The sequence below is a fragment of the Gymnoscopelus braueri genome (genome assembly GCF_963280865.1).
Source record: "Gymnoscopelus braueri genome assembly, chromosome: 19".
Classification (NCBI taxonomy): domain Eukaryota; kingdom Metazoa; phylum Chordata; class Actinopteri; order Myctophiformes; family Myctophidae; genus Gymnoscopelus; species Gymnoscopelus braueri.
This window is the reverse complement of record NC_137621.1, coordinates 8,843,551-8,987,729: the sequence shown is the minus strand read 5'-3', so window position 1 is coordinate 8,987,729 and position 144,179 is coordinate 8,843,551. Positions and strand designations below refer to the sequence as shown.

General features: G+C 43.5%; 5 protein-coding genes across 10 annotated transcripts in view; 1 reads left to right on the top strand and 4 right to left on the bottom strand.

The window, feature by feature from the left end:
- Nucleotides 1–305: 305 nt before the first annotated feature.
- On the bottom strand, nt 306–20,016 carry dact1 (dishevelled-binding antagonist of beta-catenin 1). Its single transcript, XM_080414752.1, has 4 exons — nt 19,154–20,016; nt 9,490–9,619; nt 7,745–7,843; nt 306–5,398 (listed from the first exon to the last, which is right to left on the bottom strand). Exons 1-4 carry the CDS (start codon nt 19,538–19,540, stop codon nt 3,156–3,158), a joined length of 2,859 nt encoding a protein of 952 aa, XP_080270878.1. The 5' UTR covers nt 19,541–20,016; the 3' UTR covers nt 306–3,155.
- A 13,021-nt stretch (nt 20,017–33,037) lies between these two features.
- On the bottom strand, nt 33,038–95,224 carry kiaa0586 (KIAA0586 ortholog). 2 transcript variants are annotated; one of them, XM_080414744.1, is made up of 33 exons: nt 95,053–95,224; nt 92,021–92,267; nt 91,183–91,232; nt 89,738–89,789; nt 88,878–89,517; nt 86,840–86,990; nt 86,008–86,078; nt 85,034–85,175; nt 84,743–84,875; nt 82,606–82,779; nt 79,395–79,524; nt 63,056–63,221; nt 62,253–62,372; nt 61,276–61,457; nt 60,235–60,304; nt 59,927–60,010; nt 59,129–59,242; nt 58,222–58,420; nt 55,612–55,815; nt 53,940–54,166; nt 52,355–52,435; nt 51,581–51,765; nt 50,609–50,733; nt 50,328–50,494; nt 49,866–50,034; nt 48,309–48,447; nt 47,625–47,866; nt 46,802–46,875; nt 46,288–46,410; nt 42,952–43,105; nt 37,183–37,367; nt 36,928–36,991; nt 33,038–33,544 (listed from the first exon to the last, which is right to left on the bottom strand). In XM_080414744.1, exons 2-33 carry the CDS (start codon nt 92,256–92,258, stop codon nt 33,444–33,446), a joined length of 4,956 nt encoding a protein of 1,651 aa, XP_080270870.1. In that variant the 5' UTR covers nt 92,259–92,267; nt 95,053–95,224; the 3' UTR covers nt 33,038–33,443. The 2 variants fall into 2 exon arrangements, with proteins under 2 accessions (XP_080270870.1, XP_080270871.1); XM_080414745.1 differs by having other exon boundaries at nt 37,183–37,340.
- Nucleotides 74,900–76,960, bottom strand: irf2bpl (interferon regulatory factor 2 binding protein-like; the record flags this gene model as incomplete). Its single annotated transcript, XM_080414758.1, has 1 exon — nt 74,900–76,960. The coding sequence occupies one exon, from the start codon at nt 76,958–76,960 to the stop codon at nt 74,900–74,902; it is 2,061 nt and encodes a 686-aa protein (XP_080270884.1).
- Nucleotides 95,225–95,731: 507 nt separating the features above from the next.
- Nucleotides 95,732–100,640, top strand: timm9 (translocase of inner mitochondrial membrane 9 homolog). 2 transcript variants are annotated; one of them, XM_080414775.1, is made up of 4 exons: nt 95,732–95,769; nt 97,655–97,706; nt 98,227–98,322; nt 98,848–100,640. In XM_080414775.1, exons 2-4 carry the CDS (start codon nt 97,665–97,667, stop codon nt 98,980–98,982), a joined length of 273 nt encoding a protein of 90 aa, XP_080270901.1. In that variant the 5' UTR covers nt 95,732–95,769; nt 97,655–97,664; the 3' UTR covers nt 98,983–100,640. The 2 variants fall into 2 exon arrangements, with proteins under 2 accessions (XP_080270901.1, XP_080270902.1); XM_080414776.1 differs by having other exon boundaries at nt 95,738–95,769; nt 97,658–97,706.
- A 10,279-nt stretch (nt 100,641–110,919) lies between these two features.
- Nucleotides 110,920–144,179, bottom strand: part of arid4a (AT-rich interactive domain 4A) — a 40,680-nt gene continuing 7,420 nt past the window's right edge. The window contains exons 5-28 of one of the 4 annotated variants that reach the window (XM_080414746.1): nt 143,675–143,765; nt 141,657–141,736; nt 141,426–141,523; nt 140,575–140,707; nt 139,352–139,431; nt 137,213–137,289; nt 136,664–136,836; nt 134,604–134,676; nt 134,058–134,152; nt 132,829–132,926; nt 131,765–132,002; nt 130,894–131,117; nt 128,593–128,748; nt 127,585–127,669; nt 125,516–125,705; nt 124,100–124,162; nt 122,803–123,810; nt 121,448–121,842; nt 119,670–120,045; nt 118,714–118,818; nt 117,551–117,706; nt 114,712–114,735; nt 114,020–114,166; nt 110,920–111,597 (exon numbers count right to left, since the gene is read on the bottom strand). In XM_080414746.1, coding sequence (XP_080270872.1) covers nt 111,494–111,597; nt 114,020–114,166; nt 114,712–114,735; nt 117,551–117,706; nt 118,714–118,818; nt 119,670–120,045; nt 121,448–121,842; nt 122,803–123,810; nt 124,100–124,162; nt 125,516–125,705; nt 127,585–127,669; nt 128,593–128,748; nt 130,894–131,117; nt 131,765–132,002; nt 132,829–132,926; nt 134,058–134,152; nt 134,604–134,676; nt 136,664–136,836; nt 137,213–137,289; nt 139,352–139,431; nt 140,575–140,707; nt 141,426–141,523; nt 141,657–141,736; nt 143,675–143,765 — 4,269 coding nt within the window. In that variant the 3' untranslated portion in view covers nt 110,920–111,493. The remainder of the gene's footprint in view (nt 111,598–114,019; nt 114,167–114,711; nt 114,736–117,550; nt 117,707–118,713; nt 118,819–119,669; nt 120,046–121,447; nt 121,843–122,802; nt 123,811–124,099; nt 124,163–125,515; nt 125,706–127,584; nt 127,670–128,592; nt 128,749–130,893; nt 131,118–131,764; nt 132,003–132,828; nt 132,927–134,057; nt 134,153–134,603; nt 134,677–136,663; nt 136,837–137,212; nt 137,290–139,351; nt 139,432–140,574; nt 140,708–141,425; nt 141,524–141,656; nt 141,737–143,674; nt 143,766–144,179) is intronic. The other 3 variants (XM_080414747.1, XM_080414748.1, XM_080414749.1) reach the window with 3 other exon arrangements.

The window sequence follows — 144,179 nt, the reverse complement described above, 5'->3', positions numbered from 1 at the left end:
AAATTATATTGCACTTAGCAATGTTGCAACTACTCTACTACTTCGTCAACACTATCGATCTATCGGTCTGTGGGCTAGAAACACGAAAGAAACAAGTGTTTTCATTTAGATTTGTCTTCTTTGCGACAGTGTCCATCTCAACAGTGTCTCCCTCTCAGTTGTCCTGCTGTCTATTATCATTGATTTTATTTAAAAAAAAAATCTAGTTCAAACACATCGACACAGCTTTGAGCAGAATAGAAAGAGGAACAGGATCTTTTTGTTTAAAGCCAAAATTTAATGAATGAAGCAATAAAAAGGTGAAGTATAACGTATCGACATACATAGACAGTATATACACGCAGTCATAATTCTGTACATGTGGTTTAGAGCTCTCTGGCTGGCTGTCTCCAGGGCTACGGTCAATTCACCTTCAACTCAACGTTGTTTAAATCAGTGCTTCTCAGACGTTCTCATGGCAAAGACCCCCAAACTGATATGATGTATTTGTCCCCAAACCCCCATCTGAAATGTAGTGCCAGGGACCCAAAGAAGAAAAGATTTGTGCTTACAAAAGTAAAACTTTCAACAAAAAAAATTGAAAAAAAGCGTAAGTGTAAAATATGGCTAAATTTGTTAAAAAGATTGTGATGCTACATTAACTAATTTTGCACATTTTTAAACCACAGTATTTAATGGGGACATCAAATGTGAAACAGCTAGCAGATTTAACCACATGAACCCTAGCGACCCTATTCTGGGTCAACCTTCGGTGAAAATAGCAGATCGGCTATTTCCGGCTAAGAGATCGCGGGGAGTGGACCTAGTACAGAGCCCTGGGGGACCCCTGGTCAACTATGTATAAAGGGTTTAAGTGGTTTAAACTTAAAATAAGCCAATAATCATCAATCATGTGTTATCAGGGGTTTACCAGGTTCAAGTGAATTAATTTGAACTGACCATTTAAATGACAGTAGAATTAAAGTGAATTGACCCCAACCCTGCTCCAGGTGATGTGTGAATGAAACTGTGGCAACAGGTTCCACAAAATAAAAATATAAAACATAAAAATCATACCTGTGAATTGGGCCTTAATTCTGGTGAGAGAGGGTGCACTGGTTTAAGGGCTTCTGGACGCTCACTGTCTGGATGGAGTTTACACATAATCTACACATACGCTCATGTTTAGAGGCGGCTTTGTTTTGCCACCACTTTATACAGTATACTTGATTACTGCAATAAACTCCACCTTTGCCGTTCTCCGCCCATCGTGACCAGGAAGATATAATAGCGGCTCTCCTTAAACAAGCGCACCCTGCCTTTCAGTAATGCTCCTCCTAACTCATCAAAACATACCGTGTAGGACTTCAAATAAGTACCAGCCAAATATATTAGTTTTTAAATAGCTTTCATCAAAACAACTTCCATTATAACCATTTAACAACAAAAAAACAAGTAAGGGAGAAAAACTGATTTGGCGATGGCGTTGGGGCAATACTGTGGGGTGTAGTCAACGCTTTGGGGGTGTGGTTACAGCCAATGGACACACAGTTACACAATAATAAATATACAAAATAAGGCTAGAAACAAAACAACAGGCCTCTGTGAGTCATTTGTGTCAAAGTGCAGGGAGAGACACCACACATCTCTAGATCAGTTCAGTCCAGTCCAGTTTAACCTCCTTCCCAGCGTTATCTTAATCTCATGAGGAGAAAAGCCTGGGAAAGAACTACAGCCGAAAGTGTCTCGGGGGTGGGACTTCCGTTGAACGTACCTCCCCAGGAAGCTGTCATATTATTATTTTTGACCAATCACAACATGATTTTCATGCCCTGGGAATGTAAACAGTTATGCACAGGATCGACCGGTACTTCCTGTACTTCCACTCTTAGACACTTTGAGCAGCAGTTCTTGTCCAGCCTAAAGTTCAGTTCAGCACATTTTAGATTAGTCTAACACAGGGGTTCCCAAACCTAATCCTCTGTCAAACCAGCAGAACTAGAGATCCTAGTAGGATAGAAAACCAGCAGTACTAGAGGTCCTGGTAGGATAGAAAACCAGCAGTACTAGAGGTCCTGGTAGGATAGAAAAACTAACAGCACTATAGGTCCTGGTAGGATAGAAAACCAACAGCACTAGAGGTCCTGGTAGGATAGAAAACCAACAGTACTAGAGTAGGATAGAAAACCAACAGTAGTCCTACTAGAGGTCCTGGTAGGATAGAAAACCTACAGTACTAGAGGTCCTGGTAGGATAGAAAACCAACAGTACTAGAGGTCCTGGTAGGATAGAAAGCCAGCAGTACTAGAGGTCCTGGTAGGATAGAAAACCTACAGTACTAGAGGTCCTGGTAGGATAGAAAACCAACAGTACTAGAGGTCCTGGTAGGATAGAAAACCAACAGTACTAGAGGTCCTGGTAGGATAGAAAGCCAACAGTACTGGAGGTCCATGAGAACCAGGGATGGGACCCATTGATCTAGGATCGTGGAACACGAATAATACTGATAATCATTTAAATTTAAACCAAAAAGCTTCAGTCAGTTCAGCCAATAGGCACTTTTTGGCCATAAAGATGAACCAATTTGATTGGCTATGCCTGAGTTCCACATCACACACTGGATCCCCACCCTCCACGAAAAAAACTAAAAAGAACAGAGAAAAAAACCGAAAGAAAAAACATAATAATGATAATACCGTAATAAAATCTAGCTGAGCATTTGCTTTGGGCTGTCTGTATAGTAGTGCAGGATGGGGCTTTTAACTTTAACTCGGATTAATCCATTTCAGAGAACCAAGGCAAGTTGTTCTTCTGTGGGTACATGTCTTAAGATGGCTAATAAATTAAATGACATGTCATTTATATAATGGTACCCTAGGGTTAGATTTGCTGGGGGGGATGGGGGGATGCATGACTGTGCTTTTTGATCCCTCCCTCCCCCGGTCATTAATGTCTGCCTCTGGTCAGACTGAATTGAATACATGCATTTCTTTTTGGGAAATGTAGACTGTCTGACATGTTTGATATTTATGTTAGATAATATCACAATTCAACAATTTAATTAAAAACATACGATAAGAAAATGTCCCCCCCCCCACTGTTGTGGAACCCTTATGGTATCAGTAATGTACCATAAATATAGTTGGCCAACACTAGCACAGAACAGCGGAGATGCTTCACACAGTGGTCATGAGTTTCAAAGAGCCTGATTTAAACCTCAGAATTCTCTTCTTGAGATTATGAGAGGCTTTGATCTTCACAAAGGCCTTGGCTTGAGCCGGGGTCAAGTCCTGCCCTCGTGTCCCGGATCCTGCTCCTCCCAACTGGGCCCAGCTCCTGGTCCCTCCTCCACCCTGGGCTCCACCCGCTCCGCTCTCCTGCGAGTCGCTCACGGAGGTGCTGTCCCCCTCGAACTCGCCCTCGCTCTCACTGGACTCGCTGTCTCCAAAGCGGTTGGTGGTGTAGTTGGACCTCTCGTCTCCACTGGTGTCCACGATGGTGGAGTGGAAGAGCGACGCGCACTCGGCCGAGTATTCGGAGTCACTGGCCGCGGCGTAGGCATAGGGACTGGCGTACTGCCGCTCCGCGGTCGGCAGGCACGCCGCGGTGCCGTTCTGGCTGAGCAGCTCCTTCCTCTGCCTCCGCAGGGCGCGTCGGAACGCCTCGTCGTATGGAACCTCGGCCATGGCGCGCAGATGCCGGTAGTCGTTACGTTTGTACTTGGGCTTGGCCACGACGACCACCGGGTCGCGCCCGTGGTGGTGGTGATGGCTTCCGTGGTGACCGTGGTGCGCTCGGTGGTGGTTGCTTTGCCTGGATACGCCACACTTTGTACTAGCGTTACTGATCAGGGTGGAGGTGGCGATAGGTTTGTCCAGGAATACCTGGTCCTCCGGGATAGACGGCGGGATGCGTTTCAATCTGGAGGAGGACACCCCAGGCGCACCACCAGCAACAGTACCTCTCTTGGAGACTTTCTGGTGGGGGGCGATTATTTCATCATACTGTGGCGTCCTCCTGGAGCTGCCTCTGGGTTTGGTCGTCCTGTCTGACTTGAGCACGCTGTTTTCAGAGCTGCGGCTGGCTTTGGTTGGTTGGGTCTTCTTAACGTTCATCTTAAGGTTCTTACCGCCGCCTTTCCTCAGCTTGGCGGCGTGTCGCTGGGCGGGAAGGTGCTGAACGCTGACCATGTGACCTCCTCCTCCGCCCTCATCCTGGCTCTGGGAGGAGGAGCCTAGGCTGACGAGCTCAGGCAGCGACCTATCACCTTTCCCGTCCGGGGTGAGAGGGTGGGGCTTGGGGCTTTTTTGGGGCGTGGCCGATTGGGGTTTGACAGTCCGAGGAGATTTAACAGGAGGGTCTGGGTCTGTGGTTGATGTTAAAGGGTAACATGAATGTTTCAGTTCTTTGGGAGAAGAGTTTGCCGTGGGGCTTCCCAGGTCTTTGTAATGGCTGGGTAGAGTCCCCGTGGACGATGCTGTGGCTTTGTTACCAGAAGACAAACCTTTCTTTTCCAATAAGCTGTTATTGTTCATATGAACATCACAATTGTTCATAGTGTAGCCATTTAGTCCACTACTGCTGACAGAGCAGCCATCTTGTTGTGTTCCACTGTTGACAGAGCAGCCATTTTGTGCCAAGTTACCATTGTTGGCAGAGTAGCCATTTTGTGTCTGTCCTTGTGAATAGTAAGCCTGCTCTTCTCTTTTACTCTCCACAGACCCACCCTCGAAGCCCGCTGTCCCCGCTAGCACTACGCCAGCCTGCCAGCTAGTTCTGGGTTCAGATCCCCTCAAAGTACCCTGTCCCAGACCTGGACCCTGCCTCCCACACAGACTGGCCTGCCTGTGGATGCTCTTAGCAGGGTCGGTATTAATGCTGGTTCTGGGTTTGTTGGGCCGAACAGGCTGGGACCTCCTCTGCAATAGACTGAAGATATAACCCTCCAGACGCTTACTGGAGGGAGTCTGGGAGGGGAAGCATGAAGAGGAAGGAGTCGACCAGGAGGTGCTTTGATGAACCTGAGGTGCCGACACAGAAGGAGCATTGCGAGGAGGAGAATCAGATTTGTGTCCATCTAGAGAAGCTTCTTCAACATGTGGAAGTCCTTGGTGTCCTGCACTGAGAGTCTGGAAGAACATGGGACTCTGAACAGCCACAGCGTGGAGGGGACTGGGGTAACGGTACACGTCACTGCCGTGCCTCGCCACCAGGTCACACTGGTACTTGGTCTGTGCGGACCGGGAGTCTGCAGAGGAGGAGCTGAAGGTGGTGGAGGGAGGGAGGTCCAAGGAGGAGGAGCAGGTTGAGGGGTAGGGCGCAGAGAGCGAGCGTCGGACTGTCCCTGAAGAGGTCTGGTCTTCATATGGAATCCCCAAAACCAGAAGACCTTCACAGTCTGCATAGCCGACCAGCTCATCTGGAGAGAGGAAAGACAAGCAGTATGTTAGAACCAGAACAGGGATGCTGACTGAGATGCTCCAGTGGATGACTGGATAGTGTGTTTGACCTTTTAACTCATTCACTGATAATTAAATAAACTAGATGTCAGGGCCGCTTTGCGGCCCTCACATCTAGGCCCGATCCGAGGTTGGTCCAGACAGAGTCCAAGACTCATCAGATGTCAGGGCCACGTCAAACTCTCCAAACATTTCCTCCTTCTAAATAGTCAAATTCCTCCTCATGCTTTAGCGGTGTGTGTAACAGATTCACATCCTCATCGTTCCTAAACATTTCGACTGTTATCCCTTCTAAATAGTCAATTTCCTCTGTAAGAGATATTTCTGAACCATGACGGCGACCTGGCCTAATTATAGCTCTGCACACACGTCATGTGAAGTCCGGCCTCTCGGGCCTCTCCTCTCGGCCCCTCTCCTCCCCCCCTCTCCCCGCTTTGCTTTGCGGCCCTAACCTCTAGTCCCATTCTCCCAACCTCGGTCATGTGATAAAGAGGTCAGACTTCCTGTATCTGGTTGCTATGGCAACCTGCCAGGTCAGGCTGAGGGTCTGATAGGCAAATCAGAGAATCAATCAAACCGAGAGTCCGATCACTGATCGAGGTGGGGTAAGATGCCTAAAACATAGCCATAGCTCTGATCAACAGTCTGTGGCAAGTTTCGGGGCAAATGGAGTGATCCTGTGCTTGCTTACCCCGCACGAACTTTCAGAGCTTTTGTCAATTATATAGTAGTAAGGTAAGATAGTAAGATAATCAGCCACTGCCAGCGATTTTCCGATTTTCTTACCATTTCAACTAGTCACAGCATATATTTATGATCGATCCCCCGATCGTAGCTAAACACGGAGGGTTTCACCGTGCTTCTGCGGAAAAAAGAAAATGTCATCGCTACCCCCGTTCGCTTGTTATAGGCCGTTGAATATAGCACGTCTCTTCAAAAATGCAGAGTAAAACCAGGGAGGCGAGATACAGCCGTTTTTCTAAATCGATTAACAAGGAAGTGAATGGAGGAGGAAATTGTGCGATCACGTGATCTACTGGATCCGTGTGTCTGAGGATGAAATGGTCACTCATGTGTCAGCGAACAGCGGCATCTAGTAGAAAAACACTGAAAACACCCCACTCAATGGCGGTGTGGGCTTTGGAAAAAAACACGTCAACCACATCAATGGCAGAGAATGAGTTAATTGAAACGTCACTGGTTCAATTCCAGCAAGAGACCAGTGCTGCATGCTGGTCCCCACCGTCTAACAACGCGCTTCTTGATCATTCAATTTACCGGAAAAGTGACTGATAGAATGACCACTGAGAAGATAATGGACAGTTCCAGCCCTATTTGAGACAGTGCTGTGTCTTCCCAGTGCAAGTCCAGAGGTGCTTCAGGGGTGTTAATAGACCTTTTGTTTGGCGAAACAAAAGGCAGTGGTTTAAAACTTCCTCCTCTTCACCACAGAGACAATAAAATCTCATCAAACTGCTTTCAAAACAAACCGTAAATCATCTTGTGTGTGTGTGTGTGTGTGTGTGTGTGTGTGTGTGTGTGTGTGTGTGTGTGTGTGTGTGTGTGTGTGTGTGTGTGTGTGTGTGTGTGTGTGTGCGTGCGCGTGTGTGTGTGTGAGAGAGAGAGATGCACCACATGTTAAGAGGAGAAGAATGCAGGCTAAAGGTCACAGAACAGTGGGCCTACAGCTTAGGGGTCAAGGTTGAGAGGTCAGGGGTGAATGTTTGTGTAAATTCTAATGGAGCAGTTAATCAAACTAATCGGTTTAATTGATTACAAAAAAATATTGATAATTCAATAGAATAATCCGTTAGTAATCGATCCCTATCTTGGGCATACAACAGCAGAAGACTGTACTGTCAGCTCCCAGATATGGGGGGGGGGGGGGGGGGGGGGCGGGGGCGGCAGCTGTCAGCAGGGAGTGTTGGGCGGCTCTACGTCCTCCCGGTGGGGGCTCCTCACTGGTAGGCGTGTCAGTAGGATACAATAGCAGTGACAACACACACATGTGTGTGGGGAGGAATCAATGGCTTTTTTGTGTGTCTGAGGTAATCAATAGAATAATCGCTAAGAAAATAATGGATGCCTCTGGCAACTGAACGGGCTCAATAAAAGGTCCATCTACACTCTATAGGGTCTTAACTACAGTTTATATTCTACCAGTTCATCAACTGGTTCTAAACTCTGGACAAGGGATAACGACATAAAGGCACCCAAAACAAACAATGTTAAGAATGTTTGTGTGTGCGTGTGCGTGCGTGTGCGTGTGCGTGTGTGTGTGTGTGTGTGTGTGTGCATGTTCTCACCTGCGGTACTGGAGCGAGAGCTAGACAGACACTCACTGAACACAGAGTTGGACGAGTTAGACAGAGAACCATTAACTCCATCACTTAAATCATAGAAACCTAGAGAGAGAGAGAGAGAGAGAGAGAGAGAGAGAGAGAGAGAGAGATTGATTAACATTTCATTTATCAAAAGTACTTTAGTAAGTAGGGGTTCAATCATCTCAGCCCCTCCCCAACACAGCTGAAGAGCCCTTGAGCAAGGCTCTGAACCCCCAAACTGAGCTGCTCAGTGGCCAACACTATACGACTGTAGTTGTACTGTGCAGCTCCCAGGTTTTAATGTGAGTGTGTGTGTGTGTGTGTGTGTGTGTGTGTGTGTGTGTGTGTGTGTGTGTGTGTGTGTGTGTGTGTGTGTGTGTGTGTGTGTGTGTGTGTGTGTGTGTGTGAGTGTGTGTGTGTGTGTGAGTGCGTGCGTGCGTGCGTGCGTGCGAATATGAAGCAGGGCATTGCTGAAAAGGAGCACTCATGCTCAGCCAACCTCCCCTCCCCTGAGTAAATAAAAGTTAAAAAAAATAAGAAAACATGCAAAAGAAAACAGCAGAGCAAGTTATTGACATGTTGCCTATATGTCCATAGTTTAGTGCGGTGGTTCTCAAATATTTCCATGTCAAGGACCCCCACATTAATATGCATTTGCCCATGAACCCCCATCTGAAAATACTTTGTGCCAGGGACTCCCATACAAGATTTTAGTTGTTACTATCATCAAATAGCCGATGTTAAAGTGGTTAACGAGAGACAGAGATGGTGAGGGCAACAGAGAGAAAATGTTGAACACCTCTATTTCCTACTTCCCAGTAAGCAGAGAGTGAGACAGACAGACAGACAGACAGACAGACAGACAGACAGACAGACAGAGCTGCTGTCCCAAGCCAGCAAATCTGAAGTCAGAACATGCAGCCCTTTGTCTCCAGGCAGACTTTAAAGACTTAACCTTTTATACGAATTGGAAAAGAACCGTGTGTGTGTGTGTGTGTGTGTGTGTGTGTCTGTGTGTGTGTGTGTGTGTGTGTGTGTGTGTGTGTGTGTGTGTGTGTGTGTGCTGTTATTTCCTGGTTGGCTCACTTGAGGAAATCAGCTTTGGCCCGGTGTGGAATGATAATACCACACCACCACCATCAGTCACCATGTAGCCGACCTCAGACCAGCAGTAGAGAATCAAACTCACTACAGATGCTGCAACATTTCACTCACACCTATGATGGTGGCACACACCAAAAATAGACGATCTACAAGCTCACAGCTTATGTTTGGCACCGTGACACTTTTATACGACGGAGCATAAATTGGCCGTTAGCTTCAACATGAGCGCTGTGGGCAGGAATGCAGTGTTTACACTGAAGCCAAGACCATATTTAGACCTGCTGTCTGCCCAGTGCAACCAGTCTTCTACTGTTGTACTGGGAGCTGACCAGTACAACCACAGCCTTCTACTGTTGTACTGGGAGCTGACCAGTACAACCACAGCCTTCTACTGTTGTACTGGGAGCTGACCAGTACATCCACAGTCTTCTACTGTTGTACTGGGGGCTACATTAAATGCCTTGCTCATGGGTATTTTATGGTAGTTGTAAAATCTAGTTTGTCTGTCCAGATTTTCCAGCCAATCTGGGGATTCAAACCAACAACCTTATTGGCCAACTTCCTCTTCTCTCAACTGTCATTGTCTAAAAATGATTCGATCAATAAAGTTACAATGAAGTTACCTGAGCTAGGCCGGCTGTCTGTCTCCATGTGATCATGTGAGATCTCCGTGTCCAATCGGAGGTCGCTGATCTGCCGGTCCAGCTCCTGTAATTGGCTGATCAGGCCCGCGTCCCGCCTCCTTAGACAGTTCTGTTGGACACACACACAGAGCTTGGTTATTATCATCAATATATAATATTATATAATACCAATGACGTCAAGGTTTTATGTTATTGTAAAACCCCAATTTATACTTCATTAGCCGAAAATAGCAGAGCTCCAAAAACGCACCACGGATGCTTGTAGATCTGCAGTTTTTGGCGAGCATGACACCGCCATACGACGGGAGCATGAGTTAGGTTCAACTCTCTCTCTCTTGAACAGTATGTAGTTATTAGGAGAACGGCACAAACTGAAACAGAAGCTGAAGTTAGTTGTGACAAAGGTTTCTTCTCCTCTGACTGCAGTCCTGTTTTTAAACCAGCTCTGAACGCAGAGAACCAACGTCCCGCTGTTCTTGAACACACCCCGGACTGATCTGCTGCCAAATACCTCAACGTCTGGACAGGCTATTTCTGTCTGACCTGACACACACACACACACACACACACACAATCTGTTTTTGTGCTTCCAGACAGGGTTGTGAGTTTGAATCCCAGACAGCTCAGAATGAGCATGTTGCTAAAATACTAACGCACCCAACCCTCCAGAATCCGCTTAAACCTTATATACCTAATTGACCGGGGTTCCCCAGGGATCTGTCCTAGGCCCCCACCTTTTTCCATATTATACACCAAATCTCTTGGCCGAAAATCTCTTCTACGAGCTGACAGGGCGACATGTTGTCAGCTTGTAGATCGGCCGTTTTCGCCCGAATGTTCGCCGCCCGAATGATCCCCAGTATCAGGACACTGGGGATCATGTGGCTAAATTCATTCTAAGAACGGATAGTCGGATACCTGACCTATATCTGTATGCACACACACACATCTCATATCTACCTAAATGAAACCCAACCCCTCAGAAAGAATCCTGCCCCACCCTGACCCCAACACACACACACACACACACACACCCACCCACACACACACCCACCCACACACACCCTCTCACACACACACCCTCAAAGCCCTACCGACAGTGGAACTAAATTAGGCCCCGCCTCCCTGGGGAGCAGAAACTATGCACGGCTGTGAGACACGTGGTCACATGACGCGGGGTCACACTGTGGAGGAGCTGCTTGTACTTTGGAGAAAGGAAAAGTTTCCCAGTGTGTTCCCCAAATGTGTCTTTTAGGTGACAAATGCAGACCCAGCAGAGATGGGTTAGTTTAGGAACAGGTTAGTATAGGAACAGGCTTTTATTGTAGCAGCCAGCCTGCTTTTAGTACACAACTGGAAGGGTCTGCATATGGAAGAATCTACAAAGTGTCTGAAACTCATGACAGAAACGGCTGCTTTTGACAGTATGATTGCCAGGGTAGACGCAAACAAAAGTAGAAAAATATGGGACATCTTTCTGGCTGATATTAGAGATGTAACATCATTGATGGACAAAAGGATCTATAGATACTGTATGTGTGCTGGATATATATATACTGTACGTATATGTACAATAAGTGTATATATATATGCATGTGTAATGACAAGTACTGGGGTGCCGGGGGGAGGTGGGGTTATGACTGCCTGTCAAGTGGTTGGTGTTTTTTGTGTTCTTGTTTTGTTTTGTCTTATGTACCATGTTTTGTCTCGTTTTGTTTTGCCGTTTTGTTTTGTCTTGTTTTTTGTTTTGTTTTGTTTTGTCTGTACTTTCGTTTTAGGTTTTTCCGTCCGTTAATCCGTCCTGTGACATTTGACATTGAAGGGCCTTTATGTGAAGAATTAATTAAACATGAGAAAAAAACATGAGATTTGTTTGATCCTGTTTGATCATTGAGCACCATCGATACTTTGAACTACTTTTAACAGTTTTTATATCTCCTGGGAGCACCTGGTTGTTCTGTTTTCTCTGTCGTCAATTAAAAAACAAACAAAGAAATAAATGGAACAGTGTCAAACTGTCTTACTGTCTGTCTCTCCTACTACGTCTCTCTCAGCTTTTCTACTATCATTCTCTCCTACATGGTCTCTCTCTCAGCTGTCCTACTGTCTGTCTCTCAGCTGTCCTTCAGCTTCATTTTCCTGAAAAGTTTGAAATTGAATTCAAAATTGAAGTAGTAGAAGACACAACTTGCTTGGTCTATTCCACTGTCTTGATGTTTTTTCAAGTGTATATTAAAGTTACTGATCTCACACTCTCCCTTTTCATCGTTTGCTCACTCTTTTTTTCTCTCTCTCTGTCGATCACACACACACACACACACACACACACACACACACACACACACACACACGATATTCTGAACAATTTGTTTCATAAAATAACGACACAAAATGCACTGATGAAGTAGCAGTGCTCTTGATGGTGCCAAATAAAAAATGTAACTTTGCACCAAAAAAAATGAAGCTTAAAAAAGCATTGAAGCACAAGACAGACTTTTATCAAAGCTAAATATAACACAATTTGGCAGAGAAAAGGGTGTCCTTTATTTATTCATTTTTACAGGAAAAAAACCTTTGGGGAGCTATTTATTATTAATTCTTTTTGTCTATTTAAAATTCCAGTTAGGTTTATGAGAAATGCAGCTATGAGCTCCCCTCAGTTTTCAAAAATATAAATGCTGAATTGTTCCGTTTTCCAGTATTACTGTAAGTTTAGCCAAGCCTGCTTGTCACGCCTACAGTTAGTCCAAAACACTGCCGCTCTCCTCTTAACAGGGCCAGGGAAGTATGATCACATCTCCCCGATTATTGCCTCCCTCCCTACACTGTTACTGGATTCAGTTTAAGATTGTAATGCTTGTTTTTAAGTCTTTAAATGGGTTGGCACCAATGTACATATCAGAGCTTCTACCTACCAATAACTCTACGAGGGTCTTGAGGTCTACTGACCAGTCACTTCTTAAGGTCCCACCAACAAGGCTGAAAATTTGTGTATTGATTTGCTCTTGGTATTTTAGTATATTTTTGTTACTGAGTGTACAGCACTTTGGTATGTGCTTTATAAATAAAGTGGATTGGATACAAAACCATTGTTGTAAATGTCCTTTTGTACACAGGGCACCATTGAAAAAGAGACCCTGGTCTCGATGGATTTCCCTAAATTAAAGGTTTCAATCAAGACAGACAGACAGCTAATTATTCAACTCTGTCATTTGCTGACTAGGGCTCATGCAGTTTAGTCTCATCTTGCAGTGTGGATAAGAGCTTCTGCTAAATGCCTAAATTGTAAGTTTAGAAGCAGACACAGGAAGTCAGGAGAGCTATGTTGTTTTTTCACTCTAGTGCCTCTGGGAAAGCTGTGGTTTTACTGTTTGGAGTGGAAGTTAACAGGAAGACCTGGCTCGCACGCACACGTGCACGTGCACACACACACACACACACACACACACACACACACGGTTTAAAATAGAACCATCTATAATGTGATGACATAGTGGTCAAGACTCTTGCTGTTCTGGGATCAGACAAGAACCTTCTGTCAGCTGTCCTACTGTCTGTCTCTCCTACACTGTCTCCTTCTCGGCTGTCCTACTGTCTGTCTCTCTCTCCCTCTGCTTTTCCTACCGTCCGTCTCTCCTACACTGTCTGCCTCTCAGCTGTCCTACTGTCTGTCTGTCTGTCTGTCTGTCTCTCCCTCTGCTTTTCCTACTGTCTGTCTCTCCTACACTGTCTCCTTCTCGGCTGTCCTACTGTCTGTCTCTCTCTCCCTCTGCTTTTCCTACCGTCCGTCTCTCCTACACTGTCTGCCTCTAAGCTGCCCTACTGTCCGTCTCTCCTACACTGTCTCCCTCTCAGCTGCCCTACTGTCCGTCTCTCCTACACTGTATCCCTCTCAGCTGTCCTACTGTCTGTCTGTCTGTCTCTCCCTCTGCTTTTCCTACTGTCTGTATTTCCTACAATGTCTCTCTCTCAGCTGTTCTACTGTCCGTCTCTCCTGCACCGTCTCCCTCTCAGCCGTCTGTCTCTCTGTCTCACATAAGTACGTATAATTGTAAATCAGTGATTCTCAACCCTTTTAATTTCTCATTGAGTTCCAGACCCAAGCGGGTCCATTCAGGACTCTGATGTTCCCCACCCTGATGTTCCCCACCCTGATGTTCCCCACCCTGATGTTCAACACCCTGATGTTCAACACCCTGATGTTCACCACCAGACGTTGCAAAGCGGTGCTGCTGTAAATGAAGCTTCACAGCCTCAGTTGCTGTTGGAAATGGACCACTATGGGGGTCAATTCAGTTAACCCATTAAAGCCGGGGAAAGCATCTGTGTCATTTTAGATTTGAGCTATATATATATATATATATATATATATATAGGGCATGGGTCTTCAACAGGGGGTCTGGGACCCCTTTTTTTACATTAACCACTTGAACCCTAGCAACCATATTCACCTAAGAAAAAGCCAATCTACAAGCTCACAACACGTCACACTCCGACGCGTTGTGAGCTTTTAGATCGGCTATTTTCACCCCCCTTGGGGTGCGCCAAAGATCACAGGGGGTGGGGGGGGGGGGCTGTTTGGAGGTAGCCTGGGACCAGACGAATCTGCCAGCAGAACCTACGCGAGGCTAGTTTGGAGGTAGTCCAACAATTTGCACAAAATCTTGCTTTCATCCACTGTTGATGAACCCAGCATCCCTACTATATCTTGGGCAACCGATTATTAGAAGAATTATCGATATTCGATGATTTAATAGAATAATCAGGGAGCCATGTCATTATAGGCAAAAAGTTTTAAAAGGTCATAAAATGAAAAATATAGTGAAAATAGCGGAGCTTGTAGATCGGTTATTTACACAATTCTTATATAGTGTCTGTGTGTGTGTGTGTGTGTGGGTGTCAGGTTTTCTCAGATGTAAGGGGGGGGGGTGGAATCCAGTGCTGTAGGAGTGAGTGTTTGTAGCTGCTGGGTGACAGCCAGCAGGCAGAGGAGGTGATTAATGACGTTTCACACACACAACCATTTGGAGAGCTGAACAAACCCACGGACTGAGCAACGCCACACAGGGGGGCCATCACGTTGAACCGTCTGAATCAACAGCGTGCGCACAACACACACACACACACACACACACACACACTTGAGTTTACTCTACTTGTGAAGACATCAACGTTTTAGGGCAGCAATTTTATGAATGCAATTTTCTTTTTGCAATTTTTTTTACCCCAACACTGAAGCCCAAAACAGCCCATCTACGTGCTTCGCCGCGTTGTGAGCTGGCATAACTCTAACCCTAAACAATAAACCTGACCTCTAAATGTCTGACCCTAACCCCAACCTGAATCTTTTCCTAAAAACTTCCCAAATCTGTTTTAACCACAAAACAACCAATTCTCTTGAGGACCTGGAAAATTGTCCTCACTTGAGGGGACATTGGCCCTCATATCACAAGTATAGTGATAATACAAGTACACGCACTCAGAGTGTGTGTGTGTGTGTGTGTGTGTGTGTGTGTGTGTGTGTGTGTGTGTGTGTGTGTGTGTGTGTGTGTGTGTGTGTGTGCTGTTGTTACAACACCGTTGTGTTGTTTTTTGCACTCTGACATCACAGACGGACGGGACGAGAACCGTCCCTTCCTCCCATGACCCCCCCCCCCCCCCCTCCTCCTCCCCCCTCAGTGTCACATGTTTGTCACACAGCAAGAAGACATGATGGAACACGAGATGTCTCTCTGACCCGGAACCCGGGATCCGCAACACGGACAGAACCATAACAACAGACAGCTAGTCCAACTCATCGATTTAATAGAGTATTAAAAAGAAAATCGATAATTTAATAAAATAATCAAATTATTAATCAATCCCTATTTTGATCATTATAGGCATAATTTGGATTTTTCAAAAACTATTTTCACTATTTTTGCACAACAAAACACTGCTTCTCGATTATTCGATTGATCGAAACATTAATCGATAGAATAATCGCTAAGAAAATAATCGATAGTTGCGGCTCTAAAAACAACAAAAACAAAAACAACATCATCATCATCATGGGTTGTTCTTCCTTCGGTCCCTCTACACGCACTGATTGAATCCACATTGTGATAATCAGGTCAGATTGGAAGCGGCTGTGTTTTGGATCCCGACCTCCCGACCCCCCCCCCGAACAACCCCCCCCCTCCCTCAGTTTAAACGGCTTAAAGTCTGCTTCCAACTCAACAATCCAAACCTGGAGGGGATGGGAGGGGGGGCTGTGTAAAAGCTAAGCTTGTGTGTGTGGGGCGGGGGAGGATTAACCCTGTAGTTTGGTAAAAGTTAATTTGACCCCCCCCCCTCGCTCTCCCTCTCCCTACTGTAGCACCAGCCACCCCCCCTCGTTCTCTCTCTCTCTCTCTCTTGCTCTCTCTCTCTCTCGTGCTCTCCCTATTGCTCTCACCAGTCACCCCCCCCCCCCCGCCCCCCGACCTCTCGCTCTCATATTTAAAGAGGAGGGAGGGAGTGACTTAAAGGTTGAATTTAAATAACAGTTGGTTCTTTCTGTCGTAATGGCTGTCCTGCCCCACGCCAGTGGGACCCCTGGGGGTCCCAGTTCCCCATTTTGAGACCCCCCCCCCCCCCACCTCCCTGGTTCTACACCACAGAGTCAGCAGCACCACTGCTGCTGAAATAACAGGCCTCATCCTCCTGGTTTCAAAGGTTGTGTTGTTAACCCATTAGATCCGGGAACACATCTGTGTCATTTTAAGATTTCTACACGGCACCGAGTGCCGCGCTATGAGCTTGTAGATCTGCTATTTCTTTGAAAAATCATGAACATTTTAGCAAATTTTTGAATGCTTATTTTTTAAGTGAACATTTGTAACTGTCAAATGTCTCAACCAATGTCTACACAACTATTGTTGCTATAACAGTGGTGCTCAAACTTTTTCTTGTCAAGACACCCCCAAAAACATATGTTTTTGGCCGCTGATCCCCATCAAAATATGTTGTTCCAGGGACCCCCCAGAAGCTAAAATGTTATGTATACATGTATTCAAAGATTTGCACCAATGTTCAAGATTTTTTTTAAATAGCAGATCTACAAGATTTTTTGAAGAGCCGAGGTATAAAAATAATGGTTAAAGCTCAAATCTAAAATGACGGATGCATTCCCGGTTTGAACTGGGACTGCTGTGTTGTGTTGCCTTTTACCCTGGTGCATCTATCTACAAGTACCTTTCTTTGCCCTGTATCTTAACTGCTGAGCTGCCTTTGGCGACTGCATTTCCCTCGTGGGATCAATAAAGGCCTTATCTTAGGGGGATCAAATAAAGGTTTATGTACCCATCATTTATCTTTATACCTGCTGTAATCAGCCACTGGAGTAGGGTGGTGATGTTTACCTGCAGAAACACATTGCCCGCTTTCTGTATTTGGGTGTTTTCACTGTTTGTTTTGGTATGTTTGCAACCAAAACACCAAAAAACTGAGAGAGGGCAATGTGTTACTGCAGGTAGACACCAGCACACTACTCCAGTGGCTGATGACTGCTGGTAAAAAAAAAGTAAAGTAAAACAAATGTATTTATTGTTTTGTTATGCAAAAACAATTTGTAACTCAAGAATGTACAAATGTAAGGGTCCATTTGGTTCCATTTGTACTGTCTCCGAGTTAAATTAACACTGACAAATGTAAAGTGCAGCCATGGACCATGTTCTCCTGGATTCTCTAGGCGTATTTTCAGTGAAAGGGAAATCCTAGTGGACCTCGTACCGAGCCCTGGGGGACCCCTGTCAACTAAGCATACAGCATATATAGGGTTTAAGTGGTTGTTAATGTCTCGTCTTTCATCCAATGTATAAGACATCAGATCCCTCCGTTCTTAGTGTATTGCAGTGGTTCTCAAAGTGGGGTCCAGGGACCCTCAGGGTTACTTGAAGGGGTTCCAAATGGACCCCGACAGCCAGGTCTGTAACTCTGAGAGTTAGGGGGTCCCCGAAATAAAATAAAAAAAGGTTAGAGAACTACTGTTGTATTACATAGTGGGTTGAGTTCAGTAAAAAAAAAAGCATACTTGTATTTAATCGGTCATCTCATTTTCCAACAACGTTGTGGTACATTATTAGACCACAGCCCTGGGACACTCAATGTGATTATCAGACATTTCAAAGTGGATTCCTTTTGATTTGAAACACACATGTACTCTGTATTCAAACTGAGATTCTCACCGGTCAACGTGGCAGACTTTAGTCACAGATATGTGTGCACACTAATAGTCTACGGCCATGAAATGGAAACTAGACTTGTAGCGAGATTTAGTGGATAAGAGCCTCCCTTATATCAGAACTGGAATATGCACTGTAGCCCAGTGGTTGTCAAAGTGTGGTTCGAGGACCGCAAAGGGTCCAAAATGAAGAACAGTTTATGAGAGAATGTTTAAAAATGATTATTGACATCATAGGTTAGTTTCACTCTCTCCACGGATATCTCACTACCTACAGAATAGACAGTTGTAGAATTCTCCACTAAATCTAATCACTCAACAAATATGTTCTCTTGTGGGGGTCCCTGGCACTAAATCTTTTCAAATGGGGGTCCACACTGCCTAATGTAAGGGATAGATAGGGGGTCCGTAACATGGACATTTTGAGCCACTGCTGTATAGCCTTCTGGAAAACAGTTTTGCCGTGGAACTGGAATGTGTACTTAAAACCGTTATGTTGTCAATATGAACTGGAATGTGTTGCGTTGTCATTGTGCCTTGTGCCGTTTAATTGCCTATTTATTGTATCTGGTCTGTTTTTAATTGTGCACACCACAGCGGAGAGACAAAGACACGCTTCAGAGATGTGGAGAATAAAGTTGCTATTGTATTCAGTCAGCATGGAGGGAACACACTGGGCCCAGTGTGTTGGACAGAGTAGAGTACTGACCACAGGCAAATCCTCAGTGTTCATTTATCCCGTTAGTAACCAAATGGACCCATTAGGGGTCCATTTGGTTACATTTGTAGGCTACACTCTTTGGGTTAGGGTCCATTTGGACCCGTAAGCTTACTGGTACATTTGGCTACATTTGTGTAGTGAAAAGGTGCTGTAAGTGATATTTATTTGGTTAAATTACATTTTAGAATAATGTGGGAAAAGTTAAAGCTCTATATTCTGATAGTAATTCTGGTAGTAATCATTGCTACAGAGTGTTTGTTCAGCAGCAGGGGGTCTCTCCACCAGCTCTTTCAGCAAACAAAAAATGCATTTTCAGGTGGGACACCAATTTCATCTAATCAGGGGTGAACCCATAGTGTTCCAGACAGTTCCAATTTTGTCTGCTCATTTTTTTTTGTTTCATCACTACCAATTTCACTTGTTTATCCTGAATTTCTCTCTCCTGATTGGATAGAACTGGTATCCCGACCTGAAAAGGCGTTATTCTGTTTTCTTGCTGGAGATTACTGAACAAACACTCTAGTATATTAGCAGTGATTCTGAATAGAGAGCTATTGACACGCATTAAACAAAACATCACCAGCACCACCTTTAAATGAACACTGAGGTTTTTTATAACAGAGTAGATCCATACGGACACGACTGTCATGTGTCATAACTACTACACAACCCGATCAAGAATCGATACATATGAATCGATCAGTCGTTAAGCTACATACCAGCTGTTTTCTCAGCAGCAGAATGTTCTCTTCCAACAGCTTCTCCTCGCAATTCAGATAAGGGTCCTCCACCTCGTCCCCGGCCGTCCCGGGTCGAACCCCGGCCGTCCCGGGTCGACCCGGGTCACCGCTGCCGGACGCGTGCAGCGCGCTGTGGACCAGGAGCTCCTGTCTGTGTCTCAGGTGGTCCAGCTCCCCCAGACCCGCTAGCGTCGCCTCCAGACGTTCCCGAACAGAGCGGCCGCGCTCCACCATGTCCCCGGCGGCGGCGGCGGCGTCCATCCCGGCCGCCGGAGGAAGCCTGTCCCCGGCCGTCGCCGTCCTCCTCAGCTGGGCGTAGTGGTAATAATCCCTGGAAGAGTCCGTTTGTCCACAGCTAGTATCCATTCAACGAGCACGGCGGCGGGCGCAGATAGACACACACACACACACACACCGGAGAGATGCGCGTCCACGCCCGGTGTGATTTACAACGCTATAGCCCCGGCCCCTGGTGGTGACCCCCACACACACTGATCACATTTAGTCAGCGGTCCCGCAGAGAGAGAGAAGGGGGGGGGTATATGAGAGGGGGGGGGGGTATATGAGAGGGGGGGGGCGGGGGAGAGAGAGAGAGAGTCACAGAGAGAACATAGGGTGTGTATCCTCCTGTTCCTCGGTTCAGGCTGGTTGCTCCATAATAACTTTTCCTCCCTGCATGAATAAAGCCCGTTAAAGTCCTCTGTTCTGGAGGATTGACGCACAGAGCCTCCGTCCAACAACCTGAAATGCAGCAGAGCTGTAATGTTTCAGTCCTGCGATGGCAATAATCCACAGTGAAATGTATTAAAACAGAGCCAGCAGCAGCAGGACTAACGGAGGTCCAGGTCTAGATCCAGGTCGTTTAACGGAGTGAGCTCCGACCGCTCTGGATGCGGAGCTGTGAATGCGACCAGCGGCTGCGTGACACACACCCACCCCGCCCCCGGAGCTGCTCTCCCCGCTGCGGACACCGTCCTAGTGCCCGCCGACTTCCTTCAAGTCTCTCTCTCTCTCTCTCTCTCTCACACACACACACACACACACACACACACACACACACACACACACACACACACACACACACACACACACACACACACACACACACACACACACACACACACACACACACACACACACACACACACACACACACACACACACACACACACACACACACACACACACACACACACACACACACACACACACACACACACACACACACACACACACACACACACACGCTACATTTACTCATTAAGTGCTGTACTTAAGTACAGTTTCGAGGTAGATTTTTATAAATTTAGAAAACTTGAAATGGGACATTCTGCATGATGAGTACTTTTACTTTTGGTACTATAAGTACATTTTGATGCCAATGCTTTTGTACTTTTACTCAAGATCATTTAGATCTTTTACTTTAACAGAGTATTTCTACATTGCAGTATTGACACTTTTACTTAAGTGAAACATTTGAGTACTTTTTCCACCACTGGTGGTGATGTTTACCTGCAGAAACACACTGCCCTCTCTCTGTATGTGGGTGTTTTCTGTTTGCTTTGGTAGACGGGGATGTTTTGGGGGGCTACCAAAACAAACAATGAAAAGAAGCACCAAAATACAGCAATAGAGGGAAATGTGTTTCTGCAGGTAAACACCACCACACTACTTCAGTAGCTGATAACTGTAAAGGGAAACAATAGATACAAAATGTGTCTATTAGATCTATGTATCTAATGTATCTATTATTTGTTATGTAAACACAGGGCAATGTTACACATTATGCCTTAAAAAATCTGAGTACTTCTTCCACTACTGCTTGCACATGTGTTTTGTCAAATAAATGAATGAATACAAATTACATAACATGAGTTTTAGAATCAATAATCATATATGCAGTTTAACAACAGTAACTCTTACCCTCCTTCTAATCAATCATTACAGAGATTATTATTGCAAAATATAGCCTACATTAAACCCTATTTCATACTTTGTCTATTCGGGAAAAAAGACCTACAAGTGCACAAGGCTTCGAATTGCAGGGAAGAGTGAGCTTGTAGATCGACTATTTAAAAAAAACTTTTGACACATTAGACTCTAATGGGGTGAAACCACAGAGGGAGAGAGAGATGTGTGTGTGTGTGTGTGTGTGTGTGTGTGTGTGTGTGTGTGTGTGTGTGTGTGTGTGTGTGTGTGTGTGTGTGTGTGAGTGAGTGAGTGAAACTCCACGGTGAAACACAGTGGCGTGGATTGATGTTATTTGAATATGACTCCAGGGGCCTATGTGGGGCCATTTGCATTGCTTTTAATGAGTTCTAATTAATAATTCATGAGTTAATTGGTTCATTATCATTAAAAGTGGTGAACAGCAGGAGGAGGAGGGGTGGCCGGCCTCATTAACATCACAATGAACCAGTGGGACTAGAAGGGGAAGGGCGCCCCCCATTGGTAGGAGAAGGAACAGTTATGTGTGCTCTTCGTATGCGCGCGTGCGCGTGCTTGTCTCGCCTCTCTCTCCCCCTTTATCTGTCTCAAAATCTCTCTATTTGTCTGCAACTCTCTCTCCCTCCCTCCCTCTCTCTGTCTGTCTGTCACTTCCTCTCTCTCTCTCTCTCTCTCTCTCTCTCATTCACCCCATTTTTAGCTCCTCTGTCTGTCTGTCTGTCTGTCTGTCTGTCTCTTTTTCTCTCCCCCCCTCTCTCTTTTAGCTCCTCTCTCCCTTCTCTCTCTCCCTCTCTCTTTTAGTTTCTCTCTCTCTCTCTCACCTCGTTTACACCCTGTTCTTGTCATATTTGTTTCTTCTAGTTCATGTCCTGCTTCAGTTGAGCAGAAAATTGCATTAGCTAACTAAACTGACAGGAGAGAGAGAGAGAGAGAGAGAGAGAGACTAAAAGAGAGAGAGCGAGATAAAGCAGGCTGTTGACTCTACAGGCCATGGGAATGAGAGAGAGAGAGCGAGAGAGAGAGAGAGAGAGAGAGAGAGAGAGAGAGAGAGAGAGAGGAAGCTAGCAGCCAAAGAGAGGGGGCATGAGGGAATTACATAAATACAAATATGGAGGGAGACAGAAAGAAAGAAAGAAAACACAGACAGGCTGAGCTGTACAGAGAGAGAGAGAGAGAGAGAGAGAGAGAGAGAGAGAGAGGGAGGTGTACAGACAGAGAAGTGGTTTGAGGTTGTGGTTTTAATTACCATCAGAAGCCACTGGGGGCCATCTTAAATATTTGACTTCATCCATCAGCAATGCAAATCACTGCTTCCCATTACGTGTGGACCCTGCAGCCACGCGGCCAGGCCCCATACCGGCCAGGCTCTGCTGCACAGCTGTGCCTCTCCTCCATTAACACCCATACACACAACCTGCCATTTAATAGCCTTCATCCAGGAAGTAGCCTGCACATTAATGACCCCTCTAATCCAGGAAATGGATTACACGCCTAACATAACTAATTTTCTAATACAGTCAGGACATAATATGTGCTGCACTATGAGGAGAGACATTTTTTCAGTCAGCGGTGGAGAACTAGAAGAACGTACAGACTGGCCATGACCCTCACAGGATTTAGATATCGTTGTTTTTGTTTTGTTTGTTTTGTTTGTTTGGGGGGGGGGGTAATCACATTATTGTAGTTTGCCTACAAATAACATTAACACGACCTATCGGTAATCGTATATCATAATAATGCTACTTGAATCAAGGAGGACTGAGATTCAGGCCGGGGTCGTACACTACCCAGGCCACCCTGCCCACACACTGCGTGCGTGCATGTACACAAACACACATGCACACACGCAAGCACACACACACACACACACACACACAAATACAACACAACACAGTCTTAGTCATGGACAGCGCTTCAAACCACAGTTAATTTAGGCTGAGCTGCTTAATTTCCTGCTTCATTAAAATCCCATATAGAGTCTGATGTAAAAATAAAACAAAAATAACATGCCCCCTGGGTCATGAAGATTTCTGTAATTTAAGCCTAATTTATGTTCCATCGCATGACGGTGTCACGCACCGAAAAGAGCAGACCTACAAGCTCACAACACGTCTCATCACATCCACGGCAAAGTATATCGTTGCTGTCGGAACCTCCTATCTCCATATTTTAACTTTGTGTTTTTTTTCCTAAATTGATGCCCTGCTTGATTATTCTTCGGCCTACACATACGTCATGTCCTAGTATGAGCGAATAGGGGAAGAGGATCAGCGTCACGTGATTGATTGAATCGTGGAAAGTTTAGAATGTTTGGCGGCCCCGTTTTCATATTTCACAAGATCGGTGGTTGTTGCGATGACCTGCACTACATTACTTCACCATATGTTGCGCTATGACGAAATAAACCCATAAAATGTAACAATGTGTGGGTTCCATAATGCAATTCCAATGGTGAAAGCTGTGCTGTTTCACCCGGTGAAGGAATGGCGGAATCGGCCACGCCCCGAAATACCCTTATGCGTGTCTCAAGAATACTACAGCGTCACACACAAAAGCATCAAAAGTAGCAGATCTGCAAGCTCGAAACGAGCTTGCAGATCAGATATGAGGTTTCCACCCGATAGAGGCGATATGAATCAGGCTTTGGAACGGCGTAGCCCTTCACCCTTCTTCCTTTTCTGTTCGTGAAAACAGAAACCGTCAATGGTTCACAGAATGTCTGCGTAGCAGTGGAGATCTGTGAGGCAGCACCTGCTGTGTTAACTGACAACTGTACATAACACTGTCTTCATGTCACACACACACACACACACACACACACACACACACACACACACACACACACACACACACACACACACACACACACACACACACACACACACACAGAGAGAGAGAGCCCCATTAAAGCTCATCTCTGTTGGTTAAGTATTGATGGAGTACAGACAGGAATAGTCTGATAGATGGAGCTTTTGTTCTGTTGGTTTAAACCCTAGAGGACAAAACACAACAATACACACTCTCTCTCTCTCCTTTCTCGTCTTGATGGACGTTTTACAAGAGAGACACTTAAGACAGGAAGGATGGCAACGTTACATATTCTATTTTAAACAATAAGAGAACACAGGTCCGCAGGGTGGAGGAGAGAGAGAGAGATGGAGCAGGTTTCGCTGTAGACACAGTGGCTGTGGCATACCTATCAACCTCACACAGTAAGAATCAAGGAGATTTTGTTTTTAACAGCAGCTTTTAATTTCCAGCATTCTGGTGTATTTTAGGAGTTTGATACTCTTATCAGGCTTTACTAACATAGGATCCATTAAAAAGCTGAATTTGATTTGATGACTGAATCAATTAAAGAGCCATGTTTAATAATAACCTCTTTATGATTGCATTCAATTACAATGTATCACTTAGACACATGGAGTGTATGTGTACACTGTGTGTGTGGTACTGGAGTTTATCCATACATAACATACATAAACTAAGCGACGGTGGCTGTGGGCCTGATGTCAAACGATGATGAGAGGACCTAATGTACCTGGAGGAGGAGGTGGTGGTGATTGAATGTCAGAACAAAAACCCAGGAGATGATGGTAGACGTCTGTGAGAAACAGCAGAGGTCCTACGAGCCCCCTTCTTGATCAACGGGGCACCAGTGGAGAGAGTGATACGAGCAGCTTCAAGCACCTCTGTGTGCACGTCACCAAGGACCTGACATGGAGATTGAATGCACACAGAGTCTGTGGCAAAGAATAGAAGGCAAGGCAGCACCTTAGGCAGTTCACCCTGAGGCAGATTCTACAAACGCCTTCTAAATCTAAATCAGTAGTTCTCAAACGTTTTTGTGCCAAACAAAATTCGTAGTTACTGCACTTTGGCTTTGAAGGGCAGTATTGTATGTCTTATTACATTACAGTCATTTAGCAGACGCTTTTATCCAAAGCGACTTACAATAAGTGTATTCAACATAGGTAGGGAACGAAAACTACTAATCACCAGAAGTCTTTAGTGCATTTTCTGCAAAAACAAGCAACCAAGAGTATACCTAGCGCTAAGGTAAAAGTGCAATATATCAGCTACCTATTTCCTTAAACAGATGAGACAAAATAGCTAAATCAAATGAGCATGAGCTAAAACAATTAAGTGTATCGACTAAACAAGATCCAATAAACAATACAACAATAGAAAACAAGCGTTCGTACAACTAGTTAACAGCAAGTAGGTCAGGCAGACAGGAAGGGTAGTGTTTCCTGAAGAGGTGGGTTTTCAGCCTGCGGCGAAATATGGGCAGTGACTCTGCTGTCCTAACATCAGTGGGAAGTTCATTCCACCACTGTGGGGCCAGAACAGAAAAGAGTCGTGACCGTGTGGATCGGCCAGAAGGACCCTTGAGTGACGAGGCAATCAGTCGCCCCGAGGTGGCAGACCGAAGTGGTCGGGCAGGGGTGTAGGCATCGACCATAGCCCGGAGGTAGGAAGGAGCTGTTCCTTTCACTGCCCTATAGGCTAGCACCAGGGTTTTGAACTGGATGCGAGCCGCTACGGGGAGCCAGTGTAGAGAACGGAGAAGGATGGTTGTGTGGGAGAACTTGGGGCGGTTGAACACCAGACGAGCCGCAGCTTTCTGAACAAGCTCCAGAGGTCTGATGGCAGATGCCGGAGCACCAGCAAGGAGGGAGTTGCAGTAGTCCAGGCGGGAGATGACGAGAGCCTGGATGAGCACCTGGGCTGCCTTCTCCGTGAGGAAGGGGCGAATCCTCCTGATGTTGTAGAGGAGGAATCTGCAGGACCTTGTCACTGATGCGATGTTTGCCGAGAACGTCAGTTGATCGTCCAGGGTCACACCCAGATTCTTCGCAGTCCGAGTTGAGGTCACCACAGCATTATCAATGGTGATGGCCATGTCTCGGTGCGGACAGCCCTTCCCCGGGAGGAACATCAGCTCGGTCTTGTCCAGGTTGAGCTTCAGGTGGTTTGTCGACATCCACTCCGAGATGTCAGCCAGACAAGCAGCAATGCGTGCCTCCACTTGGGTATCAGAGGGGGGGAATGAGAGGATCAGCTGGGTGTCATCGGCATAGCAGTGGTAGGAAAAGCCATGGGAGTGGATGACAGCACCCAGAGATGTAGTGTAGAGAGAGAAAAGAAGAGGACCCAGAACCGAGCCTTGGGGAACCCCAGTTGTGAGCCTGTGTGGTTCTGACACAGACCCTCTCAGCATCACCTGGTAGGAGCGACCCGTCAGGTAGGATGCAAACAGGGCGAGTGCAGAGCCTGAGACACCCATCCCCTCGAGGGTGGAGAGGAGGATCTGATGGTTCACCGTGTCGAACGCTGCAGACAGGTCCAGGAGTATCAGAACGGAGGAGAGAGAGTTCGCTCTAGCGGCATGGAGCGACTCCGTCACTGCCAGGAGGGCAGTCTCTGTCGAGTGACCCACTTTGAACCCAGACTGGTTGGAGTCTAGGAGGTTGTTCTGGTGGAGATAGGAGGACAGTTGTTTAAAGACAGCACGTTCGAGAGTTTTAGATAGGAAGGATAGAAGGGAAACCGGTCTGTAGTTCTTGATCTCAGAGGGGTCAAGTGTCGGTTTCTTCAGGAGGGGGGTGACTCTGGCAGTCTTGAAAGTAGAGGGAAAGTAGCCAGATGTCAGAGAGGTGTTAATAAGGTGGGTTAAGAAGGGAAGAAGTTCAGGTGCAATAGACTGCAACAGAGTGGATGGGACCGGGTCCAGAGAGCATGAGGTGGGGCGACTAGCGGTAACAAGGAGAAGGACCTCGTTAGGGGAGAGGGGAGAGAAGTGGGATAGAGAGGGGATGGGGGGGGGGAAGAGGAGTAGATGAAGGTAGAGAGGGGGGGGTGGCAGGCAGACGGGTGTGGGTAGTGCGCAGGGCACCAGCCGGGGGAGGAGGGAAGGAGGATCGGATATCGTTCACCTTCTTGTCAAAGAAGTTGGCGAAATCGTCAGGGAGGAGGGACGAGGAGGGAGGAGGGGGTGGTGGTTGCAGGAGAGAGGAGAAAGTTTCAAAGAGTTTTTTAGGGTTGGAAGCAGAAGCCTGAATTTTAGTGTAGAAAAAAGCAGCTTTAGCAGCTGATAGAGAGGAGGAAAAAGTAGAAATGAGAGATTGGAAGGTGAGAAGGTCCTCCAGGAGGTTGCCATTTCTCCATTTGCGCTCAGCCGCTCTCAGGCTCCGTCTCTCAGTCCGCACTGAGTCCGACAACCAGGGGGCAGGTGGAGTTTGGCGTGCAGGCCTGGTGGTGAGGGGACAGAGATGGTCGAGAGAAGAGGATAGAGTAGAGAAAAGAAGATCTGTGGCGGTATCGGGGATAGAAGAGCAAAGGATTCAGGGGCAGGGAGAGCAGAGAGAACAGAAGAGGAAAGATCAGTGGAGGAAAGTGAGCGAAGATTGTGACGTGAGGAAATCATGTGGGTAGGGAGGGGCTGTGAGGGGGGAGAGGAGAGAGAGAGTAGGACATGAAGTAGTGATCAGAGAGTTTCTTACCCTTTTCACTGGAAAGATCAGGTCCAGTTGGTTGCCCGCCTCATGGGTAGGAGGAGATGGGGAAATAACTAGGTCAAAGGCGGCGAGAAACGAAAGTAGTGGGTCTAGCTGCTTCTCAGTCGGGAGGTTGAAGTCACCCAGAAGGATGAATCCAGAGCCATCGACAGGGAAGTGAGAGACTAGATGGTCCAGCTCCTCCAGGAAGCCACCAGCAGGGCCCGGTGGGCGATAAACAACTGCAATGGTGAGCTTGACTGGATGAGAAACAGTGACCACATGAAATTCAAATGAGGTAGGAGAGAATTGTGACAGTGAAACAGGAGAGTATTTCCATTTTCTGGAAATTAGCAGACCAGCCCCACCACCTGTCCGCACGGCTCTGGGAGTGTGAGAGAAAGAGTACACATCTGACAGAGCCGCGGGTGTAGCAGTGTTTTCTGGTCTGATCCAGGTCTCAGTCAGAGCAAGGAAGTTGAGGGAGAGCAAGGATGCGTAGGCTGAGATGAAAGCAGATTTGCCTTCCACCACAGCCGAGTGACTATATATGTCACTAATCAATGATACAGCTTATCGTTCATTGATGAACTGTCGCCTTTGTTCGCCTGGCCTTCGTTTGCTGGCCGCCGCTTAAAAGCTGACGCTTTCAGCTGGTGGTATAAGGCCACTTCAACTGATTGCTAATCGTCTGCCAGGAGTGCTGGCTAAACCACACACTTCACAAGGCAATCAAGTGGCCTATACAGGGTGAAACTACTTCTACTACTACAGAGTGCCAATAGCCTACTGCTTGAAGCACAAAAACAATACAACTATAAACTACAGACTACCACACAAGCTAATAATACAATACTAATAGAAAAGCACTTAGGGTACCACTACTAGCAGCTTGCTAAATAACAAAAGAATGCTACTATACTCAACTAGCCAGAGGTCAGGAGCTCAGTTCACTTCAGATGTTGGTTACACACTGAATAGAATACTCTCAACCTGCCTATTTATCCCTTGAGCTGTGCTGGCTAAACCACACACTTCACAAGGCAATCAAGTGGCCTATACAGGGTGAAACTACTTCTTACTGATGAATTGAGTATAATTAATGGACCACAATGGAAACAAGCCACATGGAGCTTTTTTTTGTGTTATCCTTTTAGCATAACTTTGGACTGTACTATACCTGTAGGCTACTATTAATAATCTTGCAGATAAAGTATTCAAGCAATTAAAAAAAAGAAGACAAGATGGATGAGAGAGACCAGATGGAGGAGATACATTAGTCACAGATGCTCAAAGTGTGCTATGATTAATGTACAACCTTGGGTTTTGACTCACGTGTGACATTTCCTCCCAACATTAAACACACACAGTATTCCTCTATTGAAGGGTGGAAACCACCACAAAAACGTGTGTTACTTTTCAGGATTCAAATTCAAAATTAGCAAAAGTGGCAGATCGACAAGCTTTTCTAGCTTGCGGATCTACTACCTTTTATGCTTTCGTGTGACGCTGTAGTATGATCAAGTAGGGCGTTAATTTACGAACAAACACAAAAAGTTTAAATATGGACGTAAGAGGTTTCTGCACTGACAGCAACAATATACTGTACCTGTTAATAGCTAAAACATGCACATCCCGGGGTGGTCCAAGCGTGGAGGACAGTCTGTCTGTCTGTCTATTATTCTAGAGCAGTGGTTTTCAACCCTTTTCATATCAAGGTTATTATTTATTCAGCATTTGAGCCACGGAACCACCGTTTGATGAGATTTAGACCCAAAACGTAGAATATTTTGTTATCGTTGGATACGATTTTGTCCACAATTCCATGCTGTATTGATGTTGGTACCATAGGAGAGATAACAGGCAAACATTGATAAAAAATAACAGTTATTTCATTAAGTAATGCAGATGTTTAACAATAATTGAACTCCTGAGAGCTGTTGTATTTTAACCACTGCACAAACGAAGTTCCGAAAGGAATATTTTGAAGTTGAAGTTGAAGAGCGTAAAATTAACAAAAAAAAAAGAACCAACTCTTCCATCATTTAGCTGGGGACCACCTGGAACCTCCACAAGGACCACTGGTGGTCCCTGGACCACTGGTTGAGAACCACTGCTCTAGAATACACACACACACACAAACAAACAAACACACACACACACGGTACAGGGACTGCCAGCTGCCTTTCAGCAAAACGTCTGGACTAGAAATGTGGACAGCGTCCTGCCTGCCAAACAGCACATAATGTATTCACAAGCAGGTTTATTTGGCCGACTGCGTTCTTCCCCGTAGCCTGAAACTGGTCCAGGTAGGGAGGGGGTTGTTAAAGACACAAAACAACCTGCTCCTTAAACATGATTTTACTTATTAATACAAAGGAAATTACAATTCATCTATAAATTACATTTCTCACATTTAACCACTTAAACCCTATAATTAAATGACTGTATTCCCAAGGGCTCTATAATATACTAGGCCTCCCTCCTGTTTTCACTGTACACCATGGGTCTTCAACAGGGGGTCCGGGACCCCTTGGGGGTCCTCGGAGTTACTACAGGGCGGCCACCAAATCTTTTATTATGGAACTTTTATTATTTTATTTTCTATATTAACTACTTGAAGCCTAGCATATGTATTCCAGGGGGAACATTCACCAAAAATAGCCGATCTACAAGCTTACAACGCGTTGCAGCACGACCAAGCCCCCAGAACCAAGCAGTGAAGCGCATTGGACATGGTGGCCGATCATAGGTACTGCAGCTTATTACGGCTGGGGCCAGATACATGAACGAGCGAAAACGGTTTCGACCAATGGGCTTGACTCACAAGCTTGCGCACAGGGTTGCGCACGGAGGTGACACTACTGTGCATGTGAGACGACGCGCAGTGACGCAAGACGCGTCACATAGGCCCCAAATAGGCCCCGCCCGTCACATTTCCCAACCCGGAAGAAGGGGTGAAAAGGGAGTATGCGCTGGGTGAGCAACTCCATACAAGTGGATGGGCGGGGATTTTCGTTACCTCTCTATAATTTTTTAACTCTATGAGCACTCTATGAGCATTATTATTATTACTACTACACATTAACATGAATCCAACATTAATAGAAAAATCTTCACAACCATGATGATAGTGCTAGTAGGTCAGTATCATGTCACTATGAACATGAACCTGCTGTACACCATATCTTCGGCAAAAATAGCCAAGCTAATAAATCAGCTATTTCTGCAGAATGTTAGGCCCAAAATAGGGACACTTGGGTGGTTAAACCGGATTTGTTTAATATTTGAATAATTTTTTTTTTTTTTAACACAAATCATTTTCAGATGGGGGTCCGTTGGTAAATATATACCAATTTGAAAGGTCTTTGGCACAAAAAGTTTAATCTGCTTGGAAATGTTTCTTCCAACTTTATGATTGGACTCACGTTGTTGTTCAAAGAAACAAAACCTTTTATCGAACTGATTTAAATGTACAGTGTCTGTGTGTGTGTGTGTGTGTGTGTGTGTGTGTGTGTGTGTGTGTGTGTGTGTGTGCAGCTGGCAGAGAACAGCTGCATGCAGATGGTTTGAGCTGTGTGTGTGTGCGCATCCTCTCAGCTGGACTTCGATCTCTTTCTTTTCTCTCTGTCCATTTGTAACAAAGAAATCCTGTCTTCCAGAAAGCTGCCCGACACACACACACGCGCGCACACGCACGCGTAGTGAATGTGGCCCAACAGCTGGATCAGTCACAACTCACAACTAATTAAGAGAGTGTGTGTGTGTGTGTGTGTGTGTGTGTGTGTGTGTGTGTGTGTGTGTGTGTGTGTGTGTGTGTGTGTGTGTGTGTGTGTGTGTGTGTGTGCGCGCGCGCGCATGTATCCATGATGACTTCATAGAAATGACAGACAGGCAGACAGCCAGATAGACATCTCAAACACTCCCAGCTGTGAGAGACAGGGTAGGAGACAGACAGTAGGAAGGCTGAGAGACAGACAGGGTAGGAGAGACAGACGGTAGGAAGGCTGAGAGACAAACAGGGTAGGAGAGACAGACAGTAGGAAAGCTGAGAGGGAGACAGTTTAGGAGAGACAGACAGTAAGAAGTCTGAGAGGGAGACAGGGTAGGAGAGACAGACAGTAGGAAGTCTGAGAGACAGACAGGGTAGGAGAGACAGACAGTAGGAAGTCTGAGAGGGAGACAGGGTAGGAGAGACAGACAGTAGGAAAGCTGAGAGGGAGACAGTTTAGGAGAGACAGACAGTAGGAAGTCTGAGAGGGAAACAGGGTAGTAGAGACAGACAATAGAAAGTCTGAGAGACAGACAGTTTAGGAGAGACAGACAGTAGGAAGTCTGAGAGACAGACTGGGTAGGAGAGACAAACAGCAGGAAGGCTGAGAGGGAGACAGTGTAGACAGACAGTAGGAAGGCTGAGAGGGAGACAGGGTAGGAGAGACAGACAGTAGGAAGTCTGAGAGGGAGACAGGGTAGGAGTAGCCTCGATCTCCAGGCTTTTATTTTCCTTCGCGTTTTGCTCAAAAAGAAAGCCTGGACCAAGCTGTTGAAATGTCTGGCATAGGAAGTGGGAGTCAACCTTTCATTTCCCCAACCAACCAGAGTGCAGTGGGCGATGCTCCAAATGTTGTGAGGTCAGGGCTCTCAATGCTGCGTCATCGCAATATCTATACCACTTGTGCATGATTGGCCAATACGCTTGTGCAAGGACGCGCTGTGATTGGCCAGTAGCCACTTTGAGTGGCAGTTGGGGCAAACGCTCTCACCAAAAAATTATTTACTATTCTGTCCCTATCGGTACATAACTCGAACGGCGCTGAGTCGGCCCAAGCGAACTTCGCAACGTTCGGCACGGCAAGTCGCTCGCTTTAGCTCGCTCGGTGGTGCCTCACGTGGCTCAAGTTCGCTTGAGACGGCGCGCCTCCGTCGCGGTCCAAAACTATACGGGCTAAAGAAATAGCCCGCAGCTGTTGTAGGCAGAGGCACTTCCGCGTTGGCCACAGAAGGGGGCGTGTTTATAGCAAAACTGGTATAGACTTTGTAATGTCGCCTCGATGCTGCACATTGGGGGAGGAGGAGGGGCGCGGGCGGGGCCGGCGCACAGATCAGTGAACCAATTGTTTTCACTGGTTGTTTTCACCGGAGATTTTGAATTCGCCCCTCTAGACCAGATATCAGACACGCTGGGGCAGGCTAGGGTAGGAGAGACAGAAAGTAGGAAAGCTGTGAGGGAGACAGTGTAGAGAGAGAGAGGGTGGGGGGGGGGTTCTCATATGAATCACAAACAAAATTATCTTAATCAATTCATAACTTTTATTTAAAATCCCAATAACAAAATTACATTTCTCTTATTTGCCTGCCTATCTATCTATCTATCTATCTATATATCTATCTAGTTTGGTTTCAATAATTAGTGGTGTGTGTGTGTGTGTGTGTGTGTGTGTGTGTGTGTGTGTGTGTGTGTGTGTGTGTGTGTGTGTGTGTGTGTGTGTGTGTGTGTGTGTGTGTACGTGTGTGTGTTGCTGTGAATGTATGTGTGTGTGTTGCTGTGATAGGAGAAGGATATCAAACGGAACACAACCACCCTAAAGACTAATCATTGTGTATATTCCTGCACTATACCTGCACCCAGTGATCTTGGTACATAGAAATTGATCTATTGAAGATTCTGACTTTCAAATGTACATATTTTTTGTTTTGATTGTATTGCTGTATTGTTGTATTGTGCTTTCTGCTTTGGCAATGTAAACGTATGTTTTCTCATGCCAATAAAGCCCTTTGAATTGAATTGAGTGTGCGTGTGTGTGTGTGTGTGTGTGTATCTTTCAGGAGGAGTGTGCGTCTCTCCTCTCCTCCCCCACAGACGGTTGACGCATGGGAACCACACCTCTCTGTCTGCTGGACTCTTCCTCCACCTCCTGCCCAGCTGCAAAACAATCACACATATACATTTATATACATGTTTATACATGTACAGTATATATCTTTATAACAATTAAAGATATACATTAAAGAGACATGTTATAAACCAACAGGTGATGGGAGCTATCAGCAGTGGTGTAATGGTGATTTCTTAACTGGGGGGGGGGGGGCTATTTTGATGAGGTCACGTGTGCGCGTGCACAAGCAGACACGCAGATGCACACAGACACGCTCTGACCAGCATTATGAAATATTTATTTCTGTTTGATTCATTTCAGTTAGGTTTACGTTTGCATAAGCAGTTTTAGATATAAATTTACTATTTTGTCTTTAGTTTTTGTCGTAACTTTTCCAAGGAATGCCTTGATTTATAGAAGCTTAGAAAGAAAGGTAGGATAATAGAATACATAGGCTATCAATAGAGGTGATGGTGGAAAAACAAAAACGAAGACGGTTTTATATGCAATTCTAGTTAGTTTTGCATTGTTATTGTGAATTGTGTCTGTGCAATGCTGATCGAATTAGGCAATCCTGACTATGGCTTCTGAAACACGTTAGATCTTTAAAAAAAGTTGTAATTATTCCCATGAACACATACAATAAAGAGGAGAAAATAACTCCACTAAGCTGGCACAAACGCATTCTACTGAATGGAGAGACCAGACCGGGGTTGGGTTGCACATCTGATGGGGTGTGAACAAGTGCCTAATACTATATACTGCTGGCTATTGTTTTCCCAAAGTAACTACAGCGGTATTGGGTACTAGCAGTAGCAGTGTGTGACCATAGTGTGGGAACGCATGGTCGCAGGCACACAAGTGCACAGCGGTGCATGTGCGTGAAACTTGAAAAAAACAAACAGGCGGAACCCTGTGGTGTCGCGTGAAGCAACAAGTGCACACCCTGGCTATCAGAGCTGACTGACAGACAGACAGACAATTATTATAAATATTGGATAGAACTTGGGTGTGCGCGTGTGCGCGCATGTGCGTGTGTGTGTAGTATTCGTCTAGTCTCAGATACACCTGCAGGTCTCTCTCTCTGTCTTTATGTTTTGAGCCAAACCCGCCCACGTAGAAAGATAGTGTGTGTGTGTGTTTGTATAGCCTGAGGGTCAGGTCAATAGCACAGTGGTTTCCATGGAAACATGCGTTTCTGCAACTGAATCTGTTTTTATTGTACTCTATTACTAGTACCAATTACTACTGTTACTACTACAGCCAGTACCAATTAAAACTGTTACTACTACACCCAGTACCAATTACTACTGTTGTTACTACAGTACACTTGTTAGTACTACAACTGATGATAGAATACCATGACAATATTTACACACACACACACACACACACACACACACACACACACACACACACACACACACACACACACACACACACACACACACACACACACACACACACACACACACACACACACACACACACACACACACACACACACACACACACACACACACACACACACACACACACACACACACACACACGATGTGGGTCATTCCTTAAAGGACCTGGCCTGCTTAAAACAGATCTTTCCTGCCTCTCACACACACCCTATAATCCCACTCCAATCCCAGACAGACACCAACAAAACTGCACACACACACACACACACACACACACACACACACACACACACACACACACACACACAAACACCCCCCCCAGGCCCTTGTCTATTTCTGTCCTGTTAAACTGGACTATTCGTCCCATGAGAGTCAAGGATCCTCAGAAAATATAAAACACCTTTAAGAAGAGAGGAGAGATGGAGAAGAGAGGAGAGATGGAGAGGAGAGATGGAGAAGAGAGGAGAGATGGAGAAGAGAGGAGAGATGGAGAAGAGAGGAGAGATGGAGAGGAGAGGAGAGGAGAGATGAAATGAAATGAAATGAAGAGGAGAGGAGAGGAGAGGAGAGGAGAGGAGAGGAGAGGAGAGGAGAGGAGAGGAGAGATGGAGAGCAGAGAAGATGGGAGGACGGGACAGGAGGAGAGGATGAGAGGCGAGAGGAGGGGAGGAGATGAGAGAAGTTAAAGTATCTTTTCATGTTGAGTTCAGAATAAAATAAATCGGAGATATATAGACTACTACACACACACACAGATGGTGACCTGATTTGAGGAGGTTTGTGCAAGTTTCACACTTGGCCGAGTTTAGTTTAGACTTAAAACATAAAACACACAGCGCCGTGTGTGTGTGTGTGTGTGTGTGTGTGTGTGTGTGTGTGTGTGTGTGTGTGTGTGTGTGTGTGTGTGTGTGTGTGTGTGCGCGTTTGTGTGTGTGTGTGTGTGTGTGTGTGTGTGTGTGTGTGTGTGCGTTTTAGTTTCTAGGTAACATCCATGCCCACACACTCTCCTCAGGGAGAATCGGTGCTCCTCATCCCACATCAGAGCTTGGTATCTGGGCTACAGGGTCAGCCGAGGCCCCTAGGCCCCGGAGCCATGTGCTCTATCATCACACTATAACACATCATAATGAATGGATACGTCGAACCACATGAACCCCAGCGTCCCTATTCTGGGGGAAACATTCGGTGCAAATAGCCGATCTACAAGCTCACAGCTTGAGCTTGTAGTTTGGTGTTGTAGAGGGAAAAATGAAACATGGATGTTCTCTGGGAATGTTTGCCTGTTTTTGCAGAGAATGTTTGACTATTGTGACATGGCTAGGATAGGGACACTAGGGTTCATATGGTTAAACAGAACGATCCACAGACAGTGTGTGTGTGTTGTTTTAGTGTTGGTGTGTGTATGTGCGTTTTACATCCTGTCATCTTCTAAACACTCTTCCTGGAACCCCACATCCCAGCACACGCACACACGCAGTGCTGTAAGGACTAGGAGTGCTTGTTTTGCACCCCGCCTATCATGGATGGGTGGTCAATACACTCAATAGAATCCATACAGACAATGTGTTGTTAGCTAGAGCGTAACAACTGTTGTGAACCATGTAGCAGCACTCTGACGGCCAGAGAGACAGACACTCTGACGGCCAGAGAGACAGACACTCTGACGGCCAGAGAGACAGACACTCTGACGGCCAGAGAGACAGACACTCTGACGGCCAGAGAGACAGACACTCTGACGGCCAGAGAGACAGACACTCTGACGGCCAGAGAATCATATCCACGAGAGAATCTGATATTTTGAGATGGGGGTCCGCGGCCCAAATATATATAATTTTGGAGGTCCTTCACATGAAAAAGGTTGAGAACCACTACACTAGAATGTCAAGTTAAAAGCTTCTGACGTGAGGCCTGAAGGCACGATAGGTAGTTAAAACAACTTCACTGTCAGTATTGTGTATGTGTGTCCACTGTCCTAACGTGTGTGTGTGTGTGTGTGTGTGTGTGTGTGGTGTTCCTACCTGGAGTGTGTCTCTCCTGAGTCTCCTCATACTGTCTGACCATGATAGCAGCTGGTCTGATTGCCTGTGGGGGGAGGGGAGAGGAGAGGAGAGGAGAGGAGAGGAGAGGAGAGGAGAGGAGAGGAGAGGAGCAACAACACATTTAGTTATAGTAGCTGCAGGTCAGTCCAAATGTATGTTATTGTGTATGTGTATGTGTGTGTGTGTGTGTGTGTGTATCTGTATGTGTGTGTGTGTGTGTGCTCGTTGTGTCACCTGTGCTTCCCTGGGCGTGTCCTCTATGAGAGAAGGTGAAAGTGAATGGTCAGTCTGTGGGTCAGAGGTCACCACAGCTCTCCTGATTGGGCCAAGCTCGAGGTCACCGATGGTAAGTGGGCCCTGATTGGTTGATTCCAAGGTCACCCGAGTCACATCTGGGAAGGTAGACTTGATCAGAAAATCTAAATAAATCACATATTTTAATTTAATCAAAATATGATAAAATATCTACGAGAAACAATTAACCCTTAAACCAGTGGTTCTCAACCTTTTCTGCATCAGGGCCCACTTAAAAATCTTTAGTGTCCACGCCGCTCCACCCATCTGACCACTTAACACGGCGGCCCAAAGTGGTCAGATGGGGGGGGGGGGGCATGTGCATTTTCAGAGCATGTTTATTTTAATAATCAATCAATCGTATGCATAAATTACGTTTTTAACATAATTATTTTAAATATGCATGTTACACTATCATTAAAATCTTAGTGTTGTCCAATTATTTGGGGGCCCACAGTTGCAATACCCTGGCAGCCCACACGTTGAGAACCAGTGACTTAAACCCTATACTTAAACCGGATTACCAAAAAAAAAAAAAACACTCAGGCTTTCACAGCAAATCTGGGGTTTTCTGTAAATTGGTCTCAAAACAGGCCAAACTGATTTGGTCCCTGACGTGACGTCACATCAGGCTACAATCCCTCCCGTTTTTCAGTTCCACACAGAACCAGGAGATAACATGCATACAAACTGGCTCAATAGCGCCCCGTGCCAAACAGGACAATGTGGTGTTGCAGGTGAAAGTGCTTTATAAGCCAGAGAGAAGTTAGTTGGAATGAGTATATCTGAGGCTTGATTTAGGCTCAAACCTTTTGAAAAACGTTTGAGGGACATAAACAATATGATATTAAATATTATTATTATTTTTTAAATTCATGGTGTAGCCCCTTTAATCCAAACACTAAGAAAATACAAAAACATGCACTACAATTCTCAGGCTAACAAATTACCTACAGCAGGGGTCTTCAACGTTTTTCTGACCAAGGACCCCCTAGCGGAGAGAGAGATGAAGCAGGGACCCCCACTATATATTGTATAAAATTGTGTTGCAGATTAAACCTATTTCATACATTCCATAGATAGCTGGATGCGCGAGGCTTTGTGAGCTTGTAGATCTGCTATTTTCGGCTAATGTTCCCCACCACACAAAGATTTGACGGACCCCCTGTAGTAACTCTGAGGATCCCTAGGGGTCCCGGACCCCCTGTTTAAGACCCCTGACCTGCAGTAACAACTACTTCTCTAGGTCGATCGCTCATGATCTCTCCAGCTCACAATCTGGAAATAGTTATCCATGGCCTCATTTCATCCCGGTTTGATCAGTTGCTAGTTCTTTCATTTTATTGACTACAGCTCTTCCAAAAAGCCGCTGCCAGACGCCTGACTGGCACCCGGAAGTGGGATCACATCGGCCGCCCCACATTGGCTTCCCTTCAGCGGCTCCCAGTCAAACATGGAACTGATTTTAAAATGTTATTATTTGTTTTTAAAGCCCTACATGGATTGGCACCACCCTATATGTCTGAGCTACTATGTCCCCTCGACAACACCATGTCACCTGACCTCGTAATGAGGACCATGCATGGATTTGATCTCATGTTTTTGTTACTTAGGCTCGTCTTTCTCGACCACAATGTAAACATTTTTAGATAGATGCTAGGTTCGTCGTTTGACTGGTATCCTATAGTTTCAATGTAGAGATTTCTTTGATAGTATATTGTTTACTTTAGACTGAAGCTTCTTCTTGGTTTACCTGTGATCCTAGTTTACTACTACACTGTCTCTCTGCATCTGATATATGCGTTTACCTTGCTTATTGGTAAGTCGCTCTGGTTAAGCATCTGCTAAATGCCTAAATTGGAATGCAGACTTAAATCAAACCTGTACTCCCTTAAAAAGTGTCATGCCTCCATGGAGAAACGGTGGCACACATTTTATGCTGCCTAAAACTCTTTTTTTACACTTACAGTTATTGTTTTGTTCCTTGTATTAATAGTTTTGAACATATTTGTATGCTGTCTAGGTGTTTTTTTCACCAGTCGCTGTTACAGCACTAAATGTGGATATGGCCAAAAAACTAAAAAATACAATGACAATAAGTGTTATGACACTGTCTCTATACTTTAATCACTTGTTCTTCTTTGATAAATGCTGCTCATACTATGTATATGTACGTGACACTTGCACATTTATTGATCCTGTTGCTTTCTACATCTGCACATGGTCACTTTGCACATTTGGGTGAACATTGCTGGGGGGGGGGTTTTATCAGAAATTGACTGCATACGGAACGACTGCAAATTATGTTACTGTGCCTATCTAAGACAAGCATTAGCGTATAGCCCTATCACTGTATATTCGTATATTATTTGTTATTATTGTCATTCTATTCCATTTTTTATTTTCTTCTTTTAATATATTTTCGTTACATGCATGTAGCACAATCTGCATTTCGCTGCTTGTACCTGTATAAGTCAGTGACAAATAAAACTTCTTGAATCTTGTCGAACTTACATTTGTTTACCGTGCAGCACTTAGGTCAACTGCACTGTTTTTAAACATGCTCTATAAATAAAATAGACTAGACTTTTTTTTTAGACTGGCGTGTGTAGGAGAGTAGTGTTGTCAGTTCTCAGTTGCTTCAATCTAAAAAATGTTTTTGATGGAGCGTGACAGGCTTTAGTGGGGACAGTCATTTCCTCCCGGGTTATGTAATGTTTCCAACACTACTTTAATTAATACAATTTTCTCCAAACACAGTCTTGAATCAAAATATAACTAATCATGTATATGTCACAGGGTGTTTGGAGAGCCAGGGTGATTGAAGACAGAGCGCTTGTTTTTAGGCACGGGGCTTCGGGGCGATGCGGGGCTTTTCGAGACAGGGTTTATTAGCGAGGCTCGTGAGGAGGAGGAGGAGGACGGCGCTGCGATGCGGGGGGTTATTACGCGAGGCTCGCGAGGAAGAGGAGCCTCCTCCTCCTCCTCCTCCTCCTCGCGTTTTAAACCGTCCCGTCCTCTCCTTCTCTCCTTCTCCTCCGAGGAGGAGGAGGAGAAGGAGAGCGCGGAGAGGCGGGGCTTTGATGCGCCGACGGAGACCTGTCTTTTGTTGTTCCCCCCCACATAGCAACCAGGAAGCTACGCTAGGGAACCATAATATCTATGAGGGGAACGCTGAACACGCGTTCACACGCACGGCGCGCCGACTTAGTGGAGCTTGAGGCCGAGGAAGCGCGCGGCGCGAGTGCCCGCGGTGACCGGCCGACGCTCCACTAGTCGACTCAGCGCCGTTTGATTTGTAAACCGATAGGGACAGAATAGTTCTTTTCATGGATCACTGTGTGTGTGTGTGTGTGTGTGTGTGTGTGTGTGTGTGTGTGTGTGTGTGTGTGTGTGTGTGTGTGTGTGTGTGTGTGTCAGGGAGAAACTAAAACAAAAGCCAGCAGAACACAATAAAAGTATCTTAACAGTCCATTGAAAGCATGTGCGCGTGTGCGTGCGCGCACGCGCGTGTGTGTGTGTGACTGTGTGTGTGTGTGTGGTAGCGGCCATATATGCTTGTGCACAAGCCTGGCTTGTGGCTCCCTCTAGTGTCTAGTGTTGCTTCTACAGAATTGCTGGGTGGGTGGTAAAAACGAGCGAGCCTTCTTCAATCACCCTGGTTCTCCATTCACCCTGTAACATATACACGGCTTGGTTGAATGCTTGATTCTGATTGGTCAATTACTGAATTACCTGCATCAAACAATGATTGTATTGCAATGTATTGAACAATGCAGCTATGTAAACAAACACACTACGCAATTTAAAGCTAAACATTACACCAAAGAATGTTTTTGAAAACATTTCAGGTGAGAAATAGGCAATTCAGTGACATAATATTGATTTCTACCAGAGTTTTGCAAGTCGACCTATTGCGCTGGACACACCAGGCATAATCTAATGGACTACATCTTTCTTTACCTTTACCAATTAAATCATTTTAAAATCAATGAAATTGCTTTATTAAGTAGCCATATAATAAGTGAGATAATGAACGGTGAGCAGGTGGGAAGTGAGCTGCCCTCCCTTCAGGAATTGCATGAAAGGCAAAAGCGTGCGTGCGTGCATGCTCAAAAGCAATTACCACCCCAGCCAATATCGGTTCACGCCATTACTGCAACAACGGCGGGGCAAGCTCTATCGCAGAATCAAATGCCTGAACACCTGATTTCTGAACAGTTGCTACCCGGCTACCATCAGACTGTTGAACAAGGCATGAACACGGCCTGCCTGAGGTGGTTTTTAACCATGTGAAATATGTGGTGTTATTTTTTTTACCGGCTTACATGCTGCAAGAACTGGTCTTTTAAACAGCAGAAAACACTGTACTTGTTGCTAATAATTTTTTTCCCCCTGCATATGATGCTAATGTTCTAAATATCATGTATAATGTCAGGACAGTAGTATCCTGCTAACATTCTAAATATCATGTATATACCTGCTTTCACATAATTATACTGTATATACGGTATGTATTATCTCTAAATAGACAAATAAAGATCAAACAATCACAGACACATTGTATGCTACCTAAAACTCCTTTTGTTTCCTTTTTTTTAAACTTATTGTTATTGTTTGTTTTGATCATTTTTAACTTTCATAAGCTAACTTACATTCTTGCCTGGTGTATTTTGTGTATGCTGTGCAGCACTTAGGTCAACTGCAGTGTTTTTAAAACATGCTCTATAAATAAAATGGAATTGACTTGACATGCGGCCGCCTCCCGGCTACCTCTATCCTCTCTCTCATCTCACGGAATAATACAAAATGATGGAGTGTGCAGGGGGAAAAAAAAATAAAAAAAATCACCCAATGCTTTAAAACTGTGATGTGAAAGATAGACCCGATTCTGATTTTGATTGTTGAGGAATCCACCTAATCACCCGGTCAGGGTTTATTTCTCAATGGCCAGCTCACCATTAATTATCCCTTGCATATCATACGATACAGAGCCAGCTACCTGACAGCCCGGAACACAGTTCTTATATGTTGTATTATGTAATTTAAGTCTGTGGGATTTTTGAAAGGGACAAAAAATCTTCATGACCCAGTGATTTTGACATCAGGACTCTGGTACTATATTAAAGATATCAAAATGTTATAACTGTAATGTAACTGTGGTGATACAACATCACTCTAGTCTCCTCTCCTCTCCTCTTTCTTCTTGGCCGGTGTATTCCCTCTCTCTGTCTCTCTCCCTCTCGCTGTCTCGCTCTGGTCTCTAGGCAACAGAGCAGTTCCTCCTGTGCTTCCTGCTTTGAGGTAAATATTGGTGTTGGACCAAGTGCACATGTGTGTGCGTGTGTGCGTGCGTGTCGTGTGTGCATGTGTGTGTGTGTGTCTTTGTGCGTGTATATGTATGTGAATCTCTGTGTGTGTGTGTGTGTGCGTGCGCATGTGAATCTCTGTGTGTGTGTGTGTGTGTGTGTGTGTGTGTGTGTGTGTGTGTGTGTGTGTGTGTGTGTGTGTGTGTGTGTGTGTGTGTGTGTGTGTGTGTGTGCACGTATGTCTGCGGGTGCATCGCTATTATTATTGTGTCTCTTTTGTGTGCGAGTGTGTTGGACGAGATTATTAGTTAAATATTAAACTAATGACAGATCTAAAAGTCATTCTGAAATCATTTCAGCAGACCCTGTTCGGTGACACAGGAGCAGACACTGTTCTTACCTGCAGGGGGAGACATATGTCCATGTGTGGAAACTGCAGCCCTGCTGCTGGGAGCTGTAGTCTTTGTGTGTTGTTTTGTAGTCCTTTCGTCTGTCACCTCCCCCATGCTCACCTCCTCCTCACCTCCTCTCTCCTCCCCCTCCTCCCAGGAGCCCTGACATGTGCCCGCCCGCACGCACACGCACACACACACACACACACACACACACACACACACACACACACACACACACTTCAATTGAGCTTTATTGGCCTGAGAAAACATAATGTTTACATTGCAAAAGCAAGTGTCAAAATAAAAACTAAGAAATGTATGTACAGTTGAAGGGATATACAGTACAGCATTGTGTAAACAGACCTATGCCACACTGCAACTTTACTTGGGAAAAACTAGCTTAAAAAACCATAACAAATGTTCATTTGCTGTAAGAAATAGTTACATACATGTATACATTACATACATGTAGGCAAGGGTAGCGTGTTTTTTCAATTATTTTATTAATGTATTATTTATTTCATTTTCATTAATAATAATTAAGTAATTCGGAAAAAAGAATAGCAATAGAAGGACCAAGGACGTGTTTTCAGTGGATCTAACATAGTTAAAATGGAATTTGAAGTTAAAATGTATCTAGGAAGGTGTCTGGTCAAATGAATATAACATATTTAAATATTGAATCAAGCATCCTCGTCTGGGGTGAACACAAAAGCCAGAGTTTTAAGTGAAATACCCCTTTAATTTGTTGTATTTCATCTACACTCTCTGACTTGGATGTCCATATGTATTTGTGTGATAACACTGCCATCTAGTGGAAGATGACAGAACGACATACCCTCCACCATGGTTTCCAATTCTGTGATTAAATATAGACCTTAACGCCTAGCAACTGTAGTCATGGTTACAAAAAGCAGAAAGATTTCCATCTAATGTGTTTATAATGCCTATATTTGGGAACTATAGCTACTGTAAAACATGTCCATATTTAAGGAGATAGCATCAATCATTTCCATTTTGCAAGGATGACTGTGTCCAAATGAAGGATTTAACTAAAAACCAGTATTCATCTTGTGGCCTCAACATACGCCACAACATATCGTCCTCTGTCGGGTGGAAACCTCATATGCTCAAAACTGTTACTTTTCAGGATTCAAATAAAAAAAATGGCAAAAGTAGCAGATCTACAAGCTCAAAAGACTTTGAGCTTTTGGATCAGCTACTTTTGATGCTTTTGTGTGACGCTCAAGTAGGGCTTTAATACAAAAAGCTAGAATACGGAGATAAGAGGTTTCTGCCCGACAACAATGATATGGATGTCATGCCCACAATGCCCACAATCGTCATTAAGTCGTGGCCTCGACACGCACATCTTGTTCCCACACGTTAAGCCGTGGCCTCGACCTGTGACGTGAATGTTAGACGGGCAGGTGCTGAAATTTCTAAAAGGGCACTTTTGGCTGAAATTTTGTTTGACCTTTCTAGCCCGAAAATATCCGATCTGCAAGCTCATATTTCCGGTGGGCAACAGCACACTCAAGCCTTTACTGGAGTTACGGCATGTAGTATTTCTACACAGAGGGGCAATTCTTCCAACATAAAATGCTGGATTCAAGTTCAGGAGAGGTTGGAAAATGCAATTCTCTTGAATGCTGCCTTAGGGTATGGCATGGAGAGGGAGCATTTGCATTAGGTTCACCCCATAGTAAATGCTGCAGTCATGGTCTGGAGAGGGCACTTTTTACCTGTAAAAGGGCAGGGGCTCAAGCCCTCTTTGATGTCTATGTGTGCACGTGTCCGGCCACGATATATATGACGTTTCTACTTAAAGAAAGTAACACTATTTCACTTCTCCGTACAGTTCTTATATTACATGATTTTTAAAAGTCTGCAGGATTTTTGAAAGGGAAAAAAATCTTCATGACTCATGAGCGGGTGTGGTTTTGACATCAGGTTGATATGACTATGGTATAACTGTAATGTAACTGAGATTACAGTTGTGATACAACATCACTCTCCTCTCCTTTCCTACTCTCATCTTTCTTCTTGGCCGGTGTATTCTCTCTCTCTCTATCTCTCTCTCTCTGTATGTCTCTCTCTCTCTCTCTCTGTATGTCTCTCTCCCTCTCTGGTCTCTAGGCAACAGAGCAGTTCCTCCTGTGCTTCCTGCTTTGGGGTAAATATTGGTGTTGGTGGGTGCATCTGTTTGTTTGTGTGTGTGTGTGTGTGTGTGTGTGTGTGTGTGTGTGTGTGTGTGTGTGTGTGTGTGTGTGTGTGTGTGTGTGTGTGTGTGTGTGTGTGTGTGTCTGTCTGTCTGTCTGTGCCTGCGCGCGTGTGTGTTGGACTTAGACCAGTTATTATAACCTTTTTGGGCACTGTATGTCGACGTCTTTATTGCATATTAATTAGTTTTGGTTTCCCTGAAACGTAAATTACTTTTTATTTATTTTTTTACTGCTAATAAAGTATTCAATCAATCAATCACAGTGACAATGGAAAGAATAGTGTGATGACATTCAGCAAATTGTCCAGCCAGCTGGGAATCAAACCAAGGACTCATTGATTAGAGCATTGTGCCCATGTGGTACGCACCCTAACCATTCAGCTATCAGGTCATAAATATTAAAACATGACAGATATTACCCCTAATTAGTAAATACTAAACTAATGATATATGTGTCCAGGTCCAGCAGAAGGGGACAGAACTCGTGAGTTGTTGAAACGGCCAAAAATAAGAAAATAAGTTTGATTGTTGTACAATCTTTTTTTATTAAAATCTTCACATTACAACAGATAAACGTTGTGGGATCTGCAAATGCATTTAATTTGCAGATTTGGGTATCATGGGTTAAGTTAAGTTTAAAATGGGCATATCTTCTTCAAATATTTTCCGATTTCAATAAATGACACAATTTGAAAGCTTACATTCTGTACTTTCATAATCTGCAAAAAGCAGTGGCCCCTTTATGTCTCAAACCATTGTATTGAGTCACATAATATTACAGAGACTTTTTTTTGCTGACAAATGGGTTCTCTCTCCTGATTATGAAAGTGCTGGAGAGTTGGGGGACCCCTGTTACTGAACAAATATGTATAGCAGTGATTACGATCAGAACATAGAGCTTTAAAGTTCAAAAATATCCCTTACAGCACCTTTAACCTCAATTAGTAAATGTATATACACTATATATATTTGTTTACAATAGACTGCTCATTTTCCTCGAATATTCGAGGTTTGGTTATTTAATTGACAGCACTAGTGTGTGTGTGTGTGTGTGTGTGTGTGTGTGTGTGTGTGTGTGTGTGTGTGTGTGTGTGTGTGTGTGTGTGTGTGTGTGTACCTCAGGCTGGGGTCGGGGGTCAGTGTGTGTGTTGATTCCTTGCTCCATCTTGACCAGCAGGGCCAGGATGGGGTCACGAGGAGCCGACCTTCTGACCTGGCCGTCAGTCGGAGGATCAAGGTCCTGACAGACGAACCAATCAAAAAAACAGACATGGTAGCTCAACAGCCAATCACAACACAGACATGTGGGCCAGTGTGGAACGTGACCAAAGATGCTTAATTTAGGAAGATCCCATGCATCCCATGCTTCTCCATTGGGCAAGAAATTGTACACAATCCCCCAATGAAAGCATTGGTTGTGCGTCGCATGCCATTACCAGATCTCGCGAGAGTTCATTGTTGGGACAGAGAAAGGTTGATAACAAAGTTGATTTTCTCCTGATTCGTCTCTGATTTTCTTTATTTTAGTATCAGAATTTGGAAGAATGGGTCCAATATTTAATTCAGTGACCTGTGTTCACGTTCACTTCTCCCATTGGAATTCTTCTCCCATTGTCTTGGACGTGACTCACCATGTCCTGGACCTCCTGCAGGGAGCTGGAGAAACTGTTCACGTCTGGAAGACACAGACCCTCCTCCTCTAAAACTGGACGGACGGACGGACGGACGGACGGACGCACGCACGCACGCACGCACGCACGCACGCACGCACGCACGCACGCACGCACGCACACACACACACACACACACACACACACACACACACACACACACACACACACACACACACACACACACACACACACACACACACACACACACACACACACACACACACACACACACACACACACACACACACACACAAAGAATGACAGACATTAGACCAACTTCATCTATATGAATTTGTGTGTGTGTGTGTGTGTGTGTGTGTGTGTGTGTGTGTGTGTGTGTGTGTGTGTGTGTGTGTGTGTCTCAAGGTTATAATAGTTTTGGATTTTTCATTTTAGTTTAAGTCAGGGTGGACACTCTAACCACAAGGCCACTGAGCTGGTGCTCATGACACAAAAAGCTGTTTAAATTCATGCAAATTAATCGCATAAACTGTGTAAGACCCTTTAGGCGTTTAGGGTTAGGTATTTAGAGGTTAGGTTTAGGGGTTGTGGTTATGCTTCATCTATACTTACAGTAGTGGGACACTGGCACGTAACTAAGTCTAACTTAGCGTTAAAAAGTGTACAGTACTCACAAGTATACAGTAGTGATGGGCCTGGGCCGTAGTGTGGCGGTCCAGGCACCCTAGGCTGCAATGAATAAAGGCATAAAAATCCCCCAAAACATCTTTTTTTAAAAAAAAGTGATACAAGCGTGTGCGCGCATGTGTTTGTGTCGTACCTGCCAGCTGGTTGAAGTTGGTCAGTACCTCTCCTTCAGAAATTTGTTTGACAGCTGTGTCGGTACCAGTCGCCGCACTAGTACTGCTACTAGTAATACTACTAATACTAGTACTACTGGTACTGTCCTCCGTGGAGCAGGGGGGCGAGGCGGGGAGCTCTGGAACAGTGATGGGAGGAGGAGGAGGAGGAGGAGGGAGAGGAGACGAGGGTACCGCCTCCTCTTCTGCTACTGACACTGCCCTGGAGAGAGAGAGAGAGAGAGAGAGTTTTGTTATTACCTATTTTAGCTGTTTTTCCTTTTCATCTCTATTCTTCTTCCTTTTCCTGAAAACTACAAATGATCGAACAGAAAAACCTGTAAACCTGTGATGTGAGAATGAATGCTGAGAGAGAGAGGAGAAAAGATAGAGAAAGAGAGAGCGAGAGAGAGAGAGAGAGAGATCTGAAAAGCAGTGACTCAGGATGAAGTTCCATATCTGAAACCGAACCGTAGTGTATGGAAACAAATCCAGAAAATGTGCATTCTGTATCATAGCATGGCGCGGTTAGTTGTAGTCGAAAAGAGCGATAATTTATGCTCAATCGTAATTAAAAAGTTGCGTGATGCCATGTACACACAGTGATGTGTGTATGTGTGTGTACGTACGTACACAGTGATGTGTGTGTATGTTTTTGTACTCACAGAGGCGTGTCTGTGCAAGATGGTCTTGGGGGAGGAGTGCTGGTGGGCGTGACCACGCGTCCTGGAGGCGTGCTGGTGGGCGTGGCTACATGTTTTGGAGGCGTGCTGGTGGGAGTGGCTACAGGTTCTGGGTCAGCCTCTGAGGTCAAAGGGTGACAGCAAGAGAAAGGCCGTCAGTGGCTGGACTGTCTGTCAGTCATCATCACAAGACTAATTTGATGTCTAAAGACGCTCTGATTGGAGGGAAGGAAAAGGTTAGCTTTGTAAAACTCAAAGTGTTCACACACGGCTGACTCCATTGCCAGATCCTAATACTATCATCCTCACGTCCTCCACCCGTGTTGTGTTGTTTACTATTTCCGGTGCTACACACAACTAAGTATAAATTTACAATTTACAATTTAGGCATTTAGCAGATGCTCTTAACTCTATAACTGCCAAAGACGTTTATAAACGTCTTTGAGAAATTAGCTGTTGCCTGCCAAAGACGTTTAAAAACGTCATGAAAAAAAAAAAAAAAAAATTCTAAAAAGATTCTCTAATTATTTAGTATTGACACCTTTTCGATATTCCAAACGAATAAGGAGATAACAATTTCCAAAGATTTGCTGCTCCATCCACTTCAATGTTAAAATTGAAACGGACAAACAATTCACAATGTTTTTTGGTTTGAAACTACTGGTTTTGAGCTATTTTCAAACATCAAACACCACATGACAACAAGGTCAAATTGACCTCGTTGACATTTGTGAAACCACACCTGAATCTCATCTGTGATTAGAAATTTTCTGGGGATCAATCATACTTGAGAAAAATATTTTGTGGCTATGCGAAAAGGTACCAAAATCGGTCAAAACCCTGGCAGAGGCTACAGACTGTTCTGAAAAAACTCTGGCAGGGTAAGAGTTAATCCAGTACAGTAAGCAAGGTAAGCACAAGGTAATACATCAAATGCATAGATAGTGTAGTGTAGTGCCTCAATAATCTAGGATCATAGGTAAACCAAGAACCTATCATCAGTCTAAACATAATATCAAATAAGAATTCATATGTACATTGAAACTATACAAGCTATATGCCAGGTCAACAAATGAACCTGGCATCGGTCTATATATCATGCCATCTAAATTACATTTTAACCTTTGCATAAGCCTGCAAGGTCGTCAAGGCTACGGCAAGTGCTACAGGCTTAAGTGGGAGTCTTCAGATTGCGGGGAAAAATAGGAAGCGGGTCTGCAATGGGGAATTTGTTCCTCAACAACGTCATGTGTCTGCTTGATTGGGGAGTATAAGAACATTATTCTATTTTTGGATCTGAGGCTGTGTTGCTAAGATTCACACATTAGAGTCAAGGAATTTATCAAAGACTCTCCATCTTCACGAGTTTAATTATTACAACAGCTATTGCATTCGTTTATTTGTTACCAATATATCAGCTTTATGCTGTCAGACTAGTATACACAGAACGAGACCAGATCAATAATCCATCGATCAATTAAACATGACTTATAGATCATATTTCAACACGATCTTATCTCCCATGTTTTGTTGTCCAACCTGTGGTTGAGAGGCGTTGAGGGGTCAGTGTGTGCTCCTCTATGGGACTGAGCTCCAGGCTGCAGGGCTCTGAGGCCTGAGGTGTGCCCAGGGGAGAGACCTCTCCACTGGGCACCGCAGGGCTGGCGCTGGGCTCTGGAGTTGCTACTGGAGTAGAAACCCACCTTTCCTACAAATGGAACACACAGTACAGAAGGTATACGCATGTAGTCTAGAGGTGTGAAGTATAAGTACACAGTCTAGACCAGAAGTAGGTTAAGTTTGCAGTCTAGGAAGTACTTTTATTTATAGTAAATATGCAATCTAGTACAGTAGGTAAGTACGCAGTCTAGTGAAGTAGGCAAGTACTGGATGTAGACTAGTCACTAGTCAGTATGTAGCAGTGTTTATTTTGTCGACTAAAACTATGACGAAAAATGTGTGTGTGTGTGTGTGTGTGTGTGTGTGTGTCTCTCCACACACCTCTGGTTGTGTTTGTTGTGTAGTAGTGGTGTGTGTGTCTCTGTGTCCCAACATCAAGGAGATGGTCTCAGCCAACGCTTCATTCACATACTGTCTGATGAGGTCAGAGTTCACCGGCAAGCCACAGTCAACCAATAGCTGAACACCTTCTCCTCCTGCACACTCCACTGAACACACACACACACACACACACACACACACACACAGTAAGTAACTTTATTTCAGTGTTAGGCACAAAACAATGAATATTCTGCTGTCACGCCCCCCTCCAACCCCCTCACCTATGTCTGAGACTGCGCTCCTCTCCTCTACATCCGATTGGCCGGTGGATTCGTTCTGGGCGGGGTCAGAAGGAGGGGGGCGGTACATCTCTGAGATCATCCTGGCCATGAGCTGCTGTTCAACCCTGAGAGAGAGACAGACAGACGGAGACAGAGAGAGACGGGGAGAGAGACAGAGAGAGATATTGAGAGACACAGAGAGAGAGAGAGAGAGACATACATAGAGACAGACAGACAAATGAACGGACGGACGGACGGAGAGAGATGGACAGACAGACGGAGTGAGAGACGGACAGAGAGAGACAGATAGAAAGATTGAGAGACAGAGAGAGAGAAACTTTGAATCAAATCTACGTTTTTCAAACTGATTTCAAGATGTTGCACTTTTGTACAAAATAAGGGCAAAACAAAGAGAGAACATCTGCAATCCGTGGTGTAGGGAATGGATCAGACCCACATTTCTTTCATCGGTGAAAGGCTCTATAGAATAGGATTAAAAAGGAACGGAACCACAATAGAGTAGAACAGTAAATCCTGAATGCTGATTTGAACAGACACATATTAACATTCAAATGTAAAGCATGTTATTTAGACAGACGCTTAGGTTCATTGTTTATCTGGTGTCCTATAGTTCAATGTTCAGATTGTTATTTAGATAGCTGTGGTGGAAAGTAACTAAGTACATTTGCTCAAGTACTGTACTTAAGTACAATTAGCCCTATATACATTTCGGCCATTTGAAAATACTAGATACAAGCTCACTACGCGTCGCTTTTGCGAGGCGTTGTGAGCTTGTAGATCGGCTAATTTCAAAAGATTTTTATACATTTTATACATTTGAAAACTGCATTCCATGCAGGTGACTGTTTACCGTGCTTACTGTAGGTCGCTCTTGATAAGAGCGTCTGCTAAAGGCCTAAATTGTATGTTGTATATCTGAACGCTAGTTGTGTGGTTGAGTGTGGGACTCGCCATTCAACCAGATGGTTCTCCAGGGTCTCTCTGGGCTGAGCCGGGTCCAGGGGAGAGGCCTGCTCCTGGGCAGGGAGAGGAGATCTGGGCTGGGGCGGGAACACTGGTCCATGGTACATCGTTACTGGAGGAGAGGCCTGTCCCTCCAACTCTATGACCTCGTCCACTAACGCACTGTCCTCCTCCTGAGAGAGGAGAGGAGAGGAAGAGGGATAAAGTCCTTTAACCCATTAAAGGCCTTTGCAGACAGGGTGCGATTGTTCAATCAGTTTTTACCACATGCGAAAAGACGCACGAATCGAACTGGGTTCGATTGAAGAAAAGAAAAGCACCGCTGCAGCCACTTGCCGCACGGCAAATTCCGAGCCGGTGTGCATGAGGTCATAGAGAACCATGTGTTCTTTTAAAAAATTATATTGTCCGTTTTTTTGTCTGCAAAGGCCTTAAGACCGGCAACGCATCAAAAATAGCAGATATACAAGCTCATAGCGTGGCACCGAGTGCCGCTCTATGAGCTTGTAGATCTGCTATTTTTGAAAAATCGTGAAAATGTGTGCAAATCTTTGAATATATATTTTTTTAAAGCAAACATTTGTAACTCAAATGAACACAAATATTTTACAAATGTTTGTTTTAAAAAGCTATGAGCTTGTATATCTGCTATTTTTGAATAGCCAAAGAAATCTAAAATGAATGCGTTCCCGGGTTAAAGACACAGTACAGGTACCTAGCGCTGTATATGAGGTGAGGTGTGACAGCAGGAGGTTGTGTTACCTGGACGACAACATCAACGACAGCCATGAACTGTGAGCCAGGGAACATGCTCTCATCTTGACTGTTCCTCTCATCCTCTGCCTGGGATTACAGATCGATGGATGACCCAAAAAAAAAGCATTTAGTCACTGTTGGGTACAGACCTTGTCCTTCCAAAAACGGTTACTTTTCAGTAAATGGAAAAGAAAAAGTCTCCTACCGGAGACATTAGCATCTTTCCGCCGGTCATCAAATTATTGGCTTAGGAATGTGTGGGTCTTTCTTACATATGTTATGGTCCTGGCATAGACTTGTCCCGTTTTGGGAGGATATATGTTCCTTTACGTCATCTTGTCTTGACCTTAGGCTGATACCCTCCCCTCGCCCCTGCCTGATCGATAATTTCAAACATGGTGACAGTTACCAAAGAAAATTGAGCAACCTTGCATTCATCGCTGCCAAAAAATGTATTGCTGTAAATTGGAAAGCCCCTCCCCCCCAACACTGGCCCAATGGAAGACAGAAATATCAAGTTATATACCTCTAGATTACTTACATTACAAAATTAAGGGAAAGTTGGACATTTATGATAAAATATGGACTCCTTATATATTCTCAGATGGGCTGATGTGAGAACAAGACCCTATAAAGGTGTCAGAAAGGCAGCTGCATCTGTAAACCTAGCGATGTGTTTGTTTTTGGTGTCTTTTTTTGTTATTTTAATGTTGTTGTTTTTTGTGGTGTTTTTTTTTTGTAGTCTGTTACACTGTACTGTCTTTAAAATAAAATAAAAAAACTATTATAGAAAATTAAAATAAAACTCTTAATAGACTTATTTTCTATCAATTACACACCCCATGAAGCTTTGAATTAATGGCGTTTTTTTTGTTTTTGTCGCATTCCTGGCTTAAGCCAATAATTTGATGACTCAAAGAGTCTCCATTGAGTCTCCTATTGACCGATGACTCGGTCATACACACACAAAATCTCACAACTGAAAAAAATTTGTGTGGCCGCAGTCCTATTATGCAATTTGTGAATACACACTAGCACTTGTTTCCTAGAGTAGACAATTAACACAGTATGTAAAATATGATTCTAGTAATATTGTTCCTGATGTTCTACATTTTCTACATGTTCTACACAGAAATCACAGACTGTGGCTTTAACCTTTGCTTTTATGAAACATCTGAGATCATTAGAATCTTATGCTTCTGAACATATTGCTAGTTTGACCACTTCAAATGCTATAATCTTTAAAACAAAGAAAATAACCGATAATAGCCTATCTACAAGCTCTCAATGTGACGCATTGTGAGCATGTAGATAGGCCGCAACATGCTTCCATAGAAGACATGCTGGCTGCTATGGAATTCAAATGAGTGAAATCAGTCGTGGCGACTGAGAACTTTAATCTATCTATCTATCTATTTATATATATATATATATATATATATATATATACACACACACACACAAACAAACACACACACAGCTCATTTCTTATGTCGTATCCCTTATTTTTAGTAATTACGTATATCTCCTCCATTCCCTCTTGTTTCTATTCTACCAACTAGTTCATAACTGCTAGTTTTATTCTGGTTACCTGGGCCTCCGGCTGAGCTGCTTCCACGTCTCCAGAGCAGACCTCCATGACGACAACGTTGCTTTTACGTGGTGAGAGGGGAGGAGGAGGAGGAGGAGGCGGCACACGGGAGGAGGAGGTGACAACCACTGGCCGAGGAGGGGAGAGGAGAACCGCGGAAGGCCGGGGGGGAGAGGAGAAGAGAACTCTGGAAGGCCGGGGAGGAGAACGGTCTATCCTGGGCTGGCCTACAGATAGATAGAGAGAATTAGATAGATAGAGATAGAGATAGAGATAGAGAGAGAGAGAGAGTGAGAGAGAGAGAGAGATAGTCTATACCAGGGCATGAATTTCATGGAGGCCATGGAGGCCCTGCAGTTTGGCCTTCTGCCCCTCAAAAAAAAGATAGGGCTTGATGCCACACCTGCACTGCCCCAGCTGATTTCACCGTTTTCTCCTCCAACTCTTTCCTGTCAAACCTGTCGGTTTGTGGACACCAGTGTCTCTTGTCAAGATTCTGAATTCTTAACTCTCCCCATCCTACTCTTCAATGGAGCCTTCTACACATGTAGAATGTAGTTATTTGTTGACATGTCCATTTTTAACAACTACACGTGATGAGATGTAGGTGTAGTACCTCTGCTTTGTCACAAGATGGGGCACTTTCCTAACAGTCCATTTGGTCTGATTAGTACTATCAGACTGAAATTAAACAAACTATTGTGTATATACTCAAAAGTATGTTGAGAAATGGCATACTGAGTAGTATGTAGCATGTGATTTCCGACACGGCTTATCAGTTCATCATACTGAGAGACAAGCAGAGGACAAGGGAGTCTATTCCCTGTTTAAACTGGGAGATGGATTGTTAAGGTGGAGCGCAACACCTACCATCAGTACTTACTGCATGACTTGCAGCTACCAAGCCGTGATACTCATACGCTGAGTTGGCGGTGGCCAAAATCAAACTCATGACATTGTGGTCCAAAGGCGAGCGCTCTACCGGTCCGATTGGGCTACCAGGACACTAACTTGCAACTAACGTTTTCAAATGATTGAGGAGTAAAAAGTACAATATTTGCCTCTGAGATGTAGTGAAGTATGGACTATGGAGTGTCGAAAACATTACATAATCAAGTAAAGTAAAAGTACCTCAGAATTGTACTCATTCATTGCCACATGACGTCTAAGACGTCCGTTTTTATCGCCATTGTTAAGCCCTGAGCGCCACGTGACGTCTAAGACGTCATAAAAAAAATAAAAATAAAAATAAAATATATATATCCTATATATACAGTCGCGTATATATATATATATATATTCTTTTTTTTTTTTTTTACTTTTTTTACTTTTTTTTTATTGGGAAAATATTTTTCTGAACCCAAGATATCATGATTTGAAAAGTTGCTGCTCCATTCACTTCTTGTTTAACTTCTTACTGAAAAAGGCTGTATCTCGGCTCCTGAGCACTTTTTTCTTACAATGAATTTTTGGCTCTGGCAATGGGACAACACAGCCAGAAATAAGTCTGGCACTGAATGAGTTAAGTACCATACTTGAGTTAATGTACTTAGTTACTTTAAACCACTGCATATAAGTCATGCTATTGATCAGATTACATCGCTGGTTGCATTATTTGAGAATTATAACTAATTAACTAATTGCATTATTTAATAATGAAACACAAACGCACAGTGACCCAGGGGGATCGCCATGGGGACGGGTTGTCCTTCCACAGGGGTCGTTGGAAAGTCATTGGGGTCACTGGGAATTGTGTGGGAGGGGCTAAAGATGTAATGGGGGCGTGGCCGCGGCGACAGTTCCAGAGGAGAGGGGATGGATGGGGCTGGAGGCGGGGCCAAGTTCGTCTGAGTCTTACAAGACTTAACCTTTACTCCTGAGACAGACAGACAGACAGACAGACAGACAGACAGACAGACAGACAGACAGACAGACAGACAGAGAGAGAGAGAGAGAGAAAATTAGTTATGTGATATACAACACCAGTCCAGGGGTGCTGCGGAATACTTTGATATCATTTTCAATTTGCTACAGCAAATGCTATTTTATATGAGTTTAAACATTTACCAATACGAACACAGGGCTGACAAACACAAATAACAAATCAAATCACCAAATGCACGTGGGTGCATAAAAAGTAATAGATGTTTGGTCATTGCACAGGAGCAAACAAGTTTGAAACCGCAAGTGAGTGTCAGGTAGCAAAGTAAAATAGAGGATAATTGGGACATGAATACAATAACAAAGACTAAACACAAGAAATCACAAAAAATGCATGTCATAATGAAAGGAAAATCGAACTGAATAGAAAGCACATAAAATCAAGGATTATGCAACCCCCACCCCTTCATAGGAGTAGACTGGCAAATGTTTGTGTCTTCCTAACATTACCTGTCAACAGTTTGAATGGAAAATATGGATACATTCAGCAACTGACACAAGAGGCCGTGTCCTATGTGTCAGGAGCAGCAAAATGGCCAAAAGTTAGGCTATGCAACAATAGCTGCTTTCAGTTGGAGTGGCACTGCTATACCTGCCCCACACCGTTATTCCTGATCTGCAGGGAAAAGGTGTCAAATGGTGTAAAAATCACACCCAGTGTTAAGTGGGCGGTGTGGTCATCACAGTGGTCATCACAGTGATGACTACGTCACGCGAAGCTTGGCCAATCAAAAAGAGGGACAGGTAGGAAAAGAGGGACAGACCGACCGACCGAAAGCCTCCTGTAGGCCGACCCCCTGGGTCTGGCAAATATATATGTTTAGGGGTGCCCTGAGCCCAAAACGTTTGAGAACCACTGCCCTATATTATACTTAAACATATACTGTACTTGTATGACAGTGAAGTAGTGTTGATTTTGACAGCAAATTTTGATTCAGTTTTAGTCATAGTCTTTTGCATCAAATTCCATTTAGTTTTAGTCATATTCTAGTCATCTGAAATGTTTTACTTATAGTCTAGTTTTAGTTGACTTAATATCATAGGAAAAGGTATTTTGGCGGTGCCTTGATGGCGTCATAATGGCTGATTTTACACTTAGTTGCATGCTGCAGTGAAGAAAATAATGATGCGATCCCTTGCCATGGAGAAACCCTTGTTGGCAAGCACAGAGGTCAGACGTTTCTTGCAGTTGGTCACCAGTTTGCACACATCTCAGGAGGGATTTTGTAAGAAACACGAAATGACCATCAATCGCCCTCAGTCTGGGGCTCCTCACAAGACCTCGCCTCGAGGCGTATCAATGATCATGCCCAGAGCTACACTGGAGGAACTTGTTGCTGATCTCAGCTGGCAGCTGTAGACCACAGTCACCAAGAAAACCACTGTTAACACGCTACACCGCAATGGATTAAAATCCTGCAGCGCCTGCAAGGTCCCCCTGCTCAAGAAGGCACATGGGGGTCGACAATATACATAAATGGCCCGTTTGCCCAGATGTACTTTTTTTAATTAACACATTGAGTGCCAATCGCGTCGATCTACGCAAACCTACTTAATTGCGCAGCGTGCCAGTCGCGTAGATTTACGCGAAGTGGTCTTTTTTTTAATTTTACTCACAGGTTCACACATCATTGTAGGCCTCGTTCGCTACGACACATTTCATTGTAGCACCACCGGAAACGGAATTATCCATATCCGGAAATTCCGGATCCCATCCGCCTCCACTCTAAAGCGGAAACTAAATGTCCATTTTCTCAGTTGTTGTTTTTCTCATCGCTGATCGCTGTTTAGCATAAACCGCTGTAGCTTCAAGATGGCGCAGATCGAAACGATTTTCGCTGGGCGTTTCACACAGATCCCCTGTGTGTTTACAAACAGTTGAACGCGCGATTTTAACGGATTTAGCGATGTCTGTGGCAACGTGAAAAAAACAAAAAAACAACAATAAATCGCTGGCACTGGTGAGTACATTATGATATTAAACTCTGGCATGGAATTTGTTAAGGCCCAGATGCCCGTTTGCCAGTGGTGGAAAAGGTACTCACATTTCTTAAGTAAAAGTATCAATACTGCCATATAGAAATACTCTGTTATAAGTAAAAGTCCGGACATCGTCATAACGCCCTGGCTGCCAAGAACGACTTATGACGACTTTAAAAAAAAAGTTAAATACAAATACCTCAAATTTCTACTTAAGTACAGTACTTGAATACATACTTACTTACTTTACACCACTGCCGTTTGCCCTGATGTACATTTTTTAAATTACAGTGAATTCTTGGGTGCCGACCTCCTTCCCTCAGCTATGAAGACACTTTTGGATCTAAAAGGTCAAACTTACCTTTGACCCTCTCCACCAGTCGGGGTCGCGGGCCCCTGGCCCGAGGGGAGGTGGGGGAGCTGAATCGAAGGTAGGGGCCCTTCTTCAGAGTCCTCCTGTGGCCCTCGTACAGCGCTCTGCCGTACAGCTGCTGCAGGTAGGCCTCACCTTCCCCTCCATCGCCTCCCCGTTCACCTCCTCTCTGGGAGTCTGTCTGGAGCTGGAACAGAACATCCATGCATTACTCATCTCACTTTGCTAATGCTCACATGTCTCAGGCTCTTTTGGTATGTCTGACAATATTTACCCATTAACAACTCACTCACTGCCAATTTATTATTATTATTCGTTTCACACAGAACCAGGGGATAACGTGAACCGAAGATTTACTGCTCCGTTCATTTCCTGGTTAATTTATTTGGGAAATAACCTGTATCTCGGCTGGAGACTGGAGATAAACATTCTGTGACCACTTGAAATGTAGTCAGGGCTTTATTTATTTATTTACTCTGGCAGTGGAAGAGTTAAGACTCTACAAATGCTTTCTAAATCAGTGGTTCTCAAACTTTTCCATGCCAAGGACCCCCAAATTGATACACTTATTTGGCCGCGGACCCCCATCTGAAAATGTTTTATGCCAGGGGGAGCCGCAGAAGAGAAGATTTGTGTTAAAATAATTCAAATTATTAAAAGAAAAATAGCAGACGTACAAGCTCGCAGCGTGGCATTAAGTGACACGCTGTGAGCTTGTATATCTGCTATTTTTGAGAACCATCGTTCTAAATCCTAAGAGTATAGCTAAAATCTAAAATGACAAAGACGCTTTCCCGGTTTTAATGGGTTAAATCAGGATGAGAAAATGAGTTGAGATGAGATAAGATGAGATGAGACGAGGGGAGGAGAAGGGAAGAGAGGAGTTCATGTGTACATGTGTGGGTCCTGTGTCTCTGGGCCGTTCCGTCTGTCCGTCCTGGCTGTTTGTCTGTCCACTGAGTCCTCTCTGTTTACTTCCTGGTCTTCTGAGCGTGCCCAGTGACCTCCCCTGCAATCCAACCAATCAATTCCATCAAAGCTTTATCGGCACAGCCGCCAAGACAAATAAAGATGGTTCGCGACTCATGGCTGATGCCCCGGTGACTCCGTCTAGTCAGAGGTCAGGAGGCCTGTCACAATCATTACATAATCGCCTGATCGCAAATATTTGCATAACCGTCATAATTGTTTCCAAGTTAAAACATTTTCCAAAAATAGCAGAACTGGACGATCTACAAGCTTACAAAGTTGTAGATCTGCTATTTCTGCTATTTTTATATTTTTTTGAAAGTGTAAAATTATTAAATATGTCAGTAATTTCTTTGTATATTTAAGTTATTTGCCCTGTGCAATTTTTGATTATGAAGCCTAAAAGGCGAACAGAAATAATGTTTTTGTTCACATGTTCCAATGTTCAATGCCCAAAACACAATAAATTGTTAATCGCAATTATTTGTGTGACAATTAATTGTCAACTTACATCTATAATCGTGACAACCCCAGAGGTCAGTTGGTTGACGTGTGTCTGTGTCTAGTCCTGTTCGCACGGGACTAGTACTAGCCGAGGACCTCTGATCATTTGTAATAATGGCCTTTTTAACAGTAATAACTATGGTGGATTACGGTGAACAGATACTACATTAATGTATTAGTTTAAACTAATATAAAACATGAATGTATTTCATAAACAAACCTCTTTGCTCTTGGCGGGCAGTGAAGCATCTTTGCTTTTAGAAACATCTTTGTTGTTGGTGGTGGTGGTTGTTGACGTCTCAGCCTGAGAGAAAAGAAAAGTAAAACCAGTTCACCACCAGTAAGACTGGCTAAAGAATGGACAGAGCGGGGTGATGTGTGAATTCAATATATGACATTATTCATATGACAGAAACATAAGGGTCTGATGTATCCAAATGATCACCATTTCTCTAGAGGAGAGGAGAGGAGAGGAGAGGAGAGGAGAGGAGATCAAGATGAGAGAGTAGAGCAGATGTAAACACTGACCTGTGTGTCTCTCAGCGTGCTGATCCAGGCGTTTACTGTCTTTTTAATACGAACTTCTTCACTTGAATCTCTACAAGAAAATAAACGTTTTACTACTGAGACACAATTAGGTCTTTTAACTATCCATTATCTTCTTTCTTTTAACATTTTCAATTAAGCAATTAACATTTTTATATACTGCATACAAAACAACTCGAAACATTTGAATAGATTTATTAGAATTGAATAAATTGATTAGTCTGGTTAACCACATTTTATACGTTGTTGTACAACACTGTTGCTCAATAATATCTACAAACTCACTAGCCGCACTGGCAATTGCCAGACTAATCAAATGGGTTCACAAAAGGTCCCCACGGTATCGTGGGGAACTTTTGTGATTGTCAATGACAGGTTTCTAGATGTGCTATTTTGGTTATTTTTGCTACTATTTTATAAATGTTTGTAGTTTCATCAATTAATCAATATTGGTTTGATTAACTGTTGTACCCCTGCATGCGTATGCGTGGTATTGCAGACCTGCCAACCTTGGGAAAATGTTTTTAGAACCACACCTGCGTGCTTTCACGCCTCCTTCGCGCATGTTGGTTTCTGCGCATGTAATCTAATGTGATCTAAATGCTGCCATTAATAATTGTTATTAATGGCAGTAGAATAATCAACTTCGATTTTGATCAGTCTTGCACATCCCTACTGTGTACCTGTTTTTTGACAGCACGTTAATGTGTGTGTGTGTGTGTGTGTGTGTGTGTGTGTGTGTGTGTGTGTGTGTGTGTGTGTGTGTGTGTGTGTGTGTGTGTGTGTGTTTGATTGATTGAATATTTTATAGACATTTTTAGACGTACAACCGTACAACAGGTTAGAAACGCCTAATGAAGGAGACCAAAAAAAAGCCAAAGGCTTGTTTCCATTGTGGCCCATTAAACATTCAACACCCAAACAACAACAGTGCAACTAACAACAAAACTAAATATACAGTTTTAAAACCATTCATGATAAAAGTGTGTGTGTGTGTGTGTGTGTGCGTGCGCGTGTGTATACCTGTTGTGTGACAGAGCGTTCAGGTGTGCGTTCAGAAGGTGCGAGTGTGTGTGTCTCGTCATGACCTCCAGGTTGTCCTCTACAACCTTACGTCTCCTGCGGACCTGACGGAGAACCTGCCCCGCCTCCTCCAGCACAGACCACGCCCCCTGAGGCGCTGAGGCTCCGCCCTCCGCAGCAGGCTACAAAAGAAGCAGATATAAGGGGCCGTGTTCACAGAGAACGCCTTTTGAGCTGAGGAGCGTGTGAGATATCATGTCCATAGCATGTGCGAGTGTGAATCACATTGACTGACAGAATCAGTCTGGCGTCTACTTAAAGCCTGAATTCCATTACAGCTTAAGCACGACTTAATGACCTCCAACTTTCTTTCAATCGCACATCGTCATTTGCGGCATGCGTGACTGACAGCGCGAGGCTTGCACTGCCTGACACACAAAGCCTCAGACTCAGACATGACTCAGACATATTGGTCGGATCGGTTGGTGTACTGGAGATAAATATTCTGTGGTTCTTGAAAGATTAGTCAGAATGCTTAAAAATGCTGGCAGAAGCTACAGCCTGTTTTAGAAAATCCCTGGCAGTGAATGTGATAGTAACAGAGGTTGTTTATGCTGAGTTTGCTGAACATGAGAAAAATATCCAGTTTTTGGAAGAAAACTAACACGTTATGTCCAGTCACTGACCTGCACTCTAGATGTTCCTTTTTACTAAGACCAAGTTTGAGGAGCAATTCTTTTGCACACCTCCACCAAACGGTGGCCCAAAACATAATAGAATATGGGGGTCCCCCCAGGGGTCCTTGAGGTGGTTCCAGGGGGTCCCCAGCTAAACTAGTTAATATAGCATCAAAATCAGTTAAAGTTTGGGAGTCCCTTGACGTGAAAACTCATATAAATCACTTGATGATTCAACTTTTTAGCAGGCAAACCAGTCTGACTACGGGAGAGGAGGAGGAAAAGGGGGGTGGTGGTTACCGTGGATACGCAGGGAGGTGCAGGAGGAGGTGTGGTCTGAGTGGAGGAGCTGACCTCCCTGTTTCTATGACTACCGAGTCCAGGGCAGGTGATGGAAGAGCTAGGGAGAGTACCATCATCCTGTGTAGGAGAGAGAGAGAGAACCAAGTTGTTGTGAGCTTGTAGATCAGCTATTTAAAAAAATAAATAATTACAATGTGGCCTGTAATGATATGCCCAAATTAGGGATGCCTGGTTGAAAGTGGTTAACTGTGTTTTTTATTTTTTCATTGTTTAGTTTTTTGTAATATTTTTTTTTATCCAACGATTTTGTAACCCTTTTTCACCTGGTGCCAATTATCTAAGTGATCCTGGGCGCTACACTCCCCCCGCCAGCCTAGGGAGCCCAGAGCCGACCTCCTTCGACGCATGAGAGCCAACTGACCTTCTTATCACCTGACAGAGGGGGAGTTTCCCCTGGTAGGACGGTAGGACGTGTGGAAGGAACACGTTATTCCAACCAGTTCCTTTCCCCTCCGTCAGGCATGGGGGAGGCAGTATAGCGACCAGGATTACTACATGTTTTTGTGAGGGTATTAACTACCCTAGGAGACACGGGGAGAACATGCAAACTCCACACAGAGTAGGCCCTTTGCCGACCCCACATCGTGTTTGTTTTTGGTCCAGATATTATTGCTGCAGGGCTGGTTCTGGCCCACGGGCCATCTGTTGAGCCCCTCTAGCATATTGTATTGTATTTGTTGTATATTATATCGTATTGTGTTGTAGATTGTATTTATTGTATACCGGTAGTATTATCTCACCGTCAGGATGTTCTTCATCTCTGTCCTCAGCCGACTCATCTCCTTCAGCACGTGATTGGCTTGCCTTACTGCAGCTTCACTCTGATTGGCTGGAGCCTGTGACTGACTTCCTGTATGGGTGTGGGTTTCCGTGGCAGTGGCCTGTGGGTGGTGCTGTTGAGTTTCTCTGCACGACAGACAGACAGACAGACAGACAAGACTTTTAACCACATATCCTTAGTTGACCGGAGACCCCAGGGGTCTAAACTAGGCCCCCTCTTGTTTTAACTCTTCCCTACATAGCTTTTCTGAAAAGAGCTGATCGACAAGCTCACAACGCGTTGTAACAATGTGACTTGTCAGCTTGTAGTTTGGCTATTTTCGCTGAATCTTCGCCCCCAGAATATGGTCGCTAGGGTTCATGTGGTTAAACGGCAACAACAATAAAACGTGCATTTTGTTCATGTCCATGAATCAATCTGATGTTAAAGGTAGGGTAAGTGATATTTTTGGGTTAAAACAAAAAGTATTTTGTTAAATGGTTAAAGCACTATATTCTGATAGTAATCATTGCTATAGAGTGTTTGTTCAGTCACAGGAGTCTCCCCGTCTCTACAGCTCTTTAATAAACAGAAAATACATTTTCCGGTAGGTGTCAAAATCTCAGCCAATCAGGAGAAAGTACCTGTTTTTAAGCTTCATTTTTATAGTGTTCCAGTTCCAATTTTGCCTGCTCATTTCTTAGTGTCATCACTTCCAATTTCACTTGTTTAATCTATATCCTGATTGAGTTCTCTATCCTGATTGGATAACATTGGAAATGAAACTGAAACGAAAATGCATTTTCTGTTTTATAAAGAGCTGGAGAGACAAGGAGACTCCTTTTACTGAACAAACACTATAGCAATGAGTACTATCAGAATATAGAGCTATTTAACACTTATTTTAACCAAAGAAAATCACTTACCCTACCTTTAATACATAGAATATTATGTAATATGTCTGAATGGATGTTGTGTCTAATGTATAGTCTACTACTGTCTGAATGGATGTTGTGTCTAATGTATTAATAGTCTACTGTCTGAATGGATGTTGTGTCTAATGTATAGCCTACCGTCTGTGAGTGGATGTTGTAGTCAATATATATTATGTAATGGTACTATATAAGTACACTATGAGCAGGATAGAAAAGGAGCAGTACTTGGAAACATACAGTATGAAGGATATAGAACTTCAACAGGTATTTCAAGTATTTTGATGCAGTCCCACCAAATGACCAGTAGGGGTCATGATGGCAACGTGTTCAGTGTTTCAACATTTTTCATGACACTAATCCTTCCATTCTACCTGACCTGTGTGTGTGTGTGTGTGTGTGTGTGTGTGTGTGTGTGTGTGTGTGTGTGTGTGTGTGTGTGTGTGTGTGTGTGTGTGTGTGTGTGTGTGTGTGTGTGTGTGTGTGTGTGTGTGTGTGTGTGTGTGTGTGTGTGTGTGTCTCCCTCTCAGCTGTCCCACTGTCTGTCTCTCCTACAACGTCTCCCTCTCAGCTGTCCTACTGTCTGTCTCTCCTACACTGTCTCTCTCTCAGCTGTCCCACTGTCTGTCTCTCCTACAACGTCTCCCTCTCAGCTGTCCTACTGTCTGTCTCTCCTACAACGTCTCCCTCTCAGCTGTCCTACTGTCTGTCTCTCCTACAACGTCTCCCTCTCAGCTGTCCTACTGTCTGTCTCTCCTACACTGTCTGTCTCTCAGCTGTCCCACTGTCTGTCTCTCCTACACTGTCTGTCTCTCAGCTGTCCTACTGTCTGTCTCTCCTACAACGTCTCCCTCTCAGCTGTCCTACTGTCTGTCTCTCCTACACCGTCTGTCTCTCAGCTGTCCCACTGTCTGTCTCTCCTACAACGTCTCCCTTTCAGCTGTCCCACTGTCTGTCTCTCCTACACCGTCTGTCTCTCAGCTGTCCTACGGTCTGTCTGTCTTTCATACACTGTCTCCCTCTCAGCTAAGCTGTCCTACTGTCTGTCTCTCCTACATGTCTCAGCTTTCCTACTGTCTGTCTCTCCCACACTGTCTTGTCTGTCTCCCTCTCAGCCTGCCTAAAGTCTACCTCTCCTACATTGTCTCAGCTTCCCTACTGTCTGTCTCTCCCACACTGTCTCACTCTCAGCCTTCATATAACATATGTCTGTCCTACACGCTATTTGGAAAAAAATACCCCCCCCCCCTTCTCTGTTTCCATGGTAACAACAGGCAGCATCTCCGTGCTGATAGCTGGGTTAGCAGTTCATGACACACAGAGAGCTCTGTACTGGGCCACCGCCTTTTTCCGCTCTACACCAAATATCTTCGTAGAAAACAGCAGATCAGCTATTCCCGCCGAATGTTCACTCCCCCCAGAATGGGGAACGCTAGGGTTCATTGTTGTTAACAGTCGGATGCAGACACTCATTCCTTTCAATAGGTTGGATTATGGAGGTTGATCACATCACAGGTTTACAGACATTTATTTATTTATTTTCTGACATTTGTAGTTTTCAGATAAGGGGAGGAAGATTAGAGACAGAAGGAAGAGAAAGGAATCAAAACAGCATAGAAACAGAAACAGTCGCGTAATCAAATGTTGCAATATGAGTAGAGTGAAGATTGCGAGCTGGACGATATAACGATCTCGATAATGAATCGCGATAAAACCAGCGTTATTTACATTGAGCCACGTCCGAGACGGAGTGGAGAACAAGACGAGTGGAACATACCACGGACATGATGAAACCAGTGTTACAGTGAACTTGTATTATCCTCCAAAAGGTGAGGAGATTGTTGACAAAGGGTTACACGACGTCCGTTATATATGGAAACGGTGAGGATGTCCCAAAAGTGGCACGGCACAGTACCCTAACCCTTAAGTTTTCCAAATCCATCCATTGTGATAAATTTTGATATCGATCAACATGGATAAAAAAAAATTGCGATAAAAAAAAATGTTTTGGGTGCAAACACACACACACACACACACACTTTCTAAATGTAAGGTGCACTGGTGCAACCAATGAACATTTGTAGTTGCGCTGGACAGATTTGTGGGTGCACTCTGGAGCCCTGTACAGTAGCAGGTACTGTATGTACAGTACATTTGCATCCGTGTTGATTTCGTCAACTGAAACTATGATGAAAAATGTTCCGTCGACTACCTGTTTTCACTGACAAAAAAACAAAATAAAAACTAAGCTATGATGACTAAAACTAAAACGAAATATATTGACAATTATTGTCAACAAATAAAAACTAAAAGACTAAAATGTCAGGCAGGGACTAGTGGAGAAGAGATCCAGTAGAAAAAGTCATGTTATGTTTGGTTGCGCTCGGGTGTTGCAGATCTACAGGCTCACAGATCCACAAGCAGATCTATAAGCTCGCAGATCTACGAGCTCACAATGCGTCGCGCTTGTGAGCTTGTAGATCGGCTATTTTCAGCATGCAACCAAGTGTAAAATCAGCCATTATGACACCATCAAGGCACCGCCAAAATACATCGTAGTCAACTGTAGATTTAGTCGACTATAATCTTATCATATTTAGTCAATTAAAACTGGACAAAAACTAAACAGAATTGTATTCAAAAGACTATGACTAAGACTACCGGTAAATACACATTTGCTGTCAAAATCAACACTGATGTGCATGATGGTTAGAGAGGGTTTACATAATGTGTGACGCTCGGTTGAGCACGATTCTCTGTAGAGTTGTTCCGATACCGACGATACCAGTATTGGAAAAGCTGCCTAAAATGCTGGCATGGAGTATGCCAGTCTATACCATTCTGATACCACGTAATTTATCACATGATGATATTTCATTACATATTTTTTATGTGTCACGACTGTTTAATACTCTTACTGTACTATTTACATCATAATTTTGTACCTGCATATTAACAATAATTAATAGATTTTTTTTAATGTATTCCTAGATCAGTGGTTCTCAAACCCTTTTAATTTCAAGAACCCCCATGATTCTAAAGAGTTACAGACCTGTAAGGGTCCATATGGAAACCCCTCAAGGAACCCCCGAGGGTCCCTGGACCCCACTTTGAGAACCACTGTCCTAGATGTGTTTAAATTACACACTGGTATGGTATCTGATCGGTACTCTACTCGGTATCGACCGATACACAACAAGTAATGGGTATGGGAACATCCCTACATCGTTGTGTACATGCTGTGCATGTGATTGTGCCGTTTTGGGGTATCCAGTATCCACCATTGTTCTTATCTGGGTAGAACCCAGCTATTTTGTTTTCTTATTGTCGGTCTGTCTGTCTCTCTGCCCTCAGATTCGGAGGTCATTGCTGTTTCACAGGAAATGTGAGAGGGGGAGGGGGAGGGGGGGGGGGGGACCTCTGCAGCAAACTGAAATATGTGGAACAAAGGAGAGGAGAGGAGAGGAGACACGCCTGTGTCTCCTGAGTGCTCATTGGTCAGTCTGACACGAGGAAAGAATGGGATGCGGGTGGGGTGGGGGGGGCGGAGGGGTCGTTCACATTCCACGCTGGAGATGCTGACATCATCGTCTATAAATGGCCAACAGGCGAAGGAATATAATCTGGAAAAATAACCCTTTGCTCAAAACACACACACAGTATAGAAGCACATTCAAAATGCTGCGTTGAAAATGCACGAATGCGCACATTCTGTCTAAAGACAAAGGCAACACAACACACACACACACACACACACATCTGTATGAAATAAACATGACATGGTTGTGATACGATGCACCTGTGATTTCCATAGCAATGAGGAACAGTGTGCAATCCTACAGTCTGTCTGTCTGTCTGTCTGTCTGCAACATTCCTGAATAAATCATGTTCTGGGTTGGAGGAGGGGGTAACCATGGCAACACTGCACAGCACAGTAACCTCTGGATGGAGAGAGAGTGTGTGTCTGTGTGTGTGTGTGTGTGTGTGTGTGTGTGTGTGTTGCAATGTGACACAGCTGTTCACACATTTCTTTATTCTTATAATTACACATGATACAATTCTTAATTTTGATTGGTTTATTTCACACTTGCTTTGGCAACGTAAACATATGCCTCCTTTGAATTAAATTAAAAGACAGAGAAAGAGAGAGAGAGAGAGAGAATATGTCTGTCTGAAGGGAACTAATGCCACTCCCTATGACACTGCAGTACTACTACACACACATAACATGCGAGCTCATGCGTACACGCACACAGGTACACACACGCACATTGACATGCACACACACACACTTGCAAGGTGAGGACATTAGTGAACAGATCAGATGAACACAAACACACTGATACTCTGTGTGTGTGTGTGTGTGTGTGTGTGTGTGTGTGTGTGTGTGTGTGTGTGTGTGTGTGTGTGTGTGTGTGTGTGTGTGTTGAGTTTAATATGCACGCTGCAAACTAAAGCCCAACCAGCTGCCTGTAAAGACAAGGGCACCTTAACTATCACTACTACTCACTGTGTTAGTGTGTTGGTTAGCATGACAATGAACACACACATACACATACACACAGCAGAGACAGAGAGACAGACAGAAAGAGAGACAGACAGACAGACAGACAGACAGACAGACAGACAGACAGACAAGAGACAGCGGGAGAGAGACGTGTGTGAAGAGCTCCTCGTCACAAAGAGACAGAAATCTACTGCAATGCACCAAGATCTTACTATTAACACACTACTTCTATAGATCTTACTATTAACACACTACTACTATAGATCTTACTATTAACACACTACTACTATAGATCTTACTATTAACACACTACTATTAACACACTACTACTATAGATCTTACTATTAACACAATACTACTACTATAGATTCATTCATGCATGTTTGTGCTCGTGCACAATTTCAAAGTATTACACACCATTTTCAAAGCCTAACCCCCCCCCCCCCCCCCCCGAACTGTTTACTGTACATTTGTTTTAGTTTTCTAACTGTATATATGATGTTTTGCATAGTAGTGTATATGTGTATGTCATTAAATGTTTCTTTGAATTGAGTACAAAGGACCCCAATGGAGACATATCTTGTATTTGAACTGTACTTTCCTGTGCTTTTTTTTTGCAAACTGCTAATACAAGTATTCAATCAATCAATTAGGTGTTGCTGCATACAGACAGGGACTGTTTGACACGTAACATATCAGCGTTGCGCTCATGTTTTCTGGTGTTTGAGCACATGAACAGAACGATGAAGTACATAGTGTTTCGCTACAGGGCGCGCCTCACCAGCCAACACACGAGAGGAGGCTGAATGAACAGAAACCAGCGCTGCCCAAAACAACAGGTTCGGGGATCTGTTGGGAATTGGGAACATGGAACAGGCACCTGTGCGTCCAGGAGTAGGACGAAGGCTCTACGTCCTCCCGGTGGAGGCTCCTCACTGGCAGGTGAGCCAGTAGGATATACATATTAATTGGCATGAAACGACTAAATTGGGGAGAAAAAGGTGTTTGTTCAGAAGTGCTATAACCTCGGTACAGTATACCGTCGTCCAGGTGGTATTGGTTGTATAGCAGACTGACCAAAAGTCTCAGAAGTCATCAGAAACGAGTGCATGTGTGTGTCCCACTGCAGTGTGTGTGTGTGTGTGTGTGTGTGTGTGTGTGTGTGTGTGTGTGTGTGTGTAGTATGAGCATGCATGCTGCAGACAGTGCAATGTGTATGCAGCCAGTGTGTGAGTGCTGAGAACAAGTATGTGCATGCGCGTGTGTGTGAAAGCACACATGCTGCACAGTGAAAGACAAGTGATTTCTCCATGGTTACCATCAGCCAATAGGAAACATGAAGAGTGAGGAATAACCTTCCTAAAGCCTTATAGAGTGGCTGCTAGGCACACAACACACACACACACACACACACACACACACACACACGCTTTGGTTCTAGACAGTTAAATAAAGTCAAATGTGCAGCACGTTTCATACCAATGGATTTTTTTTATTACAACGGACTCCAAGGCACGTTACATATCAATTAATTTCTGTCACTACAGAACCGTAAAAAAAACAAACGGGCCAAACAGCAGTTTCACGTGACGTCACAGTGTCCAAACCATAATGCTGCGCTGGCTTGACCACTTTAACCCTCGCGTCCATATTCTGGAGCCAACGTCCTACAAAAATAGCCGACCTACAAGTTCACAATGCACTGTGCTGCAACGCGTTGTGAGCTTTTGGATCGGCTATTGTTGGCAATAGATATTCATTGAAGAGCAGAGGTTCTCAAACTATGGGTCAGGACCCCAAGTGGGGTCATGGGAAGGTGAATCTGGGGTCACACATTGATAAACGGGGGCATTTGTTTTTTAAATGCTTTCACAGCGATGCATTTTCTATGTTTTTTACAGTTTAAACTACGTTGATTAGACACAAAAATCAGCAGGAATCAAAGCGTTGTAAACGCATTTTCGAATAAATATTTCAATTCTAGGCTACCAATGTATAGCCCGGTAAACCATCGCTGTCGCGGATTTCCCATTTCCATGTACACATAAAGTATGCTTTATTATTAAATATGCTTTATTGAAACTTTGAAAATTGCGTGTGGGGTCGCCAAACAAAAATGTCCTGGCATAAAAAAAATAGTTTGAGAACCCCTGGTGCAGAGGGAAAACAGGAGGGGGCCTAGTATAGAGCCATTGGGGACTCCGGGCAACTACTGTAAGTGCAGTGGATAGAGAGTAAAGTGGTTTAACCCATTAAAACCGCATCATTTTAGATTTGAGCTAAATCTGCTATTTCTGGGAGTAAAAAAATGAAAAATCTTGAAAGCGTTGAATCATTTAGAATTTTTATAACACAAATCTTCTCTTCTGGGGGGGGGGGTCACTGGCACAAAACATTTTCATATGGGGGGGGGGGGGGTCCGCAGCCAAATACATGTCCTTGGCACGAAAAGGTTTGAGAACTACTGATTTAGAAGGCATTTGGTAGAATGGGCCTCAGGTCTTAATGGGTTAAACGGCTCAAAGTCTGATGACTGGGACCGATTCACAGATTATTTTTGTTAAATAAAATTTCTCCGTAGAAAATATAAAATAAAATTGAAAAAATGTATTGAAATTATTCACGAAATCTGATCAAATGCATTTCCTTAACGTGTTCTTTAAAAAAAAGAACACAAAATAAACAGCAGAAATGGTTTGGACATGATGTATATTTTCATTTGACGAAAACACAGCTGAGGAGGCTTCTCTCTCACTCCTAGGGTTGGGATCCTTTAGGATTTTAACCATTCCGGTTCCTTTTTTAATATATATATATATATATATATATATATATATATAGATATATAACGCATCTGTGTAACCACTTTATCCATATTTTATACTTTGGCTATAAAAAAATAGCAGATCTACAAGCTCATAGCTTGTAAATCATGAACTTGTAGATTTGCTATTTTTGAAAAATCTTGAACATTTGTGCAAATATTTGATTTTTTTTAACACAATTTTTATCTCAAATCTCTGCTTCTGGGGAGGGGCTATCAAAAATAGCAGATATACAAGCTCATAGCCGCGCTACGAGCTTGTAGATCTGCTATTTGTTTTGAAAAATCATGAACATTTGTGCAAATCTTTGATTTTTCTTTTTTTTCAAACATTTTTAACTCAAATCTCTGCTTCTGGGGGGGGGGCTATCAAAAACAGCAGAGATACAAGGTCATAGCCACGCTACGAGCTTGTAGATCTGCCATTTGTTTTGAAAAATCCTGAACGTTTTTTCAAATCTTTGAATATATATATATTTTCAAGAAAACATTTTTTACTCAAATATTTACTTCGGGGGGGGGGGGGGGGGTCCCTGGAACAACATATTTTTAGATGGGGGTCGGCCAAATACATATCATTTATGGAGTCGTTGACATGGAAAGGTTTGAGAACCACTGATATTATAGCAACATAAGTTTTTCAGAAAACGAAGATTTGCACACATTTTCACGATAAAAAAAAAAAGTAGCAGCAGATCTACAAGCTCTTCTCCACTATAGTCCCTCCCTAAGATGAGCTTGTGTATCTGCCATTTTTGAATAGCCAAAGAAATCTTAAAATGACACGGATACGTCTTAATGGGTTAAAGGTCTGTAACTCAAGAGTTATGGTGGTCGTTGAAATTAAAAAGTTTGAGAACCCCTGGTATAGTAATCGTATAGCAGACGTGAAGTCCACATAACCAGCTCTGACAGTGTGATTAAAAACCGGTTCTGGAAACAGTTCCAAATGTGACCGAACCGATTCCGGTTCCTCAATGTTGGATTCTAGATCCCAACCCCTACTCACTCCCCCTACATCCTGTGTCCCTTCCTGTCGTCAGTCAGTCAGTCAAAACACAACAACATGACATCGTCATGACAACAACCAGCATCCTCGTGCCGAAAACGAGGTGACGTCACATAGCGTTACTGGAACTTCCATGTCTGTTTTTTTTTTTTTTTTTTTTTTTTCCTTTTCTTTTCATACATCCACAAGTTGTCAGTTGCTGAAATATTCACATGTATATTTAATATTTATATATTTTCCAGACTAATTTATGTCTCTCTGTGTCTCTCTCTCTATTTTGGAAGGGTAAGGAGGTGTCAAACACAAGAGTTTTATTGAAAAGAATTAAATTATTTCTTTATTGTATTGTACTTATTTTATTCCCATAATAGACTGTTAATTTTAAAAGGTGCTGTAAGTGAAATTGGAAGGGATGATTACAAAACATTTGCAGACAGAATTGGAAGACTAGAAAATTGATGCTGATAAATGCTCTCCTGATGGATGAAATCGTTGTCCCGCCTGAATATGTATTTTATGTTTACTGAAGAGTTGGGGAGTCTCCTGTTACTGAAGGATCACTTTCAGAATATAGAGCTCTATCCTTTTAACAGTAATCTTTTTGTTTTAACCAAAGAGAATAGTTATTTTTCTTATGGGTGATGTCATTATGGTGGATGTTCTCAGCATATTTTCACATCAGCAAAGATTAGATCATCTAAGTATTCCATTATTAACGAGGTACAATACTGTATGTTTCTACATACAGTATTTAGTCATTCATTCTGACATGGAGTATTCATAGTCTTGACAGAAATATTAACTCAAATAATATAAATAAATAAATAATATAAATAAATAAACAAATAAACCTTTTGTAGGCTATATAAACCTCAGGCATTCAGCCATTCATAGATAATTATCAACAATATTTTTGACCAAATGCAAATGCTCATGATTATATCAATAGATAGATATTATCAATACAATATAAAAACGATTCTCCCCCCAAAAAAGAAAATCGTGGAAATTATCTGCGAGCTCACTATTTGTGAAGTAAAATAGGAAAAGACAACACCTTATGCCATATCACAATATTACGACCAACCAAGTAGTGAACTGAGCAACTTTCACTTCAGTTTTAGTTGACCAGGAGTATCTATGAGTCAAAGTGACTCAAGTACTGAGCTTGAGTACTTCGTCCACCTTATCATAAGGAATACTGACACGAATCTAATCTTTACTGACCGACTGATGTGAAAATTAAATTCTGGGAACATTTTGTCTACGATCACATCAAAGCGTACCTAATTACACGCACATCGACAGTGGGTGCTAGGCCAAAGAAACTCAAATTTTAAGGAGGTTGAACACGCACATCGTCTTCAAGGCAAAGGATCGCTTTATTGAGTAGACGTTGGTATCAGGTCAGTATGTAGGAAGTGCAGACCTCGAAACGTTGTCTACTCAATAACGTGATCCTTTGCCTTGAAGACGATGTGCGGGTTCTACCTCTTTAACCCATTCAATCCGGGGAACACATCTCCGAGTGCCGCGCTATATGAGCTTGTAGATCTGCTATTTCAGAAAAATCGTGAACAGTTGTAACTCAAATCTTTGCTTCTGGGGGCGTCCCTGGAACAAACTAGTTTACAAATGTTCGCTTGAAGAAATATAGGCTCTATTCAAAGATTTGCACAAATTGTCACGATTAAAAAAAAATAGCAGATCAGGGAGTAGAGCGGCCGGATGGGAACCGTGAGGTTCCTAGTTCGATCCTTAGTGTCGAAGTGTCCTTGAGCAAGACGCTGAACCCCTAATTGCTCCCGATGAGCAGGTTGGTGCCTTGCATGGTTTCCTCCGCCATCGGTGTATGAATGTGTGTGTGAATGGGTGAATGTAAAGCGCAATCTATGTACGTAAAGCGCTTTGGATAAAAGCGCTATATAAATGCACCATTTATAACTATAATCACATCACCCATAAGAAAACTAACATTCTGTCTATCATGCAACTTGAATGAGTATTCAATATTCTTCATTCCATCTATTAAGGCAGTGGTTCTCCAAGTGGAGTCCAGGGACACCCAGGGGACCTTAATGGGGTTCCAGGGGGGCCCCCAGCTAAATGACTGATAGTTAGTCTTCACCATCATTACAAGTACAAGTAAACACACCTAAAGAACGTATAAAAGTCTGTTTTGACCAGTTTCACTGTCACGATCTCTATACCTACAAGTACATAGACATCAAAGGAATTCTGGACCAAATGACAGACCATATGGGACCAAAATCATGTCCAACAATAAAAAATGTTCTCAAACTGGGGTCCCAGAAAATACAATAAATCGTATCAAAATTGAGGATCCTTGAAACTAAAAAGTTTGACAATCTCTCTGTATTATGGGAATAAGATAAGTATTCAATCAAATGAAAAAAAACAGACTGTTATAGGAATAAATAAATATTCAGCAAAGGAGCCGTTTCTTGTGTGCGACCCCATCTTTTCAATCAATGTGTTCTACTAACTGGATAGCAAGAGTTTTATTTCTAATATTAAAGTTTGTTTCATGATCAGGGGTCTCTTTCCTTTTTTACCTTCACATCTCCTGCCAGAATGGTCGCTATCTCTCCCTGCATGAAGGCCCAAGGCACGTTGGAGCCAACTAACGGGCATTTCTCCCCGCTGGGGCAGTACACCTCTCCGGTGGCTCCCTGCGCCTTGATGCTCTCCCGGGAACAAGGGAAGCAGAACTTGTGGTTGGGGACAGAGGGGCACTGGACAAAATGCGTGTCCTCCAGCCGTTCGTGACAAATGGTGCAACACAGAGGCCCGTTGTTGGCCATGGTGGGAGAGTCCGGAATGTTTTGGGTCTGGTGGTCCATGCCGGAGTGCGCGCTCCCGCCGCCGCCCGACTGGGACGGCGCGCCGAGGTCCCCGTTGCGAGAGGAGAGGCGCCGCTGGCCGGACACGGAGGCCGGCGACACGGGGCTGCTGCTGTTGTGTCTGGAGGACGACGTGGTGGAGTGAACAGAGTCCCTGTCCTGCTTCGGAGAGTGCGGGTTCGGACCCAGCGTGTCCGCCGCCGACATGAGCGCGGCCATCGGCGACTGTCCGTTCTGCGGGGGCTGCGCGGAGGATTCGGGCGGCGTGTGGACGCCGGGATGTCCCGGACCAAGGGGAGGCTGGGGTACCCCTCCCCCTCCCCCATGAGAGGACTGGCTGTTCATCCACTGCGTCCTCTGCTGGTGGTCCTCGGTCGCCTTCAGACCGCCGTCGGCGGAGTCTGGCTCCGGGGAGGCTTTGCGTTTCCTCCCGCCGGTCCTCGGGTTGTTGCTGCTGCTGCCGCCGCCGCCACCGGCGGCCAGGGAGCGAGCGCCGGGCATCACCAGGGAGGTGGGCAGCAGGGGACAGCTGCCGTCTATGTGCGGCTGGGGCAGCATGTCCCCTCCTAGACCCTCCTTAAAAAAACGCAGGGCCTCGGGGAGAAGATCCCCCAGCAGCCTCCAGTCCCCGGAGCCATGCTTCTTCTCATACTCCAAATACTTAAACCCAGAAGACAAACCTCGGCCGAAGTCCTTCATGCAGTCCTGGTACATCTGCTTGGCGACCCCCGACGCGCTGGAGAAAACGGTACCGGAGCCGCTCGGGTACTCGATGAAGATCTTCAGCTCGTAGTCCAGGCCCGGTTTGGATACCGCGTCAAAGGCGAACACCCTACCGACCAGGCCGTGGTCCTTCTTGAAGCGCACGTCGAACGGGGCGCAGTTGGACAGAGTGACCAGCGTGTCTCTCACCGCCTTGGGCCGGCTCGTCCATTCCTCCTGCCGGTTCCGGAGGCTCTCGCTCAGCTCTGACAGCACCTCAGCGTTCCGCTGCTTCTCCTTCAGCTCCCGATCCTGGTCGGTGCTGGACACCGAGCCTGGTCGTTTCCCTCCCGGTTCCGACAGTCCCTGTGCGGCCATGGAGAGAGAGGTGCCGCCCACCCCGACCATGGAGCTCTGTGGAGCCACCCGGCTCGAAATGCCATGCGGGGCCGCCATCCCCGCTGCCGTGACCGGTCCGTTCAGCAGCGTCTGCGGCAGCAGGTTAGGCGGAACGTTCAGTTGACCCGGCACCGCTACAAGCCCGTGACTTCTGCTCCGCGAGTTTGGACTCTGTCGGTTCAGTTCCGGTGGGCCGTCGTCTGATTTGGAGAAGCCATTGGGTAGTCTGGTGCTGCCGTGCGGGCCGAGTGAATAATCGAACCTCCCTCTGCCGTCGGAACCGATTGAATACCGGTCCAAGCCAGGCTGAGGCTGTTTCCCCGGTCCGTCCACGTGGTTGAGCTGTCCGACCGCTGCCGGCGGCTCTTTCCCTGGTAACATCCCTCCCGGCGCGTGGCTCTTGGCAGCAGATGTCTGGTGCTGCTGCGGTCCACCGGGACCGGACCTGCCGGCGTCCTGGTGGCCGTGAGCTCGCTTCAGATGCCGGGCGGTCTCGATGACGAACTCGATGCGGTCGGCTCCCTCGTAGTTGACACAGCCGCGGCACACAGCCTCGCTGAAGTCCCAGATCATGGCCCACGGCATGCGGGGCAGGTCGCACAGATAACAAGACTGACGCCGCGACGACGACACCTGCGTGGAAGACATGATGGTGGCGCTGTTCTCCTCTTCTCCGCCGGACAGATCACGCGTTTCTTGTTTTTGTTCCCCCCGGGAGAAAGAAAGAAAAATATTCCCCCTTTTCCCCCAACAGTCTGTTGTTGCCGTTTATAATGATTATTCCAGCTTCTTCCTCAGCGCACAGAGCTGATTTGTTGTGTCCTGTGAGTGTGCATGTATGTGCGTGCGTTGTCCTGCGAGTGTGCATGTATGTGCGTGCGCGTCTCATCTCCTCGCATCCTGCCTCTAGACTGGTTGAGGAATTCTGTTCGTGTCCCCCTCTCCTCTTTCCCTCCTCGCTCTCCCTCTCTCTCTCCCTCTCTCTCGCTCTCTCTCTCTCACACACACACACACACACACACACACACAGACCCCCACCCCACCCACCCACCGTGAATGACGTCACCTGACTGGGTAGGTGACGTAGACACGTCATTCCGCAGGCTCTCTGCTGGTTTGAAAGAGATGGATGACAGTAGCACTTATTAGCTCTCTCTCTGTCACCCTCCCACAATCTTGTGAATGGAGAGAGAGAGAGAGAGAGAGAGCAGAGTAACCCCCTCTCGTGTTATGACTGTTACTGTATCCTTTACAAATGTCAAAGAAATGATCTTATTGAAACAATCTATCCATCCATTTTTATTCTATGAAACTAAACCGCATAACACACACAAACCACTATGCTGTGTTTGTTTGTACGTGTGTGCGTGTGCGTTGCTAGGCAGCTTTTCCTCCTGAATTCAACCACAGCTGAATATTGAGCCTTGCTGCCTGTTTACCACAAATTGCACATGATGCGTGTGTGCGCCCGCCCACCCACACACACACACACACACACACACACACAAACACACACTATGCTACCCCTCCTCCATCTCCTCTGCTGCATCCCCTCCATCTCTCTCTGGAGGGGATGTCTGTCTTTCTGTCTGTCTGTCTGTCTGTCTGTCTGTCTGTCTGTCTGTCTGTCTGGTTGTTTACAGCCAGACAGACAGACATACAGAGTGTGTGGAGGACAGAAAGCGTGTAGGTCATTGGATGTATAATAGGCGTGTGTGCTGTAGCATATCTACAACCTCACAACATATTGCTTTGCAACGCGTTGTGGGGTTGCAGATATGCAACCCCACAACGCGTTCTGTGGGGGCTGCGCGGAGGATTCGGGCGGCGAGAATATCTTTCTAAATAATGGTCCCATCACCCAACCCTAACACAACCTTCCATTTAAAGGTCTTCTTTTATACTGGATGGTATGTATATGGGATCTGCTGAATTCATGTTGTCGCTGAAGCCTGATTTATACCTAGTTGTGGATTGTGTCTCGCACCGGCCGACATACAAGCTCTGACAACGTCGCACAGCGGCACGTTGTGAGACAAACACAAAGACGAAAAACATTCATATCTGATACATGGACATATACCATGTACTATACTCTCTCTCTCTCACACACACACAGGAAAGCCCCATATGTACACATTTTGAACTGACCGCAGTGTGCACGCACACACACACGGCAGGATTAATGTTAGTCTTCCTGGCACCTTGCCACACTGATGCATTCTGGGGAAAAACGATCAGCGACATTAAACTGTCTGTATGAACTCTCTCTCTCTTGCTGGCAGCAATTCAAAGTACTCTTTCATTTGAGATGCGCAAGAGAGACGGAGAGAGCGTTGGCTTACTGCCACGTTCATGCAGATCTCCTTCACACTATGCGACACACACACACACACACACACACACACACACACACACACACACACACACACACACACACACACACACACACACACACACACACACACACACACACACACACACACACACACACACACACACACACACACACACACACACACACACACACACACACACACACACACACACACACACACACTCTCTAGAGGTGAGCTCCCGCATGCATGCTGCTGATGAATGCTGTCTGCGTTGCTGTGGTAACGATGAGTGAGGCAACCGGGAGAGGACTTGTGAATTTACAACACATCCAGCACCCCTCCCCCTCGCTCCACCCCTCCCCCCCGCACCCGCACCGCCCCTCTCTGCATCCATCCATCCATCCCTCCCCCTCTCCTCCTCTGAATGATTATGCAAATATCTGTGAGGTAAAACCAGTACTGTCTGCAGGGACCACACACACACAAAAACACATTAAAAACATTTCTCTTGTGAGGAGAGGGGTCCTCACAATGTCCATTTCTCAAATTATACTATACTTGTGGGGACATTTGACCCTTACAAGTATATTAATACAAGCAAAAACACACACACACACACACACACACACACAAACAATTAAACAGTGAAGTTGTGGTACACAACAAACTCCTCCATTTTAAAAACCACAGCACCAGAACCACTAGAATCTCATCTCTCTCTCCAGCTCTCTCTCCTGTTTTACCTGCTTTGATCTGGCCTGCAGTCCTGCTGGGTTGTAACCATGGAAACCTCATGTGTCTCGCTGGTGCTGGCTCCGGTTGCTAGGCTACGCTCGCTGCTGCCGAGGACTGCCTCCGAGCGTCTGCCATTTCCTGGTGGTGGAGAGAGACGGACAGACAGACAATCTGAATAATGTACAGATACATTCTTTTTGAATTACAGTATATTGTTTTTAGACTGATCCTAGATTACTGAGGAACTACACTGTCTCTCTGCATTTGATGCATGTGTTTACCTTCAACCTTGTTTACTGCAAGTCGCTCTGGATAAAGAGCATCTGCTAAATGCCTAAATTGTAAATTATTTTTGTGCAAGCTCCATTCATAGTTTTATAAATTCATAGTTTTCAGGAAAGAAAACAGGGGGTGGGGGGGGGGGCAGAGCGAGTAGAATAAGAGAAAAGAAAACATGTAAAAATCAAAGATGTCTACATTAGGGTAGTACCGATGGGACGTTGCCATCGGGATGATTGACAGCCATCAACGATGGGTTGTGACATCTTGATGTGCTACACCATACATGGGCAACTGGCGGCCCGGGGGCCACATGCGGCCCCCACCCTCACTTAATGCGGCCCGCAGGTTAATATACGGAATACTGATATATCATTGATTTAAGCTGTTACAATTCATAACATGCAAACATGACCCGCTTTAATTACTTCAGTCGTTAGTGGCTTAATGACTCATTAGTAGCTTAATGACTAGTATTACATTTCTATTGTCTTTTGTATGTCCAATGTATTTGTATTTAAGTTCATAAAGTTAACATAAGTATAACTAAATGCATTTGAAATAAATAAATAAATCTGGATTCCAATTAAAAAATTGCAAAAATAGCAGATCTACAAGCTCAAAACAAGTCACGGTGCGGTGCGTTTTTAACTTGTAGATTGGGTATTTTTGCTACTTTTCTGTGACATAGAATGGCAAAGTTAAAATACAGAGATAAAAGGTGTCTGCCCGACAGTATATGCGATGTGGAAAATGTGGGAAATATAGTGGCCCTCTCCATCATCAAAGTTGCCCACCCCAGTGCTACACGATGCTTTGTATCATAAAGTCTGACAGTAGTAACCAGGTGCACCGCGGTGGATGTACAGTATACTGTATGTATTTACAGACAAATATGTAGAGATAGAGAAATCATGATGGTTTCATTTTACAACAAGAGAACAGCTCTGGTATCTAGAATAAACATAATCGAGAGAGAGAGACAGAGACAGAGACAGAAAGAGAGAGAGAGAGAGAGTAAGGTGGATAGAAAGAGGTGTGAAAAGAAGGACGATAGAGGGAATGACTGGTAGAAATAGAGTTGCCATGACAACCTGGCTGCCCCCCTCTCACACAAGCAACCCTGCCTGCCACCCCCCCGCCCCCCACACACACCCCTAACCCCCCCACACTAGTGGTGGGAAAAAAACGTTAATTTCAGTGAACGAACGATTTCGTTCACGTTCACGGCAATGATTCGTTCAAATGATTCGTTCACATTCTCGTTCAGTAGCGCTATTCTGTGTACGGGGGGGGGGGGGGGGGGGCATGAACGATAGCGTGAACGTAACAGTTTCAGGAAGTGAACGAGCTCGTTCACGTTCACAGCAATGAACTAGTTATTTTGAACGTATCGATCATGAACGACCCATCACTACCCCACACACACTCTGGGGAAGACAGCGGAATGCAAGACACCAACGCAGGCAGGCAGGCAGGCAGGCAGGCAGGCAGGCAGGCAGGCAGACAGACAGACAGGCAGGCAGGCAGGCAGACAGACAGACGTGAGGAGAGCATATGAGAGGTGTATTACTAAGTTGAGTGGACTTCATCGTGTCATCATTTTAAAGACTTTAAGAACAGGATAAAACATATTAGTCGACTGGTGTAAACAACTAAAAGTACGACACAGAAATGACAAAATGATAAGGCCGACTGTTAAATACAGCAGAGTCATTCGGAGGAGTGTCCTGTACTACTGAAAGGACACTTCTGCCTCCATGTGGTTGAACAAGGTTACTACATCCTCCAGACATATCTCGCCTCCCTCCTTCAACAGCAGTACCTTGTGTGCCTTTGAGCAAGTTACTGAGGTTTGTTGTGTCGGCAGAAGCCTCTCCACGTGCTCAGGATAAACAACAGGAGATAAAGTATTCAAATCCTTGAACAATTCTTCCATTTAAAGTGCAATGACGCTTTGGTAGAGGTTTGAGTTGAGTAGTTACCTTGCAGTTATCAGAAATTAATAATCCATAATAGTCTTCACATTGACTCACATGTGGGGGGTGTGGCCAAAATGTGCACTGTAGTGCAATTTTTTCAAAAGACAGGCCAAACCCCTCTCACATGGCCACACCCCCACACATGATACATCATTTTAAAGCTACGATTGTCCCCTCTGTAAGGAACAAAAGGACTCAATAGACTCACATGTAGAGTATTAGAGGAAAGTTACAAAACCTGATGTCCACTACAGTGCACAAAGAAAAATGCTGGGTCTCAGGAGGATATAGTACACTACAAAGCGTCGCTTTTTCAGCCAAGAGATTTGGTGTAAAGGGAAAAAAGGAGGGGGAGAAAGTATAGACCCTCGGCCTCGGGGGACCCTGGTCAATGAAGATACGGTTTAAGTGATTAAACTGCTTTACCACGAAGAATTCCACCCACTTTTATACATACTATTATATTCTAACTAGTCTCTCGAGCCAGACTGTTCAAATTCTTCCATCATACAGTCATACAGTGCAATGGAAGCACTGAAAATGATCCGCAAGTAGGTCCTCGGGTGACGCAGTGGTATAGTACCTGCCCACCACCATGGAGGTTGTGGGTTCGAAACCACCGTGGTGCAACCGGCTTTGTCGAGCGTCTATACGAACACAATTGGTGTTCGTGTTTGGGGGAGAGAAGCCGGGCGGGGAGGGTGATATTTGTCATTGCACGTACTCATCCTCCCTGCTTACGTTTAGTCTTTGCAGTCGCGTAAATTTGTAAAATTAGTTAAAAATATGCTCTAAAGATATTTTAAAATATATTTTGTTGAACGGAAATGACGAACAGATTACAACTTCCTTTCTCTGCTTTTGGGAGGTGCATTTCCAGACTAATTAAGTTCCAGAATAAAGCATTCAGAGGTTGTGGACTAGTTGTCCGGCTACGCGAGACTATGTTCTAACTGACCTGGCTTGGTGTCCCGTCTTCTCCTGGTGTTGTGGGAAGAGGAGGGCACTCCCTTGTGCCAGGGAGAGGAGGTGCAGCTGGACCTGGGAGCAGGCTGGTCCACCAGACTCCTCCTAGTGCCTCTCTGGTTCTGCTGGGTGGAGGAGTTGGTGGTGGTGGTTGTGGTGGTGGGCCCTGGAGAGGAGAGGAGAGGTCAGTGCTTCTCAAACATGTGCAAGGACTCAGAAAATCCATACTTATTAAGCCACCGTATCCCCATTTGTGCAAATATTAGATTTTTTTTTCCCTGGAACAAAATGTTTATGAGATGATGAGGGTCTGCGGCCAAATACATATAATTATGGGGGTCCTTGACATGAGAAGGGTTTGAGCACCACTGATATACATTAGCAACATGCAGGTTATGTGTTCCGGTTTTTAACCACTATGTCATTATAGCCGAAAATCTTCAAAGGTTTTCAACAGATAATGTGGGTAAATAAAATAATAATACATTGTATAATTGAAGTTAAAAGTTATTTTCATATATTGAATATATATATATATATATATATATATATATATTTCAAATAGTAACTTTAATCAAATGTAAGGTTTTAAAATAGATTTCAATATTTTTTAACGTTTGGACAAAATATGAGTCAAAACATTGGTAATCTGTGGTCCAAGACTCTCCAAAAATCATGAATCAAGCGACAAAAGTCTGGCATCGGTCGAGCTCACACACATTAGTCAGTGCATTCATTCATTAAACCTTCTATACTTAGTAAACTGGACCCCAGTTTGCTCTGTACTTTGAATGTACTTTTTGACGATTGTTCCCCCCAGAATAGGGGTGCTAGGGTGTAAGTGGTTGACATGCATCACCTGATCATAAAAATAAAACAGGATCTTCATGATTCACCCGGTAGCTCAGTCGGTACAGCTCTCGCCTTTGGACCACGAGGTCAGTGTACGAGTAGCACGGCTTGGGTGCGGCAAGTTATGCGGTAAGCAGTGGTGTAAAGGAACTAAATACTGATTTTTTTTTGTATTTTTAATTTTACTGCAGTATTTCTAATTTTCTACTGTACATTTACTGTACATAGATATAGATAATAGATACCTCATTGGACTCTGCAGTTCATTGGAGCGAACTGTACCGCGGCCGCCATTTAGGAGAAGGGCAAGCTGCCACTCAAAGTGACTACTGGCCAATCACAGCGCTCACAGCGCATTGACTACTGGCCAATCACAGCGCTCACAGCGCATTGACTACTGGCCAATCACCAGCGCGTCTTTTCCGGGACTTGTCAGAATCTAGCGAGCCTTCTAATGCAGTGGTTGTCAACCAGTGGTCCGGGGACCACCAGTGGTCCTTGAGGGGGTCCTAGGTGGTCCCCAGCTAAATGATGGAGAGTTGATAACCAAATGGACCCTTATAGATCTTTAACTCTTTTTTTTCTTTTTTAAACATTTGTTTATTGGTTTTTGACAGAAGCATTTCTAGCATACATATCAAAAATACATGTCATTGCATTGCCCCATGTATAGCCCAATGAAGAGAGAGTTACATAGTCTTATTTAGTTTTTTCCCCCCAAATGAAAACACTAAGGACAAGTCTTGCGAGACTCACAAGAAGTAAAGTAAAAATTTAAAATACAACAATAGATCTTTAACTCTTGAGTATAACATTTTACACTCTCAAGAGTGAAACTATTATTAAACATCTGCATTACTTACTTTACAAGAAGTCTCCTCAATTAAAGAACGTAAAGAATTGTTATTTTGACAACATCTTATCCAGCGATAACAAAATATTCAAAGTTTTGGGTGTGAGAGGCTAAAGCTCATCATTCTGCACACGAACTGACCATGTCTCTAGGAACCTGTTTAAACTGCAGTAAACGCCAATTTATTATTTCACTAATCCGAGTGTGGAGTTTGCCAAGTTCCAACTAACTGGTTGCTGCGCGGCTGCCCCTTAAAGAGTTAAGAGCGGGGTAACAAAAAGACCCGCCCCCACCTGCCTCTGATTGGCCTACCAAGCGTCCCCATCTGTGACGCACGCGGAAGCTTGCCTTCTCCAAAATGGCGCCCGAAATACAGACGCCTCAGAGCCGGAAGAGGCGTCTTTATATGTCTATGTGCGGGTACCTGTGTGAGTAGGCGTGGCCTCTGAAGGATGCTGGTTGGGTGGAGGGTTTGGAAGCGAGGGGTCAGGGGTCGCTGGCGGAGCAGAGGTCACAGGGCCTGTCACCGCACCCAGGGACGCGCCCAGGAGCTGGCTCTGATTGGAGGAAAGCAGCCAATCAGCGGAGCAAATAAAACAGTCTGTTGTTAGGGTGTCATCATACTGCGCTGGAGCTGTTCAAGCAGCCAGTCGGTACACCAGCCAGTTAAGCAGCCAGTAAACAGTCAGTCAATAAATCAGTGTGTAGTGTGTACCTGCAGTTGTAAGTGGTTTTGTTGTATTTTCTCCAGTTCTTCCAGTCTGTTGAGATGTTGTTCCAGTCTGTGTGACACTCTGTTCTCCTCCTCCGCTCTGCTCCTACGGTTCTCCTCTCTGCCCCGCATCACTCCTTCCTCCCTGCACAACACCAGGAGGTCACATGTTGAGTATCAATCCCACCACAGTCTGAAAACTCACCTCTTCAGACTCCACCTCACCCCCTAGCACTCACCTCTTCAGACTCCACCTCACCCCCTAGCACTCACCTCTTCAGACTCCACCTCACCCCCTAGCACTCACCTCTTCAGACTCCACCTCACTCCCTAGCACCACTCCTTTTCAAACTCCATCACACCCCCTAGCACTCACCTCTTCAGACTCCACCTCACCCCCCTAGCACTCACCTCTTCAGACTCCACCTCACCCCCTAGCACTCACCTCTTCAGACTCCACCTCACTCCCTAGCACCACTCACCTTTTCAGACTCCATCACACCCCCTAGCACTCATCTTTCCAGACTTCAGAGAGAGATTTGTACATACATTGTTTTGTTCCACTTGGCAATGTGAACGAACGAACGAACGAACGAGAGAGAGAGAGACACACACCTGGCTACCATCGGACTGTTGAACAAGACATGATCACCACCTGTCACCAGACTTTACCTTTCCTTGTGGATCTACCATGAAGATTTTACCTGTGAAAGTTAAGCTGATACTCTTTTGCACCTTAATGTCTAATCTCATGCACATACCTGCTGCTAATGTGGACCTACCGAAGTGTCACCACCTCACGCCTTATGTTAAACCTCACGTACTGTACATGTGTATATCTTAGCTTTTCAGTCTGTCCTACCAGTGTGTGTGTGTGTGTGTGTGTGTGTGTGTGTGTGTGTGTGTGTGTGTGTGTGTGTGTGTGTGTGTGTGTGTGTGTGTGTGTGTGTGTGTGTGTGTGTGTGTGTGTGTCCTACCTGTTTGTGACCACCAGTGTCCTCAAACTATCTGCAACTTGAGACATCCTCATCTCCAGGTCACCCTGAGCCTGCCACACACAATACTAATATTAATACCAGTGGTGGAAAGTAACTAAGTACATTTACTCAAGTACAGTACTTAAGTAAAATATATTTGTGCTGTGAGCTTATAGATCGACTATTTTCGAAGGATTTCTATTCATTTTATACATATTAAAACTTGTGAAATGGGACCTTCTGCATAATGAGTACTTTTACTTTTGTTACTTTAAGTATATTCTGATGCCAATACTTTTGTACTTTTACTCAAGTAAATTCTGAATACCCGACTTGCACTAGCACAGACTATTTCTACAATAGCGGATTGATACTTCTACTTAAGTAAAACAAATTAAGCACTTCTTCCATATCTGATTAATACTACTATTCTAATCCATCTGATCAGATAAATAATAATAATAAAAACAACACTAAATAAGCATGTTGCTGCTGTCGGGCAGAAACCTTGTACATGTATCTCCATATTTCAACGTATTTAACGCCCTACTTCGTTGTACAAAGTATCTCACAAAAGTGGCAAAAATAGCCGATCTTCTACAAGCTCACGTGTGTCTGATCTGCTATGATGCTATCCCCGTTATTTTAAAAACATTTTAAAAGAGAAAGCGAAAGTGGTTAAGTGTGTCTGTGGGTTTTTATAAATATTTAATCAATGACAAGTATTAACAAGAGCTTGTGACTAAATAACATTGGATCCGAACACAGATTTATTTCTTACATTTCCCGATAAGTAGCAGGTCACCCGACAGTGACTATATACAGTATGTACCTTGATTAAAGGGGCTGTGGCGGCCACAGCGGCAGCAGTTACCATGGCGCCCAGTCCTGCTGGGATGTCTGTCGACTCCTTCCTCTGACCAAGGAGTCCAGGCTCTAACAGCTGCACTTTCACCTCCCTCCTCATGGGGGCGCTCTGAGACCTGAGCGGGAACAGAGAGGAACAAACAAATCTCCATGAATTCAATGCTTCATGGGATGTGTAATTGATAGAAAATAAGTAATTTTTTGGATGAACTATTCCTTTACTTTAGGGAAATACGCCATGGCACGCTTCGCTCTAGGTGCGGAATGGTACACAAATGGTCTCCCGAGTGGTCTGGACGCCGTCTGACGTCAGATCTCGTTTTGCTAGGACAGTGAAAGGTCGATAACAAAGTAGATTTCTCCTGATTTGTCTCTCAGAAAGACGCCATTTCAGTGCCAATGTCTTGCTTTTCTATTGTTTGTCTTGGGTAGAAGTAGAACCAAAGACAAGTCAATAGAAAGCAAAGACTGCCAAACTGAGCTGGACTTCCTGTGTCTGTGTAATAGGGCTGGGCAATTAACCAAAAAATAAATCAAAACTGATATTTAGAAACAATAACCAACTTAATGCTCCTGTTCGTTGCACAATTGTGGTGTACAAATCTTGAGCTACAAGCTTGTAGATCTGCTATTTTCACTTCTGTCTATTCACCTGTTTCCTAGGCTGTGTGTTTTCCACTTCCTGTCGATTTCATTGGATATCATTGGTCATCTGACCAGTTTCATTGGATTTCATTGGATCAAATCGACAGGAAGTGGAAAACACACAGCCTAGGAAACAGGTGAATAATGAACACATGAACACAGATTACGACCGATTCTTTTGCCCCATGGTCACTGAAGTAAATATTGGACCCGTTCTTCACAAGCCACATACTGTATGGTCAGAACATTTCCACATTAAAGTTGTATTCGTCAGACAGACAAATCAGGAGGAATCTACAGCGATCAAAGGGTGTTCGGGAGATCTTGTCAAACCGCGCCTACTTAGGAGACAGCATTTCATACTAGTGGCAAGGTGTGGAATTGGCTATCTAATCATATATTAAAGATCTTAGGTAGAATAAATACAATAGAAATAGGGATTATTCACGTGGCAGATGGCATTCGACTTCTCTGTGATGGAGATTAAAAAAACAAGGACCACACACACACACACACACACACACACACACACACACACACACACACACACACACACACACACACACACACACACACACACACACACACACACACACACACACACACACACACACACACACACACACACACACACACACACACACACACACACACACACACACAGTATTGGGGTGTGTGTCTTCCATAAGCTTTATTTACTTTTTATCCACATGTTGGGGGATTTCCTGGGTAAATATTTGCAATATTTGTTACTGTTCACTACATTATACCAACCGCACCCATATACAGTATAAGACATACAGAGATTGATCACTTCTTAGATCATAGAAAGCATGAAGAGTGGAAATGTTCTGCCCCCTGCTGGATCTTTCCAACCACGACACCCTGATGGCTCCTGTTCAAACTGCGATCAACTGACTCTTGAGGCACCAGGCCTGACCTTGTCTACAGCAAAAAACGCCCTGATTGCATACAGACGTGTGGCTCCTACAGGAGCATATAGCATAGCTTTACTACCAGGAGCCTAGTGGAAAGACTGTATTGGATTGTAAGAACATTAAAGCTGATAATGATGAAATCATCTAGAGAGAAAAGGGGATGGGATTTTTACTTCCGGAAACTCGCTGCAAAGGTCTATTTACGTGACCATTTACCCGGTCGTTTGTTGACGTTACTCTGATCGTACACTTTGTAAGTCTCTCTGGATAAGAGTGTCTGCTAAATGCTTAAATCTAAAATCAATGAAAACACAGATACAGAGATAGATGACATAGATCAGTAGCATAGGGGGGAATGAAGACAGAAAGGGAGAGAGAGGAGACAGACAAGGCAACAGAAAAGATTACAAGGGTCTATACCTCTTTTTCAGAGCTGCCAGGACCACTCCTCTCTCTCCTGCAGGGAAGTGGGAGATCAAAACCTCTGAGCCTGGAGCATCTCCCAGACCAGAACCAGCAACAGGGCCGGAAGCAGCTTCCAGACCAGAACCAGCTACAGGGCCAGAACCAGCTACAGGGCCAGAAGCAGCAACAGGGCCAGAACCAGCTACAGGGCCAGAACCAGCTACAGGGCCAGAAGCAGCTTCCAGACCAGAACCAGCCACATGGCCGGAACCAGCTTCCAGACCAGAACCAGCTACAGGGCCGGAACCAGTTCTGAGACCAGATGCAGTTACTGGGCTAGAACCAGCTCTGAGACCAGATGCACTTACTGGGCCAGAACCAGCTCTGAGACCAGATGCAGTTACTGGGCCAGAACCAGTTCTGAGACCAGATGCAGTTACTGGGCTAGAACCAGCTCTGAGACCAGATGCACTTACTGGGCCAGAACCAGTTCTGAGACCAGATGCAGTTACTGGGCTAGAACCAGCTCTGAGACCAGATGCAGTTGCTGGACCAGAACCAGCTCTGAGACCAGATGCACTTACTGGGCCAGAACCAGCTCTGAGACCAGATGCAGTTACTGGGCCAGAACCAGCTCCCCTGCCAGAACCAGCTCCTGTGAGAACCAAATCCAGGGAACGATTAACATGGAGGTTTAGCTGCACACTGATCAAGCTAATTAACAAAATAGGTTTTAACAGATTAGTCATGAACAGGTTAATTTAACAGTTTAGTTAACCATTGAATTAACAGCTACATTTAATAAGACAATATAATGGGTTAAACGTTTAGTTGACGGATTAGTTAACAGTTAAGTTTAACTGACGCAATCTTACCCCGAGCAGAGGACTGTCTGTCTGTGAGCAGCCTCTTATGTCTACCAGGATCCTGCCACACACACACACACACACACACACACACACACACACACACACACACACACACACACACACACACACACACACACACACACACACACACACACACACACACACACACACACACACACACACACACACACACACACACACACACACACACACACACACGATTAATTTTAATCAAGCTCCAAATTAAATTATTTATCACAGGATTCATTCAAGTACTGCAGAGGTCTAGCTTATTGATTAAGATTCATGGTATATTTGACATTACTGGAAACCACTGGATTCAGTTCTTTTCAGTATGTTATGGTTCGATTCAATTCAATTATTCAGGTAAGTTCTATAACATTTTAACCACTTAAATCTTCTTAGTTGACCGGAGTCCCCCAGGGCTCTATACTAGTAGGCCCGCAGATTGTTTTCCCTCTATACCAAATATCTATAGCTCTACTTTTGTTGAGTGTTCACCCTAGAATAGGGATGCTAGGGTTCATGCGGTTAATGTCTTAAAACTGAAAAGTAAAAAAAATAACACCATTAAGCATTTTCAACTGGGCTATTAACTATAACTAATACTATATTGTTCACCATTGTCTTTGTTGTACTTGTGGTGTGGACTCACATGTCACATTTTCTCACATTTTAGGCATGTCTTTATCTTACAATAAATCTGTGTGCATACTGAATGCCTGTAGTTCACGTATCTCGACCGTTCGATACGTCTCACTTCCATTTCTCGCTTCGTCTCGATACGTCTCGCTTCCATTTCGTCTTTACAGTTGTGCAAATTTGTCATAATATAAATCAAAATAATCTAAGCCTATATAGCTTGCTGCTTATCAGAAATGGAAATTAAAAAATATAAATGTAAAGATATTTTACAATACATTTTCATGAACTGAAATGACGAACAGATGGCAGCTTCCTTTCTCGGATTTCGGGATGTGTAATTTCAGACTCTAGATAGCATTCGGAGATTGCGTCTGGCTACACGAGACTACACAGTAACTAACTGAAATACTATTTCTTTAGCCAACAAATTCAATAATCCAATCATTAAAACTACTAAAAAACATATAATTACCAACATTTTATAATATGATTGTTTTTTTGCTTTTATATCTTTAAGAAAGAATCGTGCATACTAACAAAGAGAGGACATTTCTTTTTATATTGCTTCCTGCATGAGGCCCAATGTGTCGCGATGTGACATGTCTATTTTTGCCTATGTTCGTTTATGTTGTATATTTACCTGAAACTGTGACTACACAATTGCATTTATTGACACCAATATGAATTTTGTAAAAAGGCACCAATCAAATCCCTCTGATGACATAGCGGTAGCAAATGATAAAGATTTCTTCCATTCCTCAAAGAAGTACAAAAGTATAAAATACCTGGTTTTCTTTTGTGGCCCTGGACTTCACTGATCTGTTCTGTCTTCTCTCTGCGGTTAAGGAAGGAAATGTTACAATTCAATCGAGGCCTTCATCAGACTTGTCCAGAGCGATGTACAAAGTGCAAGATCAGACCAAATGGCAGGAATGAACCCTAGTCAACACATGACAGGATAAACGGTTTGATTTAAATAATTGTAACCAATCTGTGTGGTAGAGCATGTTAATTCAATATAACTAGTACATCTGCAGTGGTTGGTAGGTGGTCTCCCTACTCTTCTATTGAGACATTTTAGACCCGGGTGTCGGGTAGGGCTAGCCTGGTAAACACCCCCTCCCTCCGGAAATCTCATGCATTGCATTGCATTTGGTTTCAGGAAGGAGGGTCTGGGATTGCTCACAGAGTAAAGCTGCCCGAACCGCTGCGCATACGAACCAATCAGCGGCTGCTAGGGGCGGGATCATCCAATCACCTGCCTAGTAACTTGAAAAAATGAAACTCCGTCTGTCATCGATTCTGCGCCCGAAGTCTCAGATGCAAGTACGCTGTGAAACAAAATGTGTGTCGCAAGCTTCTTCCATTTGACGGAGTGAGGTTAGGGTAGGGCACCTACTGGTCGACAAGTAGTACTGCCTGAAGCCTATATGGCCGATATCTTCCCTGGCCAAGGCAGATTTTCTCTTGCATGAGAGGTAGATATTTGAGGATATTCAGGAGATCTGAGTTCGAATCCAGGGTGTTACAGTGTATTACTTCTAATAGTTCGGATAGTGCAGGTTGTGTGTGTGCGTGTGTGTGTGTGTGTGTGTGTGTGTGTGTGTGTGTGTGTGTACAAACCCTGGTCAACTTTCTGCCGTGGTTGTTTGAGTTCTTCTATCCTGGTGGGTCGGTGCTGCTCGGACAGCGACTGAACAGGAAACTGCCGGAGCACCGGAGCTGCGTTGGAGGCCGTCGCTGAACCGGATCCCGCCTGGGACTGGGACTCGTGCCCCCGGTCGGGGAACAGGATCCGCGTGGAGCGGATCAAAACGGCCCCGGCGTCAGAACTGCAGCTGGACTCTTCGTCCGAGTGCATAACCTTTCACTTGACATGAAAGCACATTGTATTGTATGAGATCAAAATGAGCCGTAGGGGGAATTTACTCGATTATGAATAATAATTGATAATGGCTCATTTAATAAAATTCAATTCATAATCAAATGCTATAATATGGATGAAAAGTTTCAATGTCAAAAACGTTCAAAAATATTGAAAATAGCTGATCTACAAGCCCACGACAAGCTTGTGATATCACCTTTTTTCACTATTGTGCGACAAAGTATAAAATAGGACCTAAGTCGTTAATAAAACATTGTGAGCTTGCTTGTAGAGTGATTATTTTCGAATAGACAAAGTAATAATCTGAGCAGCGTATGAGAAGGCCTATATTACTTTAAAGATGCTGCCTGTAAGTGTTTTTTTTGGTTCAAACAACATGTTTTTTTTTGTTAAAAACTTAAAGTTCTATATTCTTGCTATTCTAGCTCTTTAACAAACATAAAATACAATTTTCACCTTCACCTACAGTTCCCACCTTCAGGTGGGACACCAATTTCATCAAATCAAGAAAGAGAGTCCATTCATCAGCTTGTTCCGACTCAAATTATGTCTGCTTATGTTTGTTTCGTAATTTCTTATTTCAATTGTTTATCATGTATCCTGTACGAGTTCTCTCTCCTGATTGAATGAAATTGGTATCCTGACCTGAAAATGTATTTTCTGTTTACTAAGGAGCTGGCGAGACAGGGACTCGGGGAGAGTCCCTGTTAATGAACAAACATTCTATAGCATGGGTCTTCAACAGGGGGTCCGGGACCCATAAGGGGTCCTCAGAGTTACTACAGAGTTACTACTATTCTAGGGGGTAAAATTTGCTGAAAATAGCCGATCTACATCTACAAGCTCACAACGCATCGCAGCATGATGCGTTGTGAGCTTGTAGATCGGCTATTTTCAGCAAAGAGGTTTGGTGTAGGCTGGACCGCTGGCGTAGCGGTCCGGCCACCTATGCTACATTGTAGCCTGACAGCGCGCCGTGGGTTTGAGTCCGGATCCTGCGAGTCACTCTCCCTCTCTCTCTCTCTCCATTTCCTGTCAGCCCACTGTCCTATCAATAATAAAGACATGAAAGCCCAAAAAATAAAAAAATAAAATAAAGGTTTGGTGTAAAGGGAAAAAACAGCAGACCAACTACAGAGCCAAAGGTCAACTTCAGTTTTAAGTATAAAGGATCTATGTGGTTAAATGACTGAAAATACACATCAACATGAATCCATCATATTAACAGAAAGGATACTGTGTAAACAAACAAACACTGATAAAATCTATTAAATCTATTACAATTTTTAATCTGCAATACAATTTTATGAGGGGGGGTCCCTGCTTCATCTCTCTCTCAGTTGAGGGGTCTTTGTTTGGCCTGAAAAACATTGATGACCCCTGCTAAGTTTCTCGAAAAGAAAACAAAGTAAAATCATGAAAAACAAAAGGTACAATCTTCACTTTCTTACATGAATACAGGAAGGGTGGCAATCTGCGCACCATTTTTGGGGGAAGAATGGGCACTAGACTAAAGAAGAGTGCACTAGAGGTGCCAAGTCTTCCAAGAAGAGTGCTCAATTTGGGGGGAGAAGAGTGGGCACTAAAAGTGCCCAGTCTTCCGGAAGACTGGGCACCTTTTAGTAAAACTAAGCCTAACCCTAACCTTAATCCTAAACTCAGTAAAACTATGACTAAACCTAACCTTAACCTCAGTAAAAAAAATAATAACTATGCCTAATCCTATCCGTAACCATAACGGTGCAAAATTTGTTCTGTGGACACGAACCCTAAAACTTCAAAGTATTCCCATCTAGGTGCCTCGATTTTCCCTGGTGGCAACTCTTTCGAGGTCCCTAGTCCCTATTCTGAGGTGCCCAGATTTCCCGGTGCCCTCTGTTTAGGTGCCTAGATTTCCCAAGTGCCCATTCCTCCTAGCTGTCCAGTTTTCCCTAGTGCCCAGAATAGCAATACAAGCGCAAAACATATTAGACCTGTTAAATTACACTACAGCCTGATTTATAGTATAGTTGCACACTGGTGTCGCGCACCAAAAACAGCAGATGTCCAAGCTGTTGGAGCTTGAGAATGTATTTATTATAAACAGTTAGCCTTGGATCAAGACTATCATAGATGTATTTGATCGATTTTGACATTTGCCTATCTAAGTAAAACAGACTCGATAAAATACATCTATGTCTTGATCCAAGGCTAAGAAACAGTAAATAGAACTCATCAGCTGGAGGTTATCAGTACAGTGCAGAGGTATTTTTACTTTACTTGAGAATTTCCAATTTTCTGTACTTTTACTTCTACTCCACTACATCTTAGAGACAAATATTGTACTTTTACTCCACTATTATTTGAACACTTTAGTTACTAGTTACTTTGTAGATTGTGATTGTTATTACAAAACATAACCACTTCAACCCTATTCACATTTCGACCATTTGAAAAATAGCCTATCTACAATCTCACACAATGCGTTGCGATGCGATGCATTGTGAGCTTAGATCTGCTATTTTCAAATGATTTTTATACATGTTATACATTTGAAAACTTTTGAAATGGGGACATTCTGCATAATGAGACAGTACTTTCTACTTTTAGTACTTTAAGTAAAATAAATGACCAATACTTTTGTACTTTTGATCAAGTACATCTAGAATTCCGGACGTTTTACTTGTAACAGAGTGTTTCTACATTGCAGTATTGATACAGTATTGATACTTTGACTTAAGTACAAAATGTGAGTCCCTTTTCCACCACTGCAACAGTGTATAATATTCACCTGCACTGTCACCACAGTGTTACTGTTAGGCGTTCAAACTTCCCGCTTCATGCAGCTTGTTCGTGAACGAAAAGAAAAAGATGTAAAAACATCAGTTAAAACACTACCACAACAACATGGGTGACTTTAATAAACCAGAGAGAGAAGCTATAAGACTGAAAGCAAAAGGTGATCAAAAACGTAGGAACACCGAGCAACAGTTACTGACAACAACAAACCATAATAAGGCAACACACTGCAAATAAACTGAATATACAGCACTTCCTGCTTCATACTTCCTACTTCCGCCCAGTTATCAATGTAAACATTAAAATGTATTTTTTTTAAACGGACTTTAAAAAAGAGAGAGAGAGACAGGCATCAACTTATATAATATATGTCGATATATAATATAATAAAATATCACTTGTATATATAATACGACTTTATATATATAAAAACGTAATTAACAACAACATATTTCTAATTTGTACAACATCCATTTGAGCTATATAAGAACTATTATAAATGAATGGATGAAAATAATAAAAGAAAAGAAAATAAATACAAAAATTAAAATAATATATAAAAATAATGAAGGGGGATATTATAAGAGATTAAATATCCCATTAACCTCGCGTCACCCGTCTTTCAGTTCAACATCGGACAGTATTGTCAGTAACACAGTTTGTCACATGACCTTCAGACGCTCGGGTTGCTGCTGCTCCGTTCTAAAAGGTCTGACTGATATACATTTATCATTTAATATGTGTTTTAAATGCACTATTCATTGTACATTTTACACAGATTGTTTAATATCACATTCGGGCAATCTCTGTCTGTCTATTCGGGTGATTTGTTTGGTTATTGCCTCAGTGTTTCATTTCATTTGAAATGTATTGCTAACGAGCTAGCATAGCCATTAGCCTACTTGCTGTCAGTCATTCAGTCAGTGTGTTAGCTAAAGCGTTGGTTCTCAAAGTGTGGTCCGGGGGAAAATGTGTTAATATAGCATCACAATAATATTAACCACTTTATACTTTGGCTATTCTAAAATAGCAGATCTGCTATTTTTGAAAAATAGTGAAAATGTGTGCAAATATTTGAATATATTACATTTTTAAAGAGAACATTTCTAACTCAAATCTTTGCTTCTGAGGGTCCCTGGAACAAAATGTTTTGAGATGGGGGTCCGCGGCCAAATACATATCATGTTGGGGGTCCTTGACATGAAAAAGGTTGAGAACCACTGCGCTAAAGCACTGTGATTCTCAACCCACTTCCAGGATCCCCAGTTTGACTCCTATTTGATATCTTTTTATCTCTGATATTAACCCAATCTACACTGTAAAAATCCTCAGCGTAAATGTGGGAACTGGAACCCACAAGAGTTAAAGAGCTGTATAAGGGTCCATTTGGTTCCTATCTATCAATCACTAGCTGGAATCCCCTCAAGGACCCCTGGGTCCTAAGTAGATTCACCTATAACTAGCTACTTTTACCTATAACTAGCTGCTTTCAACTGGCTACTTTTACTAAGTAGGGCTGGCTGTCATAATTAACATTTAAGTTCTGTTTGGCCTTTTAGGCTTCGTACTCAAAATGTGCACAGGGCAGATATGACAAATAACTTAAATATACAAAGAAATTACTGACATATTTAATCATTTTATACTTTCAGATTATTATTTTTTTAATCGCAGAAATAATAGATCTACAAGGTTACATCATGTCGTGACACGTAAGCTTGTAGATCTGCTATTTCTGCTTTTTTATATTTGAAAATGTATGAACATTGTTCAACATGGAAACGATTATGCAAAATAATTGCGATTATCTCAAATAATTGCGATTAGACGATGATGTAATAATTGGGACAGGCCTATTACTAAGTAACTTGCAGTGTAGCTACTTCTTTGAAAGAAGTAGCTACAAGACTTATTTAAGTGGTTTAACTGTATCCCAGTTAAACCACTTAAATAAATGCTGTATACAGTTGTCCCCAGGGGTCTGTACTTTGTCCCCTGCTTTTTTCCCTCTACACCAAATCTTGGCAGAAAATAGACCATCTACATGCCCAAAATAGAGATTGTTTATTGTATCAAATGATTGATTAACTTCATAATCGATTAAATTGATACGTTTGATTAACTGTTGCACCGCTACTCATCTTGGTAACCGGAAGGCTCGCCCCAAAACACACTCACCCCCATTTATTCGCAGACCACTCCCCCAGCGGTTCTTGTATTTGTTTTACTAAGGTTACGGGTAGGAATAAGGTTAGAGTTAGGCAGAGTTTTACTGAGGTTAAGGTTAGGAATAAGGTTAGGGTTAGGCATAGTTTAATTGCGGTTAAGGTTAGGAATAAGGTTAGTGTAGAAAAGGCTTTCACATCATACAGGTTGGTTGGATAGATCGCCATAGTTACGCGATACTAGGTCCGACCACATCACTGAATGCTTGGTACTCCATATGGAGCTAACTGACATATTATTTCAACATCACGGCATCCATCTTTGGGCATATTGGGACTCCATATATGGATATGACTGTCTCGTATTGACCACCAGGATCTTAAGTAACAGTAATAAACCCAGCTTTCATTCATTTCCTCGTGTTCCAGAAGCAGAACCATGGCTGCTGTACAGGTGACTGAGTCAGACCAGATCAAACAGGTAATGGATTCTCTTCTATTCAGCTCCATTACAGCCATCTTATCTAGGATATTGGTTTGGGTTTTTTTAACACAGAACTCCTAAATTGCACATACTTTTCACTCTACCAGTTTTGTATTTAATGCCTCTTTTACTACTTCTACTTTGAAGGTCATGTAAAGAAGGTCGTTCAATCTGCTTTTTACCACCTCAGAAATATTTTTAAAATCAAATCCTTCTTTCCACCTCTGACCATGTTATTCGCGCCTTGACTACTGTAATACCTTCTATTCCTGCCTCTCCAAAAAAATCTACCCACCATCATTAATCATTGCGTCAATGCAGGTGGTTCAGATTGCAGCTGTGAGACTTAGTTTTAAATGGCTCGAGAAAATTCGATCACATAAGTTACACCCATTCTAGCTTCTTTGCACTGGCTGCCCATTTCCTTTAGAATTTGTATTAATTACCTACATTGATTTGAAGTCATATCACCCCCAGCCCTATCGATTATTTATGGTTGTGTTTTGTGTGTGAGCAGTTCAAGGAGTTCCTGGGAACGTACAACAAGCTGACAGAGAACTGTTTCATGGATTGTGTGAAAGACTTCACCACCAGAGAGGTGAAGCCTGAGGAGGTAATGCATGGTCCACCTGCTCCTCTCACTGTCGCTATTATTGTTTGATGAGTCAAATAGTTCAGTGGTTCTCAACCTTTTTAATTTCAAGGACACCCAATTTGGTATGCAATGCATTAGGCCAACTCAAGAGTGTACAAATGGCACGAAATGGTCCTGTTCCTACCTATCAATGATTTAGCTGGGGACCCCCTTGGAACCTCCTCAAGGACCCCTGGGGGTCCTCATACCCCACTTTGAGAACCACGTGACTAGAAACAAGGTTAGAGCCTGATTTGAGTCCTATACCACAGATTACCCATGTTTTCACCCATATTTAGTCAAAATGTGCAACATTTTTCCTAATCAATTTGAAAAACATATTTGATTCAAGTTGCTAATTGAGAACATTTAATTTACAAGTAAACTAATAAGTAAAACTGAACACAGACAACTTTATGATAGATTAAAAAAACGATGGACGATTATGTACTAATTGTGACTGGCATTTATATCTGTACTGTGTGTCTGCCTCTCCTCCATCAGACGACCTGCTCAGAGAGTTGTCTACAGAAGTATCTGAAGATGACTCAGCGGATCTCCATGAGGTTTCAGGAGTATCACATCCAACAGAATGAAGCTATGGCAGCTAAAGCCGGCCTGCTGGGTCAGCCGCACTAGAACCTACAACCCTCAACCTGGAACCTCCAGGGACCACAGTCGCCAAAGCCTGAATTCACGCAACCGGGTTGGTTTACCAGGCTGAAGCTACAGAGTAACGTTCGACATGAATTTCCTGATATTTGTTAATAAGTCAGATTACACTTGAGACAGCTACAAAATGGTTTACCAACCCTGAACTAGTTACAATTCATTAGTGATGCAGATGTCTGTAAAATGCCTTGAAAGGGGTTTAAGTGATGTTTTTGTATATAAAAAAAACCTTTAACAATGTTTTTTGTTAAAAGGTTAAAGTTCTATGTTCTGATATTAATCATTGCTATAGAGTGTTAAGTAACTTTTCAGGTCAGGATTCCAATTTTATAAGATTGGGAGAGAGAATCAGTCAAAGATCATTCATCAGCTTAAATTTGACAGTGTATAGTTATAATTTGTCTGCTATATATTTTTTGTTTCATCACTTCCTTGTTTATCCTGTATCCTTTTTTAGTTCTCTCTGATTGAATTCATATCACAACCTGAAAATGTATTTTCTGTTCACTGGGGAGACCCCTTTTACTGAACAAATACTATAGCTATGATTGAATATAGAGCTATTCAACACTTAGTTTAATACCGTTTTGTATGTGTGTGTAAATGTGGTGTTGTGAATGAATAATTACAGTGCAGTTTGATGTTCTGAATGATGACAATACAGACCAGTCTAGTTATAAATAGGCATATGTTAATCTCACTTTAGGTCAGAGATGGGCTACAATGTCTTTTTGATCACATGCCTCAAAACGTTGCCCAACCAAGTACCTCTAGGGATACTTGAGCCGGTGGAGGGGGTAGGGGTAGGCCAACACGAAAACAATGTATTGAGAATGAACCCAGAATGATATGAAAATATTCCAAGTCATCCAAGTCCAAGCCTCTTGTGTGCGCACTTCCCCACCGGTAGGTGTCACTGTTACACAACGCTCTCATGCGCTCTGAAACTATGATTGAAGCCTTTATACAGTCTATGGATTGAAGCAACTGACGCACCAAAGACAGTTGATTATTAAAATGCACAACGTGTCCGTCAGATCGATGTCCTCATTAATATGTTGGTTAGTAATAGACAAAGTCAAAAAATGTATGAGTCCGCTGTTGGCTTGGCAAAACCCCAAACAACTGAAGAAGATACATTAAGACCAAAAGCTTGGAACCACTGATTTGTGACACATTTTACATTTCACATCGCAAGTGGCAACACATACTACTTCTACGAGTACTGTCTACTACAAGTTTAAACCCACGTTTCATTTTTCCAGTTTCATGCTGGCTGTTAGCTACGCAGCAATTGGTGACCTACCGAAGTCTGTGACTCCAGTGGTCGCTGTTTTGCGATTCGATGGGACACTACCACCATACATTTGACATCTTTGGACCGCTTTGCCGCTTGGAATGCCAAGTAGACTATGAGAGCTCACTCTCACTTTTATTTTATTAATTGTGTGAATTGAAATTGTATTTTAAATTGTAGGCTATATTGGATCCCGTTCCAGACGACACTGTAAATTAGGGCAACCTGCCGAGAATAAATAATAAAGGTTTGAATGTATGAGAGAACGAATGAATTAAAATAAGATGAAGTGACATGATTCAGCCTAAATTAACAAATACACATTGAATAAAACAACAGTGGGATGCTTACGCCACCAAGCTTACTGTGAAACAACGGATAGCATTATTATTTGTTATTGTAACCAACTACTATATGGATTGTTAACATTTTATATGATATAACGCATGTATAGTGTAGCTGTATGCTATTAGTATTCTGATTAGCCTTAGACATATACAGAATGCTGTCCAAAATATGTTTAAAATGTAGGTTATTTTATTGATAGTTTTAATAGAACTGTCGCAGGAATCCATCTATATTCGCTACAATATAAACCTTGTGTCCAGGTGACAAATAATCACATCAATCAATTACATTTAAAGGGGATTTATTGGCATGGGAAACACATTTCATCCTCCATGGCAACCAGATTGTACCTTACATTGCCAAAACCAGCTGAATATTAAAAATGTATAAGTGTATAAATGTATAGGCTACAAGTAACATATAGCACGAACTCGCAAACAGAGCCCATGCAATTTCAACATTGCAATCAAGCTACTACTGTCTGCTAAGAATGTATGTGGATATTCGATAATTAAAACAATATATAGGCTATATATAAAAAAATAGGAAGTATCTTATAAAGTATCAGGAAATCAGGAAGTATCTTATAAAGTATATTATCTTCTGTGTTTGAATCTACATGAATTCTATACAGAATCTCTATAAAAATCCGTCTTTTCAGACATTTCATCATCTTCTTTAGGAAAAACTCAAAGCATTAGAGTGTGTGTGTTGTGAGGAGAAGGAGAAGAACACATGTCTGAAGAACCTGACGATACCGAGGCAGAGGCCGGAGTGGTAGAACCTGTAAGGAGCATGGACAGGAGGAAAAGGAGACAAAAAAAGAAATGTTAATTATAGGCTACTTAACCATTACTATGGTAAACTAATATACTTTACCATATTTCTTGGTATTATTATATTTTATTTTATTTTTATTTTACTGGAGATCTAAACCACACACACACACACACACAGGATTATTTACCTTCTCTGCGCCGTTTCTTTTTCATTCTCTTGCGTCGGCGGTCGATGGACTCCACCTCAGACTTGAGAGACGCGTAGTAAGTCCTGATCTGGTGCAGTTTATTCTGCAGGTACTGGATCCGCTCTGCGCCGGACAGAGTGACCAGTTCCTCTGGACAGACATACTGGATCCGCTCTGAGCCGGACAGAGTGACCAGCTCCTCCGGACAGACATACAGGTGCAGCTTGTCCCGCAGTAGGCCTGCATCCTCCAGGATGGCGGGCTGCTCTGTAAGCCCATCACGGTTCACGGCATGCCGCTGGTAGAGAGGAGACTCCACCACACACCCAGCAGCAGACTTGAAGAAGTCCTTGGCGATTTCATGCACCTGGCAAAAATAAATAGCAAATCATATATCAAATAACAAATCATCATAAGTGATGCTGAAATAGAACGTGTATGAAGATGTATTGCATGGTGTGATTATTGATACATTAAAAAACACACACATGATTTGTTTTAAAAGTCTAAAATAATATCTCTACAAATGGGAATCGTTGTAATAGTGCTATTGCAAGTTATGATTCTGTGGCAGCTTCTTCGCATGAAAAAATATTATATCAGTATTAGCCTATGTATATATATATATTTAAATGTTTTTTTTTAATCATATCGTGTCAATGTATTTATTGCAGTTCATGTATCTATTTTGAACCGACGCCCTACTTCAGATATTCGATCAAAAACATCATTAGATCAGCTATTCTCGAGCTATTTCAAACAAATGACATCCTGCCCCAAAATAGGGACACACAAAATGAAGTAGGCCTACCTTGGGTTTGGGGTCAGAGGTGTGTTGTAGGCCTACGGGAGGCTTGACGATGCTGTCTTCTCCAGTCCTCCGGGTCCTCTTCTGCGGTGGAAGGTCCACGAAGTCGTTGAAGCGGCTTGGCTGGCGTTGTCTTCTCTGTTGACGCAGCATGGTGGAGCTGAGTCCATACTAACTGACCTGAAGGCCTTTTATAGGCCTTGTACCACCTGACTGACCACGCCCCCTTGACCCTTCATTACCATCACCATGGTCATGGTCATTGTCTCATTGATGTCTCTCTCTCTAGCCTGTCGGACACACAGTCCATGGGCATGTAAATGAGTATAGAGGCTACTAATGACACGTGTAAACAGGTTCCTAAATGGTTCTTTTGAGATTCTCTGAGGAGGCCATCATCACCATCATATCACATCACATGTGTTCCCCCAAAAAACTCAACTTAAATGAGTGAGGCCCAAAGTTAAAGGCCCATGGTTAAATACCTTTACAACCTAACCCTAAAAACAAACGAAATAAAATAAACTAAGCCTTTAAACATACATTTAAATTAAAACCAAGCTGGGAACCCATTCGGTAATAATAGCCTAATAATAATAATAATAATAAAAGGAAAGCAATCTGTCTTGAGAGATTAAATTAAAACTAAACTGGAATTGAAAACAAAAAGTCAAAACGAAATAATTCAACTAAAATGCAAAAAAAACTATAATAACCTTTATAATGAGTAAACATTATGTGTTCCTCCATTTGCAGCATTTATTTCCACTGTGTACAATTCAGCCTTATTTGGGAACAATGTTATTGAACTAAAGTACCCTTTAGTTAGCAGTGTATAGCCAAATGTAAGTCACTCATCTGTATTTCACTGCTTGTGACAAATAACGGATTATTTATTCTTAATTTATAGTGAAACTTGGAGTGTCTAATTTAAACTGTTTAAACCTTTTTTTTTATATATATACAGATATATAGAAGCTTCAAGGAGGCCATCATCATCATCATATCATATCACGTGTTCCCCCCAAAACTCAACTTAAATTAGTGAGGCCCAAAGTTAAAGGTTCTGTATAAGTGATATTATTTTAGAATAACTAAACTCTATGTTCTGAATTGTTACCCATTGTTATGGGAGTTTGTCCAGCACCAGTAAACAGGAAAAAAATGTACAGGTCGGGATACCTTAATCAAATCAGGACAGAGAACTCAGAAAGGATCAGGATATAAACAAGTGAAACTAGAAGTGATAAATGACAAATAATAATAAGAATACGTTTTTTTATAACACACTTTACATTTTTTTGCAAAGTGCTACAGGGTTTAGAAACATGGCATAAAATAGCAAAAGCAACCAAACAATTACATGGGACCCTACTGGCTAAACTTTAGCCAGTAGCCACTAAAGGGTCAAAACAAAGGAATGCGCAGACAAATTTGAATCTGGAACACCGTCTGATAAATTGTATTTGTTGAATTATCTGTTGTCCACATTGAATGAAATCTGTAACCGGAAAATGTATTTCATGTTTACTAAAGAGCTGGAGAGACAGGGAGACCCCTGTTACTGAAAAAAATACTTGATATATTATTATTACTATCAAAATAGAGCTTTGACGTTTTAAAAATAAACGTTTTGATTTAACCAAAAACTACCAGGACCTTTAAATAAAACGAATACAATATAAGTATAGAGAAACATTTTAGTTAACTGATATAAAAACGAGGCTTACAAAAATAATATAAAAAAATATTGTTTAAATAAGGCTAACTAATACAAGGTAAAGTCATAGAGAAAATGTCATTCGTCTTTATCGATTAATATTTCGGGTTATGAAATCTATATTTGCATTATTATTATGTCAATACAATGGTATGGTGTTTTGTTAATTTGTTGATTACACAATACTTTTCCGAACCTTTTTGAATATTGCAATAAGAAAAACTAAAATTAAATAAAACAAACGAAATAAAATAAAAGTCTTTAAAAATACATTTAAATTAAAACCAAGATGGGAACTCATTCGGTAATAATAATAAAGAATAAAACAGAATAAAACTAAACAGGAATCGAAAACGAAATAATAAAACTAAAAATGCAAAAAAAAACAATAATAACCTTGATAATGAGTCAACATAATTATGTGTTCCTCCTTCGTTCTGTGCCTCCATTTGCAGCATTTATTTCCACTGTGTACAATTCAAAAAGTATCCTTAGTTAGCACTGCTAACTACTAGTTTAAACTGTTTAAACTTTTTGGGGGGCAGATATAGAAGCATCAATCAACCAGAGGATGTGAAATGACCAAGAATGCAAATCGATGCAATTAAAATAACTAAAAAAAGGTGTTGAGGGCAGGCTATTGTCTGATACTTAGCAAGGTAGTTGAACAGGAATGCAGTGTGTGTGAGAGCATTTAGCAGCCATGGTCACAAGCTACTGCACAGAGGTGACTAGCAGAGCACACACACACACACACACACACACACACACACACACACACACACACACACACACACACACACACACACACACACACACACACACACACACACACACACACACACACAGTATTGAACCTGTACTATATTAACAAAGCAGCATTTTCCTTTCTTTTTTTCACAATTCTCTTGCACACTGTCTGCTCCACATAGTGTATGTTTTAGCATCTTGTTCAGAATTGCTACAGCTCAGCATATGTTTTTGTACACGCCCTTTACACTTTCATTTGTTCTCTGTATATTCTATAGACTTTTTATGCTCACCTAAAATAATGTATTACTACTCGTAGCACCTTACTTGTACTATAACTTATGTTTTAGACACACTGTAGGGTAAGGGTACTGAAACATAAGTTATAACGTTTACAGCATTTATGTCATATATCTTTGTTATGAATTCTAGTAAAACATGAAACATTTGAACATGGCCAGGGCTCTCTCTTTCTCCATAAATTATCTAATTGTTTATATTCTCGGTATACCTCTACAGTAGAAATACTGGATATTCACTGTACATGCTTTGGATTAAATGCGAGGTCCTTCCTTTTAGCACCTATAGAGCAGTGGTTCTCAACCTTTTAATGTCGCGAACCCCCAAAATATTCATATTTGAACTGGGGACCCCCCACCCTGACAAGCACTTGGAATTATAGGATTTGAGGCATTACATTTAGTTTGACTCGGTTCCACAGATAAATATTGTGGAAATAGCCGATCTACAAGCTTGTAGATCGGCTATTTTCCCAATTTTTGCCTGTTTCTTATATTATTTGGCCAATGTTTGACCAGTTTTTATAGCATAGTTTGTTGATTACTTTTGATGCGGTAATGGTCTTTTTAATGTACTACTTTTGATATTAAAAAAGGTATTTAATAAAAGTCATTCAATTGTCACTTCACTGTCATCTGGGGGGAAAAAATGAATCATGTGGGGACCCCCCCGCACTGGGGGGTCCCGACCCACAGGTTGAGAACCACTGACCTAGAGGACCAGTTGTACTGTACAGGAATGTTGTCGTTTACAGAACAAGACGTTCATCTGTATAGACCTGGTCACACTTTACATTTCAATGCGTCCTGGGTGTCTATGAGCCACTTCTCCATTTGCATCCTTGGGTGACAAGAGGACATACAGGTGTAAATACATGTGTAAATACAGTACATGTGTAAATACAGGTGTAAATATATGTGTAAATGCATTCCAAGAGGAGGGCCATCACCTCCTCTTGGGGGCAGGGAGGAGGGTGAACATGTGTGACACCTTGTTGTCTGAACCGATCAAAGCTGCTGATGATGACGAGGAGTCAGGCTACACAGAGACAGCAGAGAGAAGACGAAGAGGTCATTGTACCAGGGACGGATTAACCCCCGCACGGGCTCCTGGGTCGCCAATTGTTTTAGAGACCATTTTTGGGGGGGGGGGGGGGGGCAGTGAAAGTTACGGGTACGGTGCGTATGATATGAAATGTGAGCTTGCCGTAATCACAGTAATCATTAATCATATCCCAGCAGCGCTCTGGAGCAGTGGTCCTCAAAGGGCCCACTTTGATGGCTCCCCAGCAGGGACCCCCAGCCCTCGTCAGGGCCTCAAACCCAGCGAGAACTACTGCTTTAAATACAGAGGAGGGGCCCACACATGTGATATTTGATGAACCTATACATTTCATTTTTGTAAATTGTCGATAACCGCGCGGCCCAGTTCCCCCGAAGGACCCCTGAGAGCCAAGGGCCCCTGGGCCCCGGCGGCCTAATGGCTAATACAGCCTTGGATTGAACGTCTCATTTAAGACTTCTTTCAAAGTCGGCCATATCACCCATAACCACACTTTGTATTTTAAAACAAAATGCCAGACGCCAGAGGTTATATGAACACACAGATGGACACAGAAACGTGAAGCAGTATCTTAAGTCATAAACAAAGTGTGCAGTGGTGGAAAAAGTACTCAAATGTTTTACTTAAATAAAAGTATCAATAATATATAACCATAATTATAATCAAATGTAATATTGAAAGAATGTCATCTACAAAGTAAACAGCAGTTACCAATTGTATCCAGTAGATGGCAGTCTAAGACCACAAAGATGCACTCACTGAAAGAGACATCAGCAGGCAGCAATGTAAAAGTACTCAAATTAGTTTTTACTTAAAAGTAGTAATGCCACAATGTAGAAATATACTCTGTTACAAGCTACAAAAGGTCCTGTACTCAAATGTTGTAAGTTAAAAAAAAGTGCCATCAAAACATACATTACTCATGTAGAATGTCCCATTTCACAAAGTTTTTCAAAATGTGTCAAAACATTTTTTTGAAAATAGCATATCTACAAGCTCACAATGTGTACATCTGTTATTTGAGCAGAATGTTAGGCCCTCAATATCAATGCTAGGGTCGTTATCCCCATAATATGAATGCTAGGGTTAGGTAAGTGGCTAATGACGGTAAATAGTGTGCCCCTGAGAACACTGGGCACCATGAAACTGTTGTGTGAAACTGTGGATATGCTTTATTTTATTTTTTTCCTTTCCCATCCATTATCTGGCGGGCCAGAACATAATCAATGGGTAATTTAAAAACTAGATATTGTGACTGATCTTGTGATACATTATATTATATACAAGCTCACAGCCCATTGCAACGTGTTGTGAACTTATACATGTATAGAATTAAGGATATATTGCCGTCACAGGGTGACAAATAACCACACACCAAGACTATATATATTTAAAAACTTTATTAGAAACAAAGAGAGCTCTGCTTTATCTTACATAAACATACAACAATGGCTTTACTCAACAGAGAATACCTCAATACTTTGTGTCACTCCTTTAGCTAGGAATCTCTGCCTTAACCCAGCCTGCCTTTACATTTATCTCCACATTGAACCCAGACCAGTTAGAAAGTATAGAAATGTTTACCCAGCTTGTATTTACACTGCCCTCTACTCTCCAACCCAACAGCACATAGAGAAACAAACTAAAATTCATTCATTTCATCGTAACATAATGGTACAAAGAGGTCATTTTTTTCCTTTTAAAAAATACTAATATAAATCATTCTTTACAGTCGTGTAAAATGTATTTCTCAAATACATGGTGTTTTTATTTGTATTTCTTTCATCTTTTCTGGAAGCTATGTACAGAAACAAAGTTAAGAAAGTGATTTGATACAGCTGGGTTAGTTTAGAACAGAACAGAGTCCCAAGAAGTTTCATTAAATTGAAAGCATGGAGACAAACCCATTCTGTCTGTCTGTCTGTCTGTCCAACAAAGACAAACACAGTCTGTGTGTCCTACAGAGACAAACAACATAGTCTGTCTGTCCTACAGAGTAGTGGTCTGCATGGATCCACTGGAAACCCGAGGTCCAACCTGAGACCCGAGCGGGTCCGGGTCCAAAATATTCACTTATGTCAAGGGTACGGGACGGGTCATAACTCCTATAATTGCTGCGGGTCTCTGGTTAAGGGAGTCTGAAATGGAGTAACTCCTGTGGACCCGACGATTTAATCTTCAGTTTACAAATTAGACATATGGGTTGTAATAATGTCCTAAATTCCATTTAGTCTTATCTATTCTCGCAAATTGAATGAGCCGTTAACAGCCAAAAATCTCAAGTTGCAGTGCAGTGTGAGCCTGAACACCGTGGAGGTTTTCTTTAGCGAGGTGAAAACGCAAACTACAAGAGAAAGTATAGTGCACAAAAAAAGCCACCAGGAACATCATCTGTGTGGAGCACTTTTGTGGTTATTGTTATCGACAGGAACGCTAGGAAAGTCGGCAAAGCCGTATGCAAGCTCTGCCATGCAATCCTCAGATCTGATGCAGCCTAGATGGGCAAATCTCAACATAGTGGGGGAGGTCACAGACGGGGCTGGTCAACAGTGAAATGACCATTGCTTTAAGAAGCCTTGCTGAAAATATAGTTCGATAATGTAGCCTGATGGAGAATAGAACACCTCAATGCCCCAAGAGTAGCGAGAAAAGTGTCTGTGTGAGTGTCAGCAAGTCATCAATACGCGGCGGTGAACAACAGAAGACGCTGGGGAAAGAGGAGGCAGTGGCCCCTGGTTTAAGCTGGAGGCGGGGCAGGAGAGGCGGTTGGCCCAAGAGTAGACGGCAGGGTTTCTGAGGCAGCGTCACAGAGAGTCACCAGAGCAAATAAGCGAACGTTCACGGCCGGCACACACCAGAAAATGTGTGCGTGACCCAATAGGTCGCAATAGGATTGGATCTACAAGTGCGTATGCGGGGCTCGCGTAAATTCCACGCATACGCACGCTGGTGAAGTCCGGACGTCAACCTTCTCAAGAAAAGCCACGGTCCAGCTTATCAAAAATCGACCAGCAAGGCTGCCTTTAGGAAAGACTGCTGGCTTCAACACGACGTTCGATGTGGAGCAGTCTCCAGCCCCCAACAATGTGGAGACTCCCCCTCCACACTGCTGTTAACTGTGGACGTTGAGCAGTCTCCACAGTCCTACAACAACAAGACCGTCACGTTGAGCAGCAATCCATTCCAGACCATAATGGGTAAATGGGATGAGCCAAAACAGTGACGACTCCACGAATGAAGGTCATTCGTGGAGTTCAGTCGCCCTCCTCAAAGAATGTTCGGGCGACTGAACGTCCAAACCAGCAAGAATCCTTCCTACACATACCACTAACCCCTGGTTCAACAAGCGTACCAGTTAGGCTGTGTGGCACCCGCCACACACAACACATTTTAAGATGTGCTTTTTTTCCCCTTCTTTTATCATCATCAGATTTTTAAAGATTTTAAACATTATTTTGAAATAAAGATTGTTTGCGGGAGAAGTTTTGTTGTTGTTGTAATATTCTTTGGTCCATCGTGGACCAGGTCTGATTATCCCCGGGTCTGTTTCAGACCGGGTCACATGTAAAGAAAAAAAAGGTAACAAAGCCAGAGAGGTCCGTTTCAGAACGGGTCCAACTTTCTGGACCAATGCAGACCTCTACTACAGCATGTCTGTCTGTCCCAGAGACAAACAGCATGTCTGTCTGTCCCAGAGACAAACAGCATGTCTGTCTGTCCCAGCGACAAACAGCATGTCTGTCTGTCCCAGAGACAAACAGCATGTCTGTCTGTCACAGAGACAAACAGCATGTCTGTCTGTCCCAGAGACAAACAGCATGTCTGTCTGTCCCAGAGACAAACAGCATGTCTGTCTGTCCCAGAGACAAACAACATGGTCTGTCTCAGAGACAAACGCCATGTCTGTCCTACAGAAACAAACCCCATGTCTGCCTGTCCCACAGAGACAGACAGCATTAAATCATACAGTAACATTTATGGTATAACTATTGTTTGATCTAAATCCTAGCCGTGACATCTGCCCTTTGCCATAGAGGAAGTAGTTGCTATTCTAGGTCTATTATATAGGTCTCTTTTGTAGGTCTCTACTGTGGACAGTGTTGTTTTACAGAACATATTAAGACAGAAAATCATATTTCATAAAGAGAGAATGAAAAATAAAAAAACAAAGAGAAGAGTGTATACAAGCTACTGAATACATAAAGCATTCAATCTCTCAATGTGTCCAACAGAATAAATAGAATTGAATCAACTGGAAGATTTATTTTTTACAAAAAGGATAAGATAAAAATGAAAATAAAACAGGTGTGGAAATGTGTCATGAGCTTAGAGAAAAATCAGTTAAATAAAGCTTGATAGATGCCAGTAGAAGACCAGTACAAGACCAGTAAATGACCAGTTAGATGCTGTTGGCTGTTTTTCTGTCCTATTTTTATTTTCCCACCTTTTTCTTGAAAAAAAAAAAAAGTTTTTAAATTTCCTCACCCCCAACCCCCCCCCAAACAAAAAGAAACAAAACAAAAAAACGAATTGATTGCATAAAGTTTGTGTTTCTGTGCTGGAAGACGAACTCACAGGCTCTCCAGTAAACTACATTTTCCATCAACCCCCCACCACCCCCCCCCCCCCTGCCCCACCCGCGCTCACCGACTCCTGGACTCAGACAAGATGGATAAGATAGACAGGTAGGTAAAATAGATAAGATGGATGGTTAGGTAGATAGATAGATGGATAAATAAATGCACAGGCTTTGGCAGTTGTGACATAAGGGGGGAAATTATAGGAGACCACATTAACCTTTTGACCTTTTCTTACACCCCCCCCACCCCACCCCCCCAGTTGGCCAGCTCACACTTTCATATTGATTTACAGATTAGTATAATTCCTATTGATATCATAGAAGGGTCAGTACAGGGTAAAAGGTAAAGAAGTTAGGCTTGATTTATGCTTAGTTGCGTGCGGTTGCCGCGCACCAAAAAATATCAGATCCATAAACTCACGCAACTCACTCAGCGCGTCGGCAGTGTGGGCGCATCGCGACTTTTGTAGATCTGCCATTTCAGGTGCTCGACACGCGCACACAGCTACGCATGAAATCAGGCTTTTAAAGTGCCTCAGGAGTAAATGGCAGTTTACGTCGTTTACATTCACGGAGTCTGTCTGGGGGGGAGAGTGGGCGGGGCGTGACGAGAGACGTGGGAGGAGTCTGGCGACGTGGGCGTGTCATCACCTACACTCCAACGCCACGGTGTTCTGAGACGGAGACGAGCCGGACGGACTCAAACACATGTCTGAAGAACCTGAAGACGTAGAGGCCGGCGTGATGGAAACTATGGACACATGAAGAGACGAGGGGAAAAAGAACTGTTAGCACACACACACAAGTATGTTTTAATTTCCCCCCAAAAAAACTTGTCACGGCTGTTGTATCCTAACCGACTCGCCTGCCAGTGAGGAGCCCTCACCGGGAGGACGTAGAGCAGTGCTTCTCAAACTCTTTCATGCCAGGGAGGGACCCCCAAATTGATATATATATTTGGCCGCGAACCCCCATCTGAAAATATGTTGTGACTCCAAAGAAAGCAAAGATTTGTGTTAAAATGTTCGCTTTGAAAGAAATATATTCAAAGATTTGCACAGATCTTCACTTTTCCAAAAATAGCCGATCTACAAGCTCATAGCGTGGCACTCGGTGCAGTGCTATCAACTTGTATATCTGCTATTTCTGAATAGCCAAAGTATAAAAGGTTAAAATTATTGTGATTCTATATTCACACATTTTGCTGGGGTACCCCCTGGAACCCCCTCAAGGACCCTTGGGGGTCCCCGGACCCCACTTTGAGAACCGATGATGTAGAGCCTCTGTCCTACTCCTCCCGCCCAACACTCCCTGCTGACAGGTGCCGCCCCTAGCCCGGAAGGGGTACGTGCACCCTTCTCCCCGGCCGGCTTCCCTCCCCCGAACACGGGCCAATTGTGTTCATATAGACGCTCGACAAAGCCGGAAGCTCCGCGGTGGATTCAAACCCCTAGACATATAAAAAGGTAGACGCCTCCTCCGACTCTGGGGCGTCTGTATCACGGCACGCTTCCTGACTACTGGCCAATCACAGTGCGTCTTTTCGGAGACTTGGCAGAAACCAGTCGTATAAAAACATATCAGGGTTAGTTTTACACAACTGGATTCTGACAAGTAAACACGACTTGTTTACAATATTCTCACCACAACGTTCCATGGATGTATTACCAAAGATCCTTAATTTAGCAAGATGGCCACTCCCACACCTCGACAATAGTACGATAAATGGTACACAAATGGTCTCCTAAGTGGGTCCTGTGGGTTCGGAAATGCGCTCCGAGAGTGCTGTACGCTCAAGACATTCAGAGCGGATGAAGCGCTGCAGATTCTCAGAGGGTTTCCGAACGCACCCCTGGTCTCCCAAACCCACGTGACACAGATACAGGAATTCAATTTAAGTTTGGGACTGTAGTCTTTGCCATATACCCTTTACCATACAGTTTTTCCTATGGCAAGGTAAGATGAGCACTGCTTTACATCCTGTGAACGGGGAGAGAGAATCGGGAAGTGACATGCAGCAAAGGGCTGCCGTCGGGCTCCGTAATCGAACCCGGGACTCACCGTCGGGCATCAGAGCCCATGTGTTACAAGCCTTAACTCATTCACTGCCATAATTATTGCTGGCTGGCCGCGTTTGCCCACTGCCAGAGATTTTATATCGAAAAAAAAAAAGTACTCAGGAGCCGAGATACTGATTTTTTTAGTTTTAAGTTAACAAGGAAGTGGATGGGAGTCTAGATATTCGAAAAATCATATCTCCTTGGTCTTTGGGTCAAATTTGAAAAAAAAAAAAAAAAAAAAAAATTCAAATTACGTTTTTTACGTCAGTGGCAGCATTGGTAAACGGGAATAATTACGTTTATTACGTCAGTGGCAGGGAATGAGTTAACTGATTAAGACCTGAGGCGATTCTTAAAAATGTTTTCTAAATACTACCTTTTTAAATCGAAATATTTTTTTTTCAAGAATTTTCAAAAAATAGCAGATCTACAAGCTCATAGCTTGAATAGCCCAAATAAATCTAAAGTGACACAGATGCGTTCCAGGTCTTAATGGGTTAACATGTGTTACACGCCCTTAACCACTCGGCTCTCGGCGCCCCTACATATCTTTTTCAAACAAGGCAGATAACACTTAACATTCGGTAACTTCCATGCATTTGCAGAGCAAACGTCCTTGTTTGGGCAGGCAGTTGTGAGGACTACCTTCTTCAAAGAAATTATTCTTATAAATCGGGCCCTAAATATGAGCGGGATCTTTTTTTTACTTCCGGAGAGACTCTACTCAACTATTGAGCTCTATTGCACATAACAGTGATTACCATGTTGTGGTGCCACAGATCGAAAAGCCATTCATCATCCAGGCTATCCAGGCTACTGGTGAAACGTGATCATTAAACTTTTGATTCTGTGTCAAACAATATTTGAAAACGTCTAAAAAAGGGCATTTATTAAATATAGTATATAATATAATTAAATATTCGAAAAGAAATTGACACAGAATAAAATGTGTTACGGTCATGATTCACCAGGAGCCTGGATGGCTTGGTTCCAGGCTTAAAATAATCTATATACATATTTTTGGATATCTCTATGGGGGGGGAAACGAAAAATGGCCACCACTGCTATGCCCGATTGGAAATCCCCAAAGCTACACTGGTTCTGCTGGTTTACCTTCTCTGTCCTTCTTCTTCATTCTCTTGCGTCGGCGGTCGATGGACGCCACCTCAGACTTCAGAGACATGTAGTATCTCCTGATGTCCTGGAGCTTGTCCTGCAGATAGGCGATGCGCTCCGAACTGGACAGACCGTCCAACTCACCTGGACAGACAGACAGGCAGACAGAAGGAGAATAATAAGGAATTAGGAACAAATGAAAGAATATCATTTTTTTATTACAGTTTATCACATCTGATCTAAGAACAGTAGGTGTGTGTATTGTATGCGTACGTGTGTGTGTGTGTGTGTGTGTGTGTGTGTGTGTGTGTGTGTGTGTGTGTGTGTGTTTTGTAGGTTTGTAAACAGCGCACATTATGTGTTCTGTATGTTGATTATGCAGTGTACGGGTGTGTATTGTATGTATGATTTAAGTGCGTGTATTGCATGTTTGTATGTTGTTTATGTGTTCTAAATGTGTGTGTTGTTATGTGTTGTAGATGTGTATTTTGTTCATGTAGTGTTATGTGTGTGTGTGTGTGTGTGTGTGTGTGTAGTCCTGGCACCAGCCAATCCACTGCCTCCATCAACCCCTACAGAAATCATGTGACCAGAACGTTTTTTGTTTGTTTTGTTGTTGATGTTGTATTATCCGTGTTGGTTTCGGTGCCTGCCCTCTAGTGGTTTGTGTTTTTTTCGGGTTAACTCACCTGGTCCCTCTCCAAAAAGGCTCCCTGAAACCCAGAATGAAAAAACCCACAATAAAAGAGGAGTGTGCACAGAAAACCTTTGTCCACAACTCAAGACACTGTGGAGTCACAACCAGAAGATGTGTGACAGAGTGACACCACGGGTCAAACAAGTGCGACACATTCTTAGAATAACGGAGACGGTGCACGACTTGAAACGGAATGAGCAGTCTGCCGTTAACCACTTCAACCCAAGTGTCCCCATTCTAGGGTGCGATTCGGATAGACGTACGTTCCGAGAGCACTTGGGCGCACCCCAGGGGCTCTCTGGTTGTTCTGAAATTCAAAGCACCAAACTCAAACTCATAGATTAAGAGTTTGTGACTAAATAAATATATAGGCATGTTCGCGGTTAATCGACTTACCGGTTAAACCGGTTCTGCCCCTACTAAATGTTTACTGGATACGAGTCATGAATTGCAGGCCTGTCACACAGATTTGCTCAGCGCTGGTCAGCAGCCTGGCATTGTGAGTTCACATCACTTCCCAATGCAGTCAGTGTAGTTACAGACACAATGTCAGTTAAAAAAAAGAGTTACGTTTGGGAGTACTTTGATTTGAGGGATGGTGAAGTTGCATGCAGGTTTTTGTCCAGTGAAATTACCACCTAAGAATTCAACTGGGCAACGAGAAATCACATCCAATATAAACACCTGGACGTGAATCTCCAAGGCGAGAGTTACGCTGGAGGTGGTCTAATTAACGCAAGCCTGCCCACCACTTCTGTGAAACTGGTTGATCTGATAAAATAACCCAGCTCATGCCACTCAGCTTTGTTGAAGGCAATGTCTTCAATAAACCTACATCGAGCTGGAAAACACGGGTGACGGGAAGGAAAAGGATGATGATGTCGAGGTTATGGCAGGTACCAACATTCATTCAACAAACGCGTATCATTAAAAGCAATAACCAGTTGAAATCATTAAACGAGTTGTGAGTTGTTTGTTTGAAATTAATCAATTTGTAGGATGGGCATGTACGAAAGAGTGAGTGAAAAAGATGCAACGAGCTCTCTGGTAGTTTGAAAACTCTGCTTTACAATAATACAAATATCTGACTAGGTGGAGCAATGAGCTTGTCCAGCATTGGGGGAAATAAAAGGCCTGTCAGCATTTGCCATGTTCAACCACAAGGGGGCATCAGTGCTCCATTGCCAATACATGGCAGAACATTATAACCACTTCACCCTATGCAATTCATTGACCAGAGACCACCAGGGGTCTATACTTGGTCTCCCCACCCCCTCCACACCAAAACTCTTTGCAGAAAATAGCCAATCTACAAGTTCCCAATGTTGTAGGCTTGTAGAGCTTATATTTTTGTCTGTGTTATAATACCAGTAAGGATAGCAAGGCAAATTCTATGTTAGTGGCTGAATACAAGTATAAACGCTTTTAAAGAATACAATACTCAAATACGAGTTTATTGCAGATGCCCAGTACATAGCAAAACTACAATCACACTTTGACCAAAATAGGTTTTATGCCTTATAATTTTCTACTGTAAATAGTCACCGGAATGATACATTTCTTAGCGCTAATAAACTAGATGCCCGATTTTTGGGTCCGAAGGTGCAGTCGCGCATTGGCAACTGCAAAAAAATAAGAAAAAAGGCTTGCGTCGCGACCGCCGTGAAGAAGACGTCGATGACGGCCAATCTCCTTCATTCATCCAGCTCAAACCGACCAAGATCCAGCAGGAAAGACTACACACAAGCCCTTGTAGAGGCACACAGGAACGGATTTTGCTGCTCATAAATGATATTTAAATAGCAGGAATTATGTACAGTAGGAATGAGCGGGTGACTCTTACAATAGCCGCTTTGGGTGTTTTTGTAACTCCCCTTAACACATTGACCGCCGGGCCCGTAGTTCTACGGGCCGTTAAATCCAACGGTTAAGCGCCGATCCCGTAGCCTACGGGCTGTGGTGCTTTTTCCTCTTTTTCTAAACTTTTTTTTTTTTCAATTTTCTAGGGGGACCATTTTCAGTGTAACACCACCCGAAGTCGACCGGAAGTGCGATCCCGTTTTTTGTTTCCCGTCGGCCTCCATTCTAAGTCGTACACAAAAAGCCCTGTAAACCTATGTAGTTTTTCATCCTCGCATTTCCCATGTTAACATAAACGGTCAGAACTCAAACATGGCGGCTCCGTTTGACACGTGGTTTTCACTGGGAGATACAGTGGGATGTCGCGGATGTAAACAGACCGTGTACGGCTCAATCTTAAGGATTTTAACAAGATCTATGGCGACATAAAAAAAACAAAAAAACAACAAAAACACCTTGGCACTGGTGAGTACATTATGAGATTAACCTCTGGCGGTCGATGTGTTAAGGGTTCATTTGGTTCCATGCACTTGTACACTCTCCGAGTTAAATGAACACTGGAGGGGCGGCCCCTGTGTACATTCCTGACGTGACATCACCGAGCGGGGAGGTCCTACTCACAGTCAACCGGGCCAGTAATCTACAGCTGCCGGCCGGGATGGAGAAAAGCACAGTGTCGGTGGCCAAACCCGTTAGGCCTCACACATAAAATGGAGAGCTAAATTAACATGCCCAAATTAAGGGACGCCAGGCTGACAATAGTACAAAATCTGGACACATCGGCTGCATAATTGCCAAAAATCAAACGAGTCAAATAATGGCCGATACATGGGCCTAAAAAACAAACTCAGACAGTTGTCATTATTCCCATCACTCTAGTTAATGGCTTCGTCCAGACTGATAACAGTGCGTTGTACGTGTACGTGTCCGTGTCTGTGTGTGTGTGAGTGTGTGTGAGTGCATTTTCTCACTGAGTTGGAAGGTCCATTTATACGTGCGCTGTGAAGAGGAGAATCCAGTTTTGTCTCTGTAGGACTCCAGACCCGGGGTCAGCCTGGGACCTTTAGGAAGGCTGTGCTTGACTGGGCTCAGTTTGGACGCCTGGTCTTCACTGTCGCTACTGTGACCTGCACACAATTTATGGAAGATAAGCAACCAGCGCATTAGTGCACATTACTTCTGGTTTCTATTCCACTAGTTGGTTAACCACTTGGACCCCTAGCATCCCCATTCTGGGGGCAACATTAGAGAGATTTGATATGAAAGGGGATATAGAGGATTAAAGTTATCAAACATGCTATGTAAACAAACACAAAATGTCATTTACAGCTAAACATTGCTAAATATTGATTCTATTTTATCAACACTTTTCGTTGTTTTCCGAGGCGACCGAGTTGCACTGGACGCACCTGGCATAAATGAATGGGACTACTTTCATTAACATAAGCAATTAAATGTATTACCCCTGGGTTTATTTCACAACAATGACCTGCTCAACCTGATTATCCTTTGCCTAAACTCTGGTTTACTGCTGGTTTTATATTCTACCAGTTCATTAGCTGGTTCATTAGCTGGTTCTAAACTTTAGTGGGTCCCCAACCTTTTTTGCACCTTTTATGTAGTCAATACGCGGGTGGGAGCTTGCTGCTTGATTGAAATAACCAATCACATATGTAGGACTATTAATTAGTAAGCCACAATGTATATATCGTTGTACTTAAATAATGGGAACATGTGATAGTGTTGCCTTGTTATCTGAATTAGTTTCTTATTTTATTTTTCAATTAAGACTTTTGAGAATTGTGTTTGTAACAGCAAATAGTTGTTCCTTGTTCCAGAACTTCGTTGGTCTTTGCTGGTTGGGACGTAACGCTGGAACTCAACTGATAGTGAAGCTATGTGATCGTGCACCAGCTGAGAGAAAGAATAATAATAATAATAATAATAATAATAATAATGGATTTTATTTATAACGCACTTTACATTTACATGAAATCTCAAAGTGCTTACAGAAGGCAATTGCATAAAAACAGAAACATCACTGCTGGTCAAGAAGGTCTCAGTCTCTCCCAAAATCCATGCCATCACACATGCGCGCGCACACACACACACACACACAAACACACACTCTTACCTGCTCCATTCTTGTCCGTCTTGTTGGCTGTGCTCGCTCGTTTTTGGTTGCGTTTGTGTTTTTTGGCGGAGGGGCTTGTATTCCCATCCATCAACCTCTTCTGACCTGTTGAGTTCAACCAGTCACATTAGACCACATACTGTAGTGGTCCTGGAGACCTAGACCAGTGGTTCTCAAACATTTCATGCCAAGGACCCCTAAATTTATATAAATTTGGCCACGGACCTCCATTGGATTTTTTTTTGTGCCAGGGACCCCCAGAAGTGAATATTTGAGAAAAATGTTCGCTTTAAAAAACTACATATTCAAAGATTTGAAAACACTTAACGCTTACAAGAATGAAAACATGTTTGTCATCTAAACAGTTGACCTCTTATTTTTAACCATTATGGAACCTAAATGGGGAATCGATAAGAACCGGAAATTGATAAGCAGAATGGGAATCATGAAACCCCAGCATCCCCACGGTTGAGATAAGTACTCCTTTGAAACGGTGTTGATTTTGACAGCAAACTTTGATTTAGTTTTCATTATAGTCTTTTGAATAGAATTCTGTGTTGTTTTAGTCATATTTTAATCATCTGAAAACGGTTCGTCTAGTTTTAGTCGACTAAATCTACAGTTGATTTAGTCGACTAAAATATTTCTGGTGAGCCGTGATGGCATCGAAATGATTTTGACTTGCCAAAAATAGTTGATCTACAAGCTCGTTTCTGTATTTTCGGTCCGTGACACCCGCGCGCACCCATGATTACTTGTCTTTTAGTTCTACTGGATCTCCTCTCTAGTTTTTATTTGTTGACAAAATCGTCAATATATTTAGTCTTAGTCATCATAGCTTATTTTTTATTTAGTTTTCGTCAGTAAAAAAATTTGGTCAACGAACACTTTTCATCACAGTTTTAGTCAACAAAATCAACACAGCTTTGAAGTTTTTGTCCGTGCTGTGCTCTCACCTCGGTCCTTTGTGTCCTGTAACGACAGGGAGGAGTTGGACGAGGACACGTGACCCGGCTCGTGGTCGACCAGGCCCTCCTGGGCCTCCCTGCCGCTGGCTCCTCCCTCCTCCTCCTCGTCCTCCTCCTCCTCCTCCTCGTCCTCCTCCTGGCTGTGGGTGGAGCCGGGGGGCATGGTCTGGGGGAAGGCTCTGCTCTGCGGCTGTGCGGAGGAGGCCTGCGCGTGGAGGAGGTGCGGGTGGGGCGGCAGCGTCTCCCTCATCATCAGGAGGAGGTTGGGTTTCTCCTTGTCGTCCAGGTCGTCCAGGTCCACTTCGTGGCAGACCAGCGCCTCGGGGCCTATCTGGGGCATCAGCTCCTCCGGCGTGGGGCCCTGCTGGAGGGTTGTAACGGTCATGAACTTTTTACTTGACGATTAACTGTTGTGTCGTAAATAACTGAGATTAACGATTAAATTCAGTTTTTGGCATTGAACATCGGAACATATAAATAAAACATTTGTTTGCCTTTTACAGGGTTCCCACACATTTTTACCAATTAATTTCCAAAACTTTTCCAGAATATTTAACCCAATTTCCAGGCCTATATAACAATCATTCAGCGCAATAATGAGTCTCTTACTCCTATGTGCAAAGCCCAAAGACAGGCAGTGTAGCAAAAATAAAGCATAGAATGGTATAATTCCATTCAAAATTTCGTGCCAAATTTACTAACTAACTACGCATCACGCTGCAGCACGTTCACGTGGTGAGCTTGTAGATCTGTTATTTTTGTCACGTCCAGTATGCATTAGGCTGCAATCACGCAGCCCGTTCGGCAAAAAAATACTTTTGTTAAATCAATAGCCAAAAACAATGCATAGCCAAATGTTTTTCCAGGACCCTTGATACATTCCAAACCTTTTCCAGGACTGGAAAAAGTGTTTTCTAATTTCAAAATATTTCCAGGAATTTCATGACCGTGGGGACCCTGCTTTTAAGCTTTTTAAAGAAAAACATTGCACACAACTTAACACATTCCCTGCCATTGACGGAGATCTCCGTCATTTAAAATCCACCCGTTCGCCGCCATTGACAGAGATATCTCTCTTTTTTTTCCATTTGGGAAATATTCTGTATCTCGGCTCCTGTGTTTTACTATGTATTTTTGGCAAAACATGCTATTTTCAACTGGGTATAACAAGCGAACGGGAGGTCGCGATGACATTATTTTTTTAACGGAAGCACAGTGTAACCCTCCGTGATTAGCAACCATCAGGGGATCGATCATACTGGAGATAAATATTCTGTGGTTCTTGAAAGATTAGTCAGAATTGCTTAAAAATGCTGGCAGAAGCTACAGCCTGTTTTAGAAAACCACTGGCAGTGAATGTGTTAAATATACCAAGAAATGACCGGTACCAATAAGGAAAAAACATAGTGGGCCCTATTTTCGCCGGTGCCTTACCCATTATCCCTAAACGTCTTTGCCATTATTTACTATTTTTGAAAACATTTTCAAATAGCTCAAATAGCCAATCTACAAGCTCACAACGTGTGTAGAGTTGAACTATTTGAAAATGTTTAAAAATAGTAAAAAATGGCAAAGAAGTTTATGGATAATGGGTAATGGGTAAGGCACCGGCGAAAATATGGCCCTGTGTGCCATGGCCAGAATAGGTCACGTAAAGTTTTTTCAATACCTTTTTCAAAAATAGTGGAAATAGCCTAGTATCTGCTTGTAGATGTGCTATTTCCACTATTTCTGATCAGTTTCTATGATAATTGCGACAGGCGTACCTGCTGGGCCTGGTGGTGCGGCTGCGTGGCGGGGACCGGGAGGCGCTGCTGGGAGGAGGAGATCTCCGGAGAGAGGCAGGGCATCTCCATTTTCACCTCCTCCTCCTCCTCCTCCTCTGAAGGAGGAGCAGCAGCAGCCGGGGACGTGTGCTCCTTCCCTCTCCTCGACCCCTCGCTCCTCCTCTCCGAGTCGGACCTCCTGGCGGGCGACGGAAGCGTTTTAGGCGAGGACACGGATGTTTTAGGCGAGACGGCGGCCATCTTGGGGGTTGGCGGTCCCGCGGAAGCGGTCCTGGACTCCAGACGTACTTTCTTGTCAGGAGTTCTCTGCTCCGTGGCTTTGCGCTTCACTACTGCTCCCCCCGTGACTCCTCCAGTCTCTCCTCCTAGTCCTCCTATATCATGACATGTGGGTTGGCGGTTAATTGGCGAAGAAATAATTGTGTTTTTGGCATTGAACATTTTAATATAAAATAGCATTGAGCATTTTTAAACAAACTGCACAGGACAGACCTGACAAATAACTTAAATATTCAAAGAAATGACTGAAAATAAGCTGTAAGTGGGTGCCGGCGTCTGACGGCAAATCTCGCCAACGTCATACGTTTGCTGGTGCTAGATCCCCTCCTAGTGAGTTGCTGGGTTTTCTCCTGATTTGTCTCTCTGAAAAACCCATTTTAGAATTTAAATCTTGGGAATATTGTGTGTCTTGTGACGATCGGGTCCAAAATTTAGTTCAGTGACCATGAAGCTGAAGAATGGTTCAGATGCTGTTTTCACATTCACTCTCTCATTGGAATTAGTAGACGTCACTCCAACCTGCTTCTGGTCTCCTCAAAAAGGCGACCACCTACTTTACACAGATACAGGAAGTAAACCAGAGAGGTTATGTCTTTTTTCTAGTTTTTTTTAGTTTTTTTTTTTATCCCGCGATTTTTGTAACCCATTTTTTTTCACCCGGTGCCAATTTCCTAAGTGATCCTGGGCACTACACCAGCCCTACACCAGTCACCCCACAGTAGGGAGGCCAGGGCCGAGCTCATGCTTCCTTCAGGCATGAGAGCCAACTGACCTTCTTGTCACCTGACAGGGGGGAGTTTCCCTGGTTGGACGTAGCGCGTGGAAGGAACACGTTATTCCAACCAGTTCCCTTCCCCTCCATCAGGCGCCCCGGCTGTCATGGGGGAGGCGGTATAGTGACCAGGATTACTACATGTTTTTGTGAGGGTATTAACTACCCTTTTTTCTAGTTTTTGGTCTTGGATAGAGCCTATTGATGATTATGCAAAGATGCAATTATATGCAAAAATAATAACCGTGATCGGGCGATTCTGTAATAATTTCAACAGGCCTACCTGTGGCTCCTCCTCCGGCGCTCCTCTCGTCCTCCTCCGGTGCGGAGTCCGTGTCAGAGTCGTGCGAGGTGGGCGGGGCCTCTGGAGGGAGGCGGTGCTGAGGCGGGAGGCAGTGCAGAACCACCATGGGCTCCTCCTGCCGCTTCGCACCTCCTCCTGAAGGAGGACTGCAGAGCAGCGAGCCCGTGTGGTTGGCCGTAGTGGCGGAAGCGACGGAGGTGGGGCTAGTGGCTGTGGAGGAGGGGCTAGCGACAGCGACAGAGGCGGGACTAGTGGCGGCGGCGGAGGGGCTAGCGCTGGCGACGGAGGCGGAGCACGTGGTGGTGGTGGTGGCGACGATGGAGGAGGGGCTAGTGGTTGCGACGGGGGCGGGGTTAGTGGCGGTGACGGGGGCGGGGCTAGCGGTGGGGGTGGGGGAGGGGCTGGGCGGAGCGGCGGGTGTCACGGCAATAGAGGCAGAGACGCAGGTGGCGTTTCTCGGTGGCGTTTCACAGCCCGCCTCTCTCACGTTTGACCTACGCCCCTTGACCCTGGGCGAGGGGAGGGGCGGGGCGGGTTTGCCGTCGTGTGACAGCGGAGAGGAGGAGCTGTTCTGGGGTCTGTCGGGGGCGTCGCGCCGAGCAGCAGGAGAGGCGTCCGGCCGAGCCGGGGTCGTCTGCTCGGGGGACGCTTTGTTTCGCACGTCTCCAATCGGCGAAACTTCACCGATGCCTCTGTCCGGCGTCAACGGACACGCCCCCGCCGCCGGCTCCTCCCCTTTGACGGGCTCCCTCCTCTCGGGTTGGGCGAGGGGTTTGTCGGGCCGCTCCCGGGGCGCGCCGGCACAGGGTGGGCTGGCGGTGGGCTGACATGTGGTTTCCATGGTTCCGCTGTTAGGAGGAGTGCGCGCAGCATCACTCGTCTTCCTGCTCCTGTCCTCCTCCTCGTCCTCCTCGTCCTCCTGCTGAAGACATGTGGACGTTCTGTCCTCACTGGAGTCCTCTGGGTCACTGTCTGACGAGTTAGACTCTACATATACACACACACACACACACACACACACACAGGTTCATTATGGGGCCGCAACACTTGATCTTCTTAGCATTTATTCTATTGGATACTTTTTTGATTCATTGAATCATCAAGAAGCGTGTTTTATATATAACAAAAAAAATCTATTAGTTCAATAAACTGTTGCACCTCTAGTTAACGATCTATATAGACAGTGACAGGTGAGAGACATTACAGACATATTTCAAGGTGACTTCATATACACACGACAAGACAGATTCCATGCAATACAGGCTCAATTAATTACCGTTTGAGGCTCTGTCTGAGTCGTACATCCCAGATGTCCTTCGTGTTCGTCTTCTTGGAGTGCCTGAGAGAAAACAGTTTGAATATTAGCCATCCATCCCAGCCTGTAAGGCTCATCAATTTTGTTTTAGTTGATGATTGTCATACCAGTAATTACAATTTAATTGTGTTTTTGGCATTTAATATTGGAACATAAATTTCTGTTTGCCTTTTAAGAGTGGCAAAACAAACATTGTACAAGGCAGATATGACAAATGTCTTAAATATACAAAGAAATTACCGACAGTACCCGGAAGCAATAATCAAAGTTAATAATGTACTATGGTCAAAACTGTCCATATCTGTAATTTCCAAAATAGCAAAAATTGCCGATATACAAGCTCACATGCAACGCCTCGCAAGTGTCGTGTCAACATGGGCCCCCCGTAGATCTACGCGAACCTATTTAAAGCCGCAGCGTGCCAATCGCGTAGATCTACGCGAACCGATCCCCCCCCAGGTGCACTTTCGGAATTTTTTGATCCATTTCCGGTTCCGGTTTGAAGACCGGAAACAGAATTATTTGGGATCCGGTTTTGCCGATCACGTCGGCCCTCGTTCTACAGACGAAACTGAAACTCAATTCTCTTCCTGTAGTTTTTTCTCCTCGCATATCACTGTTTAACGTAATCCGCTCTAACTACAACCATGGAGCTCCGTTTGACATGTGGTTTTCACTGGTAGATTCAGTGAGATCTCGCGGATGTAAACAGACAGTGCACGGCTCAATCTTAAGGATTTTAACAAGATCTATGGCGACGTGAAAAAAACAAAAAAACAACAATAACACGTTGGCACTGGTGAGTACATTATGAGATTAACGTCTGGCATGGAATGTGTTAAGGAGATATGATTGTTCAAATATCTAGACTCCTATCCACTTCCTTGTTAACTTAAAACTTAAAAATTCTGTATCTCGGCTCCTGAGTACTTAATTTTTTTCAATGAAAAACTCTGGCACTGGCTAAAAAAAAATATGAAAATACCCCTGGCAGTTATTTAATGGGTTAATATAGGTTGTGACATATATCATATCACCACTGTCGGGCAGATGTCCAAACAGTTATTTTTCAGAAAAGAACCCGTGTTCCAATGGATCCAATGCAGTTATTTAGTCACAAGCGCTTGTTTAATACTTTTCATTGGTTAAATATTCATAAAAACCTACAGACTGACACTTTCATTTTAAAATGTTTCGTGGCGAAGAAAAAAAAAAGAAGATCTACAAACTCACAACAACACGTCTATTTATGGTTCGGCTAATTTCTACTACTTTTGTGTGACACTTCTACAACAGAGTAGAGGATTTAATTTATGAAAAATAAAAACCATACAAAGTTTAAAACATGGAGATACAAGGTGTGACATCATGTCTTACTGTCGCCGTTGGCCATGTGGGAGGAGTGAGGCCGGCTGCTGCTGCTGTGGCCCTCGCTGCTGGGCGTCTTGGAAACGCTACGATTGGCCGCCGTGGTGGGCGTGGTCCTGACCTGGGGACGGCCCCTCTTCACAGATCCCGCCTTGGAGGCTAGGGGCTCCTCCTCCTTGTCTCCGCCTTCCTCTTTATTCTACACGGGACAGATGCCGGCGTCAACAGAGGTTGCAAGACTTCTGCGTAACACGGAAGTCTTTCTGATTCAAAAGGGTAGTATAACACGAGTCGCTGGTTCTCAACCTGTGGCCTGGTGGGCGGCGAGGTATTGCACGTGGGCCCCCAAATAATTGGCAAACACTAAGATTAAAAAAAAATATTCATATAAATATCTAGTACATGTATATACCTGTATGTAAAAACAAAAGGTTATGATATTTCTTCTTTAAAACCTTGAAAAGTGAGTTTTCATCGTGATGCTGCTGCTGTAAATAGGAACTTAAAGTATAATATGTTAGCTCCGCTGATCCAAGCGAGGTCCAAGCCACTACGGTCGCACGGACTGACACAAAGACATCCTCCAGAAGTGCACAGCGCACGTCCCTGACCAAGATTTAATTCAAATGTCTCCGTAATCCAGCATGTTTATAAATAACTTGTGTCAGTTAAATTATATCACCAGCCAGTCAAAGGATACGATTTGAAACGTGTGACAAGTGACAGATTTTGGCTGAACGAACCACACTCGCGTTTCGAGTCCCTCTCTCGAAGCTGGGGATTAATTATTAACCCACATGATTTAATAGTGTCCGTCTTATTAAAAAAGACAATGCCTACATAAAAAGGAAACTTAGATGGCGTCTTTTGCAATAGTAGGCCTAGCTGTCCATTGAGGCTCTTTACACTGACGGGGACACATTTGTGGCAAAAGGGAAAGTGTTTCTTTTTTTATCTGCTGCTCAGCAGACGGGATTGAGCGGAGCGTGGAGCGAGAGGTGCGCAAATCAAGGTGAGCGACGGAGCAGGGGGGAGCAGAGCGGGTGGGTTAGCAACATGAGCGGATAGTGGTAAATGGTAGATCACTCCTATAAAGCAGTATATCTCTCCATGCCCTAGCAGCCTATAAAGCAGTAGATGATAGATATCTCCTATCAGGCAGTAAATGGTAGATCTCTCCTATACAGCAGTAGATCTCTAGCCTGGAAAAGCCCCTCCCTCCGGAAAATCTCATTTCCATTTGATTTCAGGAAGGAGTCTGGCCTGAAGGCTTGTCTGGGCGTTTCTAGCCCGTTCACCAAATGGACGAGCCTATTAGCGTCGTCGCTCATCGTTCTGTGATTGACAGTGCAAGTTGGCCAATCAGGTGGCGAGTTCGAGTGAGCCCGAATGGAACCGAGTGCAGCCGACAAAAATGGAACGAGCCGCCATTGTTTTCTGTGGGCAGTTAAACTTTTTACTTTCGGTTTTAAAACGCTCTCAAACTTATTTTTTGCACCACGGAATTTACTTTTAAGATATCGCTTGGATAGAATTTAGTTGTTTAACTTCATATATGTGGTCAATTAATCATGACAGAGCCTATTTAAAAATAAAAATTCAGAGAACCGGCAGGGGCGGGCAGTGACACGCATGTATCCGAATAAGGCAACCTATTTTGGGCATGGCCGTCTCAAAAGTCCTGTTGCGTCACATTAGTCTGGAGGTGGTAAAAATGCACTGCTGATTAGCTGGAGGGGAACAACGATCATTGGCTGAAGGGGTTGTCAGTCAACGGTATTACTCCCGCCCAACTCCAGCCGACAGCCAATATTGCAGAATGGGCGATCATGCCAGACTCACTCCTGAAATAAATTACAAATGAGTTTTCCGGAGGGAGGGTTTACCAGGCTAGTAGATCTCTAGCCTGGTTCCAGACAAATCTGCCATTGAAAAAAGAAAATTGTCCTCTGCAGATATCTACGCAGTGATTAGTCTGGCCATGCCAGGCTAGTAAATCTCTCCATGCCCAAGCAGCCTATAAAAGCAGTTTCACCACCCTGCAGTGGTGTCCTCCGTTTTAGCTTCCATTTTCTCACCTTGACTTTCTTCCTGCTCCTCTTTTTTGTTGTTCCCTTTTCCACTGGCCAGATGATCCTATCAGCCTTCACCCACTCATCATACCTACACACACACACACACAGTTATTTTGTGAAACCATGATTTCATTTATCTCCTTTCATTAAACTGTTAACCCATTAAGACCTGAGGCAGATTCTACAAATGTCTTCTAAACATTAAACAGTTTTCTGATCAGTGGTGCTCAAACCTTTTCATGTCAAAGACCCCCACAATTATACGTATTTGGTCGCAGACCCCCATCTCAATTTTTTTTTGTTCCAGGGAACCCCAGAAGCAAAAAATATATATATATTCAAAGATTTGCACACATTTTCAAAAAAATTTAAAATAATTTTGAAAGAATAAAATATGGTTTAAGTTTGTAATTACAGACGCTTTCCCGGTTTTAATGGGTTGAAGTGCCATTTGTTAACTGTTGTTACAAATGATAGGTATATATTAATACAGGGTTCCACTAATCCAATCAACTTTATTTATAAAGCATTTAAAACAACAGAGTGCTGTACAGTCAGTAACAAAACATATACTGAAAAACTAAGAGCAAAACAATACACAATAAAAAATAAATAAAGTGAGTTTTCAAACGCGATTTAAACAAAATAAGACTAAACAGCGTTATTATAGCATTTGGCTGGTTATTAACCCATTAAGACCGGGAACGCATCCGTGTAATCTTTAGATTTCTTTGGCTATTTTTGAAAAATCTTGAAAATGTGTGCACATCTTTGAATATATATTTTTTAAAGCGAACATTTGGAAAATATTTTGTTCCAGGGACCCCCAGAGGCAAATAGCAGATCTACAAGCTCATAGCGCGGCACAGAGTGCTAGGAGCTTGTAGATCTGCTATTTTTTAAATAGCCAAAGTATAAAATATGGATATATACACAGATGCTTTCCCAGTTTGAATGGGTTAAGCAGACAGTTAACATGTAATCTATCCAGACAGACAGACAAGCAGGTACCTAACGTTCCATCCATAGTAATGAACCAGGTAGAGTATGTCCCCTTCGTCCGTCTGGGTTTTCTTGATGTTGGCTTCATAGATCTTCTGGGTCTTACCCCGACCATACTTCACTCGCACCTTCGTCCCCGTTATGGAATCATCATCCTCACCATCACTACACATACAGCGCACACACACACACACACACACACACACACACACACACTTAGATATTGGAGTATTCTCTTATGTACCGGTACCAGCTTTTGGGGAATCTTTGAAAAACATGTCAGCATTGAAATAGGACGGTGGTTTGTATAGGAGCACTTGAAAATAGGGATGATCTTTGCAACCTTTCAGGATGATCTCTGCAACCTTTCAGTTTCTAGGAACATCAGTAGTTTCAAATGTGCATTTGTGGGTCAATTACAGATCATCTCACCTCTTTCACCAAGAGTCACACTGATTTCCCCATGTCATGGTGCTGATAATAAACCCTCCATACATAGAGAACAAATTCTTGATTGTGGTTGAAAAATCAAAATATTTTCGGCAAATATTAAAATCTACAAGTCGCGAGAAGTTGTGAGTTTGTAGATTGGCTATTTATGGCAAATATTAGGCCCAGAATAGGGATGCTAGGGCTCAAGAGGTTAAGATTATCTTTACAACTTCAAGTGATACAGGGAGCACCTGCTGGAAGAACTTCCTTGTTCTTCCAGCAGGTGGCAGGCTGAGCTTAGGTTAGGGACTCTCCTCTATGAAGTGGAGTTAAGTTATTTAGAACGTCAAAGGTGTCGGATCATAATAAAGAACTAATGGAAAATAACAGCCATCTATATAACAAAGGTGACTTACATTTAAACCCCCCCCCCCCCCCAGAGAAACACACACATTAACAAAGAATTCAACAAACTTGGATGTAATTTCTAAAGCAGTGGTTCTAAAACTTTTTCATGTCAAGGACCCCCAAATTGACACTTATTAGCCCACGGACCCCCGTTTGGTTCCCAACAATCAATCATTTGGCTGGGGACCCCCTGAAGGACCCCTGGGGATCCCTGGACCCCAATTTCTTTGCAATAACTGATTTAAAGTTTTCCATGTTTCTGTATTATTTGATGACGCGTTCAATTTATCATCGAAATACCTTTTTCTTTTTGTTTGTTTTCAAAGGAGCTGCTTACATTAGTTTGTATATATATATATTTGTAAATCAATTGGTTCAAGGGAATTGGACTTTACCACTAAATCTGTTGCATGGATTCCCGAGGGTTCTACAGCAAGGCCCCTCCTATGCCCAAAATAGTCGATCTACAAATGGATTTACAACCCGTGGGGGTCTTACATTAAAATGTACAGTAGAAATATAGTTGGTGGTTATTTTAGCATCATATATCCATAATAGCTTACACATGGTACAATATAAAACCAACACTACACACTATTCTGTTGGTGAATGTGCTGGATTTGACAGAATGTGGAGGGGAAAATGTCCAGAATACATTTATAATACACAACCTTTTGACAACTTTAACCACTGGTATGGTGTCCCGATTCTGGGCATGTCATTATAAATGGAACCAAACGGACCCTGAGGAACACTAAAGTGCCATTCACACCAAGAACGATAAACAATGACGATAACTATGTAATTTAAAAAAAAATCTTTCTAATTCACATGGATGGCAGCGTCCACACCACAACTAATGGTCTTGGATGATATCGTTTGGATCACTCCCGAGCGATTTTTGAACGATAATTACATTGACAGCCATTCAAAATTCATAGGGCATCTGGGACGCACTCGGTCTCACTCACCAAGCACGGTAGGTTCTGCTATTAACGGAGATGAGGATTAGCTGCAGGCTAGCTGGCATTACCTCAGGGCTCAGGTACAACTATCTCACCTCCTCATAATTAATAAATCAGCAAGATTATCCATATATCCTATTCTATTCATAAGTCTTCAGCACCAGTGTACCACTGAAGATGGAGATCTCTCTCTCTCTCCCCCTACCTCCTTCCATGCGGGCTCTGACACAGCTGGGCAGCGCGCTTGTCCCACCGATTACAGAAAGTCTCGTATAAGGGCCTGGCAAATGGCACTGACGCTCGTATAATCCTTATAGCCATCGTGCTCAGTGTGAGGTTTTTACGGTGCAGATTGAGTTACCAGAGATAAAAACTCATCTCAAATGGGGGTCCCTGGCCTAACGCATCCCAAACCTGGGGCCCTTGAAATGGAATAAAGTTGAGAATCACTGGCCTAGATCAAACACTGAGGAAAGAGTACGCATCCATTTCATCTTCTCCTCACCTCTCTCCTCCTCGCCTCCTCTCTGCCTCGTCATCCTCCTGTTCGTCGTCGTCCTCTTCGGACTCCGACTCCTCCATGCGTCTGTTGCTGCGCCTCCTGATGGGAGGAGGCCCCCTCTCCTCTCCGCTGGTCTCCTCTCCCCCCTCCATCTGTCTCTCCTCCGTCTGTCGCTCTCTGGAGGACACAGGTGGAGATTCGGTCTTCAGCTGACACCTCCGCGCACTCTGCACAGACGGAGAGAGAGAGAGAGAGAGAGAGAGAGAGAGAGAGGGGTAGGGAACATAGAGAGACATCAATAACGAAGCAAAAACAGAAAAATAAGGTTGGCAGCGAGAGAAATAATTTAGACATTTATTAACAGACTAGTTCTGTAAACTGTGCACCTTATGTATACAGTGTATCCGTTACAATATCTGCTGCTATTTTAACCGCCTCATTTTATTGTCATTTTCTTTTCACGATGCATGTATATATTATATATAAGAACGGAAACAAGGAAAACAAGGCAGAAGTATCAATCTCTATTCCTTTCCCCCTTCCTGAAAACTAGCTAATGATAGACCCAACCACCCATTTGCTTTCACCTTTGCTCCACCTGTAAACCTGTGATCTGACATTGAAGTTGAACTTGATCCACTTAAGCCCTATATACTTCTATAGCAAAAACAGCAGATCTACAAGCTCACAACACTGGCGACGGAATTTCCCCAGAGGGACCAACAAAAGGTCTATGTATCTATCTAGGGGTGATGCAACGTGTTGTGAGCTTGTAGATCCCGGTTCAAATCCGAGGTAGAACAGGAAAGTTACATAGTGCGGCTTTAATTCATTGATAATGTACAACTCTGGGTTGGAAGCCCTGCCCACTCACCCTGGGAGAGGTGTGTCTGTCCTTAGGCTCCTCCTCCTTTTCACTCTCACTCTCCGACTCCACCTCCTCCCTGGGCTTGTCATCTACAGGCTCCGTTTTGATTGGTGGAGGGTCTTTGGGTTCCACCCATGCAGGCTTCTGATTTGTCAGTGAGGGAAGGAGGCGGGGCTTATTGTGATGGATAGTTCTGAATGTGATGGAGGCTGAACGACAGTACTCCTCAAATCCAGCAAGGTACCTAATACACAAAGTTAAACAAAATCATATAATATGAATAACAGCGTAATTCATAATTCTCATAAGGAGTCTAAACAGAGAGAGAGAGAGAGTATGTGTGTGTTTCATACTAGAGTTCTTCAAGGGTCCACACAAACTGAAAATGTCAGAGACCCGTACAGGTTTGAGTCAGTGTTTTATTCAGTTCAGTGAGCTGAGAGAGCGCATGAAAGGCAAACGATCATTAAATGCCATTTAATTTATCGTCTCTTATTGTAGGCTGCTACATAGCAGCTACATTCCATTATGGAGTAGTCCAGGTCCATATAATGCCCAACAGTCGGGCCGGTCCAGTAATATCTCAGAACCGATCTGATCTTTGGCAAGGAAAATTCATTGCGTTTGGGGCCGTCGTTTTGCACCTGTGAAGAGCTCTAATTCAGTTCTTATAGGGATAGTTCAGCCCCAAAATGACTTTTTTTCTATCGATTAGTCACCCCATGGAGATTTGAATTTATGGAGATTTTTTTGTTTTTGTCGCATTCCTAAGCCAATAATTTGATGACCGGGTGTATTTCCGATAGGAGACACAAAGAATCTACTTTGTGTCTCCTACCGGATACATTAGCCGGTAGAAGACGGAAACAGATTATTGGCTTAGGAATGCGACAAAAACTAAAAAATATCCATGAATTCAAAGCTTCATGGGTTGTGCAATTGATAGAAAATAAGTAATTTTTGGGGTGAACTACTCCTTTAACGTGCGAGTGGGTTATTGATACTTCTTAAAAGCAGTCTCAACATTGTGTGTGTGCATGTGTGTGTGTGTGTGTGTGTGAGTTACATACTTTTTATAAGCAGTCTTAACATTGTATGAAGCAGCCGAGTTGAGAACAGGAATTCCCAGATCCATGTAGACCTGCTTCCATACGGTACCACTCTCAATCTGAAACACATCATCATTATTATTATTAAGGCCCGAGCACTGGACCATAAGTAAGTAGCCTTGGGAACCAATGGTCCAATAGCCTGGACCAGTGCCAAGCCCCATTGAAATGCAAGGAATTATTTTATGCACAAAGGGATCGCACTTTCACAATCAGTAGCGCCCAATTCAGCGGGAAAATTATTCACACCCCCTGGCGTGCAAGGATCTTTAGTTGCGCACCTGTGCCGCACACTGAAAATAGCTATAAATATTTTAAAAAGCTCACAAAGCGGCACGTGACACAGCAATTTTCACTGCGTGACACTAGCGCGCAACTAAGTAACTAAAAAAGTAAGTTATGGCTCTTTTCAACTACCAGAACTTTCCATAACCTGGAACTTTCCAGCACCCGTTGAAGTTCAGTGATGGTTTGTATGTTTTCCATTATAACCAGAAGCAGGGAGTTACTTCATAAATAAAACTACTTAAAAATAGCTGATCTACCAGCTTGTAAACCAGCAATTTTTCTGCCGTTTTCTTTTTTTTCTTTTCTTTAAATTTAGAGTAGTCAACTATATTTTTTGTCCCCAATTTAGTCGTTATGCCAATTGATTCCTTCGCACACACATTTCTGTGTTCTGTGTATCCTACTGACTCACCTGCCAGTGAGGAGCCCCCACCAGGAGGACGTAGAGCCTTCGTCCGACTCCTCCCACCCAACACTCCCCGCTGACAGATGACCCCCCAGCCCGTAGGAGTACGTGCAATGACTATTATCACCCTCCGCGCCCGGCTCCCTCCCCCAAACACGGGCCAATTGTGTTAATGTAGACGGCGCGCTGGACAAAGCCGGATGCACCACGGTGGATTCGAACCCGCGTCGTCTGTGGTGGTGGGCAGGGACTTTACCACTGCGCCGCCCGAGCGCCTCTTTTCTGCCGAGTTCTGGGTTCCAACTAACTCACATTAGTACCACCTCCTGAGCAGGGCCAATATTAGGTTCTGAGAACCTCATATTGGTTCGCTTAGTTCTTGTAGTCGAAAAGAAGCATAAATACAGGCTTTTTGGCTGGCAGACAGACAGACAGACAGACAGACAGACAGACAGACAGACAGACAGACAGACAGACAGACAGACGGTATACTAACGTTCCGACAGCCTCCCAGCTGATAGACCAGTCTGAACAGTTTGAAGAGGTTCAGGTCTTTGTAGCCCAACACTGGAGGTTTATTGATAGGAGTACCTGAAAACACATGAGCATAGCAACACATTAACCAACAATGTTTAATCAATGAAAACAACAAAAGGAAGGTGGTTATATTCACACAGCTATGGACCATTATGTCTCTCTCTCACACACATTTGGATTCCTATACTTGTGAACATTTAAGGACGGGTCTTTTTTTTGTGCCATTTTAACCCTAACCGTGAGGCCGAAAATAGCAGATCTAGCAGAGCTTGTAGATCTATTTTTGGGGCTCAACACTAGCACGCAACTAAGTATAAATTCATGTAGGCCTCCAAACCAAACTCCAAACTCTCTCTAAAAATCTTTTTTTAACGATGAAACCATTTATCTTGTGAGGACCAGGAAAGAAATTCTTACATTTTACTATACTAGTGGGGGCATTTGGTCCTCACAAGTATAGACACACACACACACACACACACACACAGAGAGCAGTTAGTCTCACCTCTGTCCTCCATGAACTTGTAGAGTTGTTGTAGGAAGTGATCTCTCTCCTCTGGGTCCGGTTCATCATCAGGCTGACAGACACACACACAGACACACACAGACAGACAGACAGGGGAGCCCAGCATTAACTTAAGCCATATATACTTTGAAGAAATAGCCCATCTACAAGCAATGTGATATGTTGTGTTGTTTAAATACATTTTGAAAATGTTTAAAAATGTGGTTAACCCAGATACATGAGTTCAATGTTGATAGTAGGGCTACACGATTAATCATGGGAGGGATGCAGATCTTGAACCAAATGCAATCTAATTTCTAAATTAAGGCAATTCTAAATTATTTGCTGCCCAGTTGCCATGTCACTAATACTTAAACACGCTATTAATTCAACATCAACGGAAAACAACCATGTTGGCATACAACTCATCTCGCCCGTCTCTCTTCCTCATTCACAGCACTCGTACCGCTGACCCCGTTGCTATAGAAACTAGGTATGCGCGATTATGAAATTATGCAGGGTCATATTGGCCAATACCGATATATTATACCGAGCTCATTGCTGATTTTTTTTAATTGTAATTTTTTGTTTTGCTGGTGAAAGTTGAAAGTGAAAAAAATCTATTCGGGCGCAGACTAGGCTCTTTACTAGGCACGGCAGCTCTGGTCCATAGCGTTAGGCAGCAGCAATTGCTTCCAACACTACAGAACACATTCCAAGTTGCACCCGAGTAAGGAGTGCTTGCTACTTTGATGTTAAATAACGAGGCAATATACACATTCGTGTTGAATAGATATCCTCCGCAGTATCACTACTCTAATCTAATTTAAGAGGTACAAGAAACCCTCTCTGACTGTTCTGGGTATAAACTATGGACGTTAAGAGTTTGTTTGCTGTTTGACTAGTTAGTGTTCGCTTCTCTCTCTCTCTCTCTCTCTCTCTCCACCGATGCAGCAGCCTGCTGCTCTGTGAGACACCAGGCAGAGTGTGTGTGAAGGAGGGTGGAAGGAGGGGCCACAGCTGACTCTTAAAGAGACAGAGACAGGCAGACTGGCTGCTCTGCGAGTACAAAAGCCATTGACGGTCACATTATTATTGGGTCATCAATATCGGTGAAAATAATCGGGGTTTATTTTGAGATCGGTTCGATAGCGATATGGCAATCTACGGCCGATATCGGACGATTTTGATACGTTACCGATATAATCGTGCATCACTAACAGAAACCGACACTGCACTGTCAGACGAGCAGGAGTCAGAAGGACAGAAACATTAGACATTAGTTGTTGTTAAGAAAACATTAGCCTGCAAAGAAAACGATGTGAGCGTATGACAGTTTTCAATTAGAGAAATTTATTAAATGTGCGACGACGAAGAGGAACCAGTGTGTGGAACCTTTTCAGGTTTAAACCAAACAATGTTTTACAAGCCGCCAGACAACACAGACCTCAATAACACAAACATTGTATAGTGCATCACCATATCAATCAAGCTCCCGAGCCATCACTTGGCTAATATGGCTCCAGTCAACACCAGTCAAAATGAGGGGTTTTAGATAATGTTAAAGATGTTAGACAAGCGCTACTGCTGTCTTGCAACTGTCGTTGCATTATTGCTTGCTCTGTAAACTCCTTCTAGAATGGCAGTGGTGACAGAACCGACAGAAGCAAAATTGATAGGCCATCATACGACAGCAGATCTATAAGTTCACAACGTATTACACCGCAAGGTGTTGTGAGCTTGTAGATTTCATAGCCATGTTTTTGGAACATCATCGTACAACAAACTTGTTTATTGACTAGACTTCAGGCTTACTCTACTTATTCTGATCTCACACTTGTCTGCTTAATGCCTACATTGTATTGTGATCAGGGGCCCCACTCCATTCTTCAAGATGATCAAAACCTGCAATAACTAGGACCTGACGTACATGTGCACACCTTCAACTAGTAGTAGTAGTAGTGGTGTTATTAGCAGTAGTAGTGGTATTAGTGGCATTCGTAGTAGTATCAGTAGCGGTATTATAATAAGTAGCAGTTGCATTAGTAGATTTATCCCACCTCCTCTTTAAGGTTCTTCTTTTTCTTCTCATCTTCCTCATCCTCGCTCTCCTTCTCTTCCTCCTCAACATCATCGTCCTCACTGGAGGACGACTCCAGTATCTGACTGAGATCCATCTTCCAAACATCAGGAACTTCCTGACACCTCATAAACAAATGAGCTCCATCATGACCTGGAGAGTAGAGAAGAAACATGAGCCATGGAACGAAGGGTGCACATTATAAAACAATAAAAAATAATAATAAAATAGATCGCACTTATTTAGGATCTACGAGTGTTTTCAGCTTGTAGAACTGTTACTTTGACTATTTTTGCCGAAACACCATTGTGTGACGAAGTATAAACTTAACGCTTAAAGGATAATCGATTCGTTGATGTATAAAAATGTTTTTAAAAAGTGTTACAAAAATTAGCTCTACATTATTTTAAAAAAGTAGTCCCTAGAATAATCACTAGGAAAATAATTGACAGTTGCAGCCCTAGAACCAGTTAAGTGAATTCAAACTGATAGTAAATACAGAGAATGATGTCGGTGAAGGGCTATTTACCTTTCCTGCTGCAGATCTCAGGTTTCATGAGGTTCTCTACTTTCACTTCATGAACGTCTTTCCTCGCCACTGTGTAACTGACAGACAAACACACATCACAAAATCTGATATTGTCTTTGTTTTTGGACTTGTGTTTTGTTAAGATTTTACAGTGAAGAAACACGGGCGAGACACACATCCACAACACAGTACAATTGCAGAACTCTTAACTTTCGGCTGCAGTTTTCCTCCCAGTGCGGAGGAAGACGGCTTAAGATGTTTACAGTGACCTCTCCTTTAAACATACAGGATAATTTTTTTAAAACTATTTTGTGGACGTCATATATATACGCCTATACTGTAATGATCAAGAATACAGTATTTTTTATTATACTTTTAAAAACAAGTTACGGGAAAAGAATGTGGGGAAAGAAAAAAGCTGATATTATTTTCTTTTAGATAATCCTGTATACTCTTAGGTTTTCGTTGCGTGTAAGCAATTCCCAAACCAGCAGCCCTAAAATCTCCGGCCTCCCAGTCGCTGTGATTAGCCCGAGACCCTCATGGCCACGCAATCGACTGCTCGCCGAGCGGTAAAGTCGCTCTCCTAGCATCTCGCTTGGAAGCACCTCACGAGCCACGAGCCTCATACACAGACCGTTGAGTGAACAGAATCGAAACAATCAATCGGGAATCAGTTGGGGGAATGGCTCACATGCAATCTGCATTCACACGTGCAGTCTAGATGTTTGTATACAAATAATTCATCTCTATGTGCGCACACAGGTAATTCATGTTGTTTTTACCTAATTTCTAAACGCATGTTAAAATACCGTACATCCTGTCTCTACGTTCCTCATCAAGACTTCAGGCTCCCCTTCACAAGCTGCACAATATCACTTGATACATGAGTATCATTTTGTATCGTCGCTGTCGGCCAGGAACTTTGTATCCCCTTATTTTTTTTACTTTGTCAGAAATTAATGCCATATTTTCATACTCTGTCCTATGACATAGTTCTACAAAAACAACGAACATAGCAGATCTACAAGAGCACCACGTGCCGCCGTGACACATGGTGTGCTTGTACATCTGCTATTTTAGCTGTTTTGGATATTTGGGGGAAATTTGTCACCAATAAAGAAGACATGTCCAAAATACGGACGCATGGTTTAAAGTGGTTAAGTCTTTGGGTTCTATAAATATTTAACCACAGTATTAACAAGAGCTTGTGACTAAATAGTAACTATAATGGATCCATTGGAACACAGGTTCTTTTTTTTTCCATTTCCGGAAAAGTAACGGTTTTGGACATACAAGGTTTCTGCCTCACAGTGACCAAAGCCAAGAATCCCTACATCTATAAATGCACGTAGTGTGTGTGTCTGTCAGCCTTTCTCGCGCATAACTCAAGAACTGTCGAACCAATCGACTTTAAACTTGCCATGTGTATCACAGAGAAACCCGAGGGTGTCATGTGCAGATCGGGAAGCCAGATCAGCAGTTGTCACAACGGGTATTACACAACCGGAGTAGCATATGTTCCCAATGGACATCGTCCTAGTATGCATGGATTATAGATCCAGAAATCTCCCAAAATTTCACGACTGAAAATGTCTGTTAGGCAAAGTCCCAATCTGCGATTTGTGAAACAGCCCCCCCCCTCCCCATGATACCCTGTTTTCTAAACAGTTTTCTATCAGAAATAGCAGATCTACAAGCTTACAACGCGCCACTTCGTGACACGTTGTAAGCTTGTAGGTCAGCTATTTCTGCAATTTTTACATGTATACAATTATTAAATATGTCAATAATTTCTATGTATATTTCATTTATTTGTCATATCTGCCCCATGTGCAATGTTTGATTACGAAGCCTAAAAGGCTTCATATGTTCAATGCCAAACAAACAATTAAATCGTTAATCGCAATTATTTGAGTGACAATTAATCGTCAAGTTAAATGTGTAATCGTGACAGCCCTCCCAGTAGGGTCTTATGGAAGATGCTTCTGAACATGTATTCTATTGCTACTTTGACTCTGAGTCGTGCCGACTGAGAACTTTAATCCATGAGTGCGCGCAATTCCGTCCAGAGAAGGGTTCTCTGCTCATGTCTGTGATACATGTAAGTTGGTGTTGAATTTTCCATACTGTACTTACAACTTGGAGTCGGAGAAAGATCGAACCAAACACTGATCTCTCTTCACAGTTAGCTCATCATTACAGCTGGGAGACAAAACCTAAAAAAGGACACAAGTAACAATAATACAATTACAGTTATGAGCTATTCACACACATGTACAGTATATACAGGAACGTGTGTGTACTTGTATTACTACTGTATACTTGTGAGGACAATTTCCCTGGTCCTCACAACAGAAATTATTTATTTATGGTTAAAGATTTTGTAGAGTCAGGCTTAGAACTAGGAAGAGATTCAGGTTGGTTTTAGGATTAGTCATTTAGAGGTTAGGTTCAGGGGCTGGAGTTATGTTGCCTGGAATACAGACTGATTCGCTATGATTCGCTTTCTCACTTCACTACCCAGTCTGGCCAGGGTCCTATTTGACCTCGTATTTCAATTACGTAGGCAAGTCAGGAAGTGAATGGAGTTTTACATTGGACAATAGGAGGCTTTCCTGACTGTGAAGCGAAGTGAGACAACAAAATAAAATGACGAAGGTAGCAATCAGTCTGGATCCTGGGCTAGGAGATATGGCCGAGTTGTACTCAGTTAGCTCACCAAAGATGAGTTAGCTCAGTTAGCTCATCTACAAGCTCACAACACACTGTGCTGCGACGCCTTGTTCTTGTAGATCGGCTATTTTCGGCTCTAGGGTTAAGATGCTGTTGTTATCACAAGTATGCTCTGTGTGTGTGTGTGTGTGTGTGTGTGTGTGTGTGTGCATGGATTAAAGCAAAATAACTAAATGTTTTGCATGGCCAAGTCCTAATGTGCGATTTGTGAAACATTATGAAAGGAGCACCCCCCCCCCCCCCCACCCCACTAGTATGGATCCCTGAACAATTAACACAATATATGTAGAATTATGACGTTTTAGCAATTATTGTTCCTGCCGTACTTCATCGTTCATACTGCCAACCAGGTGAAAGAAATCACAGATTGAGGCTTTTGACCTTTGCATGAAATATGCGAGACCATTAAGATGTTATGGAAGATGCTTCTGAACATATTGCTAGTTTGACCACTTCAAATGCTCTTATCTTAAAATAATAACCTGCGCAACAAGCTTCCACAGAAGACATGCTGACTTCTATCCAAGTCTGAAATCAGCCATGGCGACTGAGAACTTTAATCTGTGTCTCTGTGTGTCTGTGTGTCTGTGTGTCTGTGTGTGTCTGTGTGTGTGAGTGCATCGTACCAGGCCCAAGTACCACTGGTTGCCATCTGGTCCCGTCTGGACACAGCAGACTTTTCCCACCAGCTCATCATTTACTCGTCTTGTATCCTCCTCCACATCCTCACTAGATGAAGACTCATTCTCCTCATCCGCACTAACACACACACACACAGAGAGAGAGAGGGAGGACAGTTAGGAGACAGTTTTTTTCCCTTTACACAGTAAAGTGTTTATTTGACTAACTTGGCACGAAGAAAAAGCAAGGCAGTTCTGTGAGGATGACAAGAGAACAACTGGTACGCAATGCCAAAGCTATAGGCTTGTTGATACAGCATCAACACATCAACAGCAGGGAGGCCTACCTAATAAAGGTAACAGTGTTACTACAAAATAGCTTCCACTGCATCACGTGCACCCATTCTGGACATATTCATGAATCATTAAATCTATCCATCTGTAATCTCTTACTAATCCACTGTGTCAATTAGGTTTTTATTATGGGTGCGTTCGGAAATTGCGCACCGGAGCGCACTCGCCTATTAGTTTGTATTGGCCAGTGCGCTCAGTGCTGTATTTCTGAACGCACCCTAAATCACCAGTCAAATAAAAAAGGTAACATTTCAAATGTGCTTTGTGTTTTTTTATGGTGCCAACACCACTCACTCAACTGAGAGAGAGAGGTAGGGAGAGAGACAGAGAAGCTCTTAAAATGAGCAACGAATTGGACATGGACAGGCTTTATGAAGGGCTTTGTGCTCTTTTGTAAATGACAATTTGTTGTTAAAAAAAAGGTAGGTATCACTTAGCCTATACCTTTAATGATTTGCCTTGCTAAATAAAAGTGAATAAAAGAAAAGTAAAATTATACTCACACAGCCTGAGAGGAGCGGCGGCCTCCACGGTTTGACTTCTTATTGATGACTGGAGTCCCAAAATGCTCAGGGTTCGTTAGTGGCAGCTGGTCTAATGTCTGCTCAGAGTAAAGACAGTGAGGAGAAGAGGTTCATGTGAACCGGTTTGATAAAAAAATCTGAATCTAGAAAACCATTAAAAAGGTCCAAATCAACCATGGAATATTCAACCAGTTAAGTAGAACAGCTCACCTCACTCTCTGCAAAATGTCGCTCTCCTTTCAGGCACAAAGATGTCCTGCGGAGTGTCTTCTCATCGCCATCGTCAAACACTGAAAGACACACACACAGTCACATATGTGAAGAAACTTCCCTTCACTGCAGCTAATGTTTACTGGAAGTGTGAATCTTCATTGGCCTCGCCATTCAATTTGATTACGATTCACCTGTTAACGACTTGATTCCATGATGCATCTGAATTCTCGATCTTTTTCTGTATTACTGATAATGGCTTTTTTTTATCAGTTAACTTAAGCGGTGGAATACATGGCATGAAATTCTTTTTTTTCTTCATTAACTTATCATGCGATGCGTGTATAATATCACTCTCGTTTAAACACAAATGTCTTAACATTGAATAAAATGTAGCTGTAAGTCAAGAAAAATGGTATAGGCCTAGTCTACCTACTGTGAAAATGTAAGACAAGGGTACGGAACACAGTAAAAACCTCAGTGTCACTTTAACTCAGTGTGTACAAAATGTAACCAAATGGACCGTGGCACTTGGTCGGCCAGGGGACGTGAGGCGAAATATGACCCTTTTGGTCCTATTGAGACCTACAAGCTCAGCTCACAACTCATCACGTTGTGACGAGTTGTGAACCTGTAGATCGGCGATGTACGTCACATCACAGATTTAATTGAAAATACTGGCCGACGTTTTATGACTTGCTGACCTCTGCCTCCCTCAGAGGGAGCGTCAGTAGCATTAGCCTGTAGCTTAACGTAGTGTTATGGTTCAATGTGTCTTTAGAAAGTAACTGGAAAATCAATGTCACTGCATCAACAGTATTGTCTGCGTCGCGATGCATCTTAGTAGAATCAATTAATTTCCACACCTCAAGTGTGTTAACCACATGAACTCTAGCATTCCTATTGTGGGAATGTGATAATGGTAAATGGTGCATTTATATAGCGCTTTTATCCAAAGCGCTTTAAATAGATTGTGCTTCACATTAAACCATTCACACACCGATGGCGGAGGAAACCATGCAAGACACCAACCTGCGCATCGGGAGCAATTAGGGGTTCAACGTCTTGCTCAAGGACACTTCGACACCAACTCTGGGGGAGCCCCCCAGCCCGGGATCGAACTGGGAACCTTGCGGTTTCCAGTTCACTCTACCCGGCCACTCTACCCCTGAGCCACTGCCACCCCATTGGATAGTGGGCTAACATACAGCGAACAATAGCAGATGATGTACAATCTCGCAACGCCTTCGCTCCATTTTCAAACATATATTTTCAACTGTAAGGTCAGGTCACCAGTTCAAATCCACTTTTGTGGTTTAAAAGTTAATGTGCCATAACCTGCAGTACTTTCACAATTTCCAATCTTGTGTGACCAATCTCACATATCCAGTATGTGTAAATTCTACTCAAGTAAACGCAACTTCATTCAATTCATAACAAATCCTGTCAAAAGACATGTCCCTGGGTGTTTGTCATGCTTGAACATACCAACACACAATGGTGATCCGATATGCTCAGTAGGTCATTGGTTAGGTCAATGCAAAGCTTAAGAGTTCAAATCCCACTTCTGCCATCCTGCATGTGGTCTGAATCTATGCATTTTCCAGGATAAATTCAGACACTTCTCAGTTCTCACATAGCGGCAGCATTTGTGCATAAATGAGGTCTCAATTGAAAATGTCAAAACTGAACAATAGGCATTTGCCATCACTCAGACATGGCTAGAGTAAATATCTGCTTTTAATTTTTACGCTTTCCTTCAAAACAAATAATACACAAAATTAAATCCAAATTAAATCTCAACATGGCATCACAAAGCGTTGCCAGCTTGTAGATCGGCTATTTTCACTATTGTTCGAGATAGGACTTAAAATTATTAATTCATAATTATATTTGGTAACTGGAAAGACACCACATTTGGGATTTTGGGTCTCGAACAACAACGGTTTTTCGGAACCCCTGTGTTACCTAGCTGATTAGAACGATATAATTTATTAGGTACGTGTGAACATTCTTACCAACTGTGTAGAGACTGGCGTCGGTCAGCTTGCTGATCACCGCCTCACTGGACAGACCTTCATTTGTTTTCACCTCCACCGTGGACCCCACCTGGACACACACACACACACACACACACACACACACACACACACACACACACACACAGGGATGCTCAGACATCAGAAACAAACAAAACGCACACCCAACAACACATTCTCTCATGATGTGACCAATCTCTCTCTCTCTCTCTCTCTCTGTAAGCTCACAGTGCGTCACTTCGTGCCGCGAGCTTGTACATCTGCTATTTATGAACATTTTTGAAAGATCTTGAAAGTGTGAACCACTGATTTGGAAGGCATTTGTAGGGCAACTGATAAGGGCCAACTTTTGATATTTACACTAGTCAATATCTAAACAATTATAATAATTACACGGAAACTACTTAAAATTTGAAAGTGTGACCCTACAGGTAGCAGAATGGAATTGCACAGTGATGACATCACAAGTGGAGGAACCTCCTTG

Coding starts and splice junctions, on each gene's coding strand:
- dact1 (XM_080414752.1), bottom strand. CDS start 19,540: ATGGATACTAGCTGTGGACAAACGGACTCTTCCAGGGATTATTACCAC. Junction 7,844..9,489: donor AGACAGCCGGCCTAGCTCAG/GTAACTTCATTG, acceptor CTCTCTCTCTAG/GTTTCTATGATTTAAGTGAT. Junction 5,399..7,744: donor CTCTCGCTCCAGTACCGCAG/GTGAGAACATGC, acceptor TCCTCTCTCCAG/ATGAGCTGGTCGGCTATGCA.
- kiaa0586 (XM_080414744.1), bottom strand. CDS start 92,258: ATGCACTCGGACGAAGAGTCCAGCTGCAGTTCTGACGCCGGGGCCGTT. Junction 89,790..91,182: donor GGGCCACAAAAGAAAACCAG/GTATTTTATACT, acceptor TGTGTGTGGCAG/GATCCTGGTAGACATAAGAG. Junction 59,243..59,926: donor TGCCCGCCAAGAGCAAAGAG/GTTTGTTTATGA, acceptor GTTGGATTGCAG/GGGAGGTCACTGGGCACGCT.
- timm9 (XM_080414775.1), top strand. CDS start 97,665: ATGGCTGCTGTACAGGTGACTGAGTCAGACCAGATCAAACAG. Junction 97,707..98,226: donor AGTCAGACCAGATCAAACAG/GTAATGGATTCT, acceptor GTGTGTGAGCAG/TTCAAGGAGTTCCTGGGAAC. Junction 98,323..98,847: donor GAGAGGTGAAGCCTGAGGAG/GTAATGCATGGT, acceptor CTCCTCCATCAG/ACGACCTGCTCAGAGAGTTG.